The sequence below is a fragment of the Diabrotica virgifera genome, chromosome 2 (assembly GCF_917563875.1).
Source record: "Diabrotica virgifera virgifera chromosome 2, PGI_DIABVI_V3a".
Taxonomy (NCBI): Eukaryota; Metazoa; Arthropoda; class Insecta; order Coleoptera; family Chrysomelidae; genus Diabrotica; species Diabrotica virgifera.
This window is the reverse complement of record NC_065444.1, coordinates 159,226,786-159,370,964: the sequence shown is the minus strand read 5'-3', so window position 1 is coordinate 159,370,964 and position 144,179 is coordinate 159,226,786. Positions and strand designations below refer to the sequence as shown.

The 144,179-nt window shown below is 32.5% G+C and overlaps 1 protein-coding gene across 1 annotated transcript; it reads right to left on the bottom strand.

Annotated features, from left to right (window-relative positions):
* Nucleotides 1-53,929: 53,929 nt before the first annotated feature.
* On the bottom strand, nt 53,930-123,327 carry LOC126879687 (uncharacterized). The gene is made up of 6 exons (XM_050642872.1): nt 123,262-123,327; nt 95,631-95,663; nt 95,430-95,554; nt 80,421-80,637; nt 72,144-72,276; nt 53,930-55,040 (listed from the first exon to the last, which is right to left on the bottom strand). The coding sequence occupies exons 1-6, from the start codon at nt 123,299-123,301 to the stop codon at nt 54,908-54,910; spliced, it is 681 nt and encodes a 226-aa protein (XP_050498829.1). The 5' UTR covers nt 123,302-123,327; the 3' UTR covers nt 53,930-54,907.
* Nucleotides 123,328-144,179: the final 20,852 nt, after the last annotated feature.

Here is a 144,179-nt window from a genome sequence, read left to right as displayed (position 1 = left end):
GAACAAAATAGTTTACATACTTTTGATAACCTAAATAGAAATAATGACATATTAACGACAGTTGTCAATCTATCAAATAGACATTTAAATGCAACGGAAAATTTGTTATTGTCAAAAGGTTTAAACTATGCTGTTACTCATCCATCTATTCCAAAATTAGACATAATCAGCTCAGTGGAGAAAATATCCCAGTGTCTACCAACTCATGAAAAAGAACAATATAGGGTACTATGTAAACTTGAATTGGAAAAGTCTAATCAAATTGAACACAACATCAGCAAAGAGGAAATGAAGGCTTTAAAAAACTTTAAGAAATGATGACTCCATAACAATCCTACCAGCGGATAAAGGCAATGCAACTGTAATAATGAATAAAATACAATATGAGGACAAAATTACAGATCTAATTACAAATGGACCTTATAGCAAATTAACGAAGGATCCAACGAAGACACTGGAAAACAAAATATATAGAGCTTTATTCAAATTTAAAAATGATCTAACATACTATCAAAGAAAATTAATGACACCTCACTACAGTAAGACACCACATTTTTATGGAGTGCCGAAAATTCATAAAGCGAACATACCACTTAGACCCATTTGTAGTACCATCAATTCTCCTTGTAGTGAACTATCAAAATTCTTATTAAACATTCTAAAACCATTTGCTAATAATGATGACACTTTTATACAAAATACAAAACATTTTTTAAACAAATTATCAACTATTGAATTTAATCCAAATAATATTTTAGTAAGTTTTGACATAAACAGTTTATTTACAAATGTACCATTAGATAAAACTTTAAACATAATCAAAACGAAATTAGAGAATGATAATACATTGGCAACTAGGACAAGACTAAATGTATCAGCTATAATGGAGTTATTGACATTATGTACCCATAATACCTATTTTCAACTAAACAATGAATTCTATAAACAAAATTTTGGTCTAGCAATGGGCTCTTCTTTATCTCCATTATTGGCTAATATATTTATGGAGGATTTCGAAACTAATATTATTTCTAAACAAAATTTAAAACCCACAGTATGGTGGAGATATGTAGATGATGTGTTTTCAATATGGCCTCATGGATCAGAATTGTTGGATACATTCCTGAATATTATAAACGATCAAGAAGAGACAATAAAATTTACAATGGAAAAGGAATACAATAACAGCCTACCTTTCCTCGATGTTTTGATCTCAAAGAAGGATATTGGATATGAGACTCAAGTGTATAGAAAACCAACACACACCAACAGATATCTCAATTACAAGTCAAATCACAACATCAACGTTAAAAAGGGAATCATTAAATCCTTATATGATAGAGCCAAAATTACTTGTTCTAACGAAAATTCCTTTTTAGCAGAAAAACAATTGTTAACAGCTGTTTTATTAAAAAATGATTATCCTTTATCGTTTATAAATAAGGAATTGTCAAGATTGGATCGAATGGAACAGAACAACTTAGAACGGGATCCTACAACATTCACCAGAAATAATACGAGGAAAATATCAATACCATATATAAAAGGACTATCCGAGAAACTTAAAACAATAGGAAATAAATTCAACATTTCAACAACATTCAAAACAACAAACACATTGAGATCTATTCTATCTAAAACTAAACCTAACAATGATCAAGAAAGAACAAAAAATTGCATTTATAAAATACCTTGTGAATGCGAACAATTTTATTTAGGTGAGACATCAAGACCATTAGACGTTAGAATAAGTGAACATCAATCTTATATTAAAAATAGAGAATTTGAGAGATCTCAAATATGTCAACACGCATGGGATAATGAACATAGAGTTCAGTGGAGAGATTCAAGTATAGTCCTGAAAGAATCAGATAGTAAAAAGAGAAAAATCAAAGAAGCGGCTCTAATTATGCTAAATGAAACCAATTGTGTCGCAAATTCCTCGGTAGAATGCAGTAGGATGTGGTTACCCATACTGAAAGAGGAAGTCAATAGAAAGAAAATACCAAGATTAGTAAGTCAATAATATCGAGCTAGTACATATTTTATATTTTAGTATTACTTATATATTATCTAGTATTATTAATAATATTTATAATTTAAACATGTTACAAGTCAGAATTTGGTATTATTTTTTGAGAGTAAATTAATGTAAGACCAAATACTTACGATGTCGGGATAGTATCACAGGTTTTTTCCTGGTTTTCCCTTGTGATTTACTATGAAGTCTCTAACGCGAGAATTTTACTGTCGTTGCATTTGGTTGTCTTTTTAAAGACATATCACATGCTATAATTTTTTATGACGGATATTCTTGAGTTGGGGTTAATTTCATGTAATCGAATGAACTATCTTTCAGTAAGTCGTCCCAGGAACGCAACTCATAAATATTGGCAATATCATTTTAAAGTCTTCTACTTTAAAATGTATAATATATGTCTGAATTGCCAATATAAATGAGTGAGATTAAATAAATTATTAGAAGAATTTTTTTTTGCTTAGCAACAACACTTTAGTTTATTTTAGTAATATTTTGTATTTTGACAACGGCACCCGATTTGGGCGTCGAAACGTTAATAAAATTATTTTTTTCATTTTAATTGTGGCTTATTTCCCATATAAATAATTAATCATAAAAATGCCACAAGGAAATAGCTTCAGAACAACATTAAGAAACCGGTATGGGCCTATCGTGTGTCAAAATTTTAGGAAATTGGAAACCTTCTACGAGAAACTGGCACATTGTCAAAATTCAATAAAATTTTTAAGAAGATGTAGAAATAACAACATAATACCAAAGGGCTTGAGGTTACGGCCAGCATACTCAAGCAGAAGACTCCAAAATATTCTACATAGAGCCAGTTTGTCGATGATCCGGGAAAGGTTGCAATTTCACAGGTCAAATTTATTTTTTATCGAACAAGACATCGTAAGTATTGAAGATTTACTTTTCGGAATGATATCAAGTTCTGATTTTGATCGAATTATTTTTAGTTTACACATAATTTATGAAAATTCATATCAGAAACAAAGAAATATACATTTAAATAAATTTAATAATCTTTTAGAACAAAATAGTTTACATACTTTTGATAACCTAAATAGAAATAATGACATATTAACGACAGTTGTCAATCTATCAAATAGACATTTAAATGCAACGGAAAATTTGTTATTGTCAAAAGGTTTAAACTATGCTGTTACTCATCCATCTATTCCAAAATTAGACATAATCAGCTCAGTGGAGAAAATATCCCAGTGTCTACCAACTCATGAAAAAGAACAATATAGGGTACTATGTAAACTTGAATTGGAAAAGTCTAATCAAATTGAACACAACATCAGCAAAGAGGAAATGAAGGCTTTAAAAACTTTAAGAAATGATGACTCCATAACAATCCTACCAGCGGATAAAGGCAATGCAACTGTAATAATGAATAAAATACAATATGAGGACAAAATTACAGATCTAATTACAAATGGACCTTATAGCAAATTAACGAAGGATCCAACGAAGACACTGGAAAACAAAATATATAGAGCTTTATTCAAATTTAAAAATGATCTAACATACTATCAAAGAAAATTAATGACACCTCACTACAGTAAGACACCACATTTTTATGGAGTGCCGAAAATTCATAAAGCGAACATACCACTTAGACCCATTTGTAGTACCATCAATTCTCCTTGTAGTGAACTATCAAAATTCTTATTAAACATTCTAAAACCATTTGCTAATAATGATGACACTTTTATACAAAATACAAAACATTTTTTAAACAAATTATCAACTATTGAATTTAATCCAAATAATATTTTAGTAAGTTTTGACATAAACAGTTTATTTACAAATGTACCATTAGATAAAACTTTAAACATAATCAAAACGAAATTAGAGAATGATAATACATTGGCAACTAGGACAAGACTAAATGTATCAGCTATAATGGAGTTATTGACATTATGTACCCATAATACCTATTTTCAACTAAACAATGAATTCTATAAACAAAATTTTGGTCTAGCAATGGGCTCTTCTTTATCTCCATTATTGGCTAATATATTTATGGAGGATTTCGAAACTAATATTATTTCTAAACAAAATTTAAAACCCACAGTATGGTGGAGATATGTAGATGATGTGTTTTCAATATGGCCTCATGGATCAGAATTGTTGGATACATTCCTGAATATTATAAACGATCAAGAAGAGACAATAAAATTTACAATGGAAAAGGAATACAATAACAGCCTACCTTTCCTCGATGTTTTGATCTCAAAGAAGGATATTGGATATGAGACTCAAGTGTATAGAAAACCAACACACACCAACAGATATCTCAATTACAAGTCAAATCACAACATCAACGTTAAAAAGGGAATCATTAAATCCTTATATGATAGAGCCAAAATTACTTGTTCTAACGAAAATTCCTTTTTAGCAGAAAAACAATTGTTAACAGCTGTTTTATTAAAAAATGATTATCCTTTATCGTTTATAAATAAGGAATTGTCAAGATTGGATCGAATGGAACAGAACAACTTAGAACGGGATCCTACAACATTCACCAGAAATAATACGAGGAAAATATCAATACCATATATAAAAGGACTATCCGAGAAACTTAAAACAATAGGAAATAAATTCAACATTTCAACAACATTCAAAACAACAAACACATTGAGATCTATTCTATCTAAAACTAAACCTAACAATGATCAAGAAAGAACAAAAAATTGCATTTATAAAATACCTTGTGAATGCGAACAATTTTATTTAGGTGAGACATCAAGACCATTAGACGTTAGAATAAGTGAACATCAATCTTATATTAAAAATAGAGAATTTGAGAGATCTCAAATATGTCAACACGCATGGGATAATGAACATAGAGTTCAGTGGAGAGATTCAAGTATAGTCCTGAAAGAATCAGATAGTAAAAAGAGAAAAATCAAAGAAGCGGCTCTAATTATGCTAAATGAAACCAATTGTGTCGCAAATTCCTCGGTAGAATGCAGTAGGATGTGGTTACCCATACTGAAAGAGGAAGTCAATAGAAAGAAAATACCAAGATTAGTAAGTCAATAATATCGAGCTAGTACATATTTTATATTTTAGTATTACTTATATATTATCTAGTATTATTAATAATATTTATAATTTAAACATGTTACAAGTCAGAATTTGGTATTATTTTTTGAGAGTAAATTAATGTAAGACCAAATACTTACGATGTCGGGATAGTATCACAGGTTTTTTCCTGGTTTTCCCTTGTGATTTACTATGAAGTCTCTAACGCGAGAATTTTACTGTCGTTGCATTTGGTTGTCTTTTTAAAGACATATCACATGCTATAATTTTTTATGACGGATATTCTTGAGTTGGGGTTAATTTCATGTAATCGAATGAACTATCTTTCAGTAAGTCGTCCCAGGAACGCAACTCATAAATATTGGCAATATCATTTTAAAGTCTTCTACTTTAAAATGTATAATATATGTCTGAATTGCCAATATAAATGAGTGAGATTAAATAAATTATTAGAAGAATTTTTTTTGCTTAGCAACAACACTTTAGTTTATTTTAGTAATATTTTGTATTTTGACAACGGCACCCGATTTGGGCGTCGAAACGTTAATAAAATTATTTTTTTCATTTTAATTGTGGCTTATTTCCCATATAAATAATTAATCATAAAAATGCCACAAGGAAATAGCTTCAGAACAACATCCAAAAAATAATTCTAAATAAACCTAGTCACACCAAATTCTTCACGGACGGCTCGGTTGATGATGAATGATCAGCAGGCTTTGGTGTCTTTAGCCGAGAGATCAACTATTCTTATACCAGTAAACTACCTAAGTATACCCAAATATGTACGGCTGAGATTGTCGCAATTAATCATGCCCTCCAAATTATTTTGAAAAATGGGATTAAACAAGCAATCATCTGCTCGGACTCTAAAAGTGCCTTACAGAAAATAGGCAGATCAACCTATTCTATGGAAACAGAACATTCATCGTTCATGACCAAGAGAGGCATCATTGAAGCGAAAGAAAATAACGTTAATATTAGTCTGGCATGGATTCCAGGACACTCGAATATTAAAGGGAACATGGTGGCTGATAAACTAGCTAATATAGGTAGAACCTTAAATGTAGCTGCTGGTATCACTCTTCACTATTCCAACTTTCTACCAGACATCAAGCATTCCATCTGGAATCGGTGGAAGCAAGAATGGCAGGGGAAAAATCGAAATAATTCATTTTACTCTAAAATTGTAGGTCAGATAGATAAACTCCCCTGGTACCACAATTTTGCATACCAAGACAGAAGACATATAACCACCATTATTAGAATGAGGACAGGTCATTGTGCTACTCCAGTTCACCTATTCAGGATAGGAGTAAAAGATGACCCATATTGTGACTGGCCGAGTTGGGTCCTTAAATCATCTGATTTTTGAGTGCCCTATAAATATGTCACCCAATTTTGACCTATATAAAGAATTAGCCAAGACAAATATCCCTACTCCCATTGAAATTTGCTTACTTATGTCCAACCTTAATCCACGTAGGATTAACCTGATCCTTAAATTCCTTAACTTAGCCAAACTTAATTTATAAATTAATCAATTCCCAAATTTGAATTAAAAAAATTAAGAAGATAAAGATATAAAAAGATATTGGACCTCCAAATGATAAAAGCCTTAACCCTTATGGTATAATATTGCCTTTCCTGTAGGGACTGTCTGGTCCTATACGAAGATGTTCCTGCTAATATATATTTAAAAAAAAAATTGAGGCTTTAACATATATATTTGGAAATATTCGACTGCCCAGAGCAAGACAAGAGTATTTCCCTGGTGTAAGCTGGGCGAATTATCCCGAGGGATATAACCCAATAAAGGAAGAAGAAGAAGAAGAAGAAGTTAACTAGCTGACCTTTAAAGGTATAAGGGTGGAAACTATCCATAATAGTAATGTAAATTATAAGTTAATATGTATCGATAAAATCCCACTTCCAGTAGTATCATTTCTTTTTATCTCACAACTTGATACATTTTCCATCTTTTGAGCTATTTTGCAGGTTATTAGCGCGCTCATCACTGTACATACAGATGCGTCTAAATCTTTAGATGGAACTGGATGTGCATTATTTTTATACCATCGGGACATATAGAAAAGAAATTTAAACTGAAACCGGAGAAGACTAAGTTTTCAATCTAATGGCATATAAAACAACATAATGTTGCTCTACATCCCACCGGACTGAAAACAATGGGAACCTTCTCTGGTTACACCTTCGAGGCTTCTACAATTTGCAAGCCATAACGGATGTTGAGACTAAGAAAGATGGGGGAATTTTACAATTTATAATTCACGTCCCATCTGCTCAGCGCGGTAAAGTTCCAACGAGAATGGTTCCCTTCATACTCCAATAAGAGTAAACAGGTAAATCAAAAATGAATAACCATTTTCAATTTCGTTGCAAAACGAAAATACATCCGCATCATATTTCAGTCCAATCAGAGAGTGCAGCAAGCACCTCTACCGGTTTCGAAACTCATTAGTCTCTCATCAAGAGGCACATATGCTGCTCTCTCCGATCCAACCAAAACAAACCCCGGCGTGCAGTCACGGATTGCAACGAACGAAACGGCATAGATGCCCTAGCGGCAACTGCTAGCAAAAGACTAAGTTTTCAATCTAATGGCATATAAAACAACATAATGTTGTTCTACATCCCACCGGACTGAAAACAATGGGAACCTTCTCTGGTTACACCTCCGAGGCTTCTACAATTTGCAAGCCATAACGGATGCTGAGACTAAGGAAGATGAGGGAATTTTACAATTTATAATTCACGTCCCATCTGCTCAGCGTGGTAAAGTTCCAACGAGAATGGTTCCCTTCCCTTTACCGCGCTGAGCAGATGGGACGTGAATTATAAATTGTAAAATTCCCTCATCTTCCTTAGTCTCAGCATCCGTTATGGCTTGCAAATTGTAGAAGCCTCGGAGGTGTAACCAGAGAAGGTTCCCATTGTTTTCAGTCCGGTGGGATATAGAGCAACATTATGTTGTTTTATATGCCATTAGATTGAAAACTTAGTCTTTTGCTAGCAGTTACCGCTAGGGCATCTATGCCGTTTCGTTCGTTGCAATCCGTGACTGCACGCCGGGGTTTGTTTTGGTTGGATCGGAGAGAGCAGCATATGTGCCTCCTGATGAGAGACTAATGAGTTTCGAAACCGGTAGAGGTGCTTGCTGCACTCTCTGATTGGACTGAAATATGATGCGGATGTATGTATTTTCGTTTTGCAACGAAATTGAAAATGGTTATTCATTTTTGATGAAACCGGAGACTTCGATTTATACAGCAGAATCTATTGCAATATATGAAGCTTTACTATACATAGCTGAATTTGATTTCGCCCATATTATAAGTTTGTCTGACTTCTTAGCAGTGTTAAAATCTATTTGTAATTATGGACCCGAAACATCCAAGACTGCCCATTTATAGAAATAAACATATTAAGAGGCTACAGTAGCGATCAACAGGTAGCAACAAACGCGTTCCAAGAATGCGGCTCTATAATTTTCAATATTTTGTCGAGATATTTGGCACACATATTCGTAATATAATAAAGAATGGCGGTACAGAGCCCAATTTCAGAAATATATTAGTACGTGGAAATTACTCTATAACTAAATAAAATATTGAAAAAAGGAGCCTGTACCGCCATTAAGAAGAAAAAAAATCTTTCTTCAAATAGACTTTTTTATCCCATGCCTAGATTTTGTGTAATCTTGGAACTACTAAAATTTTTTATATCTAACAAGAAATCGAACATATTATAACTAAATAACTATTTAGGCAACATAGAGAAATGATCACTGTCATTTTGACAAACCTGCGTCAGATTTTCTCTAATCTGTTCTGTCATCTTTATCGATATCTGTTCAGTGTAGGAGTGTATTAATTTAAGAATTCGTTTTTGTTGTTTCATAGGAAAGTAGTGTTTATTGATAGTTAATTTATTATATATTTGTTGTTGATGTATAAGTTGTTGGCCTCTTTGAAAGAATAGATTGTTGTTAATTGTGAGTTTTAGTTATATGTAGGTAGGTAAGTATATTTTACGTAAAAATATTTCGAATTCTAATGCGAGTATATAAAGTTTTAGGATGATTTTTTATTCTAAAAATATTATCAATAGTTTAACAAAATGGAAAAAGTAAATCAAACGAAAAATAAAGTGAAACCTTCCAAGAAAAAGTCCATTAAAAACCGTGTCAAAATTATGCGAAAATTGAAATTTTTTCGCTTCACAACAAAAAATTATTATTTATTATTGTTTTATTATTAGATATTTCATGCAAATACCTTTCTAAATACCTATCTTAACATAAAATTTTCACCCATTTTGGTTTATTTTTATAAATATCTATTTATTAATAATAAAATCGTTTTCTATTACTTCCATTTAGCGCGACTACGATATTGTCAAAATACAGATTTATTATTGTCAAAATACAAACTATGATATTGTCAAAATATTGTCAAAAAAATGTATTAATCTTAGATAATGTGAAAGATTACCACTGTTGCCAAAGTTTATGATACTATCTCCCGAAGTTATATTTTGTTGCTATTTACCTCTTGATCGCAACTGTTTATAGTACTCTTAAACAAATTCTTTTAAGGCCATGGGTACATAATTCGAAAATATTTTACGGCTATCCCTACCTTTTCTGTCTTTACATGGCAAATTACGTGTAGTAAAATTCACACTGGTATGGATATGTACATATTACTAGAATGTCATTCTACTTGACAATGTCATAACTAGCTTAAAGAGATGGCTTTTGAATGTTCTTGGATAACTGTTATTTCTTGTATAATTGCAAATTATTAATTCAGTTAATAAATGTGATAATTTTTTCACTAGCTATGTATTCAGTGATTGTAATAATTTATATGTACTTACAACAAAAACTAATACTCAATCGAGAAAAGAGGAAAAGTGTTAAAGTGATTTTTTAATAAACGGAATAACTTTTAACATTTAACGGAAACTTTTTTAATAAATGGAACGCTTACAATTTTGAACATCTTTAACAACAAAATACTTGGATCACAGAATATATCTTGATGTATTCTCTGCTTCTATCATCCATAAATAATACACAATAAATAACTTTTTATAAAGTTCACCTTTTAAATCAATTATTTATCAAATACACTATGGGCCGGTTGTTCGAACGCTATTCAACAATGATCATTATTAAATATTTAATTACTGTCACCAAAACTGTCAATGTCAACTTTGTTTGGGTTGCTGAAAACATAATTAATTACAATTATGAGATTTATTATTAATTATGTTAATAATTATTGTTATATTAATTGATTATAGTCTCAGAATTGTAATTAATTATGTTTTGACAACCCAAACAAAGTTGACATTGACAGTAATTAATTATTTGATAATGATCATTGTTGATTAGCGTTCGAACAACCGGCCCTATATATCAATATTATTTAATCAACAATTCAAAATATTCCCGAGTCATGTCAAATAATTATTTAAAATTGTCACTGATTGTCAGTGTCTGACTGACAATATTCTATTCGACTGAGTGCGTTGTATGACAAAGATAGATTTGGAAAATTACCACGGACATTGTGTTAATTTTTTTCGAATCCTGAAAAAACCAATAAATATTTTTGAAAAATCTAAACGCAGAATGAAAGACTAAATTATTAACGAGGACCGAAAGTCCCGTAGAATAAATAAAAAGTTTATTTTGAATGGGATATTTGAAATTAAAAATAACACTAAATTATCTCTTAGTTTTTCACCCCTGTAACTTATTAAAATAAACATTATACAAGTTCTCAGGGACTTTCGGCCCTCACTAATAACGCAATCTTTCATTCTGGGTTTAAATTTTTTTAAAATACTTATTAGTTTTCTCAGGATTCGAAAAAAAAATGAATCCCCATTTGAATAGCATTGCAGCCGAAAAAGCGTACCGATCCTCTTAACCAAAGGGATCGATGTACATTTTATCTGGATTAAAGCACACGCAGGATTTGAACATAATGAATATGTCGACTTATTAGCCAAAGAAATAAAAGCGTTTCAACCGATTTACTGATAGTATAATCCACGTATAATCTCTTTCAAGTCATCACTACTTCGGGAGTGGAGTTACCAGTAGAAGTACTCTTTTGTGAATCAAAATAGCTACTCGTTAATTCAGCCCGATATTCCCAAATTTCCTTGGTACAAGTAGTCTTGTAGAGCTTCTAGGAAGTACATAACTTCTATTATTTTAGTACGATTCGGACACGCATGTTATCCAAAGCATTTATTTGAAATACAGGTTTTGGAAATGACAAATGTGAGCATCCAGATGAAACTTACGAACATTTAGTAATAATTGTAGATAATCATGTCTCTGTCTTGTATCTCTTCTACATCTTATTTTGATATTGTTCTGAATGTATTTTCTTGTGGCATCTTATGGAATTTACTATTTTATGTGGGAATAAGTCACAATGTGTGAGTCAATTTGACAAACATAAAAATATCTCTAAAATATTTCAAACATAATATTATGGTGTTGATTTTGAGAGTAAACTAAATAAGACCAAATGTTTACCATGGCGGCATTGTACAGTAATGCCCAAAATAAACAGTACTGAAACTGAAACACAGATGTCCCTTTGTGCGCGCTGTCATATTCAAATTAACTAGTATGGACCTGTCAAGTAATCCTTAAACAATTAATTATTAAGGCTTAATTGTTAAAAATGGTGTTAAGTACAGAGGCGAAAGTGTTTCTTGTGGAGCATTATTTTCTCTGATACGGAATCGGCCGACGTAATAGTGCAAGTCTGCAATAAGTGTGTGATCAATTCACACAACGGTTTAATAGTCCATGTGGTGAGACCGCTCCCGTCTGAAAAAATTTCTGATTCGGTTTCTTTGTGGATACCTATTCAAAAATGTCCCCTTTAAACAAATCTGAAGGGTGCCGGGCGGAATTTTTGGGCAGAAATTGTTTAAACAATTTTTTTATACAAATACAAAAGATCACGTTTTTTTGCTCTGGAACATTTATATGAGAAAATATTAACCTTGAACTAGCTTAAGTTCGCCGACTTCATATTTCATCATACCATTCCCACAGAAACCGCTGAGCAAGCAGCAGAAGAACTTTGTGTCGAACAGTTGGCCAATATTCATGGGAACAGCGATTCAGCACTTCATACCAAACCTATAAATTGCCATTTTCAGATGCCGGGACTTCTCTTAGCTGCAACTTCGACCAGTCCAGTTATTGTAGTCATTTTAAATTAATTTATTTTGTACTATTGTTTGAATATTTAATGTGTAACAAATAAAGTTCTTCTTTAAAAAGTCACATACGTGATTAGTGATCTAACATATATTTTTAGGTTTCTTCGGTCATTCTAACCAGGAAAGGTATCTTGTAATTTTTCTTAAAAATTGATAGTTTTCGAGTTATAGGCGATTTAAAATCTGAAAAATGCGAATATACGCATTTTCGAGACTTAAAAACTCATATTCAAATTAGTATTTTTGATGTTGCAAGATACTTCAATTAAAGATTAAACATTCAGCTTCAAGATTCTGAAGAGTGATCGTGTCTAACCTTAATTTATACCGTTGTGTTTTAATTGTTAAATATGCGTGTTTATCCGATTTTTTTGCCGGTGCGGCGAGCTCTATTTCAAAAATCTCCCATTTTCCTCGGAAAAATATTTTTTCTAGATTCTTTGGGATATTCAAAATAAAATAAGTTTTTTGACATTTTTCTCAAAAGTTAACAGTTTTAAAGTTATAACCGATTTAAAATCCGAAAAATGCCAAAAAACGCATTTTTGGATTTTAAATCGTTAAAATTTTCCAAAGAAAACTATATTTCTGAAACTAATTAAATAACGCCTCCTAGCTTGAATATTACTTATTAGGCCATTTCGAAAACAAGACACTTATATTGACGAAAAAGAGCTGTTTTCAACAAGACCAAGTATGCAAAATTCGATTTAGCGGAACCGGACTTACAGCCATTTTTTCATAAGAAGGTTCCCACTCACCCCAGCTCTTATTTGCAAAGGTAGACTTAAACTTGTGAAATCAAATATGCGCAGAATTTTATGAAGAATACGATGATTGGATTTCCAGTGCCCTTTCATTAGGTAAATTTTGTAAAATTTAGATTTTTTAATTTTTGATATTTAATTACGCCCTCTAGCGGTGGACCTACAATTATAAAAATAATTTCTAGGCTTTTCTCGAGGCAACTTTGGTTATAAATATTTGTTTCTCAAAGTTGGACTATAAACGGTTCCTGAAATATGGCCGAGAGCCATTCTTATTGGGACACCCGGTACTATGGGATTACTATGGCAACTTCACTGTAATCATTGCATGTGGTCTTTAACTATAACCATTCAGACATAAGTTGTTATTTAAAATAGTCCTTATTTTGAAGATCCTACATTAAGGATTTCCCACGGTAAGCATCAATAAGTTTGAATAAGTTTGATAATTTATATATTTCCTTCCGACCACTCCATTACTACCAAATATTCAACTCAGGCGCGCCAAAACCGGCAAACCTTTCACAAACCCGTCCAAATACGTATTGCGCACTATCAAAGGATTCGTTGAAAATCCGACAAAAGTTGGATCGTCGTGCGCCGTGTGCGCGTCGTTTGTGCGCCCCTTGAAAACACGTACTAATCTAACAAACATGCTGCGCGCGAGCGGCGGGCCGCATATTTACACATGCTAGCGTGTGTAGACACCAGGGTGTTGAAATCAGTTAGGGTTTGGAAAAACAGTACATTTACAGATGCTAGCGCGTGTTGACACCACGGTGTGCCGCGGTGTTGAAATCAGTTAGGGTTTGGAGAAACAGTACGTTTACAGATGCTAGCGTGTGTTGACACTATGGTGCTGAAATCAGTTAGGGTTTGGAAAAACGGTACATTTACAAATACTAACAGATATGGACACCAGAGTGTTGAAACCAGCTAGCTTTTTTAGTGGGCATACATGCATAGATGCTAACGGCTATTGACATTGAATTTATATACCTACTGGTGTGGAAAAATATTTAAGTGATTTAGGTATTAATAAATAATTAAACGTTGTTGGGATATAAGCAATAATAAATTAACACAGAAGAACATCATAAAAAATAATGCTGTTCTGAAGCTATTTCCTTGTGGCATTTTTATAATTAACTATTTACATAGATGGGAAATAACCCACAATTAAATTGAAAAAAAAATTTTGTTAACGTTTCGACGCCCAAATCGGGTGTCGTTGTCAAAATACAAAATACTACTAAATTAAACAAAAATTTCGTTACTTAGTAAAAATCTAATAATGTATTTAATCTGACTCATTTATATCGGCAATTCAGACATATATTATACATTTTAAAGTATTTTTACTAAGCAACTTCAATTTTCTTTTAATTTAGTAGTATTTTGTATTTTGACAACGACAAATATTATTAGATTAATGAGCAGATCCATGCCCTTTAGCGTTAGGTTGGTTCTCTGTGATGTTTCTCATCGGGTTTCTGCTTCTTTTTTTCCCTTTTGTTGCCTCGGTTTTGGAAAAATAGTTCGTTTACAGATGCTAGAGCGTGTGTTCACACTAGGGCACTAGGGTGTTGAAATCAGTTAGGGTTTGGAAAAACAGTACATTTACAAATACTAACAGATTTGGACACCAGAGTGTTGAAACCAGCTAGCTTTTTTAGTGGTTATACATGCATAGATGCTAACGGCTATTGACATTGATTTTATATACCTACTGCTGTGGAAAAATATTTGAGTGATTTAGGTATTAATAAATAATTAAACGTTGTTGGGATATAAACATTAAGGTGAAACAGTAGCGATCAACAGGTAGCCAAAACGCGTTCCAAGATTGCGGCTGTAATTTTGAATATTTTTTGTAGATATTTGGCACACGTATTCGTAATATAATAAAGAATGACGGTACAGAGCCCAATTTGAAAAATATGTTAATATGTGGAAATTACTCTGTAATTAAATACAATATTAAAAAAACGAGCCTGTACCGCCATTAAGAAGAACAAAAAAATACAGTTTTTTCAAATAAACTTTTTTATCCGATGCCTAGATTTTGTGTCATTTTGGAACTACTAATGAAATAAAAAATTTTAGTAGTTCCAAAATGACACAAAATCTAGGCATCGGATAAAAAAGTTTATTTGAAGAAAGTGTATTTTTTTGTTTATCTTAATGGCGGTACAGGCTCGTTTTTTTAATATTGTATTTAATTACAGAGTAATTTCCACATATTAATATATTTTTCAAATTGGGCTCTGTACCGCCATTATTTAGTATATTACGAATACGTGTGCCAAATATCTCGAAAAAATATTCAAAATTACAGCCGCAATCTTGGAACGCGTTTTTGCTACCTGTTGATCGCTACTGTTTCCTCTTAATATATTAGCATAACACAAAAGAACAACATAAAAAATAATGTTGTTCTGAGGCTATTTCCTTGTGGCATTTTTATAATAATTAACTATTTAGATGGGAAATATGAATAGATAATAACGGTTTACTGTAAAGAGACCGAAATCATTAGACCGAAAGCAGTAGACCGAACTCATTAGACCGAAAAGCATTTTACCGAAACCTCACTAGACCGAACAGCAGAAGACCGAAAAGTAGTTATTTTTATTTGTCGCAGTAAAAGAGATAAGACTAATGTAATTACAACTAAATGTTATTTGGATGGTTATTATAAACTTTTAAAATGGTGTTAACGTCACTCTACCCTTAATTTATTTTTACCTTCACTAATTTGTTTTACAGATGAAAATTATTTACAGAGTAACAATTTACACAGTCTATACAGAGTGTAACAAAAATACAGGTCATAAATTTAATCACATATCCTGGGACCAAAAATAGTTCGATTGAACTTAACTTACCTAAGTAGAAATGTGCACATAAAAAAGTTACAGCCCTTTGAAGTTACAAAATGAAAATCGATTTTTTCCAATATATCGAAAACTATTAGAGATCTTTTATTGAAAATAGACATGTGGCATTCTTATTGCAGTACTATTTTAAGAAAAAATTATAGTGAAATTTGGACACCCCATAAAGATTTTATGGGTGTTTTGTTCCTTTAAACCCCCCCCCAAACTTTTGTGTACGTTCCAATTTAATTATTATTGTAGTACCATTACTTAAACACAATATTTTAAAAACTTTTTTGTCCCTTAGTACTTTTTCGAAAAGTCAGTTTTTATCGAGATATTTTGAATATTTGTCAAATCCACCAAATATTTGTATATGACTAAGTACGATTATGGAGACTTGGTAATAATATGAAAATTTATTTATGATTTACATTTTTAGGTATATTTTGAACCATATTAAAAAAGAAATAATATCTCGATAAAAAGTGCCTTCTCGAAAAAATACAAAGAGGCAAAAAAGTTTTAAAAACACTGTGTTTACCTAATGGTACCGCAGTAAAAGTTTAATTGGAATGTACACAAACATTTGGGGGGTTTAAAGGAACAAAACCCCCATAAAATTTTTATGTAAACATTAAAAAAGAAGCCGCAACTCGATAAAAACTGCCTTATCGAAAAAATAATTAGAGGCAAAAAAGTTTTAGAAATATCGAATTTAACTAATAGTATCACAATAATAATTTAATTGGAACGTACACAAAAGTTTGGGACGTTTAAGGGAACAAAATCCCCATAAAATTTTTATGGGGTGCACAAATTTCACTATAATTCTTTTTTAAGATGTTCCTACCATAAGAATGCCACATGTCCATTTTGAATAAAAAATCTCTAATAGTTTTCGATATATTTGAAAAAATCAATTTTCATTTTGTAACTTCAACGGGCTGTAACTTTTTTTATGTGCATATTTGTACTAAGGTAAATTAGGTTCATTCGAACTATTTTTGGTCTCAGAATATGTGATTTAATTTATGACCTGTATTTTCTTTACACCCTGTATATAAAATAATACAAAAAAATACAATAAACAAAAAGACAGATATACAAAATCTTAGCATAATTTACTGCAAACTTTTTAAATTTATTTACCATTTCGGTCTAATGCTGTTCGGTCTAGTGAGGTTTCGGCAAAGTGCTTTTCGGTCTAATGAGTTCGGTCTACTGCTTTCGGTCTAATGATTTCGGTCTAATTGTCGTGTACCGATAATAACACCCAAGACTTTACCCGTGAGGACTACTTCATTACTAACAGGCTGAAGTAAGGTTCAAGTAGTGCATGCCACTTTTAGTATATTAGTTGTATATAAACCGCAGATAACCGTTGTATATAAACCGCAGAAACCGCATTGGTCTAATGCTGTTCGGTCTAGTGAGGTTTCGGTAAAGTGCTTTTCGGTCTAATGAGTTCGGTCTACTGCTTTCGGTCTAATGATTTCGGTCTAATTGTCGTGTACCGATAATAACACCCAAGACTTTACCCGTGAGGACTACTTCATTACTCACAGGCTGAAGTAAGGTTCAAGTAGTGCATGCCACTTTTAGTATATTAGTTGTATATAAACCGCAGATAATAGTATATTATTCAACGAGCTTCATCATGTAATGATGGCTATTACTCACGATGATGAAGTTTGCGACACGAGCCGAAGACGAGTGTCGTAATTCATCAGAGTGAATAATAGCCATTACGTTCGAGTATAATCCTATACTTTTTCTACGACCTTTTTTTATTTTAATTAGTAAAAACATGATTATCAACTACTCGAGATCAAAATTTATACAGAATTATAAAAAATGTAACAATGGTTGAGTATACTTTACATATTGGCTAATAGCCATTTCTTATTTATTACATTGACAATAGGTACAAAGTGCTTAAAATTTTCGTAAACGAATAGAACTTGAATTGACTATTTCTTGTTGTATTTTTACAATACATAAGACAGTATTTGCCGTTTTTTTTTTAATTTTATAAAGCAACATTTATTTTTGTATATTATAATTTTAATCTCGAGTACCTAGCTGACAATCTTATTTTTTTTTTACTAATTAAAATAAAAAAGGTCGTAGAAAAAGTATAGTATTCTACTCTCATGTAATGGCAATTACTCACTTTGATGAATTACGACACTCGCCTTTGGCTCGTACCGAAAACTTCATCGAAAGTAGTAGCTGCCTATCAATGCATGCTCGTTGAATAATATACTATGAAGACCTAAGTGGAAGAAGGGGGTATGTAACATTTTCTAAAATTTTGAGTTTCTTAGTGAATGAAGGTGGTATGTAACTTCACTATCATATGACACTTATACTGTATCTCTAAAAAGCTTAATAAGAGATATTCTAGTGGACGAAGGAGGTATGTAACATTTAAAATACGATTCTTGAATAGAAGAAGGAGGTATGAAATATGTTTCGTCTTTTTCAGGTTTAAATTGTTTATAACTCAAAAATATTAACTTTAGAGAAAAATTACAAAAGACCTTTTTTGTTTCCAATGATCAAAAGAACCCAAAATAATGTACCTGGGTTGAAAAAATTGATTTTTTTTATTTGTTAAAATATTTTTTTATTAAATGTAGCTAAATAACTACGAAATTATGGTATTTAGATATAGGGAATATAACACGAAAAATAATCAGCATTTCTTAAGGACTTCAAAACGCAAAAATATACAGGGTGTTCCATTTTAAAAAAGAAAATTCATTAGATTTACAGAAAAACTGAAGTTCTGACAACAATGTAATTGTCACTATTATATCGGCCGCATTAGAAAACCATTTGTCACCAAAATCTATAAAAAATCGTGCATGCCGTTTCCGAGATAATTGAGGCTTTCCATATATAAAACTCAGTCTGTGTAATATACTCCATTTAATAATACAAGGCAAGGTATACGGAAGAAGAAAGGCCAGGTCGAATAAGACCGTCATGGCTTAGACACCTGTGAGAATGGTTTAACAGATCCTCCGCATCCCTTTACCGAGCTGCCATTAACAAAATTACTATAGCCTTGCCAATATAAATGAGTCAGATTAAATAAATTATTACAAGAATTTTTTACTAAGCAACAACATTTTTGTTTAATTTAGTAGTATTTTGTATTTTGACAACGACACCCGATTTGGGCATCGAAACGTTAATAAAATTATTTTTTTCAATTTAATTGTGGCTTATTTCCTAGTTTTTCCTATCTAAATAATTAATTATAAAAATGCCACAATGAAATAGCCTAAGAACAACATTATTTTGTATGTTGTTCTTTTGTGTTAATATATTATTTTTTATATCCCAATAACGTTTAATTATTTATTAATACCTAAATCACTTAAATATTTTTCCACAGCAGTAGGTATATAAAATCAGTGTCAATAGCCGTTAGCATATATGTATGTATAACCACAAAAAAAGCTAGCTGCTTTCAACACTCTGGTGTACAAATTTGTTAGTATTTGTAAATGTACTGTTTTTCCAAACCCTAACTGATTTCAACACCCTAGTGTCAACACACGCTAGCATCTGTAAACGTACTGTTTTTCCAAACCCTAACTGATTTCAACACCGCGGCACACCGTGGTGTCAACACGCGCTAGCATCTGTAAATGTACTGTTTTTCCAAACCCTAGCTGATTTCAACACCCTGGTGTCTACACACGCTAGCATCTGTAAATATGCCGGCGAGCCTATGTATAATGTATACATACCTATATGGAGAGGAGAGTGATTTAGATCATATATTTTTGGTTGTTCTAAAAATACAGTTTGCTCATCTAAATTAATAAATGATCTATTAAAATGTAAAGTAGCAGCTCCTTGAAATATACTATATTTATTATCACTTTGCTCTGTACATGTACCTATACGACTCTTTGATTAAATTTTTAAAAGACAGCAAATTATCAGTAGTAATTGCACAAGAGTTCTAAAATTGGGCAAAAACTCGATAAGAATTTTAGAGATCGAGTGCAATTTGTTGCGATTTTTTCATGAATATAACTGTTCAAAACCAAAATTTTATTGTAATTTATTTATGTAAGTACAAATTAGTACAATTAAACACACAGTTGTTATAAATATTTGACGATTGAAAGTCATCACTTTTATAATTTTTAAAACTTTAATTGTCATTAATGTCACTGAATGTATTTTTTCGTAGCAACGAAGAGCATCTGACGTAATATACTTGATGACGGGATATTATCAAAAATTATCAGTTTAATTTTTATTTCTGTAGCTTTCTATTGGTCAGAATCTCCTATGAATGAAATAATCAGTAGTAATTGCACAGGAGCACTAAAATTATCGAATTTTTCCCGAGTGACACTTTGACAGTTTTAATTTCACAACCCGAAGGGGAGTGAAATTATGTCAAAGTGGTACGAGGGAAACAATTCGATAATAATTTTAGAGATCGAGTGCAATTTGCTGCGATTATTTCATGAATAAAAGTGTTCAAAACCAAAATTTAATTGTAATTTATTTATCTAAGTACAAATTACTACGGTTATAACACAGTTGTTATAAATATTTGACGGTTGAAAGTGATCACTTTTATAACTTTTAAAACAGTAATTGTCATTAATGTCACTGAATGTATTTTTTCGTAGCAACGAAGGACATCTGACGTAATATACTTGACGACGGGATATTATCAAAAAGTATCACTTTAATTTTTTATTTATGTAGCTTTCTATTGGTCAGAATCTCCTATAAATGAAATAATCAGTAGTAATTGCACAAGAGCTCTAAAATTCTATATTCATTTTAGAGATCGAGTGCAATTTGTTGCGATTATTTCATGAATAAAACTGTTCAAAACCAAAATTTTATTGTAATTTATTTATGTAAGTACAAATTAGTACAATTAAACAAACAGTTGCTATAAATATTTTACGGTTGAAAGTCATCACATTTATAATTTTTAAAACATTAATTGTCATTAATGTCACTGAATGTATTTTTTCGTAGCAACGAAGGGCATCTGACGTAATATACTTGACGACGGGAAATTATCAAAAATTATCGATTTAACTTAGATTTCTGTAGCTTTCTATTGGTCAGAATCTCCTATGAATGAAATAATCATTATAATTCCCTTAAACATTTTTAGTTAATACCTTTGGTAGTTAGTTGTTTTAGCTGTTTAATTTAGTGTTACTTAATTTAATACCTTTTAGTTGTTACCTTTGTTTTAGATCTGTTTTGTATAACTTTTATTTCTTGTGTGTCTGGCAGTACGATGGTGAGTTTAAGCCAAAAATTAAAAAAAAATGTTTCGTCTAGGCAATCTTATTCATAATTAAATTGTGTTTCTTTCAATATGTTCTATTAGGCGAGGAAATAAAGCATTAGGTACAGCTCTAACTCTTTTAAAGTAAGACGGATCGTTACGAAACCTTTTGCATTCGATTCGGGAGAGCTTCAGGAATATTCTTGAACACTTGGCATGAGGGACAAATGAAAATTGCATAGTTGTAGGCAAAATATGCATTTTCCAATGAACATCTCAAACTGTTCAAAAAATCAAAAAAATTAACCACTCGGAAACAATATTCATGGAACTGAGTTCAATTTTCACACTCGGGGGGTTTTTTATGTCGCTGAACAGGAATATCGGATGGGCGGAACTGTAAGGGGTACTTGGTGCGCGGTATCCGTCTCCTGGAGTTTTATTGAAACTCATTATGAAAATCGTTGAAACTTGTTATCCCGAGGTTTTTGAGGTCAATGAACATGAATATTGCTTTGGTGATCCTGCAAAAGGTTCCTGGCTCCTGGTACCTACGCCATCTTCTGGAGTTTCATGAAAATGCGTTATAAAAATAGTCATAATTTATTATTTCGGGGATTTTGTAGTCGCTGTACACGAATATTGCATCGAAGATGCTGTAGGAGGTACCTGGTGCCCGAAATCTACGTTATCTCCCGAAATTTTATGAAAATTCGTTATGAAAATAGTTGGAAATTTATTACTTCGGGAGTTTGAGGTCGCTGAACACTAATATTGTATGGAAGATGCTGGACGAGGTACCTGGTACCTGGTACCCGGTATGTACGTCACCTTCTGGAGTTTTATGGAAATTCGTTATAAAATTCCACAGTGAGTAGGGGAGAGTCGGCTAATTGTGGGCGTCGGGTAATTGTAAGCATCAATGTTTCTAATCTCCTATTTAATAGAATTGTAAAAACTATATTGTCGGGCCATCTAGTAGCAACTGCCATATCTATCCGACACAAAGGAACGTCGGGAGATACTTTAACGGTTGGCAGTTATCGTTTACATGTTTTCGCTTGATATGATATTGTTTGTGTGTCTGAGAAAATAAGCGATAACTTTTTTTCTTGACAGAAATATAGTTCAAATAGTACTTATATCCTTTATTTATTTACCATTTTAAACACTGATATAGTTAGGTTTGCTCGATTCTTCTTTGTTTTTATCAAATTTTGTGTTATGTGGTGAAGTGTAACGTCGTCTAATGGTGCGCATTGCGTACCATTAGCCGGCAAGGTACATAAAGGCATTTTTTACGTTTTGTGACTGCGCCATAAAACGTAAACAAGCGTTAAACAACCGTCAAAGTAGAGAAAGGGACAAAGAGAAATCCACGTAATTGAAGGTACAAAAAGGAAAATTTTGGAACACAACAGCTTCGAAGTTATTTCAGAAAGTGAACTGTGCCATGATGATGAGTTGGACGATCTCGTGTCAGATCAAAATGACTTCTGTGTATTGCGGTGATGGTAGCAGAAAAGACAAGGTATGGTGCAAGTGTTCGATATATTGTCAATGGTCTCATACCATGTGTATACGACAGGATAGTTCAGAAGGATATATTTGTGACTTCTGCAATACTTAGATTTTTTTTTAAATATCTGTAACTTGGTTTCTTATTGTTTTCAGTATATTTGTTTGTCCCTTTAATATTTATGTTCAATAAGCTACATTTTAGAAGGTCATTTTTAAGTTCTATTATTGCGTACAGTTATCCGACATATACGCACCATTAGCCGAATAGGGCGGGTAATTGTGTGCATTACACTAATCGGAAATTTCGCCTCTCACTCGTCTACTGTTCAACCATTCATTAAATGAGGTCCCTTCCAATATACCTAAGCCTTTGAAGTATACCTATCTTCAAAAAAATTGGAAACTGAAATGTTTCAAGTTTGTGAAATATCCTGAATTAGCCTTAAGCAAGAAACCCATTATGAACGGCCAGCACGGCACAGCCCGGCACGGCACAGCACAGGCCGGCCCGTCCAAAAACCCATTTGTAACGGCCAGCGCGGCACGGCACCGGAAAAATGATCATTTGCCATAATATAAATTATAATGTATTTTTATTAATAAAATATATACAGAGAGGGGCTAAATTATCGAATAAATTCATTTTCTCTAAAATGGACGGATTTGGAAGAAAATACCAAAACAGGTCGATTTTTACTTTTAAATTACAATTTTTTGGCATATACAGTGGAACCTCGATTATCCGTCACCTCTGTTAACCGTCAGGGTCCATTAAGTTATATTGTATACACAAGTAAAAATTGAGTCATCAATTCATTTTGTGTGAGCATTGCGATAAGCCAAACGAAATTCATTGAAATGTACACGTGCAGTTATGCCATCACCGCATTTTTTTATGTAAATAATTTTTGTTCTTATTCAGGGCTCTGGATTAAATTTCAATTTAAATAGGTAATGATAAATGATACCATACTTTTAGAGTTCTATTTTTAGAATCGCAAGCCGAAAATAAAAATGTACATCACACAAATTATTAGTTAACATCTGTGTGTCACCATAACAGTATGATTTTTATTTTTTTAATGTTCTGTTAACCGTCTTCTCGATTATCCGTCATACCCTTGGTCCGGTGCCCTGACGGATAATCGAGGTTCCACTGTATTTCATACTAGAGACGTCATTCATCTGAGCTTAATGATGTAATCGATGATTTTTTTTAAATGGGAATAGGGGTTGTGTGGCATCTCATTTGAAAGGGTGTTCAATCCTCTATTCAGTAATATAAACAATAATATCATTATTTATACAGGGTGGCCAAAACAATAATTTTTAAATTACATTAATTGACGCAAAAAGAAGAATGTATGTAATTTATTTAACTCAAAATACATTGTACTGCTGTCAGTAAATAGAAAAAAATGTTTATTTCACAAATAAACATTTCGTTTCACTTAAATTAAATCACAAACAGCCTCCCACCTACCTCTTGACAGTTTGAACATTTAATTTAAGCGAAAAGCAATGTTTTTTTGCCAAATAAACATTTTTTTCTATTTTCTGACATCATTAGAAAGTATTTTGAGTTAAATAAATTGCATACATTCTTCTTTTTTCGTCAATTAATTTAATTAAAAAAGTATTTTTTGGCCACAAATGAGATGCCACACGACCCATATTCCCATTTAAAATAATCATAGATTACGTCATCACGCTCAGATGGATAACGTCACTAGTATGAAATATGTGCCAAAAAATTGTAATTTAAAAATAAAAATCGACGTGTTTCGGGATTTTTCTCCAAAGCCGTCCATTTTAGAGAAAATGAATTTATTCCATAATTTAGCCCATCTCTATATAGGAGAAAAATGTTATGTATTGTTTTAATTTTATTTTAGAAACGCATCATGTCATCTATAATATATTTTAAAAACTATCGTAAAATAAAAGTTTTTAAAAGACAAACTACACAATTTTAATGAATATGCATCATGTTAAAAAAATGAATTCATGGTTAAAAGATAATGTACGTACCTGTCCATTGATCAAAATGTTCGGATATTTGTACCCATGCATTGTCCTTTTTCTTGCTATCGTGATAACCTGGGTCCGATGCATCATACAAAAATGGGTATTCTCTGACACTCTCAATTAAAAGTTCGTCCATATTATTTCAAAAGAAACAACGCGCTTTCAATTAAAAAATCAACAATATAATATTTTATAACAATTATGACACACTGGCGCCGACTGGCCGGTCGACTCCAACGGATTTTATTCTACTCGGAGAATTTCGGCCGTTCCGTTTGCGTGCTGGCCTGTGCCGGGTAGTGATGTTGATTATAGTTACTTTCGAGTATTCGTTACAAATCGTTACTTTTGTATAAAGTAATCATTTACAGTATTCGTTACTTTGATTACTATGATTACTTTTGTTACTTTTGTATTTGAGTACCGGTAATCATAACGAGAATCGTATTTCTCAGCAGGTAGGTATTTTGTATAGGTATTCCGATATAATAACGACCTTTACGAAGTACGAAGTAATCAGAGTAATCGAAGTAATCAAAGTAGATACAATAGTCGTTACTCGCTCTGATACGATTGGTACGAAGTAACGAAGTAATCAGAGTAATCAAAGTAACGATTTGCCTTTCTGTGTAGTAATCGTTACTTTCGGTATTCGTAAGTAACGAGTACTTTCTAACGAATAGTTACTTTTTCAACATCACTAGTGCCGGGTCGGGCTGGCTGCTCATAATGGGTTACGTTGCATTTAAAACTATACAAATGAATTTGGACTGTCCTGTGCCGGACTGTGCCGTGCTGCCTGTTCATAATGGGTTTCTTGCTTTAGGTGCGTACCAATAGCCGACTCTCCCCTAACAATAACAGTAAAATTCAAAGCACAAATTATAAAAAAAAATTCAATTTTTTTTAGTATAAATAATAATTTTTTGGATATTAAGATGTCAGAATCTCGAGTATATGATCCTCCATTCGAAATGTCATTTGCAGATTTTCTATTTTAGAGATATAGGTAAGGATATTTATTTCTTTAACCCAAAACTAAAGGTGAGCAGAGCATAGGTATTTTAAAGGCAGAAAATAAATAGTTGTAAATTTAACCCTAGCAGGACCACTTTTTAGTAGAAACAGCGAGGACCAAGGAGGGTCAAGAAATACCACAGCCTCCTACATTTACAAGCCATGAAGTAGAAATTTGGCAACGTCAAATGGTAGTCCTATTCGAATGTGGAAAGCTAATTGCAGTGCATTGTAAATGTGTGCCATGTGTGGCAGCTATTTGTAAATTGTAAGGGGAATATTTGTTCCCTGGGTTCGAATTTACCAAAACTGTGAAAATCAAACAACATTTAAACTATTTTATTCGAGAAAATCGTAAAAGCGTTACAACGTGTACAAAAGTAGGTTAAGAATCATATATTCATATTTCAACTGTCTAAAGTCAACGGTCACTCTTCTCTCAGGCTGGCCTCTGGTAGTCAGAGCTATGCAGCCCAATATGGTGATATTAGGTGGGTGTTACATCCTCCCCCTTTGCACCGCACTGGCGTCTCGCGTGTGGGGCAAGAGTGGTGATGGAATCTGAACAACAAGAACACGACTTCTTGGTTCGTATTCGTTGACGTCTGCTAGCAGCATCTGGAGACGGTAGGTCAACAGCTAAGCTAACAGATGGAGGTTCCTCTTCGGGATACTCATCGACGGTGATTTCCACAGGAGCGGGAGTAAGATCTACAGGAGCCATCTTCGGTGGACGACCTCTCTTACGGATCGCATGCACTGGTTGTGGTGTGGGGTCACTGACCTCCAAACGGTAAGGAGTCAGGGCTGACACGTGATATTTTCCAACAAAAGTCTCTAAGTTGTCAGCAGGTGAAACTTGGTAAGTAGTAGGAGAGATAACCTTCGTAATCACATAAGGCCCGTCGCGTCGGGGCGCAAACTTTGAAGTAACCGACTTGGCCGAATCACTAAGGGTGTGACTGTCTATTAGCACTTTATCTCCGACAACGAAAGTTGCACAACGGCGATGAGAGTCTTTATAGATATTTCGCCTATCCTGGCATAGTTCATGTCTTTCGCGCGCGGCACTTAAAACGTCACTTATAGTTTGTAAGTAAGGCGTGATTTGAGTTACGAAATTTTCGTTTGTTATTATTGCTCGAAAGTCTCTGTTAACATCGTCTGGAGTTCGCAGTTCTCTTCCGAACGTAAGATATGCGGGGGTAAAACTAGTCGAATCACACATCACGGTGTTCATCGCGAAACGCACACTAGGTAATTTGTCCGCCCACGACGTATGATCAGACTTCGTGAGAATAGCTAACTGAGTCTTAATGTCTCTGTTTTTCCTTTCGACCGGGTTGGATTCCGGGTGATACACAGGGATAAGGTTTTGTTGAAAACCCAGGCAATGTGCTACCTGTTGCATAACCGCACTTACGAATTGGGTTCCGTTATCGCTAACAACTCGACGTGGAACTCCATAGCGTAAAATTACTTCATCAATTAAATGCTTTGCGCAGGCAAGAGCAGTGGCAGACTCTAAGGGAAACAGCTCTACCCAACGAGTGGCTGTGTCTTCTATGACAAAAATCCAGGTATAACCCTGAGGAGTGGGGGGCAAAGGCCCAAACAAATCAATGGAGAGGACTTCAAATCTTTGAGAGTATGCAGGGGTTTGAAGACAACCTGCGGGCTTAAGATTTGAGACTTTGTACCTTTGACATTCAATACAATTGCGTGTATGATCGGTGATGGTTCGTCTCATACCAACCCAAAAATAGCGTCGGGCTATTCGTTGGTAGGTTTTCTCAATACCATAATGTCCTGCCGTTTCCGAGTCATGGTGTTCATGCAAGATGTGTGGTATCCGAGATTTGGCTACAACTAACTGAGGTTCGTCCTCATCGATTTCAGGAGCATATCTATATAAAATTCCATTTACCATTAGAAAACCTCTTTCAGTCCATTTCTGAAAATCTACACTTGCTTCTGAGGGATTTTCTAAACTATTTATGATCTTGGCAAGATCGGGTTCTTCTAATTGTTCAGCTCGTACTTCAGCTATGCTAAGTGTCGGAAAATCTATAGTGACATAGTTAATTTCTGAGGCCATTAGTGAATCGTCACGAGATGGTCTTGATAATGTGTCAGCAATGACATTCTTCTTGCCTTTAATGTATTCGATCTTTAAATCAAATGGCATTAACTCTAGGGCCCATCTGGCCAATCTACCTGTAGGTGACTTCAAAGACATTAACCATTTTAATGCTTGATGGTCACTTTGTACGGTGCAAGTAGCGCCTTCTAGATAACCTCTAAATCGTTTGACAGCCCAAACAACCGCAAGAGCCTCACGCTTGGTGGTGCTGTAATTTTGTTCGGCGGGTGTCAGTAGTCTAGAAGCGTACTCGACAGGTCTCTCGTCTTCACTCTCCCCCTGTAGTAAACATGCCCCCAGAGCATAACTGCTCGAATCAGTTCGAAGGACATAGGGAAGGCTACTATCAGCCTGTCTTAGAATGGGAGCGGAACAGAGCAAGGATTTTAGGAGATCGAAAGCCTCGGTTTGCTCTTGTCCCCAATTCCATTTTGTTTTCTTTTTAGTCAGATTTGATAATGGTTTGGCAACATGGGAAAAGTTCTCAATGAAGCGGCGAAACCATGAGCAGGTTTGGAGAAATCTAAGAAGTTGGGTCACATTGGTAGGAGGAGGCATCTGTAGTATGGCTGAAACTTTATCGTCGTTTGGGCGAATACCTTGAGATGAAATTATGTGACCTAAGTAATGCACTTCTTGACATGCGAATGAGCAGTTCTCACGATTTAAAAATAACTTGAAGAGCCTTAATCTATCGAATACTTGAAGTAAGTCTTTTAGATGGTCTTCAAAAGCAGAGGAAAGGATGATTATGTCATCCAGATAAGCATGAATATTTAGGTTCTGCAAGCCAGAACGGAACTTGTCTATGAGCCTTTGGAAAGTAGAGGGGCTATTACAGAGACCAAATGGCATTTTGGTATATCGGAAAGTGCCAAAAGGACAGACAAAAGCAGTTTTGTCACGATCAGAAGGGCGCATCGATACTTGATGGTAACCAGATTTTAGATCCAAGGTACTCATGAATTTGGTTTCTTTGGATGCATGTAAAATATCTTCGATTCGGGGAAGAGGGTACTTATCAGCTCGGGTTACAGCGTTTAAACGTCGATAATCTACTGTCAGTCTAACACCGCCGTTCTTTTTGGGCACCAAAACAACAGGAGCCGCGTATGGGGACTCGCATTCCTCTATCGTACAATCTGCTAATAGCTGGTCTAATTCATGACGTAGTTGTTCCTTTTTAATATCCGACATTCTGTATGGTGGAACAGCTATGGGATTATCATCTGTGAGGGTGATCGTATGTTCAGCAAATGGGGTAGATTCAAGACTTCGTTCGAATACATCCGCATTTTCTTTGAGGAACATATTAAGTGTATTCTTTTCGGGAGGAGAAAGAGAAATTCCTTCATCATCTCTAATTTCTAAGTGAGCCATAGTAATAGTGTTAAGTGTACAAGTATTACCTTGAAGGGGGTCACATGAGAAAGGATAACGAGACTCTGATATATCACCGTAAGACCAAGAGTCACGTGGTATGTCTAAAATTATGTTTGCTTTCTTTAGAAAGTCGGCACCTAGCAATGTTCTACTTTGAATGTGTTCAGGTACAGAAATCAATGTGATAGCATGTGATCTATTTTGTAATAAAATGGAAACGTTAAATAAAAGAACATTAACTGAATTTGTTCGACCATCCGCAAGAGTCATTTGCATTGCTCTCATGGTGAAAGGCGTTTTATCTTCTAAAAGAATGTCTCTTAGCATCGAACCTGCAATACTACATTGAGCTCCAGAATCTAAATAACAATGACCATGATGGCCTTCAACATTAATCTGAACTATAGGTTTGGAGTGTGAAGGTTGAACACTCAAGACATGATTGTCATTGTCAATTTCGGCTAATAGAAACTCAGATGTGTTAGAAGAAGAAAAGGAGGTTGATTGAGCATTTTTAGAACACTTAGGACAGTTGCATACAACGTATCCTGGGGTTTTACATCGATAGCATGCAATAGAGTTCTGCGTCGGTGCATTAGCAGACTGAGATTTTGTAAAATTTGAACTTTGTGACGTTTTTGGCGAGTTAGCTTTGTCGGAATCGGTTTCTTTTGCTTTTACCGCAGCTAATTTTCTACAATCGTCTTTTACGTGACCGATGTTTTTACAAAAAGCACATCGAACTTTCTTAGTATCTTTAATTTGTTTAGACTCGGTGTCATAATCAAAAGTTTCTTCGAGTAACCGTGTTTGAGTTAGAAGTTCGTTAAAAGTTTTTACTTTGTCACGAGGGACTTTTTAACGAATTCTTTTATGAAGTAGACCGTAAACCATGTCTAGTTGCACAGGTTCTGTTAGCGTATTTTCAGGTAGTTGTGCTAGAATAGCGCGAGCTTTACAAATAAATATATCGCTAGCAGTACGTGAGTCTTGCTCATTCTCAAAAAGTTCTTTATACGCGCGATATGCGGGCTTTTGTGGACCGAATGTAGTACGTAGAAGTTACACGATTTCATCCCACGACTTAACCGTAGTTTTAACGCCTTGGTACCAGTTTGCAGCAAAACCGTCTAACAACATTGGGATTCCTTTCAACGCATTTTCATCCGATACCTGCGAACAGTCTTTAAAGATAGTGACCGCGTCTAGAAAAGCGTTTACGTCCGAATTTTTAGATCCATCGAATCGCGAACAACATTTTGATAAGTTGCCGGCTTGATGCACGGGCGGTGGTTGAGTAGTCACTGCCAATTTTCGCAATAATTCTTGGAATTGATCGTTTGTAAGTGTAACTGATGCCATCTCCGCTGTAGAATTGTCTTCTGTAGGGCTAGTAGCTGCTTTTGGGTACTTTGACCGAAGGGGATATGTATGCATAAAAGTGTACTTACAGTTTTTTGATTAGCCTATACTTAATTCCGTCTTGACTGCAATATCCGGAAGACACACTGTTTCCACGATGTAAGATTGCACAAGATAAACGATTTGCACAAAAGACACGATCTTGACTTGCAATATGTGGAAGACACGACGTTCCCACGACGTAATATTGCACAAGAGTCATGCACGAATTGTCGAATTAGTCCTATTTTGAAGTCATTTCACACGTTAAGGTTCCACAGTGGGCGCCAATGTAAGGGGAATATTTGTTCCCTGGGTTCGAATTTACCAAAACTGTGAAAATCAAACAACATTTAAACTATTTTATTCGAGAAAATCGTAAAAGCGTTACAACGTGTACAAAAGTAGGTTAAGAATCATATATTCATATTTCAACCATAGATTTATAATACTCTAGATTGCGCCTTACGATCTTAAAATGGGTGACGGTTGCGACAGAGATAAATGCGCCTATTTGGTCGGTAGTCTCTTTCTAATTCAAGGGGAGTATCGACGACGTCACTATCCTACTCTGTCATCGAGTATTTTAGATGGTTTGACAGTTCGAGCGGATGGCGACGAGAACTGGTCGTTTGTCTTCGGACGTGGATAATCCTGGTTCGAATCCCCAATCTTTACTTTTTTTATTTTATCAATATTGCGTTTATTAGATATTATTACATCTCTAAAATAAATCTATGCAAAGAAATATATAACAAATAAGAAAAACTGTGTAGGTACCTATAGATTTTTAAAAATATAAAAGCCAATGTTATTTTTTTTTAATAAGTTAATGGTAGAATAGTATAAAGTAATTAAAAATATTTGTAAAAAATTACCATTAATTAATATCAACATAATGTACCATCGATTTATTAATTGAATCGGTCATTTCAAAAACAACACGAGTCACATATTCCTAATTTTACAGAAGAGCAAAGAAAACTTAACTATATAGTCGAAAGATGGATGAAATGGATGACATCAAAATTCAGAGTTATATTGTAGTTTTGTTCCTAATGTTTTTACTGGACTGGTGTCGTTTTTGCACACAACGTTTATCTTAAAGGAGTCTATTCCTATCAAAAAGTTAGTTTCTCAAAATTGTGGACTTTGCTGTTTTTGAAATGACCGATTCAATTATAAGTAATTAGACATTTATTTATGAAACTATTGTTACAATTTTTAAAAAAAGTAGAAGCAAAACAAATATTATTCACATCATTCGAATAAGGACGAATTTATATTAATAACGAATGACTTTTATTTTACTATGCAGTTCACAAATTATGTATTCCAATATTAACTTACTATACATAGGTACATTTATTATCTGCTAGATTTATTTAGGTCCATTTTTTCAGATGTAAAAATATCTAATAAACGCAATATTGATTAAATAAAAATAAAAAAGGAAAAGTTGGTATGGGATTCGAACCACGATTATCCACGTCCGAAGACCAAAGAACATTTCTCGTCACCACCCGCTCCAACTGTCAACACATATTACTCGATAAAGTGGGATAGTCACGTCGTCGATATTCCCCTTAAATTAAAAAGAGATTACCGACCAAATAGGCTCATTTATCTCTGTCGCAACCGTCACCCATTTTAAGATCGCAGGGCGCAATCTAGAGTATTATATATCTATGATTTCAACTGTCTAAAGTCAACGGTCACTCTTCTCTCAGGCTGGCCTCTGGTAGTCAGAGCTATGCAGCCCAATATGGTGATATTAGGTGGGTGTTACAAAATTATATTTTTGTACTTATAATATTAGGTGTTAATATTACTTAATATATTATTTAATATTAAGTATTTATTGTTAGGAAAAGTTCAAACAGACGTCATTGAAAAAAGGTTTGGTCAATATAGATACTTATCATGGTGTAATTATAGTGTATCATATACCCAAATTCTAGAATCTGAAAAAAAAAATTGGAATTCACAACATTTTAAATAAAAATATGGCAGACTTAAAATCTTGTAACAAAAATCCATCTAATGAGGACATATTTATTAAATGATACCAATGTTGACATATCACAATTCCTTCATATTTTTGATTCAAATTATTTACAAAATTATAAATTGGATGAGTCAACCCAAACATATGTGTGTGGTTATGTAGCGCATAACATTTATAAAAATAAGTATATAATATGTGCTGCATGTAAAAACTTCGTTGTACAGAGTGTGGGTACTACTGTTGGAGACAATTACTTTGATTATTTACAAAGGGGGGCTTATGTGTAGCTACGGATGAAATCAAATTTTTATACTTTCAAATATGTGCACTTTTTGAATACATAATTGATAATAAAGAAATCAATATAAACTTTATTAAACAGATAGATGATAAAACATTGCTAGCATTACTAGCTATGGCAAGTCTTGAAAGTGATCAGTATTATGTAAACTTTACAAGAAAATGTATTTGTGAACAAAGCTTAAAATATATTTATCTTGTTACATCAAAAGTCTTAACCAATATAATTTTAAATAATTTTACTATAAATGAAAATAATAGTGAACATGCAAAAAAGCAGATAAACGTAAAAATAAAAAAATAAAAGGAACTGTTGAAACTGTGTCCAAAAAAAGAAAATTATCAACATTAACAAAATAATAGTAATTTTTAGTCAAGTCCAACTTAAGTGGCGTTTAGACTGATTGTAATCTCTCAATATAATGTTTCAAATCAGTATCGTTAACGGTGTAAAATTTACACAAGAATCTACAGGTCGAGCAAGTCTCGTAAATTTCACGATTGCGAGCGACGCTTCACGCAACCGTGTTTGCGTACTTGTGTTTCGAGTTGCGTGGTCGTGCGGAGTTATATTTACCAAATTTAAAAATACATAATATAATCGTTTCTACTGCTGGCTGATTCATAACAATATGTAGGTATACTATTCTCAATATGGCTATTGGGTGTAAAAGATAAATCTTATTCTATCTGTTCTTCATGAGTTTTAGATAATTTTAGTTGTATTTCTTTGTAATTTTGTGTTGTACAAAGATTAATTTAACATTTTCTCTGGAAGTATTAATTTAGAAAGATAATATGCTTCATTGGTGTTGTGTTTTGAAGTGTGAAATGCAAAGTAATTGTGATAAAGTCAAGATAAACTTCACTTTTAAACTGAACTAAATAAGGTATCTGAGAGACAACAATGGTTAAATGCAATACAATGTGCAGGTTTTACTAGCGAAATGAAAATTTTCCTGTCCTGTCTGCTGTAATCATTTTATATCTGGTAAGTTACAATTACAATAGTAACGATTTTTGAAGATGTTAACATTTTAATCTTATAGGAAAATAGGAAAACCAGCCGACTTAATCGATAATAACAATCTCCAGATTGGGTTCCTTCAATAAATATGGGCTATAAACACAATGAAATAAGTTCCCCAAAATCTAAAATGGAGTGGTATCAAAGGAGAATTAAAGGAAAAAATATTCATATTGAAATTATTTATAAGGCACTGGACTGTCTTAAATTCTACAATAATACTAGGTGGGTAAATGATTTTAGACATTTTTCATTAAGAGTAGATTTTCATTCAGTAGATTTAAGACTTGTTTACAGGGGTAGAGTAATGATGCAAGTACTTGATAGAGTAGAGTAACTCTACCTGTAAAAATGCTCAGCACAGTAGAATAGCTGGTAGAGTGTATAGTTGGAGTTAAAGTAGAGTGACTAGCAACCTATGGCAAAGTAACTACTCTATGACCACCACTACTGCCAAAATGTCTACTCGGCTGCACACTTTACCCATGGAACACGCTCAATTATGGCAGAATAGAGTAGGTAGGAGAGTACATGGGGGCGCTGTCATTCTGGCTGGAATTGTGTTTTGTGTAAATAGTGAAAATGAAGTTCACCGAAGATGAAACTTTAAAACTTGTAGAGCTATAATGGCGAATACCAGTGTTTATGGAATTTAGGTAGTGTATACTACAGAAATAAAAGTTTGCAGCAAGCTGCGGAGGATGAAATCGTCGAAAGAATGGCAAAGGGGGCTTTAGAGTAAACGAGCTTAAGCAAAAAATTAAGAATTTAAGGTGCACTTATAATCAAGAGTGTTTAAAAATACAAAAATCGGTTTCACTACACTAGCATCAGTACTATACTTGTACTCTCCTCATGTGAATGGTATCAAGCCATTTTTGGTAGAGTACTACCGCTACTCTACTCTCCTCAAAACTCTACCCATGTAAACAAGTCTTTAGAAACAGTGGAAAATGAGGTAGCTAGTAGAGTAGTAGTAGAGTAAAATATACTGGTTTAGCAAATTACAATGTTTTAAGTTAATACAGTAGCGATCAACAGGTAGCCAAAACGTGTTCCAAGATTGCCACTGTAATTTTGAATATTTTTTCGAGGTATTTGGCACACGTATTCGTAAAATAATAAAGAATGGCGGTACAGAGCCCAATTTGAAAAATATATTAATATGTGGAAATTACTCTGTAATTATACAATATTTAAAAAACGAGCCTGTACCGCCACTAAGAAGAACAAAAAAATACACTTTCTTCAAATAAACTTTTTTATCCGATGCCTAGATTTTTGTGTAATTTTGGAACTACTAATGAAATAAAAAATTTTAGTAGTTCCAAAATAACACAAAATCGGATAAAAAAGTTGTATTTGAAGAAAGTGTATTTTTTTGTTCTTCTTAATGGCGGTACAAGCTCGTTTTTTTATATTGTATTTAATTACAGAGTAATTTCCACATATTAATATATTTTTCAAATTGGGCTCTGTACCGCCATTCTTTATTATATTAAGAATATGTGTGCCAAATATCTCGAAAAAATATTCAAAATTACAGCCGCAATCTTGGAACACATTTTCGCTACCTGTTGATCGATACTGTTTCCTCTTAAGATAGTTTTAATAGTTATTTATGATATAAGTATTAAAAGTACAATTTTAAGACGCGCATGTGAAAGTTAACTTGAAAAAATAATTTTATTAATGTTTTGACTTCCACATCAGATGTCATTGTCAAAATACAAAATATTCATTATTATTAGGTTTATTCTAGCAAACAGTCAAACTAGTCAAAAACCGTCAGCAAACAGTTGGTCAGTAAAAGAACATAATACAGTCACCAGTGCGATCCCCTTTACTCGCGCTGGTCCACTATTCGCTGATGGTTTCAAACTGTTTGAAACTGATGCTAGAACAAACCTATTATTATTATGCATGCATATCATTATCTGTAAATAATATTTCTTCTGATTGTTAATTGTAAAGGATAGAAAAATTACCATTTATTTTATTTTTTTTTAGAATCAGCTGAGAGAAGTGGTCTACAAAAAACCAGGAAGGAAACGGAATATGTGGCTACGAAAGGCAAAAGAAAGGTTTACAAAGCAAATGTGACACATTTTTTTGAAATATTTAGGAATATCAGTAAATTGCATTAAAAAAATGTATGAAAAGATTTTGTTCAATAAAAATGTTTATATTTATCAAGGATGTATTATTTGGTATGGCCACATATCGTCAGTGATGTAATAATACATCCTATCTGTTTTTTTTTCATGAGTTTTGTAAGAGAGACTAAAAAGTTGTCTTAGGGTCACCTATTGTTTTCATATGATATTTTTTGACTTGTTTTGTAGTAAATTAAACTATCTATGAACTACAAAACAAGTCAAAACTTACATATGAACACAGGAGGTGACCTTAAAACATGTTTTTCCATCTCTCATACAAAACTCATGAAAAAACAGATAGGAGGTATTGTCACATCAGCAAGGATGTACAGTGATGAGTGCCCTAATAACCGGCAAAATATGGGCAACATATTTAGTTGTGAGATAAAAAGAAATGAAACTAGTCGAGCTGGGAAATTTAGCGAAATTAACCTTTAAATTTACGTTATATTGATCCCACCTTTACACATATCGGAGGAGTATGTCAACTAAAACTGTCACTGTGACAGTGGTAGTTTCCAAACTCGTCTGATACGTCTGAAGGTGGTACACAATCAATACAATCTAAATGTATAAGTTAATATCCCTAAAATTTCCCAGCTCGACTAGTTTCATGTCTTTTTATCTCACTACTTAATACATCTTTTGTGCTATTTTGCCGGTTATTAGAGCGCTCATCACTGTATTTCTGGTATATCCAGGGAATGTCTACAAAATATATTTTGAATGTCCAGAGAACATTCGTGGACATTCATGGAATGTTCCAATAAGACATTCAGGTAATGTTTAAAATGCTGACACAGGATTTTCCTGGGATGTTCAGGGAACATGTTTTCGGGGATAGTCCAGGAATTTTTCAATGTCTGTGTACCTTCTATGGACCTATATGGAATATTTTGGTGTTATTACCGCCGCACTCCACTTGCGATTTGTAATCAGGAAGATTGAACACATTGTTTCAAATACAAGTCAATCCATTTGTGACTAAATAATCATGGATTGACTTCTATTTGAAAGAATGTGTTCAATCTTCACAACTACAAATCGCAAGTGGAGTCCGGCGCTTAGGGCTACTTCCTCTTTGGTATTATGTATTATACTACAGAAATCAGGAACTTTCCTTCTAAATATATGTATGCATCTTGGCCATCAAACATATTCTTCGAAACATTTTTTTAAGGGGTTACATAGGTCTTGTGGGTAAAAAAAGTGACTTTTTAAAAAAATTATATCTCGAAAACTAAAATTTATTTTTATTTATAATTGGAACATGTAAAAGTATAGTACTTAAGGTAGTTTCAAAAAAAGTTTCAGCCAAAAATATTCATTTTTGTAGAGTTTAAGTTTTTTTTGCGTTGGCAGCATAACTAAGTCCAGTCTCATCTGAAATCAAAAAGTTTCTTGTAGTTTATACCTCTGGCTAGAATATGAATGAAGGAATTAAAAAAAAATGAAATTTGAAGATTTTACATAAGTTTAAACACATTTATTGACCCCAATTTTTCTCATTTTTAAAGTAGTTTTTTTTTATAAAACAAAAATGACCTCATCTAATAAAAAATCCTTTGTTCATTCACTAGCCAGAGGTATAAACTACAAGAAACTTTGATTTCAGATGAGACTGGACTTGTTATGCTGCTCACCGCAAAAAAGGGCTGTTGTCGAAAAATTGCAGTCAACTCTACAAAAATGAATATTTTTGGCTGAAATTTTTTTGAGAGTACTATACTTTTACATGTTTCAATTATAAATAAAAATAATTTTTAGTTTCCAAGATATAATTTTTTTAAAAAGTCACTTTTTTTACCTGCAAGACAACAACTTGTTGATTTCAAATTGTAACAGTTGTTTTGCAAAGTATGCTGCCCTCTTGTATTTTCTGTGTTATCTTCATCATACAATTACTTCATCTAAAAATTTTCTGCGAAAAAAAAAATAAAACAAAAGTTTAACCACCTTCTTGTAAAATTTACTAGGTATCCTTATCGACAGTAATCGTAAATGGTCCTTGCATACTGATTCCCTAGAAAGAAACTAACCTCAGTAACTAGCCTTCCTTAAGTAAGAAACTTGCTTTGCAATAATATCTGTTTCAAAGGAACAACAATTTAACATTTGCAAAAATGACATAGGTATTCATCATTGTTTAAGTATCATCTTCGATATGGGCATCATTTTTGGGGTTCTAGTGCAGCTGCACAATTTGGTACTATGTATCCCACATAACAATGATGTTCGCATCATGTTCTAAGCATATCCCACCAACATTCGTCGAAGTATATCCTTTTTAGTATATGCGTAGTACAAGCATAGCATGTACCATAAAAAACATTCTAAATGTCATGTTCTTTGCATGTGCCTCAAAGAATATTCTTGCACCGAATATACTGAGCACATTCGGGTACGTAGTACTCGGAATGTTCGTAAAAGTTTATTCTTAGAATATACCTTAATCGAATATTCTTAGTATATGCGTAAGTATATGCAAAAGTATATACTTAACACATACCTACTTGTATATACTTTTAAAATATCTAAAAAATAATATACTGTATGTACGTACGTACCTATAGGAAGAAGAATAATGTGAGCCTATAGATTATCAACTTCGCGTTAAGAATAATTAATAAAATTTATGTATTTTAGTAGGTAGGTACTAGAATAGATACTACTGAACTATCTAATTCATTTTTTTTAAACCGTTTTAATTGTATGGTAAAAAGTTTAAAACTTAATTCTATTGCGAAGAAAAATGAGAAATTCTCGTTTCGTTTTCAGTTGAAATGAATATACCATTTTGATTTGAGTTTATACCATAAGTAAAATAATTTTCGGGAATCCGGAAACGGCCATTCATTGTCATTCTGACCCTTGCATTGCATTTTATACCTGCACAAGGGAAGGGGGTAGGTAACAAAAGAGCAAAATATGAAAATAGTTTCCAGTTCCAGTACCAGTACAGTTATGCATTTATGTCTACGCTGTTAGGTAGGACCAAGTATTTCTAGCTACAAGGACTAAAACATTTTTAAGAACATAAAAAGCAGTTTGAAAATAATAAATTCATATTGGTACTTCACTATTTCCTAAATACCTAGTAAGTAAAAGTATGTATAATGTATATAGATACCTATAAATTTTAGTAATTTACATACATATTATAATATATTTGGCTATTATATAATTATATAAGCAGCATTTTTATTTTGATGTGCACATAATAACTAAATATATTACTTATATTTTATATATAGGCTACTTACCCATATAATATTTATTATACATAGGTACCTATATAACTAACTAAAGTTTATATATTTTATACTTACTTTTTACGTAATATTGTAGAATGTAATAACTACATTCTCATATGCAATTAGAATATGTAAATATAATATATGTATTAGTAGAACCAAAGAATACTAACACACCCTGTGGGTGTGTTAGTATTCTTTGGTAGAACCTATAGGATGAGATTGGGTGTAATGTTATAATGTAACACGTGGTAGGGTTCCTAGGTTAACTTTGGAGGATAGGTTATAATGAAACAACTTGTATCTATCGTGTCTAGATTTAGAATGGTTTTATTTCCGTTTCACTGTCCTTGTCACTGTCACGTCACTCTTACAATATTACCAACTTGAGTGCGTTCCGAATACTACCTATTTACATACATCACATCCCCCTCTTTTTATAATGACAAAATAAACATAACTTTCTTTAACAAATCTTTAAATAAACATTTATAAATTTCCACAATTGTTTCATTCACCCTTTACCCCCTTTTATTTTATAATAAAATTACTTATAAATCTAGTCTATCAGGTTTTTTAACAATTCGACCTGAAGAGGTTTGTGGAGGTAAGTTTATTGGAGAGTGATGATCAGAATGGTTATCAGAGACACTTTCAAAATTTTGTGACTCACTAGTTTCAGATTCGTTATCTGAATGTTCATCGTCAGAAGTTGCAGGAATGCGAACTAAAAATTGTCTATTTCTTGCAATTTCTGACCCAGAATCTCTTAATTTAATCGAGTAGGTTTTATCTCTTAATTTATGTGTGATAAGACCTTCTCTCAATTTGTTTTTATCTTTAATATAAACTTTTTCATTATTTTTAAGCGGTTTTAAATTTATTGTCCCTCTATCATAATAAGCTTTTTGACTGTTTTGTCTTTTCTGAAAATCGCTGATTACTATTTTAGAATTACATAATTTTGGTTTTAGAATTTTGTCAGTGGTGGGAATCTGAGTTCTAAGTACTCGTGACATTAAAAGTTGAGATGGTGATGGTAAATTTGAATCAATTGGTGTATTTCTAAGTTGTAGCAATGTTAAATATGTATCTTTACCATCTCTAAGAGATTTTCTTAGCGCTTTTTTGTAGGTTTGAATATATCTTTCACTTAGACCATTAGATCTATGATTTTCTGGGCTTGACTTTATGCTTTTAAATTCCCATTCTTGACAAAATTTAACAAATTCATTGGCTGTGTATTGTGGTCCACCATCAGAGTAAAATATTTTTGGTATTCCATGACGAGCAAATATCGATTTTAAATGTGTAATTATAGTTGAACTGGTTGTATCGTTCAACAGACAAATTTCTGGATATTTACTGTAATAATCTACCACCATTAAATAACTTTTTTGACCTATGTAAAATATATCAGAGCCAACTTCCTCCCAGGGGAGTTCTGGGATATTGTGTGGAGTCAAAGGTTCTCTCTTTGCATTTTCAAATTGTGGGCAAATTGGACAACCTTTAACTTCATTCTCAATGTCAACTGTCATGGAAGGCCAATATAATGATTGTCTAGCTAACATTTTACATTTATTTATTCCTTGATGGCCATAGTGAATTCTTTTTAACATTTCTTTTCTCATTACATGAGGAATTATAATTTGACTATTCCTCATCAACAAACTATCAAAGAAGGTTATTTCATCTTTAATCTTAAAAAATGCTTTTAAATCTTTATGTACATTATTTAATTCTTTTGGCCAACCTTTTTTTATGAAAGTCTTTAGATCAATTAAAGTTTTGTCTTTGCTAGTCTCTTCTTTGATTTTTTGCAGTTGATTGTTTGAAACATTAATGTTTAATCTTACTAAACAAATCTGTGATTCTAGTTCAATATCTAAATCATTCTTTATTACAGGCAATTCCGAACAACATCTCGATAGCGTATCAGCTATATATAGTTCTTTACCTTTTTTATACATCAGATTATAGTCATACCTCTGCAATTTAAATAACATTCTTTGAAGTCGTGGTGGCGCATTCATTAAGGGTTTCTTTACTATGGATATCAATGGTTTGTGATCAGTTTCTATATCAAACTTGGAAGCATATATATAATTATGAAATTTCTCACATGCCACCAGAACTCCAAGAAGTTCTTTTTCAATTTGTGCATAATTTTGTTGTGTTAAAGTTAAAGCCTTTGATATGTAAGCTACTGGTTGACCTTTTTGTAAGAGTACAGCTCCTATTGAGTCTTTTGAACAGTCAACCGATATTAAACACTTTTCATTTATATCAAAATGTCTTAATACTGGGCTTTTTGAAATTATTTCCTTAATTTTACTAAAACATTCATCATGTTTATGTGACCAATGCCATTCTACATTTTCTTTAATTAATTCCCTAAGAGGTGCGGTTAAGTCTGACAAATTTTTTATGTGTTTAGACAAATACGTTATCATTCCTAATAATCTCTGTATGTCTTTTTTATTTTCTGGCTTTTTCATATCTTGAATGGCTTTAATTTTATCACTATCAACACTTTGACCATCTTTATTGTAATTAAATCCTAAAAATTTTACATTTTTTACACCAAAACTACATTTTTCATAATTAAAATTGACATTATTTATCCTAGCTCTTTCTAAAACTTGATATAAACATTTATCATGTTGTTGTTTTGATGAGCCATAAGCAATTAAATCATCAATATATGTTTCTACACCCTCCATATTAAATATTTTACTGAATCTTTTGTGAAACACTTCACTTTCTGAACTAATGCCATAAGGCAGTCTTAAAAATTTATATCTACCATAGCAAGTGTTAAAAGTACATAATTTACTACTTTCTTCATCAAGCTTTATGCTCCAAAATGCTTTTGAGGCATCAAGCTTGCTGAAATAAACGTTACCTTTTAAATTTGCAGCTATTTCATCAATCGTAGGGAGTTGAAAGTGCTCTCTTTTGATAGCTTTATTCAAGTCTCTAGGATCTATACAAACTCTTATGGAATTACTTTTTGGTTTTCTTACCAAGACTATCGAGTTGACCCAATCTGTAGGTTCATCAACCTTCTCAATTATTCCATTTTTCTCCATTTCAGCTAATTCAAGTTTTAGTTTCTCCTTTAATTGTAGTGGAATCTTTCTTGGAGGATGTATAACTGGTTGTGCAGTTTCATTTAGCATGATTTTGTATGGCTCATCCAAGCAGCCTATACCTGAAAAAACTTCTTTAAATATTTTTTTCACATCAGAGTAATCATTTTTAAATGTAACTTCTCTAGAATTCAAATTATTTTCAATTTTTTCTATAGTATTGATTCTTTTTAAAATATTTAAAGCTTTACATGTAGGAAGACCTAATACCGTTGGTGAATTAATTTCTACCACATAAAACATTATGTTGTACATGTTATCTTTATACTTGCATTCTAAACTACATTTTCCAATGACCCTAAGTGTTTCATCCGAAAATGTCGTTAACCTGCAGTTTGTTTTCTGTAGTTCAACATTAACTTCTAGAGAATTTAACTTATTTATTGATATTACGTTTGCCATTGCCCCTGTATCTAATCTACAGCTTAATTTACGCTTGTTAACTTCAAAATTTATCATGAAATCATCATCAAAACTGCTATTTTTAGTATTTACCAAGCCTATAAACAAATCATCTGATTCTGAATCATCTACATCTACATACTTAATTTGTTTTTGAAAACATTTTTTTGCATAATGCCCTATTTTATTACATAAATTACACTTAGCTTTATATGCTTTGCATGGTTGGCCTCTGTGCTCCATTCCGCACCTACTGCACCCTGAACTGCTTCCAGATTTACCATTGAACTGGCCGTCTTGGGACTTTGAATGAGTTGGATTCACTCTTCTGTCTTCCCACTGTTCTCTATTTACATATTTCTTATTGAAGTTTCTTTTCTTTATGTAGTGCACCTTCCTCTGACTTCATTTTTTCAGACTGGATTTTCGAACTTTCTATACTTTTACACAGATTGATTGCTTTTTCCAAGCTCATCTCATCTTCTTCTAATAGTCTCTGTCTCATCGTTTCATCTGCTACCCCACAAGTTATGCAAGTCTTAATCAGACTGTCCTCCAAATTCTCTAGCTCACAATTTTTTGCCTTGTTTATAATATCTGTTATAAATTTGTCTACTGACTCACCTTCTTCTTGTTTTCTGGTGAACAGGCAATACCTTGCATTTGACACGTTGCTTTTTGGCTTGAAATGTGCTTCAAATTTTTTTATTAACAGTTCTAACTTGTCTTTTTCTTCTGTTGAGAACTTAAACGTGTTATATATTTTGAACCCTTCGTCCCCTATTAACTGTAATAGCTGTGCACACTGGGTTATTTCAGGTTTCTTTGTTAATTCTGTAGCTTGTAAATAGTTTTTGAATCTTTGTATGAAGAATTTCCAATTTTCATACAAGTTACCTGACATTTGCATCGAGTTTATAGCTGCCTTGAATTCCATTGCACTTATATCTTTTCTTAACGTATTCGATCTTGTTCGGCACCATGTAATGTTATAATGTAACACGTGGTAGGGTTCCTAGGTTAACTTTGGAGGATAGGTTATAATGAAACAACTTGTATCTATCGTGTCTAGATTCAGAATGGTTTTATTTCCGTTTCACTGTCCTTGTCACTGTCACGTCACTCTTACAATATTACCAACTTGAGTGCGTTCCGAATACTACCTATTTACATACATCACATTGGGTGATGTTGATTACATACTTCTGAGAAATACAGCACATCCTTGGAATATTCTTCCCATATACTAAAAATATGTGCGATAGTAGATATTGGTACTTCAATATTTCCTAAATACCTAGTAAGTAAAAGTATGTATAATGTATATAGATACCTATAAATTTTAGTAATTTACATACATATTATAATATATTTGGCTATTATATAATTATATAAGCAGCATTTTTATTTTGATGTGCACATAATAACTAAATATATTACTTATATTTTATATATAGGCTACTTACCCATATAATATTTATTATACATAGGTACCTATATAACTAACTAAAGTTTATATATTTTATACTTACTTTTTACGTAATATTGTAGAATGTAATAACTACATTCTCATATGCAATTAGAATATGTAAATATAATATATGTATTAGTAGAACCAAAGAATACTAACACACCCTGTGGGTGTGTTAGTATTCTTTGGTAGAACCTATAGGATGAGATTGGGTGTAATGTTATAATGTAACACGTGGTAGGGTTCCTAGGTTAACTTTGGAGGATAGGTTATAATGAAACAACTTGTATCTATCGTGTCTAGATTCAGAATGGTTTTATTTCCGTTTCACTGTCCTTGTCACTGTCACGTCACTCTTACAATATTACCAACTTGAGTGCGTTCCGAATACTACCTATTTACATACATCACATTGGGTGATGTTGATTACATACTTCTGAGAAATACAGCACATCCTTGGAATATTCTTCCCATATACTAAAAATATGTGCGATAGTACATTCTAAGTATATACATAGAAGGTATATAGCACTTCCTTGGAATATTCTTCCCATATACTAAAAATATGTGCGATAGTACATTCTAAGTATATAACTAGAAGGTATATAGCACTTCCTTGGAATATTCTTCCCATATACTAAAATATGTGCGATAGTACATTCTAAGTATATAAATAGAAGGTTTATAGCACCTCCTTAGAATCTTCTAAAAAGTATGTTCTTGGTATATACTGAAAAGAAGTGCGGTAGTACATTCTAAGTATATACATAGAACGTTTAAGTACTGTAATGTGTAGTATATACTCAGTATATGCTCTGCACATTCGCAATGGTAATTACGCATATTCTAAGTATATACTTTTTCTGAAAAGTATGTTCTATGAATGTACTAAGAACATGAAATTGTTATGTGGGATGTACATACTTTTAAATTACAATAAAGAGCAATTCGTTATCTATTTGATATCAAAAAACAACTCATTGCAAGACCTACTTAAAAATATGGCAGACTTAAAATCTTGTAACAAAAATCCATCTAATGAGGACATATTTATTAAATGATACCAATGTTGACATATCACAATTCCTTCATATTTTTGATTCAAATTATTTACAAAATTATAAATTGGATGAGTCAACCCAAACATATGTGTGTGGTTATGTAGCGCATAACATTTATAAAAATAAGCATATAATATGTGCTGCATGTAAAAACTTCGTTGTACAGAATGTGGGTACTACTGTTGGAGACAATTACTTTGATTATTTACAAAGGGGGGGCTTATGTGTAGCTACGGATGAAATCAAATTTTTATACTTTCAAATATGTGCACTTTTTGAATACATAATTAATAATAAAGAAATCAATATAAACTTTATTAAACAGATAGATGATAAAACATTGCTAGCATTACTAGCTATGGCAAGTCTTGAAAGTGATCAGTATTATGTAAACTTTACAAGAAAATGTATTTGTGAACAAAGCTTAAAATATATTTATCTTGTTACATCAAACGTCTTAACCAATATAATTTTAAATAATTTTACTATAAATGAAAATAATAGTGAACGTGCAAAAAAGCAGATAAACGTAAAAATAAAAGTGCCGGAATTTTGAAGCTTTCCTCTATATATATTTTATAAACTGGTTGTTGGATTCACGAGCATCTAAACATTTTCCTGAAAGACCTGATCATGGCTACACTTTTTAATTTTACTAATTTAAGATTGTTTTTTTCTGTTGGTTTATATTTTTATAATATTTCACTTTTTTGTTAGATTTGTCCATAAAATTGTACAATTTTCAGTGACAATAGTGATTACAGTGTTAATTTAAGTTAGAATGTAAGCCCTCCGTTTGTTACTGTAATAATAATAAAATTAATAACACATATAAGTTGTGCACTGAGCTAGAAAAGTATCTAATCAAAAGTGTTTTTTTTTATACTTTAAAGAATATTGTAATCCATAATGTTTGAGTTACGACTCCCTGTGTGCGTTTTTATGGCTTTTATACTGAGTACCTACATACCCGTATTTTCTCTTAAGAGTAAACAGTAGCGATCAACAGGTAGCAACAAAATATAACTTCGGGAGATAGTATCATAAACTTTGGCAACAGTGGTAATCTTTGACATTACCTAAGATTAATATTTTGACAATATCATAGTTGCTCTAAATGGAAGTACAGTGGAACCCCAATAAGTCGACCCCGATAACCCGGATGTCCTGCTAACCCGGACCGATTTTCATCAGACAAACATTTCAACAATAAAAATATATATAATATAATATTTGAGAGATAATGGGTATAGTCGGTTCGCTAAACTCAGACACAACTAGCTTTTAGTAGATATTTTTTTTGGTTTTTGGTCAATTTTGCCAAAATTGGTAAAATTACTAACTATTTAGTATTTATTAACTATTTAGAAATTATTTTTTTGTCAATTTTAGCAAATTTGCAAAATTACTTAATAAAATAACTAGCCAGCTGTCTCTGAGTTTAGCGAACAGACTATATTTGTGTAATTTGAACTATACGATAGTAAAAATGACTCATGGCACACGGCGGCAGAGCGACGTTCATTATTTCAGATTATCGGAAACAACAGGTAACTGTATAGGCAACTGTATTCCTTTATTTATTTCAAACTATCTTAGCATTGTTCAAAAAAGACTAAAAGACTATTAACAGTGGTCTTAGTCTCCACTGTTCTTAAATAACGTAACATTGTACCGATTGTGACCGTATTGTACGTAGTACAGTCGTATTTTTCGCTTCCGTTCTGTAATCGTCCTTCAGATAGGTTTGTGTTTGCGTGTTTTTTGTCTACGCATGAGTATTTTACCAAGAAATGAACAATACTCTATACTTTATACAACTATACGTAATTTAGATGTGTACTGTGCATATATATTTCATGTTATTTCAATTATGACGGAGTTTATCTGTAAGTATACCGTATTTTATTAATTTTTACCATATTCTCCGGCTAACACAGATTTTCGATAACCCGGATCGGCCGTGGTCCCGATTAATCCGAGTTATCGAGGTTCCACTGTAATAGAAAACGATTTTATTATTAATAAATAGATATTTATAAAAATAAACCAAAATGGGTGAAAATCTTATGTTAAGATAAGTATTTAGAAAGGTATTTGCATGAAATATCTAATAATAAAACAATAATAAATAATCATTTTTTGTTGTGAAGCGAAACAAACTTCGATTTTCGAATAATTTTGGCACGGTTTTTAATGGACTTTTTCTTGGTTTCTAAGGTTTCATTTTATTTTTCGTTTGATTTACTTTTTCCATTTTGTTAAACTATTGATAATATTTTTGGAATAAAAAATCCTCCTAAAACTTTATCTACTCGCATTAGAATTCGAAATATTTTTACGTAAAATATACTTACCTACCTACATATAACTAAAACTCACAATTAACAACAATCTATTCTTTCAAAGAGGCCAACAACTTATACAACAACAACAAATATATAATAAATTAACTATCAATAAACACTACTTTCCTATGAAACAACAAAAACGAATTCTTAAATTAACACACTACTGCAGTGAACAGATATCTATAAAGATGACAGAACAGAATAGAGAAAATCTGACGCAGGTTTGTCAAAATGACAGTGATAATTTCTCTATGTTGCCTAATTAGTTATTTATTTATTGTTTGAAATAAAAAATTTTAGTTGTTCCAAGATTACACAAAATCTAGGAATGGGATAAAAAAGTTTATTTGAAGAAAGTTTTTTTTTCTTCTTAATGGCGGTACAGGCTCCTTTTTTCAATATTTTATTTAGTTATAGAGTAATTTCCACGTACTAACATATTTCTGAAATTGGGCCCTGTACCGCCATTCTTTATTATATTACGAATATGTGTGCCAAATATCTCGACAAAATATTCAAAATTAGAGCCGCAATCTTGGAACGCGTTTGTTGCGACCTGTTGATCGCTACTGTAGCCTCTTAATTTGCTAGGTATAGTCGGTTCGCTAAACTCAGACACAACTGGCTAGTGATTTTAATTGGTAATTTTTTTGTTTTTTGCCAATTTTGAGAAAATTGGCAACATTACTAACTATTTAGTAATTATTAATTATTTAGTAATTATTTTTTTGCCAATTTTACCAAATTGGAAAAATTACTTACTAAAATCACTAGCCAGTTGTGTCTGAGTTTAGCGAACCGACTATACTACACATTATTAATTATTAAAACACTAGATTTTAAAAATTAAAAATATTAACTATTCCTACACATTTCTAACATTTGTATGAAAAATAAATATTACTACTAACAAGTTTAACTTATTTATTTCATACTTTCCTTTTTAAATTTCAATTTAATTAAAATTTCTCTTATTTGTGCAATTTTAAAAAGAGATTCATGCATTTTATTTAAAATATTCCGTTATGAAATGGACCACCAATTCTCCTTCATAGGACTACCTAAATCACATGTTGCGACGTTGCCTTTTTTACTTCATGGCTTGTAAATGTAGGAGGCTATCGAAATACACATAAATTAATCAAAAAATGTGCTTCTTTATTTTTTAAACTAATTTAAAAATAACACTTTTATATTATTCCTAGACGTTAATGGAACAGTTAAAAGATACGAATTTATGATTAACCCGGAGTCTTCGGCTTCAGTGGAATTGGCATCATAGTAGGATACAGAAACATTATTGATTTCTTGCTGTGCTTACCGCATACATACTTGCATTTTGAACAAAGTATGGTTCTTTTTGCCCACTTATTGGCCTTTTTTCTTTTAGATTTTGCTAAATTGACACATGAATAATATCGTCCCTTTTCAGTTTGGGATGGTGTTAAAGGTATTCAAGGGGATTATTTATAGTCCACTGTCAAGTTTTGATAAAAGTATAAGGAAATGAATTAAATTATAGAAATGCTAATTATGCCATCTAATTGGGCAGTAGTACGCCGACAACTACTAATTATTTGAAATTTTTAGTATTTAGGGCAGCCCATGAGGGTATTTGGCTCCGAATTCCATCCTGCTACGTCGATTTACTTGATATTTTCACAGTAAGTAGGGAATAGCTCAAGAAACAAAGTCTACCCTATGCCGATTTGAGATTTTATTTTGGGGGTGGTACCCACCCCTTCTCGGGGGTGAAAAATGTTTTGGTTAAAATAGCCACGGAAAAGGCTAGAGAACCTAATTTTAAGCAAAAACTATTCTATGATTATTTTTTGAAAACTCAATACTTTTTGAGTTATTCGTGGTTGAAAATTGGCCATTTTCATTGAAAATTGACCTTTTCGGACGGATTTTTGCGAATACCTTAAAAACTATGCATCTAACAAAAAAACTATATAAAATATTTCTGTAGGTTATAAAGGAACAAAGACATTCGTTTCTTCAAAAATCTTCTAGTTAAAATAGAAAGAGGGATATGGTAGGTAAGAAGAGTTTTTTTTTTTTTTGCTGCATGCTCAAATCGGTGTATTCAAATTCAAATAACAGAGAAACTGTCGATTTTAGGTGTATAATGATACTAATAACTTTTGTAGTGCTTGAAAGGGCCTTTAAAATGAGCAATACTAATTGTCGAATTCATGCAAACTAAGCGAGATATTATGCAAAAAAGTTAATGACTAATGTATTTTAAGAAGAAATGAGAAGTATATTTAACCCCTCATGCATCAGAATTTAAATACATCGTTTTCCTTCTACAATACTTTTTGCTATAGTGTTATTTCTGTGTTTGGCCTGGATTGAAATGAATGGTTTTTGAAAAAAATAAGATCAAATTATAGAGCGCATTTTTAAATTTTCTTAAAAATCTTCATTTTCCTCCATGTAACTCGAAAAAGATAAGAGATACGAAAAAAAGATACCACACAAAAATGTAGGGCTTTTTCAGATAAAAACTTCCTTTTTATTTTTCATTACTGTATTTTTTTATATCATTTTCATGTTACATGGAGAAAAAGGAAGATTTTTCAGAAGATTTAAGAATGCGCTCTATAATTTGATCTTTTCTTCAAAAACCATTCATTTTAAACCCATCCAACTTTTTGAATATAGAAATAACACTATAATAAAAGGTATTGTAGAAGGAAAACCATGCATTTACATTTTGGTGGATGGCGGTTAAAATTACTTCTCATTTTTCCTTAAAATACATTAGTTATCAATTTTTTGCAGCATATCTCGCTTAGTTTTAATGTAAAGGACCTTTCATATAGCTCATTTTAAAGGTATTTTCAAGCACTACAAAAGGTATTAGTAGCATTATACACCTAAAATCGACCGTTTCTGTTATTTCAAGTTGAATACACCAATTTGAGAATGTACCAAAAAACAAACTATTTTCACCTACCATATCTCGTTTTGTATTATAACTAGAAGATTTTTGAAGACAAGTGTTTCTTTGTCTTTTTATAACCTACAAAAATGTTTAAAATAATTTTTTAGTTAGATGCATAGTTTTTAAGGCATTCGCAAAAAACCGTTCGAAAAGGTATTATGTTTCAATGAAAATGGCCAATTTTCAACTAAGAATATCTCAAAAAGTATTGTTTTCAAAAAAAATTATCTTCTTCTTCTTATGGTGCCTATCCGGTACGAATGTTGGATGGCTATTCTGACTTTGTTGACTGCTGCCCTGAAAAGTCCGGTAGTGGTTAAGTTAAACCATTTTCGCAGGTTATGCAGCCAGAATATTCTTCTTCGTCCTGGACCTCTTTTCCCATGCACTTTACCTTGAAGTATGGTCCGAAGTAGGTCAAATTGTTGTTCATTGCGCATAATGTGGCTCAGGTATTCCAGTTTGCAACGTTTTATGGTTACGCGCTCTTTACCCATTCTATGTAGAACTTCTTCGTTGGTAACTCTGTCTATCCAGGAAATCCTCACCATGCGTCTATAGCGCCACATCTCAAATGCTTCAAGTCTCTTCAGTGATGCTTTGGTTAAGGTCCATGACTCCACGCCATATAAAAGAAGGAAGAATACGTAGCATTTTAGTAAACGAACTTTTATTTCCAATTTTATATCGTGGCTGTTAAACATTTTTTTCATTTTGACGAAAGCTTATCTTGCCTTCTCGATCCCTATCTTAATTTCCGTCGATTGGTCCCACTGTTCATTTAAGTTTGCACCTAAATAATAAAAGTTGGTGATTTGTGTTATAGGTTGTTGGTTAACTAGTAATTGACCAGGTGGTATCCTATTTTTGCTTATAACCATATATTTGGTTTTTTTGATGTTAAAATCCAGCCCAAACCTGTTACTTACTTGTGCCACCCTGGAGACAACTGTCTGCAGACCTTCAAGACTGTCTGCAAAAATGACAGTATCATCAGCGTATCTTAAGTTGTTCAATCGTTCTCCGTTTATAAGTATTTCCTCGTCTATGTCCGTTAGCGCTAGGTTCATAATGTGCTCTGAATATGTATTGAACAATAATGGGGACAATATACATCCCTCTCGCACACCTCTTTTTATCTTTATGTCGTCTGTTAACTGATCCCCTACTCTAACAGGTGCAGTTTGTTCGTAATAGATATTGTTTATTATACGGCGATCTCTGAGAGTCTAGACCAATTGAATTTAATATTTTCATCAGTTCGTCAACAGTTTTCAAAAAAATTATAGAACAGTTTTTCCTTAGAATTAGGTTCTCTAGAGAATTACGTGGTAATTTTAACCAACAAACTTTCCACTCCTAAGAAGGGGTGGGAACCACCCCCAAGATAAAAGCACACATCGGCATAGGGTAGACTTTGAATTAGGAGATAAGTAGAGGCTAGGCCCAAAATTTCATTAAAATCCATGCAGTAGGATAGAATTCGGAGGTAATATCCTCTTCTCGCTCCTATTCACTGGCGTAATTTAGAAAATCGGATGTAATGCAATGTTGTGAATACTTTTTAACCCCCCTTGGTCCTTATAGGGTTAAATGTAAATGAGAAAATCCTGCGGATATGAATATTTTTTAAAAGGTTGACTATTCATATTTTAGGTATAGGGACATACAGTATGTATGTATACGTGTAATACGTTGTCCATTAATAATCATTACCAGCAGATACAACTTTCAAACTCTTTCAAAGTGCACTTCAATACTATTATGGTGGTATAAATTTTAACCAAAATAATTAGACTCAGAGCTAGTATAGGTGAAATTTGCAGATCATTTTGGGCACGATAAAATAGCCTATAACTTAAATAGTAGAACCTAAAAGAAAACGTATGAACTTTCCACTTATCGACAGAATAAATAAATTCAAAGGTACCAGCCCTCACACTCGGAATTTTTTTATTTTTAAGTTCTATGTGATTAAAAAAAGACTCAGCGTAATTTTATTCCACCACCTCTTCCTTCTTAACTCACCATAAAAAACTTCATTTTTCGTTTTTATTTTTTTAGGTCGGATGTGATCAATTTTAAAATTTCAATAAATTCACACGCATAGATGGCTGTAGGTCTAATTTATTTTGATCTTGTGTGTTTTATCAAATTTATGGTTTTTCAGATTTTTCCGTAAGGTTCGTCACCTTCAAAAAGCCAAAAAACTGTGTTTTTGGGGTTTTTGAGGGTTTGAACGTGTTTCTCCCATTTTTAAATGTTCTGAAGGACTCAGTTACTTCAATTTACCTATAAATTATAAAAAAAACATTGATTTGATCTATTTTGAAGTCTACGAACTAGGGAAAATACCCAATAACTCCCTAAGAAAACAGTTTTTCGGATTTTTTAAGATGGCGAACCTTACGTATCGTATTGTGCCTAAATTAATTAGCAAATTTTACCTATGGTAATGGTCTATATTTATGATAAACTCTTGCAAGTTGAATAAGGAGAAATTTGTACTGTTTTTTAAGGTAATAAAACAATCAAAAATATATAATAATAAAGAATTTACTAATGCAATACAAAAATAATAATTAGTGACTATATCTTCAATAAAATAAAAAGAATAAAACGGGATAATACCCGAAGATTGGCTGTATACCATCTAGTTAAATAAAATTAACATGAAGTAAAACTCCCTAGTGCAGTTGGTATATTTAATAAAGATTCTAAAAATTTTTTAAAAATCCAAACGGATTACGTTCAAAACGTTTTCGGACTTATCAGTCCATCATCAGTGAACTCTCTGTCCTTGCTAAATAGCCACAATGCCAAACACTGGTCCAGATGTATATTCTACATGGTGAAATTTGTTAAATAATTTGGCTTATATTGGATGCCAACGGATTAGTACTAGGTACATGATGCTCTACTCCATTAATTAAGAGATTTTTTTATTATGAATAGGTCTACATTGAACTACGTTTAGTCTGTAAACGTAGTTCAATGTAGACCTATTCATAATAAAACAATCTCTTAATTAATGGAGTAGAGCATCATGTACCTAGTATCTACTAATCCGTTAGTCTGTAAACGTAGTTCAATGTAGACCTATTCATAATAAAAAAATCTCTCAATTAATGGAGTAGAGCATCATGTACCTAGTACTAATCCGTTGGCATCCAATGTAAGCCAAATTATTTAACAAAGGACATCGCACACATCTTATGGAAAATATAATGTCACTCAAATTCAATAAAATTTATATGAATATATTCGTTTCAATTTAACGATCAATTCTTATCATTGCGCCAACTCTTAATTTTCAATAATAAGAGCAGAAATTGATATAAATCAATTTGAAATCAAATGGGTAGGTACATAAGTTAGAGAGAGAAAAAATATTTTAAAATACCCAAATTATAGTTAGTTCATAAATCTTCTCGAGCTCTTAAGCATCTTATTATAATAGTTTCACTAATCCGCTTAGGCCCAGCGGGGTTTAAGCTGTTTTGAATAGCACCCAGAGCAATAGTGATTATAACTGACACGTTTATAGACTCCAAAAATGTGATTTCGATAAACTTTAATTGCAATTTGCGCTGTAATTAATCATAATTAAAAGTTGGCGCAATGATAAGAATTGACAGTTAATTTAAAATGAATCTATTCGTATAAATTTTATTGAATTTGAGTGACATTATATTTTCCATAAGATGTGTGCGATGTCCTTTCACCATGTAGTTAGAATATACATCTTGACCAGTGTTTGGCATTGTGGCTATTTAGCAAGGACAGAGTCACTGATGATGGACTGATAAGTCCGAAAATGTTTTGAACGTAATCCGTTTGGATTTTAAAAAATTTTTTAGAATTTTTATTAAATATACCAACTACACTAGGGAGTTTTACTTCATGTTAATTTTAAAATAAAAAGAAATTGTTAGTATTACAATGTATTAAACTGTTAATCATATTTCTGCTGGCATGGATATTCATTCGCTTTAAGATTATCTTGGATATATTTTTTAACTAATGGATACGGGGTACATTCCTTATCCAGAATATCAGTCATACACTTCACGGCTGGTAAAGCTCGCCTAAAAGATAAAAATGAGTTAATTGAATTAGTTTGAATGAAGTTTATAATTATATGTCCGATTGTAAATTTAAATACATTGAACAAACTCTTAGAGTTTCATAGAAATATTTCTTCGTTTCCTTCTATCTCCCCTCTCCCCTTCCTTTTACCCTATCAGGGTGCCGGATTTGGGTTAGGTATTTTAATTTCCATTCATACATCTCTTCTATTCTTTTCTATTTCCTGCCATTGTTTTCAATTCCTTGAGTTGATTTTTTTAGATATTTTAGCTTCTGTTACTTGCTGTATCCATTTTTTATCTGCCTTTTTCCGTTTGCGATGTTCTTTGCTTCGTAGACTTTCCTTGCAATTCTGTTGGTTTGCATCCTCATCAAATGCATATACCAGTTCATTCGTCCCTTTGCTATTTTATTCATTATTGGTTCTTGGTTGGCAATTCTTCTAATAGTCTCCTATCCTTCTTAGGTATCTTAACTCCATTGCATTTATCCTGCTCTTATTTTTTTCCAGAATAGTCTAGTTTTCACTCGAATAGAGCACAGTCGGTATCACTATTGTGTTGTATATTTTTGTCCCTGTCTCTCTTGTAAGTTCTCTTTTGCAAGTATTAAGGCTAACGCATAGTATAACATTTTTGATTTCTTTGCTCTATTTGTTACTTCCCACTCTATTTTTCCGTCGCTAGTAATTATACTTCCCGAATATTCGTAAGTTATAATTATTTACAGTTCTGAGGTTTTACATTTTATCGTTTTCATTATCCTCCTGATCTTCTTTGCCGTTAATTATCATTATATTACTTTTTTCACCGTTTATTTCCATTTTTAGTTCAACTTTTTGCTTTACCCATATATCCATTAGTTTGTGCATTTAATCGATAGTATCGGAATCTGCTATTAGTAGATACCTACTATGTCGTTCACATACAGTAAGGACTCTATTGTTAACAGTTGTAATTTAGGGAATACCATTATTTTCTGTAGTTGGTTGGTTCTTACTCTAGTATTTCTTATCAGTTTGTTTACTATTGTGAATAGTAAAGGGCTGAGACTATTATCTCCTTGATTAATACCTCTTTTCCAATTAAATTCTTCCAATCTTTCCCCTGTTATTTGTACTCTTGCTTTTACCTCTTTGTAAGTACTTTCTATAATTTTTGCCAGCGTATAGTCTATTGTCTTTCTAACGTGCCGAATGCTGCTCTTAGGTCTATGAATGCTAATACCAGTTCCCCCGTTACTATCTGTTCTTCCTTCCATTACGTTCCTAATGATATATAGACATATATGTAGTTATTTGTATTATGTTATATGTACTAATTCAATTTTTACTTCTTATCTTAGTTTCCTCTCTATTACATATTTTCGTATAAATTTTAAAACATACCGATGACAGACCTGTAGCTCTATAGTTCTCGCAGTTTATTTATTACATTTTCTTCCTTTATTAATTCGGTATGAAATTTTTTCTCATAATATTATTTCCATACTCTAATATGCCTATGTATTCGGGGTTTATTTTGATTTGTGTTGATGTACCTCTTACTGCGTTTATTTCCTTTCGCTTTTCTCTCTTCAGGTGTCGTATTGTTTTTTTTTTACAAATCGTCTTTGCCTGTGATATTCTTCTTTATCTTCTTCTGATCCGGTTTCGACGTATTTTTTCACGCTAATTTCTTATTTTTTATTTCTGCCATTACTTCTTTGTTTCACTACCTTGTCGCTCTCAATTGTTTATTATATTTAATGATTCGACACACTTCAGCTACTGTTTTCTTTAATATTTCACTGTAAGTATTCCATTTTTCTTCCGTTGTCCATGTTTCTTTGTGGCCCTCTATGTGTCTCAATATTTTATTAGTTTCCTTCTTGTAAACTTCTCGCGTCTCGCACACTTTCTATCTTGAATTTGTTTACCTTTACTTTCTTGTATTCTTTTATTTCCACCTCTTCTTTCATCTTTCAGTTTTGCAGTGACCATCTTGTGTTGTATTTCTTGTATATATATATATATATATATATATATATATATATATATATTCACAATTTTTTTGGGTATTGAAGTCAAATTGGGGCTTTAAAGTATACTATTGTCTAATATTCGAGCTTTCGGAAATGTTTATTTCCTTTTTCAAGAATGTCTACAATGCAATAAGATAAAAAAATATTAGAATATGTATCAGAGAACAAATAGTAATGAGTAACTTACCAGAATTTAGATTATAAAAAAGTGTTGGTTACTATACATAAGATTAAAAATATTAATGGTAAACGGCTGTTGTACATTTTGAATAACATAAATAACAATAAAAATTCTTAGCAAAAACACTTAACAAAGGATAAAAATTGGTTAAATTTTGAAGTAATGATCTAAATTTAATTTAAATGATCTGGTAAGTTACTCATTACTATTTGTTCTCTGATACATATTCTAATATTTTTTTTATCTTATTGCATTGTAGACATTCTTGAAAAAGGAAATAAACATTTTCGAAAGCTCGAATATTAGACAATAGTATACTTTAAAGCCCCAATTTGACTTCAATACCCAAAAAAATTGTGAAATTCGTATTTCCAATCAAGTGAATCAAAATACTACTTGTATATATATATATATATATATATATATATATATATATATATATATATATATATATATATATATATATATATATATATAATCAATTAAGCTTTTTATATTTCTCTCTTTAGCCACAAATGTATATTTGTCTTCAAATTTTTGTTCACTGAATATATTTCCTATTATCAGGTCATTCGTTTGGCAGAATTCTAGCTCTAGCTAGCATTTTAATTCCATTTCTATTGAATGTTTCTTCCTCATATTGTCCAATACATTCTAATCCCCTATTAACGTCCTTACCTGCTCTTGAATTTCAATCTTTTAAGATTATTATTTTTCTTTTTTTCTCTCTTAATTTTGTCTAATGTATTTTGGAGTTCATTGTAGAATTCTATCATTGTAACTTCTTCATTACCTTCTGTTGATCCGTACGTTTGTATTATCCCTATCTTGTCTTTTAATTCTATTTGGGCCGTAATTATTCTAGATTATACTGCTTCGTAGTTTGCTCTCTTTGATTCTATTCTTTCATTCACTTATGACACAGTCCGTCTTTTGCGCTGTGCCCTACAGTACCCCGGAATAGTAGGTATACGCTATATTTCTCGTTGATATTGAGCCAATAATATTAGTAAAATAATAAACAAACCAAGAAACTGAAATGGAGACTATACAAAAAACAAATGCCTCCATTTTAAATTTTTTAATTTATGATGTTGTGTATCACGTTAACACAAGATTTGACTTAGATATAAGCCAAAAGAAAAACTTCAGGTTCAAGAAAACTTATCGAGGTTCTGAAACTGTTTTCTTGTTAAGTTAAATATTTTATTTAAATAGGATTAAGCCACAATACACTGCAATGAAAATTACAATTTCCACTCCGAAAATCGTTTTCAAAATGTCATTTTTAAATTATCTTTTTTGAAAACAAACTGAAACCGAAACGTCAAATTTTTAGTCAAAAATTTAATTTTTCTACAGCCGTGCTAAAAGAGCCACTTTCACGCACGCATTTCGTTTCCGAAAGTTGCACTTTCTCGCACGGCGTGCCTGAAAGTAAAATACCTTGTAATATGGCATTATAATATATTATAATACATGCAATAAACTAATATTTAGATGTATAAACATTCTCAATTTCTTTGCAAAACGAAAATGCAGCAGCTGCATAATACTCTGGTTAAAGCGGAGAGTGCAGGAAGAGTCTATACCGGTTTCGGAGATCTTTTTCACCTCATCAGTAAACCCATATCCTCTTCTCTCCGCTTTAACCATTTACCATAGCTTAGGGCCTTCCCGAATTGCAAAGAAAGAAATGTCACGGATGAACTAGGGCCATCTGCCGGAAAACAAACTAAGTTATCAATCGAAGCAGCGTAGAAAACGACAATAAATATCGCCTCCGTACCACCAGATTGACAACAGGTGGAATACTTTCTTTGGTTACACCTCCTGAGACTTTTACAATTTATAAGTCATACAGGTGCCGAGAAAATTAAGATGAGAGAATTTTAAATAATTCACAACTCATCTACTCAGCATGGTAAAGCTCCAACAAGAAAGATTCCTTAATACTCAAAAGAGTAAATGAATTAAAAATGTATAAACATTCTCAATTTCTTTGCAAAACGAAAATGCAGCAGCTGCATAATACTCTGGTTAAAGCTGAGAGTGCAGGAAGAGTCTATACCGGTTTCGGAGATCTTTTTCCCCTCATCAGTAAACCCATATCCTCTTCTCTCCGCTTTAACCATTTACCATAGCTTAGGGCCTTCCCGAATTGCAAAGAAAGAAATGTCACGGATGAACTAGGGCCATCTACCGGAAAACAAACTAAGTTATCAATCGAAGCAGCGTAGAAAACGACAATAAATATCGCCTCCGTACCACCAGATTGACAACAGGTGGAATACTTTCTTTGGTTACACCTCCTGAGACTTTTACAATTTATAAGTCATACAGGTGCCGAGAAAATTAAGATGAGAGAATTTTAAATAATTCACAACTCATCTACTCAGCATGGTAAAGCTCCAACAAGAAAGATTCCTTAATACTCAAAAGAGTAAATGAATTAAAAATGTATAAACATTCTCAATTTCTTTGCAAAACGAAAATGCAGCAGCTGCATAATACTCTGGTTAAAGCGGAGAGTGCAGGAAGAGTCTATACCGGTTTCGGAGATCTTTTTCCCCTCATCAGTAAACCCATATCCTCTTCTCTCCGCTTTAACCATTTACCATAGCTTAGGGCCTTCCCGAATTGCAAAGAAAGAAATGTCACGGATGAACTAGGGCCATCTACCGGAAAACAAACTAAGTTATCAATCGAAGCAGCGTAGAAAACGACAATAAATATCGCCTCCGTACCACCAGATTGACAACAGGTGGACCAGAGTATTATGCAGCTGCTGCATTTTCGTTTTGCAAAGAAATTGAGAATGTTTATACATTTTTAATTCATTTACTCTTTTGAGTATTAAGGAATCTTTCTTGTTGGAGCTTTACCATGCTGAGTAGATGAGTTGTGAATTATTTAAAATTCTCTCATCCTAATTTTCTCGGCACCTGTATGACTTATAAATTGTAAAAGTCTCAGGAGGTGTAACCAAAGAAAATATTCCACCTGTTGTCAATCTGGTGGTACGGAGGCGATATTTATTGTCGTTTTCTACGCTGCTTCGATTGATAACTTAGTTTGTTAATATTTAGATGTTATTTACTAATTTATTTCAAACTTATCTTACTGTGTTTATGTTTTAATGAAATTAGCGCGATTATTTCATTCATAGGAGATTCTGACCAATAGAAAACTACAGAAATCTGAATTAAATCGATAATTTTTGATTATCTCCCGTCGTTAAGTATATTACGTCAGATGCCCTTCGTTGCTACGAAAAAATACATTCAGTGACGTTAATGACAATTAATGTTTTAAAAATTATAAAAGTGATGACTTTCAATCGTCAAATATTTATAAAAACTGTGTGTTTAATGGTAATTACATAAATAAACTACAATAAAATTTTGGTTTTGAACAGTTTTATTCATGAAATAATCGCAACAAATTGCACTCGACCTCTGAAATTAATATAGAATTTTTGCTCTCGTGACACTTTGACATAATTTCACTCGCCTTCGGCTCGTGAAATTAAAACTGTCAAAGTGTCACTCGGGAAAAATTCAATAACTTCAGAGCTCTTGTGCAATTACTACTGATTATTTCATTCATAGGAGATTCTGACCAATAGAAAGCTACAGAAATCTGAATTAAATCGATAATTTTTGATAATCTCCCATCGTTAAGTATATTACGTCAGATGCCCTTCGTTGCTAAGAAAAAATACATTCAGTGACATTAATGACAATTAATGTTTTAAAAATTATAAAAGTGATGACTTTCAATCGTCAAATATTTATAAAAACTGTGTGTTTTAATGGTACTTACATAAATAAATTATAATAAAATTTTGGGTTTGAACAGTTTTATTTATGAAATAATCGCAACAAATTGCACTCGACCTCTTAAATTAATATAGAATTTTTGCTCTCGTGAAACTTTGACAGAGCTCTTTGACAGAATTTCAGAGCTCTTGTGCAATTACTACTGATAATTCTATGAAATAAAATTATTTTGACATAATATTTAAAAGTCAAATCAGTAGGCAATTATAATGGTTTTGAATCGTCGTCATGGAAACCCATTATATTGAAAGTTTGGTTTTGACAACCTTGTCAAAGAAATAATTTGTGTATTTTCACTTCTAAATAAAATTGATATTAGTCCGTTCTTTAACGGTAAAATATTGCAAAACCTCTAAATTTTAAAGAACCGCTTGGATTGGCATGAAATTTGGCATACACATAGCTAACAAGTCAAAGAAAAAAAGTGATATTGTGCCGATATGTGCTTTTGCCCTGGGGGTGGTTTTCACCCCTTCTTGAGGGTGAAAAAATATTCGTCCAAAGCAAGTCAGGAAATGGATAAACTGGCTAATTTTAAGTAAATTTTGTTCTATAGAGTTTTTTCACTAAGTCAATACTTTTCGAGTTATTTGGCAGTGAATGTGTTCAGTTTTTCAATAAAATAACTGCGCTTTCAGACGGTTTTTCGCAAATAACTCAAACAGTAAGTATTTTGTCGAAAAAACATTTTTAAGAAAAATATAGCCTGTAAAAAACTTAAAAAACGGTGTATACATCACGTCTCTACACCTAGTAGAAGCAGAGTTATAGCTAATGAAAAATAGGTTTATATTCGTCAAATTCCAAATGGAATACTTTAACGTGAAATAACCAAAAATGAAGCACATTTCGGGGAAAACTCATTACAACTTATTTAAAGTGTTTAAAAAACGCTTCATTTTTGTTTTATAAAAAAAATTTCTAGCATCAAAATTAAACAACTTTTTACAACAAACAAACAACAAAATTAAACAACAAAATTAAACAACGCTCAAAATAAAGTTAGTCCCTTTTGGTTTTGGTAAAAAAAATTGAGAAAATCACCCCAATTAGTATCTTAAATAAACTTAATCGTTACGACTTCACGAGTTTCTTGACTCGTGTATATATTGTTTATACGATCTGTAAGTTTCATCGGTTTAAAGTCCTTATTATTGAAAGGGCTGTAGTTAAAAGGGGTTGAACGAGTCACTGATCACGAATGTATGCAAATTTAGAAACACCAAATCTTAATCAATTTTTGTCTAACAGAAAAACAAAAATAATACATGATATTCAGAAAAGCAAATCTGACTTTTTTTGAATTTGGCGATTTTTGGTATCTCTTAACAATTTTTAAGTTATTTTGAAAAAAAGCATATTTTTCAAAATTTAAATTTTTAAAAATTTTACTTTGAAACCAATTTTTTTTTTTAAATAAGCACTTTGAATCGATGAAACTTACAGATCATATAAACACAACATAAGTAAAATAATCTGTGAAGCGGTAACGATTAATTTCATTTAAGTTGCTAATTAGGGGTTGGTCTTCCCGATTTTTTTTGTGCAACAACAAAAGGGGCCAACTTTATTTTGAGCGTAACTTGCTTAAATTTAATGCTAGGTACTTTTTGTAAAAACAGCAATAAAGCTTTTTTAAACACTTTAAAAAGGTTATAATGGGTTTTCCCCAAAAAGTGCTTAATTTTTTGGATATTTCACGTCGAAATATTTAATTTGAAATTTGGTGAATATGAATCTATTTTTCATTGGCTATAACTCTGGTTCTACGAGATCCAGAGACCCAACGCGTACACCATTTTTTTTTTACTTTTTTATAGGCTATATTGTTGCTAAGAACGTGTTTTCGACAAAAAACTTACTTTTTGAGTTATTTGCGAAAAACCGTCTAAAAATGTGGTTATTTGGTTGAAAAATGAACATAACACTCGAAAAGTGTTAACTTGGCGAAAAAGCTCTATAGAACAAAAGTTACTTAAAATTAGCCAGTTTACTCATTTCCGGACTTATTTTGGACATATATTTTTTCACCCCCAAAAGGGGGTGAGAGTCACCCCCAGGGCAAAAGCACACATCGGCACAATATCACTTTTTTTCTTTGACATGTAAGCTATACGCACGCCAAATTTCATGTCAATCCAAGCGGTTCTTTAAAATTTAGAACAAAAACCGTGAAAGAATGGACTATATCTCTATTTTTTGTGGCTTTTTTCCAAACGTACGGCCCTAGATAAAATATTGTTCCTAACTCATGCGGAAAGTGTCTTCTTCGCCTGCTTGCCCCAACTCCGCTATCGCGTCGTTCGGGTCAACGGCAGTCTCGTGCGTGAAAGTATCACTTTCCGCACTAGTTAGGAAAATAACTATTTCCACCTACCTCTACCGAAAGTATACTTTTCCGGACCTGATTGTAGGGAGCAAAGTTGTACTTTTCCTCCCTAGGGAGGAAAATATTTTTCCTCTCTAGGGAGGAAAATATGTTTCCTCCCTAGGGAGGAAAAGTAAAAGTGACGTCATGGTATTTCATTCATGAAATGTAACTTATTGACGCCCTGTACAATATCTATTTTCTATTACGTAAGTTTCTGTACATTTTAACGTTTATTTATAAAACATTCTGTATTTTGCAGAATGGTAAAAAACAGTAAATTGTTATTTTGATTTAACAATGTTTACATTATTAATTTGACTTATATTTGACAGTTGACAGTTATATTGTACGTACTTGTTAGTTTTAGTTCTAACAAATTTTGTTGGTTAGTTACATAAATAATTAAGTAAAAATGAAAAACGCTGGACGGAAGGGCCGCCCGAGAACTTTATCGTACCGATCTATTATCGTTATGGTACTAGATACTGGCATTCTATAAAAATAACAAAGTTACTCGTTATTTTGATATTTTAGAAACACCTACTGTACTTAAAAGTATTTTATGGTTATACGCATCATTAATTCCTGCATTTGAGAAAATGCTCGATGCCATATTTCGGGGACACACTATAGATGTGTAGATTATTGCATAAATCAATAGAATATTATAGTCATACTTTCATTTCAAATAAGTTCATTTTTCTGAGAAATTAATAGTTTACAATATTTGAATTTCATTCTATTTCGATTACGCCAGTCAATGCGCGAGATTAAGAACAAGATATTATCTCCAAATTCTATCCTACTGCATGGATTTTAATGAAATTTTGGGAGTAGCCTAATCTCCTAATTTAAAGTCTATCCTATATACTATGGCGCTTTTATCATGGGGGAAGTTCCCACCTCTCCTCAGGGGTGAAATATTTTTATTTTCGAATTACATGGAGAAAAAGGAAGAATTTTAAGAAAATTTAAAAATTCATTCTATAATTTGATCACATTTTTTACAAAAACCATTCATTTTAAACCCGTTCAACTTTTTGAAAGTAGAAATAACACTGTATTAAAAGGTATTGTAGAAGGAAAACAATGCATTTAAATTATGGTGGATGGGGAGTCAAATGTGTATATGTTACAGTTCAAGTTGATTCTCAGTTAGTTGGAGTCAACTAGTTGGAGTCAACTCCAACTGAAACGAGCAGTAAAAGTTGATTTTGAAAATTTAAATCAACTTTTACTAGTTGGAGTTGACTCTTCCTGGATCGATTCAGTAAATGTTGATTATACGAGAATCTCAAGTGCATTTTTGATGAGTGTGCGTTTCTTTGTTTTGACCGTTTCAACTACTTATTAGTATAGTCTGTAACGTCGCCCCGGTTAGGTAAATTATTCTGATTCGATTTTTTGCACAAACTTACTCAAAGAAATACATCCGTATAACAATCCATATAACAAATACACAGGGTGTCACGCGGTACCGTGGTCGAAAAATTGTTTAACCAATTTTTGTTAACCAAATTCACAAAAATAATTTTAATCTACTCTATCTCATATTATGTAAAAATGTAAAGGTTTTATTGTGTGAAAATTGTAAATATAGATAGCAGTACATGAAGAGTTTAAAAGTGTGTCTAGAGTAACAATGTATTTTAAATGGGTTTTACTTTTTCGCACTGTTTTTTAGCACACTTTCATATAATTAAACATCCTTAACTTTCGCCTTCGGGAGGAAATCAGACACGCCCTTACAACGGCAACTGAAATGCTCACAAAACAGCGACCACGGAAGCAAAGATGGATGACAGAGGAAATATTGGATTTAATGGATGAAAGAAGAAAATGCAAACAGCACAAAGCAATGTACAAAGCATTAAATAGAACCATTAAACAAAAAATAAAAATTGCAAAAGAAAAATGGATAACAGAACAATGTGAAGAAATCGAAAACTTATATAAAAAACATGATGACTTCCATCTGTATAAGAAACTCAAGGAATTCACAGGCACGACATACTCACAAGGACCAAATAATCTAATCAACGCGGAAGGCAAACTGATTGCAAGCCCTGAAGGACAAATAAACATGTGGGAAGACTATATAAAGGAACTCTTCTATGACATGAGAGAACCTCCTACATTAAATACCGAAAACGACGAAGGTCTTCCAGTACTAAAGTCCGAACTGGAATATGCTCTACGTCAACTAAAAAACAACAAATCTGTAGGAAAAGATGAAATACCAGCTGAGCTATTGAAGTTAATCAACGACGAAAACTTAGACCTTCTTCTTGGACTATTTAATAATGTTTACAATACAGGGACTATCCCTAAAATATGGCTTGAATCAGTCTTCATACCACTGCCTAAAAAGAAGAACGCCAAATTATGCCAGGACTTCCGCCTTATAAGTCTATTAAATAACATTCTGAAGCTTTTCTTGCGTATCATACAGAACAGAATATATTATAAAAAATGTGATGAGGTCACCGGTCAAGAACAATTTGGCTTCAGGAAAGGTATGGGGACACGAGAATCAATATTCTGTCTTCAAACTCTGACACAAAGATACAAAGATCAGCAAGCAGACCTTTTTATCTGTTTCATAGATTTTGAAAAAGCGTTCGATAGGAAAGATTGAATGACATCGGAGTCTACAAAAGAGATTCTAAAATTATAGAGGCTATTTATTGGGATCAGACAGCAATCATAAAGACCAATGGTAATACGTCAAGGCCAATTGAAATACAACGAGGTGTTAGACAGGGTTGTGTGCTATCACCCATACTTTTAACGTTTACTCTGAGGTAATATTTGCGAACTCTTTAACGCACCCTTCAGAAGGAATCAGGATAAACGGTCAGAGAGTAAATAACATCCGCTATGCAGATGACACAGTATTAATGACTGATTCGGACCATAGTCTGCAGATACTGTTGGATAGGGATACTGAGAGTTGTAAAAAAATGGGGATGAAGATCAATACTGTGAGAACCAAAGTTATAAGAATATCAAGAAAGAAAAATTTACCTCTTCCAATAAATATGTGAAACACCAACAGCTTGAATACGTAAGCCAGTACAAATATCTTGGTTGCTGGTTCAACAATCAACTTGATTATAAACAAGAAGTCAAGAGCGAGAATAGAGGTAGCCCGACAGGGGTTCATCAAAATGAAAAGCTTATTTTGTAACAGTAGCATTAATATCAGCCTTAGATGTCATTTTCTGCATTGCTATGTGTGGTCAATACTTTTGTATGGAACGGAGGCCTGGACACAACACAACACTGATGAACAAGTTGGACGCCTTTGAACTCTGGCTTTATAGAAGAGACTTGAAAATATCTTGGACAACTCACACCACCAACGAATATGTTCTGAGGAGAATAAGTACAGATAGGGAACTGCTAAAAATCATTAAAGTCAGAAAAGTTAGCTACCTGGGACACATAATGAGAAACGAAAAGTACCGCCTCACGCAACTGATCATCCAGGGTAAGAGTGAAGGAAAACGAGGTCCTGGTAGGCGCCAGATTTCATGGTTTAGAAATATCAGAAACTGGACCGGCCTTGATTCAACATCTTTGTTTAGAGCCGCATTGGACAGAGACAGATTTGCCAGTGTAGTCGCTAACCTCCACTAAAGGAGAAAACACCACAAGAAGAAGAACTTTCGACTTGTCATGGTGATGACATGTGAGCTATAAATTACAAAAAAAGTTTTGACAGTTTTGTGGTTTGACAGAAGTTTGAATTTTTAAATGTCAAAATGGTGCAATGGTGCATCTCACTCGCACTCACATTACCGCTTAGTAATAAAATAATAACAAAAATTTCTTCAGTATCTTGTAGGGGGGTCGTTAAAATTTGATTTGGTGACTTTCGGACTTTCATATTAATAATTTTTAACTGAGTTATTAAGCCTTGAAAATGGTCATTTTCGTATTTTGAAAATTTTAAATCGCGTATAACTCGAGAACAACAAAATTTTACAGAAAAATCACAAAAACCTCTTTTGCTCCGAATGACCCAAATGATGTAAAGAAAATTGTCCTAAATAAATTTTTTTTGTGAGTTTGTTTAAAAAAATTGTTTAAACAATTATTCGACCACAGTACCATCTGACACCCTGTAGATTCGTTATTTGGTCGAAGAGGACCTCTTTTTTAGTAAGTTTGTGCAAAAAGAATCGAACTGGAATAATTTACCTAACGGGAGCGACGATACAGCCTAGACTAATTTGAACATATTCAGTAACATTTCATTTCTAGAATCGGCTGTTTGTGTGAATCAGAATCAACTTTTACTAAATGGCATTGGGAAGAGTATACTTTTCCTAGTTGGAGTCTACTTTTACTAGTAAATGTTGAATATAAATCTTCATTTTATATTTTTAATCAACTTTTACTGAAACCAGCCGTTAGAGTCAACTCCAACTAGTTGGAGTCAACTCCAACTGGATAATCAACTTGAACTGTAACATATATACTTTTCATTTTTCCTTAAAGTACATTAGACATATATTTTTTGCACCATATCTCGCTTAGTTTGTAAGTAACCGACATTTAACGGTGCTCGTTTTAAAGGCCTTTTCAAACACTACAAAAGGTGTTAGTAGCATTATACACCTAAAACCTACCGTTCCTCTGTTATTTCAAGTTGAATACACCAATTTGAGCATGCACCAAAAAACAAACTATTTTCACCTACCATATCTCTTTTTGTATTATAAATAGGACATTTACGAAGGAACGAATCTCTTTATTATTTATAATCTAAAAAATGTTTTATATCGTGTTTTTAGTACGATGCATAGTTTTTACAAAAAATCCGTCCGACAAGGTGTCATTTTTCAATGAAAATAGCCAATTTTCAACTACGCATAACTCAAAAAGTATTGAGTTCTCAAAAAAAAGTATAGACCAGTTTTTGCTTAGAAATAGGTTATTTAGCCACTTCCGTGCTTATTTTGACCAACAAATTTTCCACCCCCTTGAAGAAGTGGGAACCGCCCCAAGATAAAAACGCCATAGTATATAGGGTAGATTTTGTTTCTTGAGCTATTCCCTACTTACTGTAAAAATATCAAGAACATCAATGTAGTAGGATGAAATTCGGAACCAAATACCCTCATTGACTGCCCTACAATAATGCTCTGCTATCAACGCGTGAGAGAGGACACACAAAAGATTATAGCAAAATTTCTATTTACTGTAACTTTTTGAGTTTTTGTCATTGGAAAGGTAATTTTGCATTCTTTCAAAATATGTTAAAATATACAGGGCGTATTTAAAAAAATTAAGATTTTTTATTCATTTCCGGTTCAACCGGAAGCCATATTTTTGGTAAAATTTATTGTGATAATAGATAATAAAGTACCATATATGTCTGCAAAATTTGAAATTTTAGTTTCTATTAAGACGGAAGTTACGGGCACTCGAATATTTTTTTATAAAAAATGCATAACTCCCCTCCTATGGGGAGTTAAGATATATGACTAATGTCATTCAATTTACTGATAGGATATCAAAAATATATCAAAAAATAAACAACTTCCTTGGAGCCATTTTTGAGAAAATTTAGTTCAAATTTATGTCAAAATTTGACCCCTTAAATATAGGCAACCCGTAACTTTTTCTGAAAAACGATAACATCCTTCTTATAGCCCCATCTTTAGGCTATATAACGACTTTTTCAAATTAAACTTATCTTAAACAAGTTTTTAGATAGATAGGGAAATGTGTCGGGTGGGCGGTCGGCCATGTTGGCCGCCATTTTGAATTTGGAAATGTCAAATTCCGTATTTTTATTTACCTATCAATGAGCTTACTTTGAGTTGAATTTCATTCATTTCGGTCAAAATTTGCAAAAATGGGCCCTAAATAACCCCCCTATTTCGGCCCCCCTTTGAGAGGTTTTTTTTTAAAGCTTAGTTTCTCGACAAAATTCGCTAAAACTTACTCATACCGAATTTCTTCAAAATCGGTCCAGTAGTTTTTGCTGGGCGGTGGCGACATACGTACGTACGTACCTACATACTTCCGACATGTTTTTACTTTATCGTACTACATACGCAGTATGAGTATAATAGATAAAGTTATAGGATCGTGCAAAAAAATTTTTTTCAGATTTCACTTTTTTTCGACGTTTTGAGTCCCCCTGAGTCTAAAAAGCAAATAAAAAAAGCATGTCGGAAGTATGTACGTATGTACGTACGTATGTCGCCACCGCCCAGCAAAAACTACTGGACCGATTTCGATGAAATTCGTTATGAGTAAGTTTAAGAGAATTTTGTCGAGAAACTAAGCTTTTGAAAAAACCCCTCAAAGGGGGGCCGAAATAGGGGGGTTATTTGGGGCCCATTTTTGCAAATTTTGACCGAAACGAATGAAATTTAACTTAAAGTTAGCTCATCGATAGGTAAATAGAAATACGGAATTTGACATTTCCAAATCCCAAATGGCGGCCAGCATGGCCGACCGCCCACCCGATACATTTCCCTACCAATCTAAAAACTTGTTTAAGATAAATTTAATTTGAAAAAACATTTATATAGCCTAAAGATGGGTCTATAACAACAATATTATCGTTTTTCAGAAAAAGTTATGGGTTGCCTATATTTAAGGGGTCAAAATTTGACATAAATTTGAACTAAATTTTCTCAAAAATGACTCCAAGGAATTTGTTTATTTTTTGAAATATTTTTGACATCCTATTGGTAAATTGAATAACATTGGTCAGATTTCTTAACTCCTCATAGGAGGGGAGTTATGAATTTTTTATAAAAAAATATTCGAGTGCCCGTAACTACCTCTGTAATAGAAACTAAAATTTGAAATTTGGCAGACATAAATTTTACCTACAATATGGCTTCCGGTTTAACCGGAAATGAAAAAAAAATCTTAATTTTTTACATATTTGTATATATTATATTCAATGTTTTTACATATTTTGAAAGAATGTAAAATTATCTTTCCAACGACATAAAACTCGTTGCTGTAACTCAAAAACTCGAAAAGTTACAGAAAATTGAAATTTTGCTAGAATCTTGTGTGTGTCCCCTCTCACGCGATCATAGCAGAGCATTATTATAGGGCAGTCAATGAGGGTACTTGGCTCCGAATTCCATCCTACTACATCGATGTACTTGATATTTTCACAGTAAGTAGGGAATAGCTGAAACAAAATCTACCCTATATACTATGGCGCTTTTATCTTGGGGCAATTCCCACCCCTTCAAGGGGGTGGAAAATTTATTGGTCAAAATAAGCATGGAAGTGACTAGAGGACCTATTTTTAAGCAAAAACTGATCTATACTTTTTTTTGAGAACTCCATACTTTTTAAGTTATGCGTAGTTGAAAATTGGCCATTTTCATTTAAAAATGACACGTTTTCGGACGGTCTTTTGTGAATACCTTAAAAACTATGCATCGAACTAAAAACACTATATAAAATTTTTTTTAATTATAAATAACAAAGAGATTCGTTCCTTCGTAAATTTTCTATTTATAATACAAAAAGAGATATGGTAGGTAAAAAGAGTTTATTTTTTGGTGCATGCTCAAAGTGCTCATGCTTTTGTAGTGTTTGAAAAGGCCTTTAAAACGAGCACCGTTAAATGTCGGTTACATTCAAACTAAGCGAGATATGGTGCAAAAAAATATATGACTAATGTACGTTAAGGAAAAATGAGAAGTACCTACATTTAACCCCTCATTCACCAGAATTTAAATGCATTGTTTTTCTTTTGCAATACCTCTTAATATAGTGTTATTTCTACTTTCAAAAAGTTGGACGGGTGAAAAAATACGATCAAATTATAGAGCGCATTTTTAAATTTTCTTAAAATTCTTCATTTTGCTCCATGCAATTCGAAAATAAAAATGTTCAATCCCCGAGAAGTGGTGAGAACCGCCCCCATGATAAAAGCGCCATAGTATATAGGATAGACTTTGAATTAGGAGATTGGGCTTTGGGCTACTCCCAAAATTTCATTACAATCCATGCAGTAAAATGCAAATATTGTAGATTATTAATTTCTCAGAAAAATGGACTAATTTGAAATGAAATTATGACTAATATTCTATTGATTTATGCAATAAATCTATAGTGTGTCCCCGAACATTTTCTCAAATGCGGGAATTAATGATGCGTAGAACCATAAAATATTTTCAAGTATACAAGGTGTTTCTAAAATATCAAAATAACGAGTAAATTTCTTATTTTTATAGAATGCCAGTATCTAGTACGATAACGATAATAGATCGGTACGATAAAGTTCTCGGGCGGCCCTTCCGTCCAGCGTTTTTTTATTTGCTTTTTAGACTCAGGGGGACTCAAAACATCGAAAAAAAGTGAAATCTGAAAAAAAAATTTTTGCACGATCCTATAACTTTATCTATTATACTATACTACGTATAGAGTACGATAAAGTAAAAATGACTTGTTATTTGAGGAAGGTGGAAAAACCATATGTATAACATGGGAGTAAAGTGCCTTTTCCTCCCTTGAATGATTACTACCCTCCGCTACGCGTCGAGCAGTAAACTTCATTCTCGGGAGGAAAAGTAGCACTTTCCTCCCTTGTTATACAAATAGCTATTACATTAAAATAAATTATGGCTCAATCCCATAGAAACACAATAAACAATAACTTTGTTTACATTGAATATTTGTAGATACTTACGAACACATTATTTCCACGGTGTCGGGAATTCTAGCGGTATCATTTGTTCTTTTAGCAGTATCTGATAAACATGTTAAGTAACTGGAAGCCACATCAGCATTTTCAAAAATCTTCATACAAGGAGTCAAGTCAGCTACAAATATAATACAGAAATAAATAAATGTTGAACATTAAATCTATAAAAATATATTATAATTAAACTCATGTGATCATATCATGATAATATAAATAATATAAAAATAGAAGATTGCGTTTTGATTAAATCCAAGCTGATTATCCTTTCGATTAAGCTGATTACTAAATTACTTAAGCTACAGGAAAATGTATCGATACGTGAGTCAAAAATCAAATCTGAGCCTGGAGAACAAACTTCTGATTTATAAATGTATTTTAAAACTGGTATGGCTTTATGCAGCAAAAATATGGGGAACAACAAGCAACACCAACATTCAAAAACTTGAACGATTCCAATCAAAGGTATTGCGCCAGATCTGCAATGCCCCTTTACACTGGGCTAATTAGCAAAATACAAGGAAAAGTTATTTACCAGCAATTTTATTGCTGCAATCGAATCTTATTATTGTATGTATTAATAATATAGGTATGCAAAGTCCGCAGATAGTGTGCTACTTTTTTTATAAACAAAATGGCGCCCTAAAATCGTGTTTTTTTCAATTTTTGCTCTATAACTCCAAAGATTTTAACTTTACACCAAAAACATCCAAATAAAAATTGACCGCAATTAAATTCTGCACAGAGGCGTGTTTTTCCCGATTCAGTTCGATGAAAACTTTCCCCGGAAAAAGCGGGTTTTTCTAACAAAATCTTTAATTTTCAACTAAAATTTTAGAAAAGTAATTGTTAATCAATTTTTAAATAACTTGGTAATGTAAAAGCCCTTTTCGTATAGATTATAATTCCAGAAGCCCATGAAAATTGAATAAACAGTTTAGCAACAATTGAATTGTTAATTAAAAATTTACGGTCGCTATAATAACGACAATAATTATGATGCATAAGAATAACTATCATTTTTTCATAAAAAGACACTATACCCATCTAATGTAGTTTATAGAATTAAAATTGGACTATTTAAGCGGCCTCAGGAATATTTTAAACTTATAAACAATTTTGTGGCTTATAAACAAATAGAATATCTCGGAAAATATTAAACTAAGTTAAATTGTGAAAATGGTATTCGAAAGACAGCGGCAGGACGCTTCTTTTAAAAGAAAAAACGTTTAATTATGACGAGTGGTTCCTGAGATACAGTCAGTCAAATTTGACCGGAATTTACGGCAAGGATATAAATAATAGGATCATAATTTTCAAACCATCACCTTTTTATTTTTGTTCTCTTTCTCCACACCAATTTTCATATCTTTAAAATACTCATAACATATATTATTATAATAAAAACTATCGATAATACGTGTGAAAATTACCAAAAATAGCAAAATTCTAATCAAAAATTAGGTTGGAGAAAATGTAACCCTCAAAGTTCAAAATCGGTATACGTTAAAGAATGCATTTTCTCGGCTTCCCATGGAGCAATTTCCTTCATTATTTTTTTGTTCCATAATAACTCGAGTAGAGCCATCGAACTAACTCATTATTAAATGTCAAACTTGCTTTTGTTTTGTTATAATAGATTAATTTATTTATAAGAACAGAAAACTACATATTTTTACCAGTTGAAGGCTTTTTTTTAGATAAACTTACTACAAGTGTACCTTTTAAAGTTAAAAACATAAATATTCTCATTTAGAAGCTGTATAATTATTTAAACAATTTTTATTTAAACAAATTAAAATTTTGTGTTATAATAAATAAATTAATTTATTATAACAAAACAAAAGCAAGTTTGACATTTAATAATGCGTTAGTTCGATGGCTCTACTCGAATTACTTGGGAACAAAAAAAGAATGAAAGAAATTGCTCCATGAGAAGCCGAGAAAATGCATTTTTATAACGTATACCGATTTTGAACTTTGAGGGTTACATTTTCTCCAACCTAATTTTTGATTGGAATTTTGCTATTTTTGGCAATTTTCACACGTATTATCGATAGTTTTTATTATAATAATATATGTTATGAGTAATTTAAGGATATGAAAATTGGTGTGGAGAAAGACGACAAAAATAAAAAGGTGGTGGTTTGAAAATTATGATCCTAATGTTTATATCTTTTCCGTAAATTCCGGTCAATTTTGACCGGTTGTATCTCAGGAACTCTTTTAAAAGAAGCGTAGTGCCGCTGTTTATTATTTCCCGAGATATTCTATTTGTTTATGAGCCAAAAAATTGTTTATAAATTTAAAATATTCCTGAGGCCGCTTAAATAGTCCAATTTCAATTCCGTAAAGTACTTTAGATAGGTATAGTGTCTTTTATGAAAAAATCATAGTTATTCTTATGCATCATAATTATTGTCGTTATTATAGCGACCGTAAATTTTTAATTAACAATTCAATTGTTGCTAAACTGTTCGTTCAATTTCCATTGGCTTGTGGAATTATAATCTATACGAAAAGGGCTTTTACATTACCAACCTATTTAATTATTGATTAACAATTACTTATCTGAAAGTTTAGTTGAAAATTAAAGATTTTGTTGAAAAAAGCCAATTTCCATTGGCTTGTGGAATTATAATCTATACGAAAAGGGCTTTACATTACCAAGCTATTTAATTATTGATTAACAATTACTTATCTAAAAGTTTAGTTGAAAATTAAAGATTTTGTTGGTAAATCGGAAAAACACATCTCTATGCAGAATTTAATTGCGGTGCATTTTTATTTAAGTGTTTTTGGTGTAAAGTTAAAATCTTTGGAGTTCTAGAGCAAAAATTGAAAAAAACACGATTTTCGGGCGCCATTTTGTTTATAAGAAAGTAGCACACTATCTGTGGACTTTGCATACCTATATTATTAATATATACAATCATAAGATTCGATTCCAGCAATAAAATTGCTGGTAAATAACTTTTCCCAAAAATGGCCTATTCTCCGATAATCAGCCCAGACTACTTGGTATGTTACGAACCACAGATTACACCACGATCTATAGCTACCAACTGTTAGCAAAGCAATATATCTGCTGTAAACTCTACATATAAGAACAGAGTATCTTGCCATCCAAATCCGCTCGCCTTGATCTGCTCAATATCTCACATGAAAAAAGACTAAAGAGACCTGACCCTTTGGGCCTCTAGTACATATCTGGAGAAACATAGTGTAGTGTCATAGTGCGGTAAAATAATCAAATGTTAGATTCAGTTATTTTTACTTTTAGACTTTTAATAATCATATTATTGCCTGAGCTGTCTACTGTACTAAATTTTATCTATTTGTTCCAAGTACTTGTTGTTATATATTTAGACCGGGCAGTATCGTCGCCCCCGCTAGCGAAATTATTCCGATTCGATTTTTTTGCTCAAACTTACTTAAAAAGAGGTCCTTATAACATATCCACAGGGTGCCGGGCGGTGCCGTGGTCGAAAAATTGTTTAAACAATTTTTTTAAACAAATTCACGAAAATAATTTTTTTTATTTCAAACAATTTTTTTTGATAATTTGGGTCATTCTGAGCAAAAATGGGCTCTTGTCATTTTTCTCTAAAATTGATTGTTGTCGAGTTATATGCAATTAAAAATTTGAAAAATGCGAAAATGGCCATTTTCATGGCTTAATAACTCGATTAAAAATTATTATTATAAAATTCAAAAAGTAACGAAATCAAGTTTCAAACCCCTTATTTATGGTTCTGAAGAGATTTTGGTCATTATTTTATTACACAGCTATTATTTTTAATTATTATCAATTAGCGCTATAGTCCTGGATTTATCGTCACCCCCGTTAGTGAAATTATTCCGATTTGATTTTTTTGCACAAACTTACTCAAAAAGAGGTTCTTATAACATATCCACTGGGTGCTGGGCGGTGCCGTGGTCGAAAAATAATTTTTTAAACAAATTCACAAAAATAATTTTTTAACTTCGAACAATTTTTTTAATATAATTTGGGACATTCTGAGCAAAAATGGTCTCTTGTGATTTTTCTCTAAAATTGATTGTTGTCGAGTTATACGCGATTTAAAATTTGAAAAATGCGAAAATGGCCATATAACTCGACAACAATCAATTTTAGAGAAAAATCACAAGATACCTTTTTTGCTCAGAATAATCCAAATTATCTAAAAAAAATCGTTCGCAATGAAAAAATTATTTTTGTGAATTTGTTTAAAAAAATTGTTTAAACAATTTTTCGACCATGACACCTCCCGGCACCCTGCGGATGTGTTATAAGGACCTCTTTTTGAGTAAGATTGTGCAAAAAAATCTAATCGAAATAGTTTCGCTAACGGGGGCGACGATACAGTTGAACTATAGCGCTAACTGTTAATAATTAAAAATAGCAGCTTTGTAATAAAATAATGAAAAAAATCTCTTCAGGACCTTGAAGAACGGGTTTGAAACTTGATTTGGTCACTTTTTGTATTTCATAATAACAATTTTTGATCGAGTTATTAGGACTTGAAAATGGCCGTTTTCGCATTTTTTAAATTTATAATCGCATATAACTCGACAACAATCAATTTTAGAGAAAAATGACAAGAGACCTTTTTTGCTCATAATGACCCAAATTATCTGCAAAATATTGTTCGAAATGAAAAAATAATTTTTGTGAATTTGTTTAAAAAAATTGTTTGAATCATTTTTCGACCACGGCACCGCCCGGCACCCAGTGGATATGTTATAAGGATCTCTTTTTGAGTAAGTTTGTGCAAAAAAATCGAATCGGAATAATTTCGCTAGAGGGGGCGACGATACTGCCCGGTCTAATTTTTAAATTATAATTTTATATGTCGTACTGGGTGCTCGCCACTGGGCGGCGTCCCACTATGTTATTGCACAATAATTATACATATTGCTTCTTGTTAGTAATGACACGTATTACATTAAATATTGGATGTTAAATAAAAAAAATGTTTTCTTGTTCCCCAGTGCATTTGCCTTTATTCAATAGCCTCCTTGTTTCTTTTCTTAGTTTTTAAGTTTTCTGCTTCAAAAAGGCGTTTTATATTATGCACCTTAGTTTTGATTGGGCAGTTGTCCTGATGCTATATAATAATTGCTTCCTTGACATGATCATTAGATTAAATTAGTTTCACATTCTGATAAAGAATTTAACAGAAGATTAAAGATTTAAAAAAAAGACTAAGTTTTCACTCTAATGGCATATAACATATCCCACCAGAATGAAAACAATGGGAACCTTCTCTGGTTACACCTCCGAGGCTTCTACAATTTGCAAGCCATACGGATGCTGAGACTAAGGAAGATGAGGGAATTCTACAATTTACAATTCACGTCACATCTGCTCAGCGCGGTAAAGTTCCAACGAGACTGGTTCCCTTCATACTCCACACAGAGTAAATGTAAATAAAAAATGAATAACCATTTTCAATTTCGTTGCAAAACGAAAATACAGCCGAACCATATTCCAGTCCAATCAAAGAGTGCTGCAAGCACCTCTACCGGTTTCGAAACTTATTAGTCTCTCATCAGGAGAGAGGTGCTTGCAGCACTCTCTGATTGGACTGGAATATGGTTCGGCTGTATTTTCGTTTTGCAACGAAATTGAAAATGGTTATTCATTTTTTATTTACATTTACTCTGTGTGGAGTATGAAGGGAACCAGTCTCGTTGGAACTTTACCGCGCTGAGCAGATGTGACGTGAATTGTAAATTGTAGAATTCCCTCATCTTCCTTAGTCTCAGCATCCGTATGGCTTGCAAATTGTAGAAGCCTCGGAGGTGTAACCAGAGAAGGTTCCCATTGTTTTCATTCTGGTGGGATATGTTATATGCCATTAGAGTGAAAACTTAGTCTTTTGCTAGCAGTTGCCGCTAGGGCATCTATGCCATTTCGTTCGTTGCAATTCGGGACTGCACGCTGGGGTTTGTTTTGGTTTGATCAGGGAGAGCAGCATATGTGCCTCCTGATGAGAGACTAATAAGTTTCTAAACCGGTAGAGGTGCTTGCAGCACTCTCTGATTGGACTGGAATATGGTTCGGCTGTATTTTCGTTTTGCAACGAAATTGAAAATGGTTATTCATTTTTTATTTTTTATTAAAGATTTAATTCAAGAAGAAAATTGGTAATCAGAAATGGATGTTAACAAGAAAGGAGGAAGATCACAAGAGATATGCAGCATTAAATCGAGATGTGAAAAGAGAAGTAGTAAAAAGTAAAAATGTGAAAACGGATCTAGGACCGAAAATGCGCAGAAGTGGATAGGTATATGGATGGAATAAGAGTTGGGCAAGCGTGGAAGGTGATAAAGTCTCACCGGAGGAAAGGAAAGGAAAAATCTAACATAAAGTTAATAGATCTGAAACACCATTATGAGATTTTACAGATAGAAGATAGATGTAAATTCTAAGAGATCGAAATGGAAGAATTATCCGAACGTACACAAATAGTTGAGATAGCAACCGGAGAGTTAAGCGATGCCCTCAAAAGATCTTAAAACGGTAAAGCAGCAAGACCTGGAGACATCCCAATTATTGAGTTGGTAAAGTACGGACCAAACATATTACATGAGATGTTGGTTCAACTATTTAATAAATGCTTAAAAGCACAAAATATTCCTGATGATTGGAATGTTAAATACATATCAGCTCAGTATACAAGAAAGGGGATAAACGCATATGCTCTAATTATAGAGGAATAACTGTTACCAGCTCAGAAGTGAGGTTGTACGGTCGAATAATAAAAAAAAGAATAGAATCAGAATACGAAGACATGGAAGAACAAAGTGCAGGAAGATCGTGCACTGATAATATATTCGTTCTGCAGCAGGTACTAGAAAAACGGAAGGCAAGGAATCTATCTACCCACCTATTGTTTGTAGATTTGGAGAAGGCATACGATACGGTACCTTTGAAAAAACTGTTTCAAACATTGAGGAAGGTAGGTCTCAGTAGAGAGTATGTGGATGCTATCGCAAATATATACAAAAATGCAAGAAGTGTCGTTAAAGAAGGAAACTTTATATAAAATCAATGGAACAATTCTGATAGTTGGCTGTATAGCATAGTTTAAAAAAAGTTGGTCAGTTGGTCTGTGCCCATTGAACTGGCAAGTACCTAGTTTTTCGAGCAGAGAAGCATGTTGCCCTTTAAGCATGTACTGATTTTAATCTTGTAACATCGACTGGCATTCACCATATTTTTATCAAATCTAACATGTAAACCATATATTATGATATCACCACTTTAATTAGTGTGCTAGTTTCAACTACTTAGCAGAATGCACTGAAGGTGTTCTCAATTAGAACGAAAACATTTTGCACGACATTTTATGAAGTTTTTTAATAAACGATTTTATACCAGTATACAACTTGAAGTTTTTACTTCTGTAGAAACTTTATATCTGAATCATTCCCTATATCAAAGGGGCTTAAACAAGGATGTTGTCTGTCTCCGACTTTATTTAAATATATTCAATCATCACTAGAGTAGTGGAGGAAACAAGTATCCGGAATGGGAATAGATATAGGCAGTGGTAAATGTCTAACAACTTTGTTTTTTACAGATGATCAGGTAGTCGTAACGAATGATGAGGAAGACATAGACTACATGTTTAGAAAACTAAAGAAAGAATATGAAAAATGAGGCCTCAATATGAATATGTCAAAGACAGAGTATCTTGAAATAGGGGATGATGAAGAAGATCCAGAGTTAGAAATTAGAACCACAAAAACATGTAATGAATATAAATATCTCAGATCTATAATATCTAAAGAAGGCACTACCAAAAGAGACATCGAAAAGAGAACGCAGCAGGGCAAAAATGCGGTAAACGTTCTAAGCTCTCTACTGTGAGGAAGATATTAGAAGGAGGACACATACTGTATATTCCAGTGTAGATAGAATTGAAACTAGACAACTAGTGTGGTATGATCACGTGAAACGAATGAATGAAGATAGATGACCAAAGAAAGCTTTAAATTACATACCACACCAAAGAAGAAGAAGGGGAAGACCTTCAGTTGCCTGGGAAGAAAATGTACGGCACATCATGAAAGATAGAGCCATCAAAGAAGACGAATGGATTGACAGAAAACGATGGAAGTCGACATGCGAGAAGCGGCAGAGGCTGTAGGAACCTCGCTCATAGATAGAGATAGATTCTGATAAAGAAATTGTGGACATATTTAGACAGAAAATTCATAGCGTATAGTGTATTATATAAAACAGTTACTTACTTATTATTATGTCACGATCATCATAACCCAGCTCAACCTGTTTTCTTACCATATTTAAAAGATAGTCGGGAAAATAGCTTTGTTTCTTTGTCAGACAACTTTTGATTTTCTTAGTTGGTTCGACGCTGCACTCTTCAATATTTTTTAGATAGTTCTCCTTAGTATCCACGTACAATTTCATCTTTGCAGAACATACATCGAAGTCTGCAAATGTTTGCTAAAAAATACTTATACAGTACACTGGAATAAGTGTTACCCTCCTATTAACTTGTTTATTTTTAGCACATAAGCAAAACGCTCGAACATGTCGATTTTTAAAACGATCATAGTTTATTAAAGCATCAAAGTTTTGAACTTTTGCAATCCCTCTTCCGATGACAGGCATAACTTTGATTTTTTTACATAGCAAAGTACATCATGCGACACCTCATAGCTATTGAAATACTGATTACAAAAATGTATAATACTTTATTGTTTTTTAAGAGCGTAGGCGCAAAATTTCGGTCGAATTCTTTTTAAATGCATTAATTTTTTTCGAATCCTGAGAAAACTAATAGGTACGTATTTTTGAAAAATTTATACGCAGAATGAAATATTACAGTATTACCGAAGGTGGAAAGTTCCTGAGAACTTATATAATGTTTATTTTAATAAGTTAAAGGGGTGAAAAAAGAGACAATTGAGTGTGATTTTTAATTTCAAACATATCATTCAAAAGAAACTTTTTGTTTATTCTAAGGGACTTTCGGTAGTAACGTAATCTTTCATTCTGGAATCTTCTTCATTTTCTCAGGATTCATGCATTCATTTTCTGAAGAAAATGAATGCATTTAAAAAGAATTTGACCGAAATTTTGCGCCTACTTTTCCATTTAAAAAAAAATCAAAGGTATGCCGGTTCCTGAAGAGGGATTGCGTAGAGTTCGAAACATTGAGTTTTGCTTATCTGCTAAAAATAACTAAGTTAATAGGGGGAGGGGGAGGTAACACTTATTCCAGCGCACTGTATAAAGCAAAAATGAATAGTGCAAAAGGTGCAAAACTACTTAGCCACACCATGAAAATATGGAGAGAGTAATAATTGATAGACGGATACGTGAAGAAACTGAAATATCCGATAATCAATTATCAATTTGGCTTTATGCAGGGCAGATCAACAACAGATGCAATTTTAATGTTAAGGCAACTAATGGAAAAATACAGAAGTAAATAAACAAACGCTCATATGGTATTCATTGATCTTGAGAAAGAATATGATAGAGTTTCTCTAGAGATTCTGTGGTGGGAACTTAATAAAAAAGGAGTCCCTGGTGAATATGTAAAGATTGGGAGAGATAGGTATGAGGGAGTAACGACTAGTGTTAGGACAGGTGTGGGAGAGACTGATAAATTCCATGTGAAAGTAGAATTGCACCAAGACTCGGTGCTTAGTCCTTATTTATTCTCATTAGTTTTCGAGAAGATAACAGCGAAACTACAGGGTAACATTCCGTGGTGCTTAATGTATGCTGATGATGTAGTGTTAATAGGAAATAGTGAAAGAGACTTAGAACAAAAACTGGAACAGTGGAGAAAAGCTCTGGAAGAAAAAGATTTAAAATTAGTAGGACAAAAAGAAAGTATTTGGAATGTTCATTTAAAGATGGAGTTACTACAAATAAAATGGTATCTTTGGATGGTGAAATGATTGTGAAAAGCAATAGTTTTAAGTACTTAGGATCGGTAGGAGAAATAGATGGAGATGCATGCAGTAGAATTAGTAGGCCTAGATGGATGAAGGGCAAGGAAGCGAGTGGTGTGTTGTGTGACAGAAAAATTCCAATGAAGCTGTAAGAAAATTTCTAAAAAACAGCCACAAGACCGGCTATGATGTACGGAACTGAATGTTGGGCAGTGAAAAAGAAAGAGGAACAACAAATGCATGTGGCGGAAATGAGAATGCTTAGATGGATGAATGGAGTGACAAAAAAGGATAAAATGAGAAATAAGTATATTAGGGGAAGTCTAGGTGTGGCACCGATTGATGCCAAAATGAGAGAGCATAGGTTAAGATGGTTCGGTCATGTTCAACGTCGAGATGTTAAACACCCAATACGAAGCATAGCTGAAGTGCAGATTCCTGGAAGGAGTAGGAGAGTAGGAGAGTAGGAGACCAAAGAAGACCTGCGGGAGACGATAAGGCAGGACATGTTGGTAAAGGGTATTAACATTGATATGACTCAAGATAAAATTGTGTGGATAAATGCAATTAGGGAAGCCGATCCTGCATAGGGATATGGCAAAGTGAATGATGATGATGATGAATGAATAGCGCAAAAGTAATGAACTAAGACGTGTATTGTTTTTTTGATATATTATTCATATTGACAAGAGTCTACGCAATAGCTATATTTTCTATTTTACGACTTCAGCTGATTCATTGGTTTAAGTGAAACATAGTAAATAGACGAAGTTTTTTTTCTATAGTTTTAGCAGGAACAAGAGTATAGCATACTTATAAAGGAAAATAATAAATGATCTAACTAGTAAGTATCTACCTGCTTAACTATATATATATTGTCTAGAAGCCATCAAATAAAGAGGTATCAGATTTGGGTCTAACATTATACAGGGTGTCCCGAAAAGATTGGTCATAAATTATACGACAGATTATGGGGTCAAAAATAGATTGATTGAACCTCACTTACCTATATACAATAGTGCACACAAAAAAAGTTACAGCCCTTTGAAATTACAAAATGAAAATGGATTTTTTTTCATATATCGAAAACTCTCAGAGATTATTTCTTAAAAATGGACATGTGGCATTTTTATGGCAGCAACATCTTAAAAAAAAATTAAAGTGAAATTTGTGCACCCCATAAAAATTTTATGGGGGTTTTGTTCCCTTAAACCCCCCCAAACTTTTGTGTACGTTAAAATTAAATTATTATTGTGGCACCCTTAGTTAACCACAATGTTTTTAAAACTTTTTTGCCTCTTAGTACTTTTTCGATAAGCCAGTGCTTATCAAGATATTTTGAATATTTGTCGAATCCACCACATATTTGTATATGGTTAAGTAGGATTATAGAGACCTGTTAATAACCTGAAAATTTATTTGTAATTTACATTTTTAGGTATATTTTGAAAAAGAAGCTACATCTCGATAAAAGGTGACTTATGAAGAAAAGACTAGGAGGCAAAAGTTTTAAAAACACTGTGTTTAACTAATGGTACCACAATAATAGTTTAATTGGAACGTACACAAACATTTGGGGGGTTTAAAGGAACAAAACCCCCATAAAATTTTTACGTAAATATATTGAAAAAGAAGCCGCATCTCGATAAAAAATGGCTTATCGAAAAATACTAGGAGGCAAAAAAGTTTTAAAAACGTTGTGTTTAACTAATGGTACCACAATAATGAATTAATTGGAACGTACAAAAAAGTTTGGGGGGTTTAAGGGAACAAAATCCCCATAAAGTTTTTATGGGGTGGACAAATTTCACTATAATTTTGTTTTAAGATGTTCCTGCCATAAGAATGACACATGTCAATTTTCAATAAAAAATCTCTAATAGTTTTCGATATATTGAAAAAAAATAGATTTTCATTTTGTAACTTCAAAGGGCTGTAACTATTTTTATGAGCACATTTGTACTAAGGTAAGTTAGGTTCAATCGAACTATTTTTGACCCCAGAATGTGTGGTATAATTTATGACCAATCTTTTCCGGACACCCTGTACAAGTATGATTAATTGGAAATTATTAATAATTGCCGGCTACTATTAATACAAACCATAGAGCTAAGTAAAAGTAATAAATATGCGAGGATTAATCACATCGACCAGTAATTATTAATAAATTCCGGATTAGAACGGTAAATTTGATAAAATTCAATACCGTTAAGTGCGTAGAAGCTTGTGGAGTGTAGGGAGGTTAGTCACCGCGACATACCAGAGCTAAATACGGCGCATAGCGCATATCCACAGTGTTAGTCAATCTGTAGTTGGAAGCGGCTACTGTGATTAACAATTTATGCCTGGTTGCACCAACAGATCTTAAGCTCCAGCTCAGCTAAACTTAGCTTGTAAATAGGGCTATCGTAAGTATCACTTACGTTGCACCATAATTTTCGATTCTTACCTTATTATCCATTATATCTATTATTATATTAAAATATTCTTATTATATTTTATTCGGATTATATTATATTAATTCTTATCCTATTCTCGTCTTAAGCCTAAGATTTTTTGGTGCAACCAGGCGTTAGTGTATTAAAACATAAGGCTAAAGTAGGATTAAAAACATCCTTACCTCCTGGTACTTTATCCGAAATCAGAAGAAGATTTAGAAGCGATAAGAACCATTCTGATGACGCTGACGATGGAGCAAAGCACCGTGGTGATATGGAACTCAACAGTAAAACCGTGTATTCACAGTTAGCGAATATTGAAGATACAGGTAACACTAACAGCCCAATCGAATATATGGCGTGTGCGATAATTACTGTCAATGAGGAAGACAATGCCAGTATTGGCATTGGCAATGCCAGTATTGGTATGTATTAAAGAAAATGAGGGAGACGAAGAAAATGGCACTGTAATTGACAAAACTTCAAAAGAGAATTCAGAAGACTCGGAATCTTGCTAAACACTCACTTGTAAAAGAATCTGACAGAATGCTAAAGAATTCTAATGATAGGTTCTCTGTTGAAACAGTAGTAGCCTAATAAAATAATAAAAAGTCAAAATGTAAATTCGTACAGGTTAAAACAAATTTTATATCAAAGTTTAGGTGGGTACAAAAGATATTTTCAAGAAAGTTTCCAAATCATGCAAGGGGATCATTGTTTAAATAATTAAAAACGGGTAATTTTTTCAAAAAAAATTACTTTTTTAACTGCTGAGGTAATTCACTAATTAATGAAGGGCTATGGAATTTTTTTCTGCAAAGTTGAGGGGTAAATCTTTCACATAAGACTTACTATATTAAATTTGACCCCCTATTTATTTAAATAATTGTATATAAAACTTTAAAAACAAATTTACAAAAAATTATTTTTAGCGTTTTAAATAAGCACTATAAAATATCGTGTTTTACGGATTAAGTTGCGCTATGTTACCAGTATTAAGCAAAAAAAATTGGTCGGAAAATATTTAATATTTTTTGAGATATTGAATTTGTTTATTAAATGTTACTATATTTTCAGTTGCAAAAACGCTGTTGTTGCCAAAGAAATATTCACCTGCTTAAGATCTCATTATTTTTATTTTTATGTATATTTTCGATAAATGTATTGATACATTTAAATTTCAATTAAACTCCCCCCTAAAATGGCATTTGAAAATTATTCAAATTTGTTTATAATTTGTTTTTTTAATAACGTCGCGGGGATTAAGTATTTTGAAACTACGTTTCGATAATTGGGTTCCTGGGAATTTTTTACTAATTAACAAAATTTTTTTTTCGTTTTTTTTTCTTTTTTTTTTTTCTTGTAGTGATATTACTACGGGCCCTTTTAGGGCTAAATTTTATTAAGAGTATCGAATCTCTAAGTTGTAGATTCTAGACCTAAAAATATTAAGATTTAACTAAAATCTCTTAAACAAAATTTGGCTACTTACTGAGTTACAGGGTGTTTTATTTAAAAATTTAAAAATTATTGTTACCAAGTACTTTAAAACTATTTGACGTATCCTTATCATACTTGGCAGAAAGTGTGGATATTATCTTCTTCTTCTTTAAGTACCGTGCCCAAATTTTTAGGCGTAGGTAGCTTCCATAACAATTTGCCGATATCGTTCTCGATCTTGTGCGGCATGTAACAATTGATCTGCTGATAAGCCAGTCCATTGACGAAGGTTTCGGAGCCATGAATATTTCTTTCGACCAATTCCTCTTTTTCCGTCGATCTTTCCATTGAGTATTAACTGCAGCATCCTGTATCTGCTACCTCTCATTATATGCCCCAGATATTCAAGTTTTCTCTTTTTTATCATCTTCATTAAATCACCTTCGCCTTGACCTACTCTGTTTAAGACTTCTCTGTTTGAAATGCGTTGAACCCAAGATATTCTGAGCATTCTACGATACGACCACATCTCAAAGGCTTCTAATTTGTTCATCATGTTAACCTTCATGATGCAGGTTTCACATCCATATAGTAATACAGGATACACATAACATTTTAGGAACTTGATTCTTAGTTGTAAGTTCAGCTGAGAGTTGCTCAGAATAGATCTAAGTTTCATAAATGCTCCTCTTGCAATTTCTATACGAGTTTTAATTTCTTCATCCGGATTTAGTGTCTCGTTTATCCAACATCCTAGGTATTTAAAATGGTTAACTTTTGTTATTGATTCATCATTGACAATTAGTTGCATAGGGCCGACGTCTTGTTTACTAACCACAAGTAACTTTGTCTTTGTTGCATTTATGTTAAGTCCATTATTGGAGCATTCTCTAGTGACTCAATCTATAAGGAATTGAAGATCTTCGATATTTTCAGCGATGATCGCGGTGTCGTCTGCATATCTGATGTTGTTAATAGTTTTTCCCCCGATTCGAACTCCACATTGTCCTTCCAAGGCTTCATTAAAAATTATTTCTGAGTATACGTTAAACAAAGTTGGGGATAACACACAACCCTGTCTGACACCTCTTTGAATGCAAATTTTGTCTGTTTCTTTGCCGTCTACCAGAATAGAAGCTTCTTGATTCAAATATAGATGTTGTAAAAGTCTCAGATCTTTATCGTCTATTCCAATCATTTCTAGATATTCAAACAACCTATCATGTTGAACTCTATCAAACGCCTTCTCAAAATCTATAAAGCAGACGTAAATTGGTTTCTGTACTTCCCATGATCTTTGAAGTAATGTTAACATTGAGAACAAAGCTTCCCTTGTTCCCAATCCTTCTCTGAAACCGAATTGTTTGTTTCCCATTGTCTCTTCACATTTCTGCTTGATTCTATTAAGAATTATCTTAAGAAGTAGCTTGAGAGAGAGGCTCATGAGACTAATTAGTCTAAAGTCTTTACATGATGATGTATTAGGCTTTTTTGGGAGTGGAATAAATGTGGACTCTAACCATATCTGTGGCATCATGCCAGTCTCGTATATATAGTTATAAATGTTTGTTAGTTGTGAGACATTGTCGTCATCCAGAAGTTGACACCCTACTAAATTGTGATTAATAAACGTTTCTAGCTAGTTCCAGAGGCGTACGACAGGGGATAGTGAATGATTGAACCTTCCCAAATTCTACGCCACTGAGTGAATTACTATTTTAGCGAAATTTTTCGATTCTCCAATACTTTGTATGTAAATAGCTTTATTGGTATCGATAAAGCCATCAGTTTGAGAGATATTGGAAGTTTAAAATGAATGAATGAATGAATCAAAATAACTATGCCGTTTCATTTTTAACGTCCAATATCTCGAAAACTAATGACTTCAGCGTTACCAGTAAAGAGTATATTATTTACTTAGAAAGTATTGGAGAATCGAAATATTTCACTAAAATAGTAATTACCTCAGTGGCGTAGAATTTGAGAAGGGTCAACCATTAACTATCCCATGTCGTACGCCTCTGGTAGTAGCTAGAAACTTTTATTTATCACAATTTAGTAGACTGTATAGTATCCACACTTCTGCCAAGTATGATAAGGATAGGTCAAATAGTTTGAAAGTACTTGGTAAAAATAATTTTTAAATTTTTAAATAAAACACCCTGTAACTCAGTAAGTAGTCACATTTTATTTAAGTGATTTTAGACCAATCTTAATATTTTTAAGTCTAGAATCTACAACTTAGAGATTCGACATTTTTAATGAAACTTAACCCTAAAAGGGCCCATAGTAATATAACTACAAGAAAAAAAAGAAGAGGAAAAAAAGACAAAAAAGTTTGTTAATTAGTGAAAAATTTCCAGAAACCCAATTATCGAAACGGCATTTCCAAATATTTAATACCCGTGACGTTATTAAAAAAACAATTTATAAACAAATTTGAATAATTTTCAAATGCCATTTTAGGAGGAAGTTTAATTGAAATTTGAATTTATCAATACATTTATCGAAAATATACATAAGAATAAAAATAATAAGATTTAATACAGGTGAATATTTCTTTGGCAACAACCGCGTTTTTGCTATTGAAAATAGAGTAACGTTTGACAAACAAATTCCATATCTTAAAAAATATTAAATATTTTTGGACCATTTTTTTTATTAATACTGATAACATAGCGCAACTTGTCCTGTAAAATAAGATATTTTATAGTGCTTATTTAAAAGGCTAAAAATATTTTTTGCAAATTTGTTTTTAAAGTTTTGTGTATAATTATTTAAATAAATAGGGGGTCCAATTTAATTTAGTAAGTCTTATGTGACAGATTTACCCTTCAACTTTGCAGAAAATATTATAGACATTCATTAGTAATTGAATGACCTCAGTAGTTAAAAAAGTAATTTTTTTGCAAAAATGACCCCTTTTTAATTATTTAAACAATGATCCTCTTGTATGATTTGGATACTTTTTTGATAATATCTTTTGTACCCACCTAAACTTTGACATAAAATTTGTTTCAACGTGTACGAATTTACATTTTGATTTACATGTAGTGTAATTTTATTTTACTAGACTATAGGTCAAAGTGTTGAAGTGAGTGCGAATTTCAGAAGTTGATATTCCTAAAATTCCTAAAGCCGATAGCCAAAACATTATTTCCATTATTATTTCTGTTATAGATTAAAAGCTGTACAAGCTTTTACTGGGTGACAGTCACCCCTTCTCGGGGGTAAAAAAACATACGTTCAAGATAAGACCGGAAATGGATAAACTGACTGATTTTAAGCAACCTTTGTTCTATAAAGTTTTTTACGTTAGTCAAGTAAATATTTGATCAAAAAAAAAATATCCTTAGCAAAAGTGTAGCTTATAAAAAGCCGAAAAAAGTGGTGTATCGTTAAAGTCTATCAATAAAGTAAAAACAAAGTTGTAGCTCACAAAAAATACGTTCTTATTTCGTCTAATTCCAAATCACTTTTCGGGAAAAACATATTCAAATTTTTTTTAAAGTGTTCATAAAAAGCTTTATTTTAATTGTTTATAAAAGTTTCTAGCATTAAAAATAAGCGAGTTACGCTCAAAATAAAGTTGGCCCTCTTTTTTTTGCAAAAAAATCATGAAAATCTCCCCGTATGTCAAATGTTTTAGCAAATTTATTGTCATAGCCAACTAGGTAGAATCTTGTATGTTTTTATTCATATTTTACGAACCAACAATCTTACCTACGTAGGTATTTGGATATCTCATCCAATATTAATAAATTAAGGATCAGTCTACAGTAATATCTACTTTTTTTTTTTTAATTATTTTTGACTGAATATTTGCACAGCCACCTAATAAAATTTCACGTAATATTTGTTGCAATGAATGTTTGGATTGAAGAATCACGAATAACTCAAAAATTAAAGCACTTACGTATAGGAAATGCTTAAGAAATAAAAAAGTACCATAAAATATAATTTCATTAGAATACTAAAATATAGGGTGTTCCGTTTAAGAAAACTCATAAAATACTCATTCCGAGTTTTGACCAACCCTGTATATTAATATAAAACTTTTCGCTGTATTATTAATGTTTAACAATAGTAGACTATAATGAAAATCGTTTGAGAATAAATAGAAACTTTGATGTCAAATCACTACAATTCTACAGGGTGTGAATGTTGCTATGAAATTAAGAATAAAACGTAATTATCTTTTAATCTACCTCGTATAATATAACAAAACCCTATATTTTCAAAAAGAAAACATCGAGGAGAATCCAAAAATGTAAAAATATGTTCCATGTTTATATGTTCCATTTAAAAAAACATAAGTTTGTGTCACCCTGTCAATACGGCTGACCCTGTATATCTGAAAATATTTTTTGGTACTATCCGTGCCCCGACTTTTACCTAAATACCGTTTTTTGTATCTCTTACGACAAACGAGTAATTGAACTTTGTCACACTAAATGCCCCACCCTGTATATACAGGGTGTCTGCGTAACTTGGAACCATAATATGGGAAACTTTTTTAATATCAATTTTACGAAAAAAAGTCAATCTTTATAAAGTGCTCTGCATAGTCTAAAACCTAAGATGCAATCATCAAATATCCAATTTTGTCAACAGTATACGAGGTATGTCAAAAAATATGAATTTCGCTCAAGAGAAAACTACCTTTATATTTCAAAATATCAAAAAATTTTATTATGAAAAGTTATCTGTCATTAAAAACCATATTCAAATTTTCCTAAATTACCGATTCCGAACATCATTTTTATTTATTAGACATGTAATAACTCTTTTATTAATAATTTTAGGAAAAAAAGTTATTTTTCATAAAAATCTGTGCATGGTCTAAACCTCAAGATGCAACCATCAGTTATCTAAGTTTGTTAATTTTATACGAGGTGTGTCAAATAATATGAATTTAGAAAGAATTTCTAAATTTTTGATGAAGTCTACTTCAAGCAACAGCGAGAAGCGGAACTACCTGACTTGACAATGGCAAGTGAGATCTTGCCGAAACGTCGTCAAAATAATGGTTTTTCTCAAAACCAAAATTATTCAACGCGGAGTCAAACCCGGAAAACAACAGAAAGCACATATAGCTCCCGCGGAAACTTCAAGTGTAACATATATATATATATATATATATATATATATATATATATATATATATATATATATATATATATATATATATATATATATATATATATATATATACAGGGTGTTTCTAAATTCATGCGACAAACTTCAGGAAGTGATTGCTCGTATGAAATTAATATGGGTTCTTCCTATAACAAAATTTCCTCAGCCCAACCCTTAAGGGTGATATCACCCATAAAAGGTGGTAACTAAAATTGAGTTTTTATTTTTTTTTTTTAATTTCAGTAAAGCTAGAAACTTGAAATTCTGTAATTTTCGTGCACTCGCAAAGGACTAACCACGTGTATTTTTTCAATATTCCTGTTACATTATACGGGGGTGAAAGTAGCAACCCTTACTTTATTTCATATCAAAACTTTTTTTTCGAGACGAAGTTGTATGAAATAAAATTTAACTTAAAATCCTTGTTTTATTTAAAACTTTTTTTTATTCTTAAATTTTTTTCCCAAAACCAATAGCTGCAGAGAAAAAAAAATAAACATCATAATTTATAATTTTTTTAATAAATTGAGTGGAAAACAGTAAAGATGTAAAATGTGATACGATTCATAATAAATGCTGGAAATGACCACCTCTACCTTAATGTTTTTAATTACAAAGTTTTAGAATAGTAAGCTGCTGTCACTTCGACATTCACCGTGTTTACTTAATGTTTATTCAAATTTTAGTAGACTGATGTCAAACACTGTTGTTGGTAGTTACCAATCGAAGTTTACTTGTAAGTTTGTAGGTTGTTATTTTTGCATTATCTGTGTATTGTTTATTTTATAACATGTATACAAACGCTGAAATGGCCGACATGCATTTTGTGTATGGTATGGCAAATGGTAATTGTCGACAAGCTAGACGTCTTTATGCTGAAAAATATCCGCAACGAATAACGCCTCATCATTCCGTATTTGCACGTATTCACAACCGCTTATCCGAAACTGGAATGTTAAAAAGAAATTCAAACAGTACTGGTCGTTTCCGGACAGTTAGAAATGTAATGGTAGAACAAGCAATTTTAGATGAAATTGATGTACACCCGGAAACAAGCACTAGAATAATTGCCAACACCTTAAATATCAGCCATTCATCTGTGTTGCGAGTTTTAAAAGAGCAGCAGTTATATCCTTACCACATCCAACGGGTTCAAGCTCTTTTACCTAGAGGTTTTCCTCAACGAACTAGATTTTGTGAATGGTTAACACACGAAATGCGACAAAATCCTCAATTTTTAAATAATGTATTGTTTACGGACGAGGCACATTTTTCAAGAGTACCTATCATAAATTTTGACAATAATCACGTATGGGCAGACGAGAATCCCCATGAGATTATAGGGCACCATTTTCAAAATGTTTTTTTAGTGAACGTATGGATTGGTATAGTAGGGGATAACTTAATTGGGCCACATTTTCTGGCTCAGCCATTAAATGGAATTTCTTACACCAGTTTTCTACAAAATGATCTCCCTGAACTATTTGAAGACATCGCACTGAATATCAGACAAAACATGTGGTTCATGCACGATGGTGCTCCAGTACACTTCTGTCGGACTGCTAGGCAACATTTAGATGAAACATATCCCAACCGTTGGATTGGCCGAGGAGGGCCCCAACATTGGCCTCCTCGATCTCCAGAGTTAAATCCTTGTGATTTCTGTTTTTGGGGTTACCTTAAATCATTATAGTCTACACGACACCCATAGTTGATATCAACGATTTGAAGAATCGTATTCAAATAGCGTGTGACACCATAAGAAATACACCTCAAATCTTTGAATGTGTACGGCAATCCATGACACGTGGCTACGTTCATGTATTTTGGCTAGAGGTGGTCATTTCCAGCATTTATTATCAGAGCGTTTCACGTTAAGAACAGAACAGTGCGTAGGGCTACATATTTCTTGTGGGCAGTATAATCGCACCGGTGCCACGCGTGGCATCTGATTAGAATGAATCGTATATCGAAAGTCTAGGTGCCTAAGAGTTTTGGCAACACTGATCTGCATAAGTCAAACGTTCCGTTCTTAACGTGAAATAAAGTATAGTTAAATAATTTTTACAAAGTTTTATGGTTAATCTTCACATTTAGTTCAGAGAAATAAGGAAGAAAAATATCCTGTTGGTGACACAACCCCCTCCAGGCCGAAACCAAAATTTTTGAGTAGTATGGACATCTACATTAATAACCCACATGTTTCCTGCCGCCGATTTTGATGATATACATAGTTATAAACAAATTAAGATCAAAAAACGGTAAATTTTCGGTTTTTTTGCTATAACCAAAAAGTTAAGTATTTCAAACAAATTTGAGAGTAAGAAACTCATAAATCGTATAAAAAACTTCAATATGGCGTTCGTTGAATATGTCTATCCTTATTGGTTGCTTAGAAAATTGCAAAATAAATAATAAATTTTGAGTTTTTATAAACATTCATAACTTATGTAAAAATTAACTAAGGACGTTCTTATTACAGGGAATGCTGAGAATTCTGGTGCTTAAATCATCCCCTAAATTTCAAAGCAATTGGTCAAATAGTTTAAAAGGTATTTAATTTGTTTATCCAAAATTAATTTTTTTTGCAGCGCTAAAAGTCAGAAAATGATGAAGTAACACGAATACTTTGGATAGTTTATGAAAGAAGAAAATGTATACTATTAATTTAATTAAAAAAAATGACAAAAATAATTCTAAATACTGCAAAATTATTTTGCAAAAACATGTGAATTAAAAAAAGGGGGGCTAACTTCGCCCCTAATTATCCTAGGACAATTGTTTTTCTTTCTAAATGTGTATAAAAATTCAGTATTTCCAAATATGAAAAAATAATTTTTCTACGGGTAACGGCTAAAAAGTTATTCTAATTGTTTATAAAAAAGCAAAAAATCGACTTGTTTTTGCAAAATAATTTTTCACTGTTGAAAATTACTTTTTGTCATTTTTTTTAAATTAAGTCAATAGTATAAATGTTCTTCTTCCATAAACTGTCAGAAGTCTTACTGTAACCTCATAATTTTCTGACTTGTAGTGTTGCAAAAAAAATGAATCTGGGATAAACAAATTAAATAACTTTTAACTATTTGACCAATTGCTTTGAAATTTAAAATATAATTTAAGCACCAGAAGTCCTAGCTATTCGTTTAATAAGAAGGTTCTAAGTTAATTTTTGTATAAGTTATGAATATTTATAAAAACTCAAAATTTATGATTTATTTTGCAATTTTATAAGCAACCAATAAGGATAGATACATTCTGCTAACGCCATATTGAAATTTTTTAGACGATTTATGAGTTTCTTAATCTCAAATTTGTTTAAATGCTTAACTTTTTGGTTATAGACGAAAAAGCGAAAATTTACCGTTTTTTGATCTTCATTTATTTATAACTATGTATATCATCAAAGTCGGCTGCAGGAAATATAAAGGTTATTAATATAGATGTCCATACTACTCAAAAAATTTGGTTTCGGCCTGGAGGGGGATGTGTCACGAGAAAAATCTTATTTCTCTGGACTAATTAAATTTATTAAGTCATTATATTTAATATAAAATATTACAAAATTCCCAAGAAAAAAAAAAGGAAGATTGTAGCCGGTTGTATACCATCAATCACAAAAAATTTTTAATAAAAATTCTTCGTAGAAGGTAAAAAATTTTTTATTAGAAACACTAAGGGTAAATTACAGAACGTTTTAGATTTTTTTATAAATACATCGTGAGTGCTAAAAGTACAGTTTAGTTGCAAGCTGAGCCACCAAACAAATACCAGGGTGAAAGCCCTTTAAATGGTATATAATTATGTCTAAATCACATATTTGTTTAAAGTTCCATAAGATGGATGGTGTTTATAAAGAATTATATCCTTCGGCAAAGTATGACAATCCTTATCACATGGATTGCAAATCGAGTTGATGTATGTTTACATGACGACAGTTAGGTAGAAACTGACTCAGTTGTTACTCAGTTGCTACCTAACTGTCGTCACGTATTCATACATTAACTCGTTTTCCAAACTGATGTGATGGGGATTGTCATACTTTGCCGAAGGGCATAATTCTTTATAAATACCATCCACCTTATGGAATTTTAAACAAATATGTGATTGAGATATAATTATATACGATTTAAAGGGTTATCACACTGGTATTTCTGTAGTGGCTCAGCTTGCAACTAAACTGTACTTTTAGCACTGATGATGATCTTATAAAAAATCTAAAACGTTCTGTGATTTACCCATAACGGGTTTTTAATAAAAATTTTATACTTTTTACGAAAAATTTTTATAAAATATTACGTTGTTAACTTACCCGTAAATCGTCTTCAATACCTACAAATCCATTTTCAACACAATTGGCTATTATTAATGTTTTCATCTGTTCAGTAAAGCCATTATTAAGCTGTCCAAACGTACTCCTTACTACTCGTTTTAAAGCTAAAAAAACAAGAAATAAATTATTTTAACGTAAAAATTAAAATTTATAACTTTTTCCAACTATAAACTATCTTACCTGAGCGTTTTTCAAGTTCTGCTAAACTAGTGCCTAAAAACAAAAATATTATACAAAAATATAATACAAGCTAGGTACGTATTCTTAATAAAAGTGTTATTGTTTGGTTAATTAAGAAACCAAAGGATAAAAAATATAATATTGAGGTGTATGTAGGTATTACATAGGGGAGAGTTGGACAAAACGGGATACCATTCTTGTTAATTTTTACTGCGGAAAATGGGTTAAAGATCGATATTATCATATTATTATTTTTTTATAGGGATAACAGTTATGGAAACACACAAAAAACATATTTTTAGTTATTTTAATGACTGCAAAATAGTAAAAAAAATATTTAGATATTAAAGTCCTACACATCCCGTTTTAGCATACCACGGTTGGATAAAACGGGATAGTTTCACAATATTTAATTTTTTGAATAAAATTATCTAAAATAGTTATTTATGATATAAGTGTTAAAAGTACACGTTTAAGGTACGCATGTGAAAGTTTGCAGAATGAGCGAAGCGAGTTCTGCAATTCACATGAGTGCTTTAAAAATGTACTTTTTAACACGCATATCATACAATATTTTTTCTACAAACAATATTTTTCTACAGGACAATATCTACAAAAACTTTTACTTGAACTTGACTGACATTCCAGTTTTATATATTTTTGACATTACATCAAAATTGCCTAGACGGTCAATACGAACTGCAGTGCCATAAAAATTTTAAAGCACTAGTGCCTTAAAGTTAAAGTAGCATTTTTAACGCTCGTATGGGGTGCTAAAAATTGCATTTTTAACACGGTTGTAGAAAAGTACAATTAAGTAGGTAGACATAAAACTGCACAGCAAAATTTACTCTTGAAGGAACAATATCTTCAGTAGTCAGAAACTTAAAAGTAGGCATTTTTTATGTTTTATTGCAAAATTAGAAATAAGACCCTTTATTTAGGACTAGGTACGTATATCACAACAAAAATCATATAAAAATATGTTCTGGTTTTCTGCGATATGAGAACATGCTTCATATCGCTATTTAAAAAATTAATAGGCAAACAAATAAATAGGTGGATAAAATGGGACATAAGAAACTGTATCCCGTTTTATACAACTTATAAGTGTCCCGTTTTGTCCAACTCAGATATTTTTCAAAACAAAAATGGCTGCTGCCTAAATGTGAAAGTAAAATTAGATAGACTACACACGAGAATATTCGTTAATGAGTGCTTAATTAAATGTAATAGTCACCGGAATTAAATCTGTATTTATTATGTAGCCGGTATAATGTAGAAAACAACGCACTTAAAAGTAAAAAAGTACCAAAAAAATAGAGCCAAACAATTCTAAACATAACAACTTCTCATCAAATAGTGATATCGAGGTAAAACAAACTGAGAATTTTAAAATGAGAACAAGTTTCTGTCGTTTTCGGATTGATAGCAGCACTAGTTGGGTCTCTAGGCCAGGTATTCCGTTTTATCCGACTATCCTGTTTTATCCAACCCATTATTATGTTCTAATAATTTCGACTGTATCAAATGGTGTCATACTGTATCAAATCGCCATTTAATAAGGGTTATAAATTGATTGAGATGCAATCACGCCCTTACCCCGCTTCATATGTACAGTTTGGGCCTCACAGAGTCACCTAACTGTGACTGTGGAAAAGTAAGTTATCTACTACATATTCTCCTCGAATGTTCCCATCAATCAGTAAAAATATAAACAAATTTTGTACTAATCTTAATATATCAAAAATTCCACTTCCCGTCTAGTTGAACAATTTGATTTTTTCCGAAGATATTAATATACTAAACACAATTTACGAACATATCAAAAATTGTAAATATAAATTCTTCTTTCTTCTTGTAGTGTCTATCCGTTTCGGATATTGGCGACCATCATGGCAATCTATACTTTGCACACTCCTGCTCTAAAGAGATTTGTGGTTGTTGTGTTGAACCTCGTACGTAGATTTTTCAGCCAGTAAATCCTTCGCCTTCCTGGTCCTCGCTTTCCTTTTATTTTTCCTTGCAAGATTAGTTGTAGCAGTCCATATCTTTCACTGCTCGTCATGATGTGACCGAGGTATTCGGTTTTTGGCTGTTTTATTTGTGATTAACAGCTCTTTTTCGCATTCTCAGCAAAACACCTTGATGAAATATAAATTGTAGCGATAAAATTAAACCTGCATTTAATTTTGTTACAACAAAACAAACGTGTTTGTTTTATTGTTATTTTTTTTAACCCTGTGGATTTAAGTAATTATTGTAGGTATAGTATAATTGAAAAAAAAGGGGGAAACCAAAAAAAGCAAAAAAGAGGAATAAAAAAAAAGAAGCTGTAAACCTCCGAGATGTGGAATCGGGTTTATGTCTTAGCGTAGTAAAAAACAATTAACAAAAAATAATAATAAACAAAATTATAAAAAAGAGAAATTAAAATTATAATTAAATAAAACAAAAAAATACAATAAATATAAATACAATAAAATATATATACATACAACCAAAACAGTGTATTATTTAGATAATAATGATTAAAAAAATTTGTTTGTTTTTAAATGACAAAATGGCTGGCTAATTGCCTCAGTCAAGGCCATCAAATTCACACAAAAAGAAATAATTTCAACGAGGGAATATTCTTTGTCAAGCTCTTTTGATTCTAATAGTTGTTGGTTTTTGAAAATATGTAGTTGAAAATTTACCTATAGGTACAATTTTTTTAGAGTACATAATCTTTTGGAAGTTGTTTCTCCAGAAGTTTTTGTCTGTTTTTAAAGTTTTTTTCGGAAGCTGTCTTTATTGCAGTCCTATTGAAGTTTTGAAGCAGCCTATTTTGCAGTGGCGACGCGTGACTTTTTCTGAAGTGTTACCAAAACCAGATGCAAAAAATCTTATTTAAAAAAATCAAGATATGGCTAAATGTATATATACACTCACCGGCACAAAATTCCGCCACCCAAAATTTTTGATTAAGTTTGACAATCTATAACTTTATTATTTGTACTTCGATTTTAAAGATTCTTGCACGAGTTTGTAGGTACATGTATTGATGTCAATTGCTATTATTCCGGTAATAAATTTTTTTTTGCTTAGATGGCATTATACCAGTGGCGGATACAAGGGGGGGGGGTCACGGGGGTCATGACCCCCCCCCCAAACGAAAATAAATATCAATCGAATAATCCTAAAAAAATAGAAAAATCGAGAGCTGTCAAACACTGTTTTGGATTACCGCGACCACGAATATTTTAGTATAAGAAGTGTGTACAAAAGTAAATGGCTCTAATAATAATTATTCCAAATAAGCAACAATGTAATTTGCAATTTACTTTCGTTCTTCATATTTTGCACAGTCACAGTAAAATATTCGTTGTCGAGATAATCCAAAACAGTCGTATATTCCTGGAATATCTATTAAGTTTAAAATCTAATCTCCCAAAGATGTCACAGATGTTCTTCAGATATATTGAACATTCAGGTATCAGAACCAGTATTTTAGGCACATTTTTCTGACAATTCGACGATGGTTACACTAAATAACGTGAAATTCTGGTTGTGCAAACTCTAGATATTCATGTAATAAATCATCACATGGTTTGGAAATACCAATATTTTTACAGGGGGCCCTTAAATAAGGGTTTAGGTAAAAAAATTTATATTGACGGTACATTTAGAAATAACTTTGGTTGTAAAATTGAATCCCTGAACACGTTTTATTTTATTTTAAATATTTACAGGGTGGTACAAATAAAAATTTTAAAAATTGTAATATCTTTTAATACGTGGTAATACAAGTGTGGTTCGCAATAAATCGATGTATTTTTTTCATGGCATTTTTGTAATTTCCGTTTGCCTTTATTTGTTCTTTTTTTTATCACAGTCACATCTTGATATTTTCAAGATTCCAATGAATTTGAATCATTGTAATCAAACGTTAAAGGTAATATTGGAAAGGAGATTTTACAAAAATTTTAAAGCAAGCATGGAAAAAAGAGTGATTAACAGGTTCTTTCTGAAGTAGTTTAAGTACTACCTAGGTAAAACATTTTCCGAACTATTTAATTTAGACCAAAATATTATTGTAAATATGAAAAAAAATGTTTGAGGAATCTTATGATTATTGCTGATTGCCATCTGATCTTTACTACGATCAATAAGCAAGTTTGTACAAACAATTTGTTGTAAGTAGACAGAGTGGATTAGTTTACCATCAACCAGTACATCTTTCTGAAATTAATTTCTAATCCTTCCTTTTTTTCTTAATATGTATGCGCTTTCCAGCGTAGCTTTGAATCTAATGTCATACAAAATATTTTGCCGTACTTGCGTAAGCTACTTACTTGGTTTCTATTTATATATATAAGTAGTGGGGTTCCTACGGTCTCCTCCGCATCCCACATTTCGCTCGCCATCGTTTTCTATCCATCCATTCGTTTTCGTCAATAGCTCTATCTGCCATAGACTGTTCTATGCCTCTCTTCCATGTTTCTGTAGGCCTTCCTCTTCTTCTTCTATTTATGGGTGTGTAATTTAATGCTCTTTTTGGTCATTTTTTCTCTGACATCCTCATAACATGACCATACCATAGCAATTTCTTTGTTTCTATATGGTCAACCGTGGAATATAAACTCTTTGCCCGTCGTCTTATTTCCTCATTTGGTACGTGTTCTAATCTAGATACCCTGCATGCTCTACGTAAGTAATACATTTCCGCTACTTCTATATGTTTTCTATTTATACTGACTGGAATATGTTAATATTCTCTTTTGTTAGTAAGATTGACATGAACAGATTTTGTTTTATTCAGTTTGATATGCCATCGCCTAGTCCAGATATTAATTAGTGTCCAAACAGAATTTTGTAGCATGGTTGCTGTTTCCTCGTGGTTTTTTCCGACTGCTAAAATGCACGGGTCTGCAACTGTCGTAATTGTTAAGGTCTTCCTGGTTTTAGTGTCATTATGATTTTTGTCAGCTTCCATATCTTTGGTAGGTATATACCTCGAAACCGTACGTACCTCAAAAAAGCATTTAATGTGAACTTTTATTTACCACTCGTTGCCGGCTATTGCGCTGACAATTCGTAAGAAAAATTGCAATATTTACCTACCGAGTAAAAAAATATTTCACTCATTTGTAGCCTAATATTATGCCTTAGTTAAATAACCATTTTTTAATTTGCATTATGTTTTTTTGTTGAATAAATTAATTTAAATAAAATGCTTTCCGTACTGGTCCGTTCCGAACGTTGGCAATTAACATGGCTATTCTGACTTTGTTTACGTCAGATGACAATCCGAACCATTGCCGCAAATTTTGGAGCCACGAATGTTTCCACCTCCCTGGTCTCCTTCTGTTTATTTAGCTGTCATTTAAATGGCAACTGTGGTTTATACTTATTGATCCTTGCTTTGTTCTTGATTTTGTAGCCATAGGATAAGTGGGTTTAAATTAATTATCTTAAAATAGTTTTAATTGACCGTTTTTGATTTTTCAATATTTATATTAATTTAATAACTTTCCTTTGATTGTAGGTCCACTTGATTTTACTATCTCTTAAAATAATTATTATTGAGAAAATGGTTCCCTTACATGAGGGATAAACTACAGTAGACTCCCTCTATAAAGAGAACTGAATTGGCGGACTAATTACCTTGTTATAAGCGGATCTCGTTATATCAGACAACAATAATATTGTGCATACGACCACTATTGAAATGTTTTGATGCCTCTTACATAGTTTATTAGGTGTCGATGAACGACTTCAACAATAAACTTGGCCATCGTAAATTGTAAAATTCAATATTGGTTGATAGATAAATAGACAGGAAGAAGTTTATTACAGGCGGTGGAATTTATTACAGTACTGGTCTCGGTAAACACAAATATGTTGAGAAATCCTATATACACGCAGTTGGGGTATTTATTTATAGCCATCATCACGCCAAAAACAGGTAAAGAATCATCGTATTCTTCGATTTAATTTTTCCTCGTTAGGGGCCGTTCAAGTATTACGTAACGCAGGTTGGGAGGAGGGAGGGGTCAAATATCTTCAAAAAATTGCGTTACGTAATACTTGAACGCCCCATTACGGTGTGATACATAGGGGGAAGGGGGTCAAAAATCTTCAGAAATCGCGTTACGTAATACTTGAACGCCCCCTCATAACCAAATATGCCTCGTTATAGAGGTGCTATATTTCGATAGGAATTTCATGGGATATCTAGTGTACCTCGTTATAAGCGAAACCTCGTTATACCCGTGTTCGTTATAGAGAGAGTATTGTATATCAATCGTAAAGGTGCAAAAATCTAAATCCTATATTAAAATCACCCTCAACCACCCCATGACCCCCCCCGAAAAAAATTTCTGGATCCGCCACTGCATTATACGGGGGTGAATGTAAGCGTTGTTTTTTCTCCTAACTTTAAAAAATTCTGTGGAAAAATTGGAGGGCGAGTTTGTTTCATACTCCTTTTGTATTAGTCTGGAGGTATCACTAAGGTCTTGTTTTTTGAATTATCTGAATATCTCTTTTCTTGTAATAGGCCAATCAAGTTAGGGTTTTACTAGACATAACGGAAAAGACGAGGTTTGACAGTTGAAATGTGTAGTATGAGATATTACAAAAAGAAATCTTTGGATTCATCAATTTTTTAGTGGAACATTTTTTAAATAAAGAATCAAAACGTCAAACTTAGTTTCTTACTCATAACTTAAAAACTTGTTTATTTTACGTCCACAGGTAACTTTTTATAAAATTTTTTGAAAAACGAGCTAATTTCTGAGGCTTGTCCAGTTAATATGGCTGAATGTATCTCAATAATCCGGGGCTCATTTCCTTCGTTAAGATGTATACTAACAGCTTATGAAAAAAAAAAGTAAAAAAAAGTTACATATACGTACACAAAATTATTTGTTAATAAATAGCAGTTTTTAAGCTTATAAACAATTACAATAATTTCATAGAAATTAGATCAAATTAAATGGCAATAAAAAATACGGAAAGCTAATTAAAATACACAACTTTCAAAAAAAATTTTTAGGTCCTACGACCCTTGGGGTTTGAGATAGCCCCTTTTTTTGAAAAAATCACTGTTACGTTAATTAATAACACTAAGAGCTGAAATTAACCAATCTTTTATAAGAAAAGTCAAAGTTTTTAACAAAGTTTTTAGTAAGAAAAAATGTTAAAAATTGTTTAAATAGGAGTGTTATAAACACAGAGTATTTCGCGTTCCGACTAAAGTAAAAAATAGCGGGCGTAGTCGACTGACTGAATAGTGGGCGCGGTTGGTGACCGGCATGCGGCAGCAACTATTAAAATTACGTTATCCCGACCACAAAAATCCACTTTAAGGTGAATGACAAATTTTCGTCATTCCTTATGTTTTCGAGGTCCCTGAATCGGAATATGGAGTTAATTTTTTTTTAGAATTAACGGAACATGTTCAAAAATCAAATTTTATGCAAAAATGCGAAAAATAAATTTTGATAATTTTTCAATTTTAACGCACTGCATTTTTGGTCGCTGTAAATATTTCCTTTTGAAAATTTTACTGTGTTATCTTTGAAGCATTTAAATAACAATGAGATTTGTCCAAAATGACTCAACACGTTAAAAGAGAAGTTGTTAATTTTTAAACATTTTGTCGTCAGATTTCGTTAGTTTCATGTTTACTTAAAAAAGTTGAGTGACAAACTTTTTAGTTTATAATTTTAATTAACACAGAAATAAAATATAATCCATGAAGAAGTTTTCCAAAAAAATTTAATTTAAAATATGCAATAGGAAAAATGTTATGTGACTTTATAGACGAGCGGCACATCCCAAAAAAGCTTATTTCTCGAGATACTGATACTAATTTTGGTCATACTTTATATTTTTTATGGTGCTGAAAACTAAAATTAGGGTTGTTTTGAATTTTACGTGGGGAAACATAAAAAATAAATAAATAAAAATAAAAAAAATCACGTTTTTTTGAGTTTAATTTGCTACAACTCTGTTCCATTGTAATATTTTTCTCTGATATTTTTATAGTATATATTTCTCACCTTTCTGAAGACAATGGGACCTGCTTCAATATTTCTGTCTTGCCATAAAGAAAGTTATAAATTGTTTGAAGTAAGAGGTGCAGATTCTTGAATTGCAAAGTTTAATCGCAAAAGTTGAGTAACAAAATTTGAAATTTAGCTGTTTAATTACTTTTAAGTTAAAATCTAGAGTACAGAGAACAAAATGTTTTATAGAAAAAAGTGGTGTAACTTTTAATTTTAACAAAAACGTGATTTCATTTTTTTTATTTTTATGGTAAAATTGCGATTTTGACAATGTTTCCCCATCTAAAATTCAAAATAAAACTCATTTTCGTTTTCAGCACCATCAAAAGTATAAAGTAAGACCAAAATTAGCCTTTCACCACACCGTGGTTGATATCTCGAGAAATGAGCGTTTTTTTTTTGGAGAGTACCACTCGTCTATAAGGTCGCATAACTTTTTTTCTGTTGCATATTTTGACTTTGTGGCCTTTTTATTGTTATTTTTTAAATTTATTCATTTAAAATTTAATTTTATTAAATAAATGTGCAACATAATAATATTCATAAAATTCAAGTTTCTACCAAAATATATAAATATAATATTAAACTTCAAATCCGGTATACTGTCAATGTTAAAAAAATGGGCTGCAACGGTCTAGCGCTAGCGAATGCTAGTCCGCGAATTTATTCTCATTCGGCTGCGCCCATCATTTTTTTTTTACTTTAATCGGAACGCAAAATACTCTTTTTTTATAACAATACTGTTTAAACAATTTTTAACATTTTTTCTTGCAAAAAACTTTGTTAAAAACTTTGACTTTTGTTATAAAAGATTGGTTAATTTCAGATCTTAGTGTTGTTAATTAACGTAACAGTGATTTTTTCAAAAAAAGGGGCTATCTCAGACCCCAAGGGCTGTAGGACCTAAAAATTTTTTTTATAAGTTTTGTATTTTAACCAGTTTTCAGTATTTTTTATTGCCATTTAATTTGATCTAATTTCTACGAAATTATTGTAATTGTTTATAAGCTTAAAAACTGCTATTTATTAACAAATAATTTTGTGTACGTACATGTAATTTTTTTTACTTTTTATTCATAGGGTATTAGTATACATCTTAGCGAAGGAAATGAGTCCCTGATTATTGAGATACATTCAGCCATATTAACTGGACCAGCCTCAGAACTTAGCTCGTTTTTCAAAAAATTTTATAAACAAATTAAATTTTGCAAAAACTACTTAACAGATCTGGACCATTTTTTGCACATCATTCAAACACCATAATGCCCTCAAGTTTAGGTATATTTAAACATATTTTAATAAACAATAAAATTGATATTAACAACATTCAAAAACAGTGATTTTGTCGTTCGTTTTGCAATAACTTTTTTGTTTATTAACCGATTTTAATGTGGTGTATCTCATTCGATGTATCTTTTTTTCTGAAACAGTTACCTGTGGACGTAAAATTTCTAAATAAACAAGTTTTTAAGTTATGAACAAAAAACTAAGTTTGACGTTTTGATTGTTTATTTAAAAAATGTTCCACTAAAAAATTGATGAATCCAAAGATGGTAGCCTTTTTGTAATATCTCATACTACACATTTCAACTGTCAAACCTCGTCTTTTCAATTATGTCGAAAAACGGCTTATTTTTTACTAACTTGATTGGTCTATAAGAGCTGTAATTAAAAACACTGCTTTGAAGGTTTATTTAATTAAAAATATCAAACGCACTAAAATTAACAAAACAAAACAAATTTAACAACAAAACATAACAATTCAATAGCGGTTATGTCCACCTCTTGCAGCAACGATTCTGCCGTGGTTTGCTTAAAAGTGGTATCTGCCAGAATTATAAAACTGAGAAAAAGGGGTTTAAAGTTATAAGCACATTCCGACCCCATGTAAATTTATATTGTGTGATACTTTGATGCATTTTATTTAGTAATAGGTAGATTTAAACTTACTGAATAAAAAAAGTAGTTATCTTTGGTTTTTATTTAAAAAATGGTAGATACCACTTTCAAGTCAAGAATTATTTATATTATTAACAGTGGTATCGTACTGCCAGTGAAGATACCACTTTTAAGTTAAGAAAAATCATAATTGTTATATTTATAGATATAAAGCAGGAGGAGAAAAAAATGTAAACGGCTACATATAAATTGTTTATTCATGTTCATTAAAAAAAACATGTAGGTAATGTTAGTATACTAAAGAAATACATTTGAAAATAAAATTTTGCAAATAACCACGGATATTTTTTAATCTTCTACGTTGCTTAGCAAATCAGTGGCTTTGTTGTTAACTTGCAAATGTTCCCAAAATGTAAGCCTATTTGCTGGCATTAAGAAAGATAAGGTTTTAATAATATTGGCCTTTCTGTCTTCAGTGATACCTATTATTGGTTTATTCTTTTTGGTAAAAAAACCCTCCATTTTTCAAGTTCTCATTTTTCAAAAACAATTAGCTCAAGTTCTTCAACTTGAGTTATTTTCCTCTTATTGCTCGAATTTGCAGAATATTCTTTAGATTTTTAGATAAATGCGCGGTTGTTGTTTCTTTAATTTATACATTGAAGAATGATCATCCCACTCATAAATATTTTCAGGTGTAAAAACTTTTACTTTACTGGAATTAGCTTTTTTGGATAACATTAACAAAATCTTTAAAATCATGTATCCTTGGATTTTTTTAATAACAATCTCGTTAATAGAGACCTCTGGTGAGTTAACAATGTAAGTTAAGAAAGTAAATAGGTAACCTCCAATTTTAATTTGTTGACGAACAGTTGTCTACCCATAACACAACATGTTCATAATCTCTCATTTCTAAAAAGAAATTGCAATACATGGTCACCAAGTCTCCTTTTTGCCTTCCTGCGAGGCCTTCATGCCAAAGTAGGGTAATTGGTATAACTTTTTCTGTTTTGTGCCAACCGGAAGAAAACTCTGAATGAATATCATTCTTGGACAAAATATCACCTTTTTAAACATATCCAATCTGGGGAGTATGATAACTTTTTGAATATCTTCCGAAAAATAGGTACACAGTTTTGTCACTTAAATACTCTTTGTCCAGCTGGTAGGCTGAACGAGCTTCATTTGCCTTGAAGATATGGTTTTGCTACGTCTACACAAGGATTCTCTTTTGTATGTTCCGGATTATGTAGCAAAAACGTTTCACAGGCTTCACACTCTTCATGGTCGAGTTTTGTAAATGAAATATTCATTTCTTTACTTACTACCGTTCGATATATTTCGTAAGAACAAAGAAAATTGGGGTGTTTTTCTTTGAAATCTGAATACAAAAGCTGGATAAGTAAATCACTCGGTAGGTATAGTTTATTTGGGGCGTGTTCGCGGCGATAATGAGATACAGCAGGATTAAACTTTTCAACCTGAGCTCTTATCACATTTCTATCAATTTTGGGGGTCTTGGTATTATTACCTTGTTTACTAATACTGTGACAGATAATTTTTTCTGAGTTTCGAGAAAAGCAGTCTTGTAGTATTCGATCATTATTTTTACTGTATCCCAATGTCGATATAAAAAATTGTTTGCAAACTTGTACTTTTTCCACAGAACTACCCTTACCTAAACTTCTAGGTAAAAGCAAAATTATAATAAGCAAATTTACTAGGTAGAATGAAACACTAACACATTTGTTACTTTGGTTTAAATCAAATGAAAAGAAGCATTGCATTTTTAGGCGCCCATTCATAAGCCGGTGAATTACTTGTCTTAAAAGTGGTATGTACAGAATTTTGAGAACATACCACTTACTAGCTAAGGAATAGTAAATACCACGTTTAAGACTATTACTGCGCTGTTTTGTTGTACATACCACAATTTTTTTAACAATATATTTTTATTTTTATAAGCTCTTATAACTTTTAAGTTAAGAAAAATGATGTAGAATGTAAAGGTTTATATGTATAACATCATAACTCCATTTGACACAAAATTGGAGATACCACTTTTAAGCTAAGCAGGGCAGGATTGCTCGCAATCTGTTTAGCATCTAATAAAAATGTGTTTTACTTGCCTGGGGAATAGCCCGATATTCCTCTACCAGGGCCATAACTGTACCAAATTTTCTGGAGGCCTAGGATGACGGCAAATAGCTTTTTTTATTCATCCCATAAATGTTCAATATGATTGAGATCTAGGCTGCATGCGGGCCATTCTAATCTTTTCTATCCAACCTCAATTGTATAAGTCAATCAGTGTTTTTATTTACAAAAAATGGTACAGCTCTTACAAGAAAAAAGATATTCGGATAATAGTCCAGAAAGCCACTGCGCATCCGCTAGGAAAAATATTCTAATTCGGATTTTTTGCACAATCTTACTCAAAAAGGACTCCTTTTAACAAATTTGCATGTTGCCAGGACCAAAAGGTGGTCAAAAATTTTTTAAACGTTTTTTTTTTTGTTTTTTTCCTAAAATTATTTTTTTTGCATGGAACAAAGTTTTTTTAGGTTTTTTGGATCATTCTCTGATCATGACTTTTCTCTGAAAATTATAGTTTTTGACATATAAGCGATTAAAAACTGAAAAATTGCGAAATCGGCCATTTTTAACCCTCAAAAACTATGTGAAAAACGTAAAATTTGAATGTTGCCAAGGTAAGTAGATATTCTTTAAACATCGATTCATGAAATCCCGAAGAGTTTTTTGCAATACAATATTCAAAACTCCTTTGTTTTTTAATTGATAATCAAGCGTGCGCGACACTATTTTCCACCGACAGTATGGTGCAAATGAAAGGAATAAATTCGTTATTTCGTAAACTGGCGAATTTAAGGAAAAATCCCGAAACAGCTCGATTTGTATTTTTAAGTTATGATATTGTGGCATGTATGGTATACTAGTGACGTCATCCATCTGGGCGAGATGACGTAATCGATTATTTTTTTAAATGAGAATAGGGGTCGTGTGGTAGCTCATTTGAAAGGTTATTCAATTCGCTATTCAGTAATATAAACATTTACATAATTATTTATACAGGGTGCCCAAAAAATTTTTATTAAATTAAATTATTTGACAAATAAAGAAGTAGAACGACACCCTGTATAAATAATTATATAAATGTTTATATTACTGAATAGAGAATTGAAGAACCTTTCAAATGAGCTAGTACACGACCCCTATTCTCATTTAAAAAAAATCATCGATTACGTCATCACGCCCAGATGGATGACGTCACTAGTATACCATATATGCCATAATATCATAACTTAAAAATACAAATCGACCTGTTTCGGGATTTTTCCTTAAATTCGCCGGTTTACGAAATAACGAATTTATTCCTTTCATTTGCACCATACTGTCGGTGGAAAATAGTGTCGCACACGCTTGATTATCAATTAAAAAACAAAGGAGTTTTGAATATTGTATTGCAAAAAACTCTTCGGGATTTCATGAATCGATGTTTAAAGAATATCTACCTATCTTGAGAACATTCAAATTTTAAGTTTTTCACATAGTTTTTGAGGGTTAAAAATGGCCGATTTCCCAATTTTTCAATTTTTAAGCGCTTATATGTCAAAAACTATCATTTTTAGAGAAAAGTCACCAAAGACCTTTTCTGTTTGGAATGATCCAAAAAACCTAAAAAAACTATTTTCCATGCAAAAAAAATAATTTTAGGAAAAAAACAAAAAAAAACGTTTAAAAATTTTTGACCACCTTTTGGTCCTGGCAACATGCAAATTTTTTAAAAGGAGACCTTTTTGAGTAAGATTGTGCAAAAAATCCGAATTAGAATATTTTTCGTAGCGGATGCGCAGTGGCTTTCTGGACTATAATTCAAAAAACAAAATGTTGGTGATGCCTCCGGGAAAATATGACAGGACTACGAAACAAAATCAGCTATTCAATTTTTCCACAGAACTTTTTAAAATTAGGAGAAAATGCAACGCTTCCTTTCACCCCTGTACAATAACATACAAGCGAATTTTTTTTTACCGGAATAATACCAAACAATATGAATACATGTACCTACAAACTGGTGTAAGAATCTTGAAAATCGGAGTACAAATGATAAAGTTATAAATTGTCAAACTTAATCAAAAATTTTGGGTGGCGGAAGTGTGTACCGGTGAGTGTAGCTTCAATAATATCATTTTTATATCACTTGAAACTCTCGAAAAAACAGATGTTTCTAGATGTTGACAAAATTTTTGATCTTTTTTTGGCAATTAATGTTAACAATTCCCTGTAATTGCCTGGATTATCAGAGTCGTCGCACTCAAAATGACCACGAAACGCTAGTTCTTGTTTGGCCCAAAAACATACAGTATCTATTATAAGTGTGCTAAGGATATATCTATATATTTTTTTTAACAAACTCATTATGTTTAGCAATATTTGCTTTAAAAGCTTGGTTAAGAGAAATTTTGATTTTTGTTTTGCCAAACTGAATTAAATTGGGTATACAACCTACATGTAGGTAACGGAGAAATTTCATGTCTCCTTTTTAAAAATCTAACACTATTTAAATCGTGAACCTGGTCCACCCATTTTTCAGGAACTTTTAAAAATGAAAATAAGTGACCTGGATATTTTAGAAAATCGAATTATAATAGTGATTCCTGTCACAAAAACCTACTCTTCCAGTACATTTGTAATTACAAAATCGGAATGGATAAAAATAATAAAGCAATACTGTGACCTTCGTAATAACATTGACTCTGATAGTTTTTTTTTTACAAATAAAATTTGGTAAAATTACACGACAGCCTTTTGGGCATAATGCTATAGGAAGTTTTCCCAAAAAAATAGCAACTTATTTAAAGTTGGAAAATGTTAACACGTTTACAGGACATTGTTTTAGACGTAGTTTAGTAACATTATTAGCAAATACAGCTGGAGACATCCTACAGTTGAAAAAGTTGGGGGGTTGGAAATCCAACACCGTAGCAGAGGGATATGTGGAGAATTCATTACATGGACAAATAAAAATTGCTAATATGTTGTCTCATGTAGAAAACCCAGAAACGTCGGCGTCATCATCTATTTCTGAAACTCATACTTTTGAGCAACACGGTCTTACTTTAACCGTTAATAGTAATCATAATTCCAATGTAACTATTAATATTTATAATTCCAAATAGTTTTCTTTTTGTTATTGTTGTTGTTGTTTCTTAATTAAATAAATGTTGAGTGGATTCTATTCTTTCTAAACCATCTTTTAATCAAAAATGACATTGAAATTTGCAGGTAGAAAAGTGACAGATGCTAGCCGGGAAAGTACTTTCCCGGCTAGCTGGGAAAGTAAAGTAAGTAATAAGTCGCTTCCTGATTACTTCAAAGGTTAGAAATCCATAAATTACTAACCGATTGTGAGTAAACTTAATTATTTATTGTTATTGTAATGTTCCTTGTGTCAATGGCCGCAGCAGCCGAGACACGATAATTGAAATAAAAAAAAAATCATATGTACACGGCTTATTTGGTAAGTGAGTAATATATTACAATTAGCCCAGGCTGTGGGTGAAAAAACGTGATATAATTCAGGAATTTTTGAAACCTATCAGGTGTTGTAAAGGACGATGTCAGAAATAACTTCTACTAAAATGTGACCAAAAATATTGTGAGCTTTTTTTTATTGTGATTTTCATTTGGTAAATTTGCAATTTTTAAAGATTTTTAATTTTGCAGCTTAGGATATTGATTTTAGAGAAAAACTTTCTAATAGAACGTTGTAGTAAATTAAAAAACCTATAATTTGAGATATGATAAGTTTAATTTCACTTATTGGTAATTGCAAAACAGCCTGCGAAAAGTCCAAAATGGCCGTTTTTTACAATTGCGTTATTTATTGTACAAATAATTATTTTTTATTTTTTAAAGCTTTAAAATGAATATCTTTTAATTCCAAACATAAAAAAATTGTAAGGTTGGATTAACGAATTTGTTGCTTAGATATTATAAATTGTTTATCCCAAGAGGTCAAATGTCGAAGGCTATAACTTTTTGAAAAAAAATCGTAGAGAGTTGGTGAAACATCCACTCTTCTTCTAAAGAGTTATTTTTTCATATTCTGATGTAAATAAATGCGTAAAACATTTTTAAACCTCTAACTTTTGGGTTTGAAAATAAGGGGGCAAATTTCGTTATAAACATTTAGAGCTGAAGCGGCCCTGTACATCCTATGAGTTTTTAACTTACAGATTACTGTTGCTGAAGACGAAACGAAGATTTATAAAAAAATAGAAAATTTCTACGACCAACTGAAGCCGAGCTAAATGTTGGGTTTGAAAATAAGGGGGCAAATGTCGTTATAAACATTTAGAGCTGAAGCGGCCCTGTACATCCTATGAGTTTCTAACTTACAGAATATTGTTGCTGAAGACGAAACGAAGATTTATAAAAAATTAAAAAATTTTTACAACCAACTGAAGCCGAGATAATTGTTTCTTTTTTCTTAAATCGTAGTGTCTTTATTTATAACAATTAAGAAATTATTTTACAGTCATTGACTAAAGAAATACTTATATTATCTTAAAATAAAATTTTTTATAAAATATACTTACATTTAATTATTAAAAATTATTTTTAATATCGGTGCTTTTGCGAGCGGCCAAATTTTGCAAATCGCCCGGCTCGCTTCAAATCCGCGTTTGGAAAATTTTTATGTAACTTGTATTAAATTTTGACCGAAAACAATTTAATAATATTACCATTATAATATACAGTCTATTTACCACTGTATTTGTTTTTCTTGATAAACTTTTATATGTGAAATCTCATTTCTGAAGAAATAATATTACAAAAATGATATATACCTATATATAAACTATTTGTTATTTATATGTTAATTTTTTCATTGTTATAATATAAGTATAATAATAATAATGTTACTTCTTATTATACAATATGAAACTTTTTCTTCTTGTAGTGACTATCCGTTTTGGATGTTGGCGACCATCATAGCAATTTGGCAAACCCCATTTGGAAACTGAGAATCAGGAAGACGAAGGATTACCTTGCTAGATTTACGTACGTCGTTTAACACAACAACTACAAATCTTTTTAGAGCAGCAGTACCTATTTAGTGTGCAAGTAGAGATTGCCATGATGGTCGCCAACATCCAAAACGGATAGTCACTACAAGAAGAAAAAGTTTTATATTGTATAATAAGAAGTAACATTATTATTATTATATTTACATAACAATGAAAAAATTAAAAATATAGTTATATATTTCATATATATGTATCATTTTTGTAATATTATTTCTTCAGAAATGAGATTTCACCGATAAAAGTTTATCAAGAAAAACAAATACAGTGGTAAATAGATTGTATATTATAATGGTAATATTATTAAATTGTTTTCGGTCAAAATTTAATACAAGTTACGTAAAAATTTTCCGAGCGCGGATTTGAAGCGAGCCGGGCGATTTGCAAAATTCGACCGCTTGCAAAAGTACCAACTTAAAAATAATTTTTAATAATTAATTGTAACTATATTTTATAATAATTTTTATTTTAAGATAATATAAGTCTTTCTTTAGTCAATGATTAAAATAATTTCTTAATTGTTATAAATAAAGGCACTACGATTTAAGAAAAAGAAACAATTATCTCGGCTTCAGTTGGTTGTAAAATTTTTTTAATTTGTTATAAATCTTCGTTTCGTCTTCAGCAACAATAATCTGTAAGTTAGAAACTCATAGGATGTACAGGGCCGCTTCAGCTCTAAATGTTTATAGCGAAATTTACCCCCTTATTTTCGAACCCAACATTTAGCTCGGCTTCAGTTGGTCGTAGAAATTTTTTATTTTTTTATAAATCTTCGTTTCGTCTTCAGCAACAATAATCTGTAAGTTAAAAACTCATAGGATGTACAGGGCCACTTCAGCTCTAAATGTTTATAACGAAATTTGCCCCCTTATTTTCAAACCCAAAAATTAGAGGTTTAAAAATGTTTTACGCATTTATTTACATCAGAATATGAAAAAATAACTCTTAAGAAGGAGACTGGATGTTTCACCAACTCTCTACGATTTTTTTCAAAAAGTTATAGCCTTCGACATTTGATCTCTTGGGATAAACAATTTATAATATCTAAGCAACAAATTCGTTAATCCGGCCTTACAATTTTTTTTATGTTTTGAATTGAAAGATCTTCATTTTAGAGCTTTAACAAATAAAAAAAATTATTTGTACAATAAATAACGCAATTGTAAGAAACGGCCATTTTGGACCTTTCGCAGGCTGTTTTGCAATAACCAATAAACGAAATTAAAGTTACCATAGCTCAAATTGTAGATTTTTTAATTTACTACAACTTTCTATTAAAAAGTTTTTCTCTAGAATCAATATTCTAAGCTGCAAAATTAAAAATCTTTAAAAATTGCAAATTTAACAAATGAAAATCGCAATAAAAAAAAGCTCACAATATTTTTGGTCACATTTTAGTAGAAGTTATTCCCGGCATCGTCCTTTACAACACCTGATAGGTTTCAAAAATTCCTGAATTATATCCTGAAATCGACCTATTTTTCACCCACAGCCTGGAGTAAATTATATGATATTGAATATTTTTAATTTCCCTGTTCCATCCTGTAAGAAGTAAGAAACTAGAAATACTAGAAGCCACAAATCATAGGTATTGTATCAAATACAAAATTAGCCCTGAGAATAAAATTTATTGGAATATTTAAATCGAATTTATAATTAAGTATTTTCTATGGGAAATAAGCCACAATTTTACTAAAAAATGAATTTATTAACGTTTCGAAGCCCAAATCGGGTTTCGTTGTCAAAATACAAAATACTATTAAAATAAATAAAAATGTTGTTGCTAAGTAAAAAAATTCTTCTAATAATTTATTTAATCTGACTCATTTATATTGGCAATTCAGACGTATATTATACATTTTAAAGTAGAAGACTTTAAAATGATATCGCCAATATTTATGAGTTGCGTTCCTGGGACGACTTTACTAAAAGATAGTTCATTCGATTACATGAAATCATCCCAACTCAAGAATATCAGTCGCAAAAAAATCATAGCATGTGATCTGTCTTTAAAAAGACAACCAAATGCAACGATGACAGTAATTAGAAGAATTTTTTTACTTAGCATCAACATTTTTATTTATTTTAATAGTATTTTGTATTTTGACAACGAAACTCGATTTGGGCTTCGAAACGTTAATAAATTCATTTTTTAGTAAAATTGTGGCTTATTTCCCATAGAAAATACTTAATTATAAAAATGCCACAAGGAAATAGCTTCAGAACAAAATCGAATTTAGTTTTGTTTTACATAGGCAGTGATTAAACTAATTGAATAATTAGTTAAATTAAGAATTTGCTAATCAATCTAAATAAAGAGATAAAGTAGAGCATAACAGTATATATAAATTGTATAGAAATATTTAAATTTAAAATAAATGTATAACCTATTTTAGGATGGGGAAAAAATATTTATTTCGCGACCGTCATAGAGACCGCCATCTCTTCGACGAAATAAATTTTGTACGTATCTATATTATGTGTATATGTTACGGTCAATGTCATAAGTCCGGTCTGTATTAATAATAACTGGTCTGTATTAATAATAACCTTAGCAGTTGGTCAATGTGATTAATAATGCCTTTATAATTAGATAACCGGTTATTATTAATACTATCCTAACAGCTCTGGTAAATGTAATAAAAACGCATTTTGGGCTTCGCTACTGTTTATTTATGAAACTTGGTAATTAACACTTAAACAGAACTTATTAATCAAAAGCCTAACTAGACATGTAATAAGTAAAAACAGACTCGAATTTGGTAATAATGGTAGGGGAGCAAAGTATGCTAAATGTGCAGTCACTCGAGCGCTTTGGGGACCTATTGGGTTGTGAAGAGTAGGTCCTAAAACCAAAAAAAGTTAAGTAAAGTTTTCCATTTTAGTGGGCGCTTGCCATTTTTTAATTTAATTTTCCACTTCCAACAATCGTTTTTTCCGATTATAACGCCATCTATCCATAATTCGAAAAAATGTTTCGAATAAAAGTTACTTATTTCTACGTAAGGAATCCAAATCTGCAATAAAAAATGAGGGTTCCCATTTAAGATTTTAAAGTAACCCCCCACCCCACCTCCGTGGGGAGTCGTGTTTGATGCCATTCGATAGATTTTTCAAATATATTGAATAAGTGTATTTTACAGTTTTTCGATCTGATGTTCATTTCGCGAAATATCGTGGGATTCGTATTTAAAATATTAAATTTACCCCCCACCCCTCTCCGTGGGAAGACGTGTTTGGTATCATTCGATAGATTTTTAAAAAATATTGAGCACATATTTTTTAGTTTTTCGATCTGTCAATCATTTCGCGAAATATTCGCTTTTTTCTTGTGAAACTTTGGGACTCGCCCATTTCCATGCGCCCGGCTCAAATCGTCAGATTTTTGAAATATACACTCTTTTGCATGTACTTAACTTACCTTATCTTAATCTGACAATTTCGAGTTTTTTTAAGGATAGATTTTTTTTTCGGGCCCCCCTTAACGAACTCCCCTGTGTTAAGAGCCAATATATGGTAGAGGTGCATCTACAGGGTACCAGGTTTCTCCCCATATGATAATCTGACGCGCTCGAGTAACTGCAAAAATCCCCGCTTGGGCTCCCCTACCATAAAGTTAAACGCCTAAACATAATTTATCAATCAAAAAACCTAACTAGACTTATATTTGGTAACAAACAAGTAATAATAGACTTGTATTTGGTAACAAAATTAAAACACTTAAACAACATTTATCAACCAAAAAAACCTATTTAACTAGACTTGTATTTGGTAACAAAGTTAAAACACTTAAACAACATTTATCAATAAAAAAACCTAACTAGACATTTAATAAGTAAAAACAGTTAAACACTTAAGGAGAAAGGCGCAAAATGTAGCCTGTTAAATAGTGTTAAAATTTTCAATGTGTTTTAAATGTATTCATTTTTGTGGAATCAGAGATTCAGAGAAAAGTAATAAGTATTTTTAAAAAATTTAAACGCAGAATGAAAGATTACGTTATTGCCGAGGGCCTCAAGTCCATCAGAATAAAAAATTTCTTTTGAATGAAATATTTGCAATTAAAAATAACTGTAACTTATTAAAATAAACATTATAGAAGTTTTCAGGGACTTTCGGCCCTCGGTAATCATGAAGTCTTTCATTCTGCCTTTAAATTTTTCAAAAATATTTATTAGTTTTCTTAGGATTCGAAAAAAATAAATACATTTAAAGCACATTGAACATTTTGCCAGACGACATTTTGCGCCTATGCCCTTAAACAAAAGTATCAATCAAAAATCCTAACTAGACATGTAATAAGTATGTATTAACAAACTCGTACTTTGGCAATACATTTAGACAGTTAAACAGAACTTATCAATCAAAAAACCTAACTATACTAAATTTGCAATCAAGATGCAGTAGAAATTTACAAACCAAGACATGTTAAATACTACTAGGAGCACTCCCGAATCATAATTTACAATGTATAAACTTTGGAAATCATGATTTAGGATTTACAATGTATATGGGTGCATTGTAAATTATAATTCAGGAGTACTCCTAGTAGCATTTAACGTGTCTTGGTTTGTTTGTTTCTACTGCATCTTGATTGTAAATTTAGTATAGACATGTAATAAGTAAACCCTCCACCCCACAAGCTTCTACGAACTTATTGGTATTCAACATTTATCACATTTACCGTTTGAATACGGGATTTATTAATAATAACCGGTCAATGTGATTATTTCTGGTTTATTTATTACTTTTACCTAGCTATTCGGGTTGTATTAATAGTAACCGGTAATTATTAATAATTCCCATTTAATCACATTTACCGTAACATATACAGTGTGTCAATTTTCAAACTTACAATGGCTATATCTCACGAACAAAAGCTGATATCGAAAAATGCTTGAAACCGTTTCTAGGATAGTAAGGGGGAACTAAAATGACATGAAAGAGAACTCACCCCCATCAACCCCCTAGGCCCCACCCATCACAACCAAAAAAGTTTAAATTGCAAACCCCTACTTGTGATACATCATTGAAAAGGCTATAAAAATGCCATTCAATGGTATAAATAATAATTATACAGGGTGAAGCAATAATTGTGAAACTTTGGTTTAAATGAAAAATTTAATAAGGTTTTGTTGAATTACAAATTTATAAAAATGTCAATTAAGTATATAATTAATGTGAATTCCGTTGTTTGGTAAACAATAATACAGCCTGTTTTCAAATTCTGCACGAAATTTAGCAAATGTTCTAGTAATAGGGCGACATGCTTGAGTAATTCTTTCTCGCAATTCCCCAAGTGAAGCAAGTTGAGATTTATAAACAACTGATTTAGGGTAACCCCATAGAAAAAAGTAATATACTATCCTACTATGAAAAGTACTATTCAATGGTATAAATAATAATTATACAGGGTGTTAATATCAGCTGGCTTACTATGACTTTTGTATTTGTAATGCTATCTCCCGGACTATTATTTTAAATGGTAAGTGTCCGCTCGTACTTTTGTTTTAGTTAAAACTTAATTTGCCATTTTTCCTTAAATCAGCTGTTTATAAAACTTAACTTGCGTCACTTGGGAAATTGCGAGAAATAATTACTCAAGCATGTCGCCCTATTACTAGAAAAACATTTGTCAAATTTCGTGCATAATTTGAAAATAGACTGTATTATTGTTTACAAAACAACGGAACCCACTTTGAACATTTACTTAATTGACATTTTTATCAAATTTGTAGTTCAACAAAACCTCATTAAATTTTTCATTAAGCCAAAGTTTCATAATTATTGCTCCACCCTGTATAATTACTATTTATACCATTGGATAGCATTTTTTATAGCCTTTTCAATGATGTATCACAAGTAGGGGTTTGCAATTTAAACTTTTTTGGTGTGGTGGGTGGGGCCTAGGGGGTTGATGGGATGAGTTCTCTTTCATGTCATTTTAGTTCCCCCTTACTATCCTAGAAACGGTTTCAAGCATTTTTAGTTTTCAGCTCTTGTTCGTGAGATATAGCCATTGTAAGTTTTAAAATTGACACACTGTATATACATAAATTGTATAGAAGTATTTAAATTTAAAATAAATGTAAAACCTATTTTTCGATAGGAAAAAAGTATTTATTTCGCGACCGTCATCGCGACCGTCATCTCTTCGGCGAAATAAATTTTATACGTATATGTATTGAAGTGAAAACTTCGTTAGGGACGTTGTGCACTTTTTGGATGGAAAAAGTATTAAATTGGCGACCGTCATCCCTTTGCAGGAATAAATTTTTAAAGTGAAAACTTCTAGAGGATCGTTGTGCACTTTTTGGATGGGGAAAAAGTATGAAATTAGCGACCGTCATCGTTTCGACAAAATAAATTTTTGAAGTGAAAATTTCTTTAGGGACGTTGTGCACTTTTTAGATAGGGAAATAGTATTGAATTAGCGAACGTCATCGCGACCGTCATCACTTCGGTAAAATAAATTTACTTTCGGCAAGTTACTTTGCTTATTTATTCTTTATATGATCTGTAAGTCTCAGCGCCAGCGGTTAAAAGTGCTTGTTTTTGAAAATACTGTAGTTAAAATAGCTTGAACGAGTCACTAATCCCGAGTGTATGCAAACTTTGAACAGCCATAGCATAACCGATTTTTGTCTAACAGGAAAACAAAAGTCCAAAATATTCGGAAAAGTAAAACGTAAATTTTATTTCTTCTTGAGATTTTTGGTATTACTAATAATTTTTAAGTTATTTTGAAAAAGAACATTTTTTTCAAAATTAAAAATTTTATTGTAAAACCATTCTTTTTTTTCAAAAAAAAGCATGTTGAATCGATGAAACTTACAGATAATTATAGACACAACATAAATAAAGCGACATGTGAAGCGATAACAGTACTCTATTTAAGTTGTTAATTAGGGGGTGATTTTCCCGATTTTTTTATGCCAAATCAAAACGGACCAACTGTATTTTGAGCGTAACTTGCTCACATTAGATGCTAGAATATTTTTTTATAAAAATCGACATAAAGATTTTTAAACTCTTTAAAAAAGTTGTAATGAGTTTTTTCCAAAAAGATTCATTTTTTGGTTATTTCACGATGAAATATATTTATTTGTAGTTTGGCGAATATGAACTTATTTTTCTTTAGCTATAACTCTGCTTCTACTAAGTCTAGAGACTTCATGTAGACACCGTTTTTTTTTTCACTTTTTTACAAGCTATACTTTTGCTAACAATGATTTTTTCGATAAAATACTTACTTTTTGAATTATTTGCGAAAAATTGTCTAAAAACGTGTTTGTTTTGTTAAAAAATTAACATATTCACTCGTAAATAACTCAAAAAGTATTGACTTTCACGAGAGTAACTTTAAAGTGTTTATGAAAAATTGATAAGTAAAGTTTATCCATATATTCTTTTTAACATACAAAACAACTGCAGAAAAAATATTGTACGTAACACGATCCGAAAGTGATTTTACGAGACTCGCAGGATTCCAGGACTCGCCTACGGCTCGCCAAGGAAACTTTCTACTCGTCTCGTAAAATATCACTTTCGGAACTTTAGTCCAGGGTAATAAGGATTTTCTCGGGACACTCAAAGATTCAGGTAGCTGACTACTTTTTTAGTTATAGTAGACCTATAGGAAGAAAACCTACCTGTTTCCTGCCTACAGTTCGCGTCCGTTTTTTAATTATTAACAATTTAGTGCAAAAATCGCGATTTTTTGACTTTTTGCACCCATTTAAAAGCTAAATAGTTGACTTAAAATTACAAAATTCAATTTTTTAGAACATTGAAAAACTTTTAAAGTGCCGATTTTTGAAAGTTAAAAAGTTAATTTGTTGCTACGCAAACTGCAAAATAAGTGAAAATCGATATTTGTTAATAACTTTTACTAAAACTATCTTAGTAAAGAACTTTAGTGTTTCACCCAAAGTTGGGTATTGGGGTACTTAACAAACCTTTAAAATTTGAGACCGATCCATTAATTAGTTTAACAGTTATTCTATTTGTTTATCCCAGAGACCTTTATTTTGCAATAACATAAGACAGAAAATAATAAAGATATGGCAATTCTGAGTACGCCAAATAAAAGTAGAAGAGTGATAGTATCAAAATGTATTAAAACAAGATAAAAAAATTAATCAATATAATCAAAAATTCTAATGCCCAATTTTTGAAATTTTTTAGTTTATAAACATTTAGAATCACTTTCAGAAAAACAATCTTTTTATATTTCGAAAAGCTAGTATTTTAACACGAATTTTCCAATAAAAAAATTAGCCTGGGTTCATTAGGGACAAAGTTAGCCATTTCGTTTTTTTTTTTAATTCACAGCTAATTTGTTTATAATAATTAAGGAATTTCATTGATGCCATTTTAAATTATGGGATTTGTATTTTTTGTTAAAAAAGATTGGATAAACATTGTATCTTCACAGCACCCTCTACGATTTTTCGAAATTGTAGTTCAAACGGTTACTAGGGGGAACCTACGAATCCACCTATATAAATGTTGTTCTGAAGCTATTTCCTTGTTGCATTTTTATAATTAAGTATTTTCTACGGGAAATAAGCCACAATTTTACTAAAAAATGAATTTAATAACGTTTCGAAGCCCAAATCGGGTATCGTTGTCAAAATACAAAATACTATTAAAATAAACAAAAATGTTGTTGCTAAGTAAAAAAATTCTTCTAACAATTTATTTAATCTGACTCATTTATATATAAAATACCGAAAAAACAATTTCAAACTAATACAATTTTTTGTATGTCCAGATCAACTCAATGGATTTTTATCTTTCATTTTTTAATTTGTATGTAATTTCTACGTACATTACAAATATGCAATTTGTTTATAAATTTATTAATTAATAATCAGTCTAATTTGTTTAAACATAAACAATACTTGAAAAAATATTTTTTACAAAAATCTATTTTTTAATCGTATCATTAATGATCATACAAAAAGTTAAAGTTCACTTTAATAAATAAAATATTTTTATATACAGTAGGAAAAATGCAAGAATACCCATGAACGAACATATAAAACACGCTGTATTTTCCTGTCACCGTGTCATACAAAAAATTGGCCAGCGCAAGTACATGTAATAATTACTGTTACATGTACTTGCACTGGACAATTTTCTTTGTGACATGGTGACAGGAAAATACAGCGTGTTTTATATGTTTGTTCATGGGTATTCTTTCATTTTTCCGACTGTAATTATTTATTGAAGATAATTTATTTATTAAAGTATACCTTAACTTTTTATATGACTAATAATGATAGTCTGATTAAAAACATGGATTTTTGGAAAAAAATATATTTTCAAAAATTGTTTAAACAAATTAAACTTTTTAATAATTAATAAATGTCAAATTGCAAATAGACGCATTACATATTTGTAATTTACATAAAAATTACAAATTTAAAAAATAAAGATCAAAATATATTCAGCAGATCCCGCGATATAGAAAATGATAGTAGTTTTTAGTTTTTGAACTCGTGCATTTGTCGCCTCCCAGCTCCCCCTTCACTTACCACGACTAGTCACCAACTGAACATTTTTAAAAATTCGTGTAAAATACCAACTTTTCGAATATGTAAAATGATTTTTCTACGGACAATATTTTTAAAGTTGTTCTAAATGTTTATAAACTACAAAATTTCAAAAATATGGCATTAGTATTTTTGACTATATGAGATAATTTTTTTTATCTTTTTTTAGTACATTTTGATAGTATCACTGTTCTACTTTCATTTAACATACGCAGAATTGCCTTATCTTCATTGCTTTCTGTCTTATGTTATTGCAAAATAAAGGTCTCTGGGATAAACAAATAGAATAACTTTTAAACTAATTACTGGATCGGTCTCAAATTTTGAGGGTTTGTTAAGTACCTCAATACACAACTTTGGGTGAAACACTAAAATTCTAAAGTAGTTTTAGTAAAACTTATTAAAAAATAACGATTTTCACTTATTTTGCAGCTTGCGTAGCAACAAATTACCTTTTTAACTTTCAAAAATCGGCATGTTGAAGGTTTTTCAATGTTCTAAAAAAATTAAATTTTGTAGTTTTATGTCAACTGTTTAGCTTTTGAATGGGGTGCAAAAAATCAAAAAAATCGCGATTTTTGCACTAAATTGTTAATAATTAAAAAACGGACGCGAACTCTAGGCAGGAAACAGGTAGGCTTTCTTCCTATAGGTCTATAATAACTAAAAAAGTAGTCAGCTACCTGGATCTTTGAGTGTCCCGAACATGGTCTATTTCTAGCTTATTACCCTGGACTACTTGTTACGTAAATTACAGTTGAGTCCGGGAATCTTTACCCGTGCGTCATCATTTAAAGCATATGGAATAAGTCAATGATAAGTCGGAAAATGAAATTTAATAAACGCAACAGCAAGTCACTTACTGTTACTTGCTGTTGCGTTTAGTAAATTTCAATTTCCCACTTATCATCGACTTATTTCGTATGCTTTAAATGATGACGCACGGGTAAAGATTCACGGACTCAACTGTACTATTAAAGGTTTTTTACATACCTACCTAGTATTACCAAAAAACACGAAACTATAAAAAACTTCATTTTGATATTAGGCTTTACACAGCTTATTCCGGTGTCAAATACTAAATGAAGAAAATGTTTAATTTTGTGCTTACTTATATTGTTAATTTTATGATTGAAATACATTTGACAATGTTGCCACGTTATGTATTTTTAATTGTATCTATGTTGCCACGTAATGTATGTATTTTTAGCTATAAAGTTTTTAACAACGAAATCCATTGTATTTGACATTGCTTTTTTTATTGTTCCAAAAAGGTTTGTCGAGTTTCTCACCATCATTATCATATAGCCTGTAGCGTCCACTACTAAACTTAGACATCACTCACTGTCTTCAATGTTCCCGATTTGGTGCTGGGTTAATTCAGTTTAAGGTAATCCTCTTTATAATCCCTCCCACCTTTTTGGAGGATTTTTCTTGCATCGATATGTCTCAAATTGAGCTAATAGATCACTAGATCACTGTTGTGTAATACACGCTTCTACGTTGTACTAAATGGAAAGAAAAGCAGATGGAGAACTGAAAAAAATGGCCTCCCTCAAGGAAGCGTTCTAGCGCTGTCTCTCTTTAACATTTACGCCAACGACCAGCCAACGCACCCCAAAACTAAGAGTTTTATTTAAGCTGACGACCTTGGGTTTCCGTAAAAGGGAAAACCTTCACACACGAAGAGTCGACAATAAACATGATTTCATCGTACTACAAAGAAATATCATTAAAGCAAACCCTAATAAAACCTAAGTATGTGCAATACATCTCAACAACAAAATGGCACATGTAAAACTAAAAGTATCTTGGGAAGAACTATACTTGGAACACACTGTGTGTGAAAAACTGCAGAAAATATAAAAACTAACTCGAGAAAAAAAAATTGATTTTAAAATAATATGGTTCCAAAAGCTATGCGCAAAATTGCTTACCTCGAAATTGGTGTTCTTTAGGATTTGCTAAACTTGCAGACCCAAGGGTGACTACTTAATTCATCACCGCTCCTTTTTAATGGACTCCTTCCATGGAATTCGCGATGCACGTGGGACGGTACCGTCAAAAATAACGAAAGATTCGGAATTCGGAGTTGTTTCACCGTTGAAGCCCGGAAGCGAAGTCGTACCTTCTATCCTAAAGGTACTAAACGGAGCATGTCCATTTGTATATGATGGGCAAAGCGATTTTTATGCTTATGGATGCGTAAAAATTGATATTGAGCATTAATTTAAATTTGAAGACACACAAGGTTATTCTGCATCATTTTTAAAGGGGCAGACAAAAGTAACTAAATATAATTATTAAATTATCTAAAACTTATTCTACCCGAAATAAATTAAATATTAGAATGATAGTCAATATAAAATAAAGAAATAAGAACTGCCGAACATTCACCCCGCTAAAACGAATATTTCAAAGTAAGAGAGAAAGAAAAAAAATAAAACTAAAGTTAAACTTAATTTAGCTTAATTAAAAAAAAAGCAGTTACATTACCTAATTGCCTGCAAGAGGACAAATCTTGACCACCGGTCTTTTCATTGTACCGCGAGAAGTTTTGACTTCGACAACGCGAATTACATCATCCTGTCCCGGAAAGACGTTAACAATACGACCAAGTTCCCATTGCAAAAGAGCTTGCTGATCATTCTTAATAATTACCAGATCACCTATAGACTTTACTTTTTCGTATCTGGATCCGACTACAGTTTTTCTGCCAATATCGGGCTACGTCTACACCCTTTGTATTTGCAAGCCATAAATCATCGAGGGTGCACTGTGATGGGCAAAGTCTGCATACTCTCAGATGCTCCACGCTCTGTATTTCCCCACATTCACAAAGTGCGTCGTTATCTGTCTTGATGCCCCATTTAATAAGGTTCTGTTTTACAGGGGCAACACCTGTGTGTATTCGGTTGAGTGTCCGCCAGGTTCTCCAGTCCAGGTTCATTCCATTAGGTCGTTCTGGATGTAGGGGGAACAGTTCGGGTGGTTCGACGCTGACAATTCTCATAAACCTTTTCCTTGATTTAAGTCGGCTGATTCCTGGCGGTTCGTCAAACCCGTATAATTGGTACCTTTCATCGAAAGTTTGCCTGAACTTCTCCACATATTGTGAGGAGCATCTACGGTCGTCTGGTGATGCGAATCCAGCTGCCCGGTACAGTAATGGTAGAGGGGTAGGCTTCATACAACCGGTAATTATTCTACATGTTTCATTTAACGCCGTGGTGACTTGTTGAGCGTGTCTAGATCTACCCCAGATGGGACAAGCATATTCCCCTGTTGAGAAACATAAGGCCTCACCTGTTGACTTTAAGACCTGAAGGTTTGCACTCCACTTGCTCCCTACAAGTTTCCGGAGAAGGTTGTTTCTCGTAGAAACCTTTTGTCTTGTACTCTGACAGTGGAATTTATACGTTAGTGACCGGTCTAGTATCACTCCAAGATATTTGGGCCTATCAGTATGTTCCAAGCGTTGTCCCTCCCAAGAAACATTCAGTTTTACATGCGCCAGATGGTTGTTGAGGTGGAATGCACATACTTGAGTTTTAGTAGGGTTTGTCTTTAAGGAGTTTTGTTTATAGTAAGCTGACATCATGTTTAAAGCCTCTTCCATTGTCAACTCTACTTGTGTGAGAGTTTTCCCCTTTACGGCGGTACCAAGGTCGTCAGCGTACACAAAAGTCTCAGTTCGAGGGTGCATTGGTTGGTCATTGGTGTAGATGTTAAATAGGGAAGGCGCCAGAACGCTTTCTTGAGGTAGGCCTTTTTTTTGGTTTCTGCATCTGCTCTTCCTTCCATTTAGCACAACGTAGAAGCGTCTATTACACAACAATGATCTAATGATATTTACCAGGTCATAGTCAAGCACAGTGTTATAGATCTTAGCAAGATTCTGTGGTTTATCGTGTCGTAGGCCGCTGTGAGGTCTATCAAGGCTACTCCCACTATCTCTTTCCGTTCAAATCTCTCCTCTATGTACTCTGTTAGGTTCAGCACTTGGCCTGTGCATGATTTACCTGGTCTGAAGCCTGCTTGTTGTGGGATTAGTTTTGCATCTAATGTTTCCTGGATGCGGTTCAAAATGAGGCGTTCATACAACTTATATAAATGACATAGAAAAGATATCGGACGGTAGCTACTCGGTAGTTCAGGGTCTTTACCAGGTTTGAGAAGTACTTTTGACTTTTCGCCCGAAGTGTTTTATCTGCTCTGTTAGGATTTCGTCCACCCAAGGGGATTTTCCATTTTTCATACAGTCAATACCACTTTTAAGCTCTTTGATGGTAAATGGGTTTCGCAAGAGAGTTGTTTCCTGGTCTTGAGTTCTGATAATCTTTGGCGTTTTGCAACGATTGTTTGTTTTGCCATTCAGAAGCAGTTGGTGGGCTATCTGATTTGGCGTTATTACACATGGCTCTTTCACCTCTGTGGGATCACCATTAAGTTTTTTGATCATATTCCAAGCCTGCTTACTACTGTGCGTCATATCCATTTTACTTAAAGTCTCGCTCCACCGTTCTTGTCTGGAGGCGCTTAGTATTTGCTGCAGAGTCTCCGCTATCTCTGCCGTAACTTCGTTAAATGGGTCTTTACTATGTTCTTCGGTGTACTTTGTCATAATGTCTTTTGCTTCATCGTTTAGACCAGATATGTAATGTTGTTGACATCCTCTGGGTATGTGCTTACATGATGTTCGTTTTACAAGTTTGATGAACGCATCGTAGTTTTTGGGGATCGAGACTATATTTTTCACTTGTGTTTCCAATTCATCAGAATATTTTTCCCAGTTCGCCTTTTTGAAATTAATTGGAAAAGACTGCAAGACTTGTACACACTTCTGAATAGGTCAAAAACGGCAAACAGGTGTATGTTTTCAAAAAACTTTTGATAGTGTGTAAAAAATATATTTTATATCAGCTAAGTACTTTCAGCACATAACGTGCCATCATCAGAGCTTCCTAAAAGGACATATTTAAGATAAGATTTTTTTCATATAAAAAAATTAGTGAAAAACTTACGTCCTCTTAAAATACCTTCATAGAAGAGCAATTGCTTAACAACACAACAAAAAACATGAATACTGGGCAAAAGCCACAGATATAGGGTAATAACCCTTTACAGTGATTCTATTCAGTTTTCAATTTTGTCCAAATTTCGGTAATCTCGTCGGATAAGATTTCATCCCAAGGGACACTGAGCCCCCACAATCTTTATAGCAGACGTTTTGCAAGCAGAAGGTAGGGTGAAATAAATCGAGAGGATCAAAAATCCTACTAATTTCAGACAAAATGTGTCTCTTAGTACAAGAGCGATCAAAAAGGACATAGGAATAGGAAAATATGTCTGATGAAGGATCCCATTTTAATCCCAAAAGTTTGATGAATGAAGGTTCATCCAAAACTATAAGATAAGTTCTGACAATCGGAAGCAGAAATATGAGTAATTAGATCAAGGTGATTACTAGCCCATTTTTCAAGATAAAAACCTCCTCTTTTCACAACTGCGATTAAATCAGATTGAAAAGTCAAAGCTGAGTTTATATCATTAGCTCCCAGTAAACCATCGTCCATATAAAATTGAGTTCTTAATGCTTTAGCTACATGAGGAAAATTATGTTCTTCAGAAGCTGCGAGTTCATACAAGGTACGTAGTGCCAAAAATGGTAAAGAAGATATACCATATTATATCACAGCGCGTAAATGATACTCCTGAAGAGGTTCGGATAAGGAGAAACGCCATAGAATGCGTTGATAGTCCCAATAGTCTGATATTACATTAATTTGCGTGTACATTTACTTAATGTCACAAAAAAAGACATAGGCATGAAATCGAAATCTAAGTAAAAGACTAGCAATGTCCTAATGAAGTTTGGGACCTACAAGTAAGGTGTCATTTAGAGATACACCATTTATGTCACGCAAATTTGCATTAAAGACTACCCTTATTTTAGAGACAATCTCAGATTCGGAAATTTGTTCCTTAAATATAGCATGATGGGCTATAGCTATATAATAGGCCGAAGGAGAATGGTTATGCTCTGTAGGAACGAGATACATATGACCCTTATCTAAATAATCTTGCATAAAATCACAATATTTTGTGCGTAAATCAGGATTTTTTCTAAAACGATTTTCAAACATCGAAAAACGTCGATAGGCTTGAATAAGTATCAAGAAATTTAGGTTTTCTTGACGAAAAGGTAGCGGGACAAAAAATCGACCTGTAGAATCTCTGAGAGTTAAAGACTTATAAATTTATTTTGAGACATATGACAATAAACAAGAGTATTTATAGAAGAATCATTAGGGAGACAATTTACTTTACCTTGAAGAATGTATCCAAAAACAGTTTCTAATGCCACTGGTTGATTTGGATTTCCAAAAATTCTACCCGATTTTACAATAAACGTAGTGAGTTCTGCACCAACTAACATGTCTATAGGACCAGGTATGTGGAACTTAGGATCTGCAAATTTTAAAGTTTGAAGATGTGTCAACTCAAAAGGATTAATTAGGAATTTTTGCTGATTTGAACATACTTTAGGAAGAACAATGGCTTCAAATGAAAATGTTGTATCGATTTGTCCACACGGTTTCATTGTGCACTGCACTATACCACTATTTGCAGCCAATGATATCCCATTGAGACCTTCAACAGAAATCGAAAAATTTCTTTTTGAAAGTCGTAAGACGTTGAACACAAGATTCAGAAATAAAATTTGCCATAGAACCTGTATTTAATAGTTGATTGAAGAAGTGATAAGGTGCGTATTGTGGTAAAGTTACCTCGAATATTATTTAGTTCAGATTCACAGATTGACAATAAAATAGTTGATTGAAGAAGTGATAAGGTGCCTGTAATACAGTCAGAGTTGATGTAAGTATTTACAAGGGTATTGGTAATCGAAGAACTAGTAGACGGGTTGCAACCAACTGAACGTTTGAATTCTGCTCAGAGTATGGTTTGATTTTTTATCAAAGTGCAATGTAGTATGATGGGGGAATTTGCAAACACGACATTTATGAGATGACCCACAATTCCTCATAGAGTGTGGCAAAACTAAACAATTAACGCAAAGCCTGTGTTGTTTAGAAATAGAAAACCTCTCTTAAGGGGATCTAGAAAGAAATATTCCACACTTATATAAGGCATGAGGCGAAGAACATAAGATTCACTTAGACTGCTCAACTGAAATTGGGCTGGATTCCACCAGAAAACTAGATACGTGTTTTTTATTGTTCACCTTTGGATTGTGAGATGACGAAGCAGTATACTGAACAGACTCCAGTGCGATGAATTGCCTATCTAAAAACGACATTTATTGCCTATATGTTGGCAATTCCTGGCTAAGGCTATGTTCCAGTTCAAAATTGGTTCTGGTTTTTTAGTCTAATTTATTAAGGAGCATGTTAACCTTCCGATGACCAACCTTTTTTTGTTACACGGATAACCAAGGGGGGAAAATGACCCCAGGTCAAAAATGTCAAAAAAGATAATTTACAAAAAAATTAAGCTTTTTTTATGGCATGGACTTAATGTCATTCAGCCAGTCACAACCATGAGTATTAGTGTCATGTGTAGTGTGTATGTTGAGTAAGTGTCTTGTTACTTGCAAAATCGACGTTATTAGCGTAAAACTACTTGGAATTACACATAATAGACGGTATTTTACTAAACATCAACTTCAGAATATATTATTTTTTATTCGTAAAATATAGGGATTTTTTTTATTTCAAAATATGAGGATATCTAGAATGATATTAAAGTCAAATAAAACAAATGAGTTAAAAATTGAAAATACTTTTGAATTTATTAAAGAAAAACATACGCTGGGGTCACAATTTCCCCCGCTTGGTCATCCGAAGGTTAGGTACCAAAAAATCCCAATAATCTACACAGGCAACTTCATTACCATGAGAGCAGCAACATTTTCCGAAAAGATACTAATAATTTTCTTAGTTCAAAAGAATTTGCCTTTGAAATTGAGGGAGCATTAAAAATTTCATTATAAGTGGCTAGCTAAGATACGTTTATTTTGATATCTTTTTTCCAGCTTTTCGTATGCTACAGTATAATTGCCCTCAGTAAGAGGAATGCCTTTGATCAAAGCTAGGGGTTCATTGCCCAAAGAAGTAAGAAGGTACTGAAACTGTTCAACATTAGATATGTCAGGATTGTTGTTAATTAGACTGTTAAATATATCATAAAAAGTAGGAAAATCCTTATAAGAGTCTTCGAAACGAGGCAAGGAAAGTCTTTGTTTGAATTTCAAATGAGACAGTCGATATTACCAGTCTGCTGATCTTTAGTTAAATATAAATACAAAAATAAAAATCCAGTTTTTGTGGTGAAACAAATTAAACGATTGTTAATGGGACCCAAAAAACGAAAATGGATTCCGCTTCGACGGCGATAAATCAGAATATTCTGCAATCTAACGAACCTATGCAATGCGACGCAATGGGTAGTAGCCAGCAGCCAGTGGCGTACGCTCCAAAATACCAAATGTGCACTGATCAACAATTACAAGGTAATATGCAAATTTCTCAAAGCACATCTTACTCTCAACCCTAAAAGCAACCCCAATATACTAAACCACCTTCCACTTCATTAAATCAAACCGAATGGAAAACAGTCGAAAACTCCAACAAAAGACATCGAACTAGTCCAGACAAAAGAATTGTAAAGCAAACAAAAATAAACGATTACTGGCTGAACTCGCCGACTACCACTTCTAACAGATTCGAGGCACTAAATAGCGAGTCAAAAGATGATGAAATAAATGACAGTGAAAGCACAAGTGAAAAAGAGAAAATAACCAAAGCGCCTCCAATATTTATTAAGGGGGTTAAACACATACCCCCACTTATCGAATTACTAAACAAAATTGCTGAAAATAATTACGAATTAAAAGTTCTTAGCTCCGATCAAGTTCAGCCAAAATCTGCTGACTACTATAGTACAATAACAAAAGCACTATCGGAAAACGAGTTTCATACTTATCAAATAAAAAACTAGCGCAGTTTCAGGGTTGTTCTTAAGAACATGCATTACTCGATGGACAAAAAACTTATTAAAAAGGAAATAGAAGAGAAAGGCCACACTGTTAGAAACATTTGGAACATCAAACACCCTAAAACTAAAGATCAGCTATAACTATTTTTCTTCGACCTGGAACCTTCTGATAATAATAGAAATATATATGACATTGAGTTCCTATTAAACCATAAGATTAAAATTGAACCACCGTACCAAAAAAGAGAGATACCACAATGCTCTAGATGTCAACGATACGGACATACCAAGTCATACTGCCACCTTAGACCACGATGTGTAAAGTGCACAGGGGATCATGCAACAGAGCAATGCACTAATAAAGAAAGAAGTGCCAACGTCAAATGTGTACTCTGCGAGGGAGACCACCCAGCAAACTACAAAGGTTGCAGGGTATACAAGGAGCTACAAACGAAAAAATTCCCAACGATTAGACCCAGGCCTAGCATGCCAATTAATCATGCACATGTCCAAACAGGAGTTACCTACGCCCAAATCGTTAATAACTCACAACAAATTATGAATAGTAATACAAACCAAACAGAAGTAACTACTACCAATACTCCCGCCTCAAATGACATGGCTGAACTAAAGAATATGTTAAAAGTCCTGATGGAACAAATGGGTACACTGTTAAATCTTCTCACCACCGTCGTCACTAAACTAACAAAATGATCAAATTCTTAAATATAGCTATTTGGAATGCCAACGGGCTAACAAATCATGCTCAAGAGGTTAAAGCTTTTATACTAATACACAACATCGACATAATGTTAATATCTGAAACACACTTTACAAATAGAAGCTATCTGAGAATTCCCAACTATGCAATATATAACACCAAACATCCAGATGGCACTGCACATGGAGGAACTGCAATCATAATTCGTCATTGATAAAACACCACGAGTTAAATAAGTTTAAACGAGACTATATACAAGCAACAATTATTAGCATAGAAGACTGGAACGGTCCCTTAACAGTAACTGCAATATATAGTCCACCACGACATACTATAGCCAAAAATCAATACCAAGAATTCTTCAACACACTTGGAAACAGGTTTCTAGCAGGCGGCGATTATAACGCAAAACACACTCATTGGGAATCCAGGCTAATAACCCCGAAAGGTAGGCAATTATACATGGCAATGGAAACCAACAACCTTAAATACATATCTACTGGCGAACCCACATACTGGTCCAAGACACAAACAAAATTCCAGATTTGGTTGATTTCTGTGTGACGAAAGGAATACCACTTGAATCCCAGACAGCACAATCTTGTTTCGATCTTTCATCCGACCACTCTCCTGTCTTGGTCATGATATCCACAAATATCCTCGAAACAGAACCTCCACCATATCTAAGTAGTAAATATACCAATTGGATTAAATTCCGGGCTATCCTTGATAAGAGACTGGACCTAAACATCCCACTAAAATCGGATGGCGAAATTGACGAAGCAGTAAATCAATTAAATAGGATAATTCAGGAAGCTAGCTGACAGTCAACACCTACACAAGCAAGAACAATCATACACAAAGATTTACCCAACGAAATAAAAGAAAAAATCGCAGAAAAAAGAAGACTAAGGAAAGTATGGCAAAGAACCCGCGCACCCCAGGATAAAAATAGATTAAACCAATTTATTTATTTAGCGTATGGCTTAAGTATATCACAGAATATATTTAGATTTATGCATTATACAATGCATCACAAACAGATGTCCAATTTTTTTATATATTCGATTGACCCTTCGGTTGCCATTACAAAGTCTATAGGGTCGCCTGTGTATGCTCTGCGTGGGCAGTCCTGAACAATGTGACTGATCGTCTGTCTTGCAGCGCCGCAGTCACAAGAAGGCGAGGGGAGCTTACCCCATCTGTGGAGGGAGTCGGCGCATCTTCCACAGTTTGTTCGAATTCGATTAAGGGCTGCCCAAATCTTACGGGGACGTTCAAATTCGCCAGGTTTCCCTATGATGTCCGGTAGATTATGGTAATGCGGATCTGTCCTACTTTCCCAATCTTCTCTCCATCGGGTATTTAAGTCAAAGTTGGATTGCTGCAGCGCTTGAGCAGATTGTAGAGGGGGTAACCTGGATCGGAGACGGTTTCCAAGAATATCGGGGATGTCGTTGTGGACTAGAAGCTGGTGACTGTCCATTATTTTGTTATATTCTTTAACCAATGCATGTTCGCGGCGTAGGTTGGGTGGTGCTATATTACTAAGGGTAGGTAGCCACATTGTAGGGGTGGGCTTAATTGTGCCTGTTATCATACGCATAGTACGGTTTAGTTGGGTGTCGACCAGGTGGGTATGCCTGCTATTTAGCCACACTGGAGCACAGTATTCTGCCACCGGATATGTCAGGCCAAGAGCAGAGGATCTTAATGTTGATGCTGTGGACCCCCATGTAGTGCCGCAGAGTTTCTGTATTATATTGTTGCGTGTTTTCAATTTTGCTGCTGTTTTCGTCAGGTGTTCTCTGAATGTGAGCGTTCTGTCTAGAGTAACCCCAAGGTATTTCGGGTATTTATTGTGTTTTAACAGCTTGTTATTAAAATACACTCGCAATTCTCTGTTTGCCAACTTGTTGTTTAGATGAAAAGCTGATACTTCAGTTTTTGTAGTACTTGGCTGTAGTCTCCATTTCTTAAGGTATTCGCTGAGGATGGATAAGTCATTCGTGAGAGTGATTTCTGTAGTTTCTAAAGATTGGTGGCTTGTTGCAAGGGTCCAGTCGTCAGCATATCCAAACTTCCGAGATTCGGTTTCAGGCATGTCAGCAATATAGAGGCTGAAAAGTAAAGGGGCAAGGACAGAACCCTGTGGAAGACCATTGTTAAGTTTCATCTGTCTACTCGCCTCCTTTCCCATTATAACCTGGAAGGCTCTGTTGGTCAGCATGTTGTCAATGAGGTTAATTATCTTTCTGCAGGGGATAATGCGGGCCAGTTTATATATTAATCCCTGTCTCCAAACAGTATCATATGCTGCTGTTAGATCTATAAATACTGTTGCTGTCTTTTGTTTCTTTTGAAAACTAGCTTCTATAAAAGTTGTTAATGACAGCACTTGGTCCGTACAGCTTCGATGAGGGCGGAAGCCAGCTTGTTCAATGGGGACATTTTCTAGTATCCTGTGACTAATTCTGTTGAGGAGAAGCTTTTCTAATAGTTTATATACCATGCTGAGTAGAGCTATGGGGCGGTAGTTTTCTGGCTTATCGTTTGATTTGCCCGGTTTCGGAATTGCAATTATCTTTGTTCGCTTAAGTGAGAAAGGAACGTTACCTGACTGAAGTATATCATTAAAGAACATTGCAAGCCACTGTTTCGTGTATGCACCACTGTGTATCAAGAACTCTGGGTGGATACCATCAAAGCCAGGTGCTTTACCTGATTTCATTTCTTTCAGCGCATGTGTGATTTCAGAAATAAGTATTCTTGCTGAATATTCGGAGTTCGTTCTGTTCATTTGTTTTAATGCCCTTAAGTCTCTTTTCACGTTGGTAGTATGTGTTCGATCTCGTGGAGCTCTGGATAGAGATACTATATGGGAGGCAACCTTGTTAGGAGACATTTTAGACTCTCTGGATTCTAGCTGGTTAGCTCCTCCAATTTTCCGCAACAAGGACCATGCCTGCCGGCTTGATTTTTTGAAGTCAAGGTTTTCGACAATCTTTATCCATTTTTGGCGTCTAGCTGTATCGATGTTGTGTAAAAGCTCATCGGCTATTTCTCGGTCACCACTTTCGAGAAACTTCGTGTATAAGTCTTCACATGTTTCAGTCCATCCAGGCACATATTCTTTGCGATACCCCCTAGGGATGGTTTTCTTGGCAGTGCTTATTACTGCGCCTACAAACCTCTCACAATGTTTGCTGGTTGGAGTGACCCAGCTCAAGGTCCGGTCTAGTTGTTCAGAGAACTTCTTCCAGTTTGCTTTTCTAAGATTCCACCTGGGTCGAGGATATGATCTAATTATTGGAATTTATATTCCGATGGTGATAAGCACCGGACGATGTTGAGTATGTGGGAAGTCTGCAAGGACACTTCTCGCAGTTGTTAGTGGTCTGTCATTGGTATCTTTTGAGACAAAACATAGGTCTGGGTTATATTCTTTTCTCCATGCAGCTGATTTAAATGTTCCTCTGTCTTTGGCATCAAAAACTAGGTATGTGTTTTGCTCTTCGGACCATTCTACTAGTGCCTCCCCATTTTCATCATTCGTGGTGTACTTCCACATTTCGTGGTGGCTGTTGAAGTCGCCGATGTATATAGTAGGATGTGGATGAGTCTTTAGCACTTCTGGGTTCCATGTAGTGGCTGGAGGTTTGTATATGTTAACTACGGTAATATCTCCAATCTTGGTGACTACTTCATGTATATTATTTTCATTGGAAGCAGAAAGTAGGAAACCATTTTCTATATTGCAGCGAATGTAGGTTGCGACGCCGTAATGTTTATCATAGGTGGCTCCCAGTAAATCGTAGCCAGGTATCTTTCCCCTTAAATCAAGCTGGACTTTGTCTTCAGTATGGGTCTCTTGTATGGCAACCAGGTCAATGTCGTTATCGTGTAGGATTTTTTGCAACACTTGGCATTTTGCCTGGCTTATGCCCTCGATGTTAAGGTGACAGACTCGGATACACGGTCCGAGCTCTCTAGTCAGTTGGTTCTGAGAAGAACCTTTATTTGTTCCCATCGTATGTTTACGTATAGATAAGATTTCTGTTTGTGATCTGTGATGTTGGCAGGATATTGTTTTTTGTTTTTCGTTCGTCTGCCGCCAAATTTTTGCTAGTTCATTTAGCGTTACCCAGGGTGCACCACATGGAGGCGAACTAGCATTACACCCCGATTAAACCAAGCTACAGCGCGACTAAAAACTGTGTTAAACAACAATAAAACCAACGACATAAAAACGATATCTACAAAATCTATCTGCTACGGAAACCTCCGAATACTCTCTATGGAAGGCAACACGAAAAATTAATAGACCAAAACTCTCTAATCCCCCTATCCGGACCAGTAACGGACGATGGGCTAAAAGTAACAACGAAAAAGCTACAGTCTTTGCCAAATACCTGGAGGAAGTGTTCCAACCACATGCCCAAAACAACAACTCTGATGCAGAAGATAATATTCAATTGTATTTAGAATATCCATACCAACTAGAAGCACCGTTGGAGAAATTCACAGCCAAACAAGTTTTCAACAAAATCGAAACAGATATGAGTCCGAAAAAGTCCCCAGGGTTCGACTTAATCACTGCAAGAGTTTTAAAAGAACTTCCCAAAAAAGGCGTGCAATATTTGACACAGATTTTTAACGCAATCTTAACCCTGGAAGATCACACCTATTTTTTTTACATAAACCTCACACATGGGTGTCAGATACCCAATGATTTTTTGTGAAGAAATAAAAAAAAAGTAAATATTTTATGATTTCCAGAGACTCTCCAATCACTATTGAATACATACGAATAATTAAATCAATAATTTTATTTTCTCTCTCTTAATTGTCGTAACACAAAAGAACAAAATATTAAAAATACCTAAAAATAATTAAAAAACATTTTCTAAAAAACCGGAAACATAATGCAAATATTTTAATTTAATTTAACAACAAAATGGTCTTTCTAACTAAAATATAACACCCTTTGATTATAGAACTCATATTCATTCTTAGCCGGGTATTTCAGTTTCACTCATTTTAGTAACTACACTCATAAGACAGTGTGGCTCTATGATCCATGCATTGTGCTTTATAGCAAGCCGAGCATGCACGCTTTGCTTTTCCATCTTTGCCTTTGCAGAAATAACACCTAGTTTTCTTTACAAATTTCTGGAATGTTGTGTTGTTAGGTCATTAACTTGAACGCACACTTGATCGCAAACCTCACACATGGGTGCTACATAGCCTAGCCTGTATTCAATAAATTCTCGTGATTGGAAATATTGCTCAAATGAGACCGCAACTACACACCCGTCCTTGGCAGACTAGAGACTGAATTTACATAAAGCAGCATAACCATTGAAATGCAGCTGCGCAAGCTACATGCAGTTTAGTGTCGCGATGGGTATCTCACACCCAAGTGTGAGCTTCCATGGTTAAGAACTGGTTACTATCCCCTTTTGTGGAACGTGGCAGAAATCATCTTAATACCCAAATCAGGCAAGCCTGTAGAAGAAGTTAAGTCCTATAGACCTATCAGTCTACTTTCAGTGATGTCAAAGGTTTTTGAAAACTCTTACTAGACAGATTACAGCCAATCCTCGTGGAAAAGCAGCTAATACCCAACCACCAGTTTGGATTTAGACAACAACATGCTACCACCGAGCAAATTCATCGAGTCTGCAATTCCATAAACAAAGCCTTAGAAGAGAAGCAATACTGCTCTGCAGCCTTTTTGGATGTCTCGCAGGCTTTTGATAAAGTCTGGCACACTGGCTTGCTATACAAAATGAGAAAAGTCCTTCCTCTCAACTACTTTCTAATCCTCAAGTCCTATCTCTCCGACCGCCATTTCCTTGTAAAAGTTAAATATCGGTGCACTAACTTATATCCAATCAAAGCTGGAGTACCTCAGGGTAGTGTCCTTGGACCAGTTCTCTACCTACTCTACACAGCAGATCTTCCTATAAGCCAAAACATCATCACAGCCACATATGCAGATGACACAGCAATCATTGCAGCTCACTCAAACCCGTACATCGCCACGCAACCGCTCCAGACAAATCTCGACAGTATAAATATCTGGTTACAAACATGGCGAATTAAAGTAAACGAAAGCAAGTCAGTACGAAAAGTCAGTCAATCGAAAAGATACGTGCCCAACCGTCTCATTAAATAATCAAGTACTACAACAAAAGGATGATGTAAAATACCTAGGTATGCATTTGGACCGCAGATTAACGTGGAAGAAACACATATTCACGAAAAGAAAACAGTTGGGTCTGAAACTCAATAAAATGTACTGGCTGATAGGGAAAAGGTCACAACTGAGTTTGTACAACAAAATTTTAGTATACAAGGCAGTGATTAAGCCAATATGGAGCTATGGTATCCAACTGTGGCGATCTGCGTCGAGATCCAATATCGACATCCTGGAGAGATTCCAATCGAAAACCTTGCGCATTATCACAAATGCACCGTGGTACATGCCCAATGAACACATTAATCGTGATCTCCAAATGAAGACTGTCAAGAAGAAATTGCCAGTTACGCCCAAAAATACGACATCCGACTACAAAACCACCCCAACAGGCTAGCGAAGAACCTAATGAGACCCCAGCCAAACAGAAGGCTAAAGCGCCACACTCCAAGCGATCTACGAACAAGATTTTAAATTTTAAATTTTCAAAAATATTTTATTTATTAGAGTTTTATTTATAGGGTTTTATTTATTAGTCACAAATAATTTTGTTAAGTACTAAAATTATGATTTCATAGGTTATTGTCACTGGACAGTCTCCTGCAAGTCTCTTTTAATTGTTAAACAATTTACTTATTGTAATCATTATTACAGATTGTAAATAAAAGGGATGTTAAAAAAAATAGACGGTATTTTACTAAACATCAACTTCAGAATATATTTTTTATTCGTAAAATATAGGGATTTTTTTTTATTTCAAAATATGAGGATATCTAGAATGATATTAAAGTCAAATAAAACAAATGAGTTAAAAATTGAAAATACTTTTGAATTTATTAAAGAAAAACATACGCTGGGGTCACAATTTCCCCCGCTTGGTCATCCGAAGGTTAGGTACCAAAAAATCCCAATAATCTACAGGCAACTTCATTACCATGAGAGCAGCAACATTTTCCGAAAAGATACTAATAATTTTCTTAGTTCAAAAGAATTTGCCTTTGAAATTGAGGGAGCATTAAAAATTTCATTATAAGTGGCTAGCTAAGATACGTTTATTTTGATATTTTTTCCAGCTTTTCGTATGCTACAGTATAATTGCCCTCAGTAAGAGGAATGCCTTTGATCAAAGCTAGGGGTTCATTACCCAAAGAAGTAAGAAGGTACTGAAACTTTTCAACATTAGATATGTCAGGATTATTGTTAATTAGACTGTTAAGAGGATCGGTACGTATTTTAGACTGCAATGCTATTCAAATGGGGATTCATTTTTTTTCGAATCCTGAGAAAACTAATAAGTATTTTTGAAAAATTTAAACGCAGAATGAAAGATTACGTTATTAGCGAGGGCCGAAAGTCCCTGAGAACTTCTATAATGTTTATTTTAATAAGTTACAGGGGTGAAAAACTAAGAGAATATTTAGTGTGATTTTTAATTTCAAATATCTCATTCAAAATAAACTTTTTATTTATTCTAAGGGACTTTCTGCCCTCGGTAATAATTTAGTCTTTCATTCTGCGTTTAAATTTTTCCAAAATATTTATTGGTTTTTTCAGGATTCGAAAAAAAAAATGAAACACAATGCCGTGGTAATATTTTCCAAATCTATCTTTGTCTTACAACGCACTCAGCCGAATATAATCTTGTCAGCATATATTGTCAGTCAGACACTGACAATCAATGACAATTTTAAATATTTGACATTGCATCGGGAATATTTTGAGTCTTGATTAAATGTTATTGATATATAGTGTATTTGATAAATAATTGATTTAAGACGTGAACTTAATAAAAAGTTATTTATTGTGTATTATTTGTGGAATATCCAAGCAAAGAATACATCAGGATAATATATTCTGTGATTAAATAAATATTAAAGATGTTCAAAATTGTAAGCGTTCCATAACAATATATTATTAAAAAATCACTTTAACACTTTTCCTCTTTTCTCGATTGAGTATTAGTTTTTGTTGTACAAATAAATTATTACAATCACTGAATACATAGTTAGTGAAAAAATTATCACATTTATTAACTGAATTAATAATTTGCAATTATAAAAATAACAGTTATCCAAGAACATTTAAAACCCATCTCTTTAAATTAATGATGACATTTTCAAGTAGAATGACATTTTAGTAATGTTTACATATCCATACCAGTGTGAATTTTACTACACGTAATTTGCCGTGTAAAGACATAAAAAGTAGGGATACACGTAAAATATTTGCGAATTATGTACCCATAGCCTTAAATATATCATAAAAAGTAGGAAAATTCTTATAAGAGCCTTCGAAACGAGGCAAGGAAAGCTTTGGAAGGTTTACGATACTTCTACGGTTAAAATAATTAGAATTATCTACAGTAGACATGTTTGCCGATTGAGAAGATGAGTCATTCAACAAAAAATCATGTTTTAGTTATAAAAATTCACAAAAGGCTTTATCAGAATTTAATCTCATCTCATCATAGGAAGAAAATTCATCATCATTGATAATGAAATAACAGTATTATGATTACTTTGAAATTCATTGTAAGTGCCATCAATAGCATTGGCTCTAGCAAGAAATGCAGGCTTTAAAGACTCATCATTCGAAACCATAAGACCACATTCATAAGCTTCCTGTAAACGTTTAAAAGCGGTAGTTCGCTTTAAATTGGCTTTTGTTAATTTATCAGATATTTTATGAAGTTATTTTAATAAAATTTACTTAAATGTGATTGATTTGTATTATAAATAGCGAATAAAAAATAAAAAACCAAAGACACAAGTGGTTGAAATAATAAACGTCATTTAAATAATAATTGTTTTGTTATAATTAAGTGAATAACAGCAAGTAACTTTATTTATCAAAATCAAAATAAAAGTAAACAAGAAAACCTAATTAACGTGAACCCATCAAATTAACCGATAATAATAGTTAGCGACAGATTTAGGAAAGCAAAGAGAGACAGACCGCCGCATACGGTTAAATTTCTCGCTTCGAAAATATATATGAGAATTTACGTTCCACAATCGAATGGCTATCGTATAGTCCAGTTTTTAAAAGTTACAAAAAAGTGACTGATAATAAATAATATAATGGTTGTCGTCAAAAATGCATGAAAAACTGCAGAAAATATGAAAACTAACTTGAGAAAAAAAAATTGATTTTAAAATAATATGGTTCCACAAGCTATGCGCAAAATCGCTTACCTCGAAATTGGTGTTCTTTAGGATTTGGTAAACTTGCATACCCAAGGGTGACTACTTAATTCATCATGCTCCTTTTTAATGGACTCCTTCCATGGAATTCGCGATGCACGTGGGACGGTACCGTCAAAAATCACGAAAGTTTCGGAATTCGGAGTTGTTTCACGGTTGAAGCCCGGAAGTGAAGTCGTACCTTCTGTTCTAAAGGTACTCAACGAAGCATGTCCATTTGTATATGATGCGCAAAGCGATTTTGATGCTTGTGGATGCGAAAGAAATTATGTTGAGCATTTATTTAAATTTGAAGACACACAAGGTTATTCTGCATCATTTTTACAGGGGGCAGATAAAAGTAACTAAATATAATTACTTGACTCTATAATGACTTGCAGGATTATTACTTTCGAGTACTTTTGTACATATTTGCAGCGGCATAAAACTTTTGATTTACTTTCCCTTTCCATTTTCCTTGTTCGCCTTCTTTTTGCTCTGACGTTGTGTACATATTATTTGCAAAATTTTTAATTTTTTAATGTGTACTTAATAACTATAAAATTATATTAAGTAGTATAACTCACGCCATTTACTTGGTGTCTGTTTCTGTTTTTGTTTTGTTTGTAGTTTTTTATTATTTTTTGCTTTTTATTGTATTTTTTTTTTATTTTGTATAAGCTTTGTCCACAAATTGGTAAAATTTTTTGACAATAAAGCATACCTTACTTACTTACTTACTTACTTACTTACTTACTAATTATTAAATTATCTAAAACTTATTCTATCCGAAAGAAATTAAATATTAGAACGATAGTCAATATAAAATAAAGAAATAAGGATTCTCGAACACACTGATAGCCCTAAATATCTTGGAGTCATACTAGACCGGTCATTAACATATAAATTCCACTGTCAGAGTACAAGACAAAAGGTTACTTCTCCGGAAAGTTGAAGGGAGCAAATGGGGTGCAAACCTACAGGTCTTAAAATAAACAGCTGAGGACTTATGTTTCTAAGCAGGGGAATATGTTTGTCCCGTCTGGAGTAGACCTAGACACGCCCAACAAGTTACCACGGCATTATATGAAAAATGTAGGATAACTTCCGGCTATATGAAATATACGCCTTTATCTCTACTGTACTCCACTTTGTGGATATGGGGAAATACAGAATGTGGAGCACTTGAGACTATGCAGACTTTAGCATCGCAGTGCACCCTCGATGATTTATGACTCGCAGAAAAACTGTAGTCGGATCCAGACTTGAAAAAGTAAAGTAAGTTAGCACAATGTAGGAGATTGGGTAAAGTAGGGCAACCAGAGTCTGTGGTGGAATAGCGTATTCCTAGAGAAGGAATTTGGTCATCTTGGAGATAATGGCTTCCATAAATTTGCTAACCACTGGCAGCAAGCTAATTGAACAATAATTGCGGGGGTCGAGTTTGTTGCCTTTGCCATTTTTAATTATTCAGAAAATGTAATGTGTAATGTCCATGCACTTGGAAGCACAAAAACGTGCATGTAGATATTGGCAAAGAAAAGAAAATTATGAAAAAATAATGCAATTAATGGGAATAGAAATCAGAACAAAAAGACAATTAAAAGAAATATTAAATAGAAAATGGCAAAACGAATGGAATAATTCACCTAAAGCAAGACGTCTCTATAATTTCATTCCAAATTTAAATAATATACCAAATTATTTTAACCCAAAAAAAGGATTAATACATTTTCTTACAGGGCACGGTCCGTACCCTACATACCTACATAGATTTAACTTAAAAGACAATGAATATTGTGAATGTGGAGAAATAGGCACACCAGAACACATAGTATTTATTTGCGAAAGACAAACAAATACACAAGAACTACAAAGAATGAGAAGAGACCTTCTTGGCATAAATATAGAAAATATAATACAAAATGAAGAATTATTTAATACATTAAACAATTTAGCGGACATAATATCAAAGAAACAATTAGAATTATATAATATTAGACGAAGAAGAAATCAAGTAAATAATATCCAACCTCTTTGAATTTAAATAAGAAATTATACAAAAAAAAAAATTAAAATTACCTATAAAAATATAAAATAAAATATTGGAATAATTAAATAAATATTTATATAATAAAAAATTAAAAATTAATATCAAATATAAAATAAAATAAATCAAAAATAAAAAAAATTATTAATCAAACAAAAAAAAAATAAACTAAAAGCCTGAAATTTTAAAACTCAATGGTCTGAGGCTCACCGAAATACCATTAAGAATATCATAAAGTCGATTAGACCTGCACTTAAAATTATTCGTGACTATTTTTAGATGAAGAATGCTGGCATTTCTCATCTGAGAATGAGAAATGGGAGCACTTTTATAAAAATTATATGTTCAAAAAAAAAAAAAATTAATAATTTATATTTTGTTTATTGGTTTTTGTTTATTTGTTATTATTTGTTCATTAGAATTATTTATTAGAATTGTTTACAATTTGTAGTTTTCATAATTAGTAGTAGATTAGGGCTATTGTTAATTAGTTAAATATAGAAAATTCTTAAAATAATAATAATGTAAAGATAAACTACTGTAATCCCATCAGGAAACGACCTGGATTAGTCACAAGAGGCCAGGTCATTTGTATAGTACTATAAATAAATAAATATTCAGAAAATATTTATATATAGAATAAGTCACATAAAAACGGGACATACGCAGTAAATGCAACGTAACTGAACTATATTTGAAATAGTCGACCAATATAAAAGTTCGACACACATAAATCAGA

Bases quoted from the DNA above. Each gene is read 5' to 3' on its own strand.
- LOC126879687 (XM_050642872.1), bottom strand. From the start codon at position 123,301: ATGAAGTTTTTTATAGTTTCGTGTTTTTTGGTAATACTAG. The intron at 80,638-95,429 runs GTAAGTTAACAA...AGTATTTTTTAG, and splicing joins GTATTGAAGACGATTTACGG to CAAACATTTGCAGACTTCGA. The intron at 72,277-80,420 runs GTAAGTAACTGT...TTATATTTGTAG, and splicing joins TGATCGTGACATAATAATAA to CTGACTTGACTCCTTGTATG.